Source organism: Lampris incognitus, chromosome 10, assembly GCF_029633865.1.
Source record: "Lampris incognitus isolate fLamInc1 chromosome 10, fLamInc1.hap2, whole genome shotgun sequence".
NCBI lineage: Eukaryota > Metazoa > Chordata > Actinopteri > Lampriformes > Lampridae > Lampris > Lampris incognitus.
Window position 1 is genome coordinate 17,275,191 of NC_079220.1, and position 105,343 is coordinate 17,380,533.

Sequence of the window (105,343 nt, forward strand, 5' to 3'; positions counted from 1 at the left end):
TTGTGCGCTTCAGCATCGCTCTGAGACGCTGGTCATGTTCCTCTTTAGTCTTGCCGAACACTAGTATGTCGTCCACTATGGCCATCACACCGTCCAATCCTTCATATGTTTCATCCACGCGTCTCTGGAACTCGTCTTGAGCGGACACGATTCCGAATGGCAGTCTGAGGAAACGATACCTGCCAAACACTGTGTTAAATGTCGTCAACATTGAGGATTCAGTGCTCAGTTTGATGGCCCAATAGCCTGACCGCGCGTCTAACACGCTAAAGTACTCAGCTCCAGCGAGCTTTGTGGTGGCGTCCTCCAGCGTGGGGAGGGGGTAGTGAGGTCGTTGTATCACTTTGTTAAGATCTCTGGGGTCTAAACACACTCTAAGTTTGCCTGTCTTTGGCTTCTCAACAATGACGAGTGCGTTCACCCATTCTGTGGGTTCTGTTACCTTACAGATTATGCCGCCTTTCTCCATGCTGTCAAACTCGTCCCTCAGTTTGCTACGTAGGGCGATGGGGATTCTGCGTGGCGGGCAGACGACCGGCGTTGCATCTGGTGTGACGCGGAAGGTGCACTCGCCTGGGAACTCTCCTATTCCCTGGAAAACATCTGCATACTCATCCATTATGCTCTGTGATGTGACATTGTTTTCCTCGCTCACAGCCATCACTATTTTTACCAAGTTTAGGTCACGGCATGTTTTCATTGCCATGACTGGTGGGGCGTTTGTGTCAATGACGTAAAAGTCCAGCATCATTGCATTGTCTCTGTACTTACATTTGAGTTTGCATGTGCCTTTCACGCTCAGCGCGCCTCCTCCATATTCAGTGAGTCTGTGTATTGCTGGTTTCAGTGTCACATTTTTGAACAGCGCCTGGAACATGTTGGTGGGAATAGTATTGGCCTGTGCCCCAGTGTCTAGTTTAAACTTGACCTTCTGTGGAGGTGTGCCAATTCCAACCTCTACGTAAGCCTGCTCGTTGCTTTTTCCGTTGTTCTCTAATGAGATGCAGTCTATGTACAGCTCTGTCTGTTCTCCCACAGCGGTGCTCTCCACTGTAATGTTGTCGAAGTACAGTTCTCCCTGCTCTCTGTCAGTGGTGTACTCTTCTGGGTTCTCTCCGACGGCATGTACTGTGCCGCGGTAGTACTTTGTCTGTCCCTGGGAGCTAGACTTGCATACTTTAGCAAAATGATTGAGCTTCTTGCATTTAATGCATTGTTTACCCTTAGCTGGGCAAGTGGCTTTAGCGCCGTGTAGCCCTCCACAATAGCTACACGCCCTGGCGGCGGTGCTAACGTTACCCTCCCTTTGTCTGAAGTTAGCGTTAGCTGCTTTGGGTGCGTTCGGTTTGTAAGTCTTTCTGCCTATTGCGTGCACCGTTTCATGTGTGCTGCCCTGGCCCATAAACTTTAGCTGTTGCTTGCTAGCTCGTGTGAGCGGGCTACATCTATGGCTTTTTCTAGCGTTAGCTCAGCTCCCTGGCTAAGTAGCTTTTCTCTCACTCTGGGTGAGTTGGTGGCAAACACGATGCGGTCCCTGACCATCTCGTCGGCATTTGGGTAGCCACAGTCTTTGACTAGGAGCTTTAGCTCAGTTACAAATTGTTCGAAGGATTCACTCTCTCCCTGCATCTTTTCATGAAATTTATATCTGGCATAAATCGGGTTTGCTTTGGGGGTGATGTACTCAGTGTACTTATCGTAGTACGTTTCTAGCTTCTTGGCCTGTTCTCCGCTGAGTGTCCAAGTGTTGTGCACATCGCGCCCTTTTCCCCCTATCCAGAGCAGGAGGTAGCTGCATTTCTCCTCTTCGTTCTTCCCGCGCAGGGGGCCCTTGAACATTAGCTCCGTTGTTTGTCGAAATCGTCTCCATGCTTCAGGTAAGTTCGCCGATTCCCAGTCCATCCGTGGAGCTGGAACGCCGTACGAATCTATATTGGGTATTTAAACTCCGCTACTCTGACACCATGTAATGATCTGTGCCCTCTGGCTATGTTAACTTATAACATTAATAAAGCAAGGACGACTTCTCTCGTGCTGGGTGTTTATTCACCGACCGGATTCCCTGACGTTGTTACGTACATCACGTGACTTTGTTGTGGCGCTACGGAAAGCCGTAAGGGACATTAGCAAATCAAATATTACTAGCAAATATTACAGACCCCATGGCGTATCTTTCCTGAATTGGATAGCTAACCCACATGGTTTGGATAGCTAACCCACATGGCTGAGGGAACATAGGTCTGACCCCATCTGTGGTCTGCAGCAGTTCTTATATTTTGAACAAACAGACAAGCGAACATTGGTGAACGCAATAAGATTTCTCTATTGCTTTGTATGCACACTTTGTCAGCAGATCTGTGTCTACATGAACAATGGACCATTCATTTAAAATCAAAGGTGCTGTTGTTTTTTGTTTTTCTTGCCCTTTTGTATCTAAGTCGGGAGAGTACTGCTGGCGTCGTGTGTGGCTGCCGCTTCTCCCTCTCGTAGCCCCCTTCCCATCCGCCCCTGTATGTTTGTGCTATGTTTATGTTGTCTTGTTTCACCCCGTTTATTGTAAAGCGACTTTGAGTGTTAGAAAAGCGCTATATAAAATTGATTTATTATTATTATTATTATTATTATTATAAATGGGACACAGTTGCCACACTCTCTCTTGAGCCAACGTAATGACAACAGTTTTGTATTTGTGAGTTTTGTTTTGTGTACCAATGGCTTTAAACGCTCTCCCAGTTCACATACGCACATAAATTCAAACTTCAATATTCTGCCTCTGCCATATTGACTTTAATCGCGTTTCTATTTTTGGCAAAAAGTGCCAACGACCGGAGATTGCGTATGGAGGGCGGAAGTTTACGTCACAGTGACGTATATGATTACCAGTGGGTGTGTGTTCCTCTTGATTCAGTGCGACGTCTCTTAGTAAAGTTGTAAGATGGCGACGGTGCATCTGAGAATCGGGGACCTGGTCTGGTGAGATAGCCATATTAATATTGTTTAATTGCGCAACATCCACTCAAGTGTTCTTGCACGCCGTGAGACAGGGACGTGCTAGTGTAGTAAGCCGTAATTGTCGCACTAGGCAGGCGATAACCAGCACGTATTTACAAATGTGTTGGTGGTTTAAACCCAAACAAATTACTCTCCAAGCTGAGTCAGCCGAGACTCGTTGTTAGCTGCTAGTTAGCGGGCAAGCTAGAGAAAACACAAGCCCCGGGTCAGAGTTTGCTATTTATGCACCTTTTTTGTACTCATAAATTAGTGTAATTTCGTCTAACTTGCTTTTGTGATATTCTTCGTAATCAGCACTAGTCTCTATTCTGTTTCTACCAGCCGATAGAATTTGAAAATAGCTTTTCGCGTTATCCTTTTTGCTTTTCGTCTTGGGCTTCCGTGTTCACACCATGTCCCATGTCGCATACAACCTACACGAGTTTTTCCTCTGCTATAATGTTATGATACAAGCAACTCAACTCTCGTTTCAGGGGAAAGCTTGGTCGTTACCCACCATGGCCTGGGAAGGTGAGGACCGCAGACTTTGATTCGGACAAATAATAACAGTCGGATTTGTGTGAAAATCGTTACAGATGTAAATTCAAACTATCGTTTTTTAAAAAATATTTTTAAGCAAAACATTTCTCCAAATTTCAGATAGTAAGCCCTCCCAAGGACCTGAAAAAGCCAAGAGGGAAAAAGTGCCATTTTGTGAAATTCTTTGGAACGGAGGACCAGTAAGTGCAGACAGTGGTGTAATCTCCACAACACTAAGCACGCTGCTCATGTTGTAAATGCCCTCACCACGCGTTTCCAACACTTGTATTTTTCTTGTGTTTCCAAGTGCCTGGATCAAAGTGGAGCAGCTGAAGCCTTACCACCCCCATAAAGAAGAGATGATCAAGATAAACAAAGGGAAGCGCTTCCAACAGGCAGTGGATGCAGTGGAGGATTTTCTGAAGAAGGCCAAAGGGAAAGAACAAGTGAGGGTTGTGTTTTAAAATGTTAATGTTTAATACCCCATTCAAGTCAACAAACGTCTTGAAATCCAGGTTTCATACCTCCAAGCAACCGACAATATGGTGGGTGTGTCATTAAAATTGATGCATCCAGTTTTAAAGAAATGTTTCCAGCTGTTTAGTTAACACACTGAACTGTTAATCCAAGGTCCATTTGCAGCCAAGACTAAACTGTGTTAACATTGGTGGCTGAAACTTGTCAGTGAAATTAAAGAATTTCCCTTCAACATTGTAATATGTGTCTCTAACAGAACTCTGATAGTAGAGGAGACTCAAAAGGAAAAAAGAATCCGAGCAAGCCCCTGAAAATTCTAGAAGAGGAGGATGAAGACTTCACCGTCCTCAAAGAGTCCCCTGACAAGGTCAGTCGGTCCCTGAAAAGGGAGGTCACAACAATGGGATTGTTGTGGGTAGCTCCCAAAATCATACAAGTTTTGATTAAAGATGACTGTCGAGTTTTTCAAATCAAATGATGTGCCAAACCATGTATTAATGGCTGTCATAGATGGAAATGTGGAGGTATGAAGCAACAGCTGCTTTTTATATGAATTCGTGCATAGAGATAAACCTCAGTTAAGCCTGTGGAAAACCTATTTTTTGAAATTGGCAAAAAGTAGGGCTGTATGATATCGGGGGGGGGGGGGGGTCTCACATGGTGATATTTGTTTTTCTGCAATATATATTGTGATATGAAAAAATACAAGAATTTTCACCAGATGAACTGAATAGCTCTATTTGGAACAAAATGATCATTCTAGAATGATTGGGTTGATTTTTATAGGGGAGTGCATCTGCACAGAAAGTGGGGAAAAACTGCTGAATTGTAGAGATTCTGGTTTTTGTTGGAGTATGTGGCCATCAAACTGAGAGAGCTGATAAATTCTGTGCGTGCACAGCAGACAGACACAACACACAGTGGCTCCACTGTGCTCTGAAACCCATTAATTAGCCGATGTTTTTTGTTGCGCCACTACAGCTTTTCGCTGTTGGGGAGCTCGGGCCTGCGCTGTGATGAATACCTGCGTTGCCAATAGAGACGAGGTAGCCAGCAAGGCACGGAAGGCAAAATGGAGATAAAGATAATATTGTATGTCTCAAAATTCCCTGAATTGTACAACACAAGTTTATGCTTAAATTGAGACAAAATGACGAGCTTGTCCTGCTAGAGGTCTTGAAAACTCCACCTATTTTGTTCTGTCATCCGTGACTTCTCCGAACACCTAGTCAAATCACAGAAAGTTGAATCAGTTCATCTGGACACAACGTTTATTGAGAGAAACGTTTCATCACTCATCTAAATGACCTCTTCAGTCTCAACTGACTGCAGGTATCCCCACCCTTATAAACAATACAGTGGCATAACAGCTGAAAATATCGATAGGTTTCATATGCAAATTGCCATAACTGGAGTTACAATGGCAGTGTGTACTGTTCACAGAGGATTGGGGAATAGTTGCAATCACCGCATTGTAAGATGGTGACAGATAGGGTGGCCACTGGCCTGTAGATGGATGTAGACTCTTGAGTTCTGGCCTGGTGAGGCAGTTCTTCTGAGTTGTGGCAATCCTCTGAATAGTATGCATGTTCATTGTAACTCTAGTTAATGGTCACGGCAATTTGCATCTGAAACCGATCGTTGGTTTCAGTCTTTATGCATCTGTGCTGTTTAAGGGTGGGGGATACCTGCAGTCAGTTGAGACGGACGATTTCACTTGGATGAGTGATGAAACGTTTCTCCTACTAAGCGTTTTGTCCAGATGAACAGATTCAACTTTCTGGGATATTTCATAATCATTCTCTACAATGTCAGTGAAACCTCCCCTGCTTTAGTTGACACATGGGTCTCCAAATTTGTCCCTGAGCAATACGATAAGTTTTCTTTCTCTCCCCCCTTAAAGGACATAATTGACTCAGACCCTGAGCCGTCCACTATTGAAAGGCTAGGGGCTGGACCTGCCCCAGGATTCAAATGGGAAAGCAGTGTAGGTGAATGCCCTTCCCACCAAGCCTGCTTTGCCTTTTTATTCTTCTACCTTTCTTGAATCTTAAAATTTATCCGTGCTTTGCCATCAGCAAACTGCAAGCGTTTTCTTTCTGGCTGATTCTTTTTTTTTTTTTTTTCATCCTTGACTGTAGCAAATATTGGTGAAGGGAATGGAGAGGTGGTCACCAACTCTATAGGCTGAGCCTCACGGGAGACCTCCCAAAGAGTGTGCTGTTGTTATGCAGGTTAGATATATAGGTTCTGGGTATGACAGAAATCAAACCCCAAGCAGAGGTCTGTACATCGAGCTTCCCAGGACAAGGGTTGATGACCACTCTGCATGAAATGCTTTGTTATTGACGACTAACTTATCAAAAAAGTGAAAAGCTGATTGAACTGCATCAATGAATGCTTTTCTTTCGAGCTCGTTGTTGCTACTGTTGTGTTTTGCTGTTGGGTTTATCCTTTGTCAAGGTCAACTGACTTTTGAACTGATTTTCAGATATATCTCACATTGCTCAACAAATTCTGACTTTGGGATACCCATCTAGGGTTGTAAGGAGCTGCATACTGTTTATATTCTCTCAGACCAAAAGATGTCCTTTGAGAATACTTGCCAACTGAACTCTTCTTCCCTTGCAGCCTGTAAAGGATGACCCACATTTCCACCACTTCCTACTCAGCCAGTCTGAAAAGGTATGGGGGAATACTTTACGCAATATTTGGCTGTTAGCTTTGACCTCTGCATCTTGTTCTCTTTAATTCCTTATTGAGGGAACATTATTTTGCAATTGTAGCTGAAATGTTGGGTTCAGCGAGCAAAAATTATATGTCACCACAGGGAACTTTTTTTATTATCCAAAATGTAATATGCATACAAGATGGACTCATGATGAACTCAGGTGAAAGCCATAGCCTGATTTCAACTTGTTTTTCCAGAATTTGTGTTTTATTCCTGGAAAAGTGCAAAACTACCCACATCCTAAATTGAGTTCCACCAATCCGAGATGTTGGTGTTACCATGGAGATTTAAACACTCTAATGTGCGCGACTGGAAACCAGAATGTAGTGAAGTAACATCATCTCTATTGATTAACAACCTGCTCCACATGATGTGCTTCTTTAGGAATGATGAAACAAATCACAAAAACACTACATTATATACAATATTCCTGGAAAAGTGCAAAACTACCCACATCCTAAATTGAGTTCCACCAATCCGAGATGTTGGTGTTACCATGGAGATTTACACACTCTGATGTGCGCGACTGGAAACCAGAATGTAGTGAAGTAACATCATCTCTACTGAGTAACAACCTGCTTCACATGATGTGCTTCTTTAGGAATGATGAAACAAATCACAAAAACACTACATTATATACAAAAAACATTAAGGAGAAAATGTTTACGATTGCAAATGTTGGCAGGTCGCAGGTCTTTATTGGATGAGTAGTTCATTCCCTCATAAAAGCCATTAAGTACACAGTCTTAACCTTTATGTCTTTTTTCAGATATTTTTTACACCGAATTGATTAAGGCCATCGTTCATCCAGAGCTGGTTGGATAGTTCAAGGCTTAAAAGTCTGTTTAGGGATTTTTCTGAAATACTACAGACAAAAGTGGACATTCACTTCCTGCAGCAGGGCTGTTGGAAAAATTGGGTGGTCACATTTTAGCTTTGAGGTCTTTTCACTTGATGACACAATGTTTTCTTTTGGCTTCCCCAACAAACTGTTGGTGGTCTGCAAAAACTAGGTTAGGTGCTGCCGGTTGTGACACTGTTGCAAAAACCTTTTCGTTTGCACAAGATTTAGATGGTTGCATTCAAAAATCTGTGCAGACGTGTAACATGTTTGCACATGTTGATGAACTACAATGTGCTGATGGGTCAAGCTGTCAGCCTTTTGTAACAACAAAAAGCTGAAATCCATTAAAAATGAGTGCATTTCAAACAATAAAACCATTTAGGATTTGACATAATGAAAACTTCAAAAATGCAAGGTGGCTTTTAGATTTAAGTTTCACTAATTAAAATTTTAGTCTTTTAACAATAGAAATAATTGCTTGATGTTCATATTGATTTATTGTCATAATTCTTGATCACACATTCATGTTTGACTCCTTAGTAGTCTATTCTGGATAATTGCCCACTGTATGTCCTCATTTCTTTGCTATGTGCATTGGTCACGCCTTGTCTGCATACTGCTGGCTGTTGACTCTTATTTTTGTCCACAGCCTGCCTCATCAATGGAACCAATCAGCAAGCGCCTGAAAATCATTGAAGAGGTAAAGTCATATTCGCTGAACAAATATTTTGATTTTTACTAATTTAGTTTTTCTTAAAACTACAGAAGATTGTCATTTTTGTTAAATAGTATCACTTATGATGATATTGTGACTGAATGGTATTTTATCGGTCTAAACCACGCAGATCTGCTGGAGTCACCAGTGCTGTTATGTCAGCGCTGTCCTCAGGAGAAAAAAATATGGATGTTTGAGTTTTCGCCATTTGTATTTTTTGTTTTTTTTTTGTAAAATCTTCTACACAGTTGGCTTCCCCTCTTTGCTTCTTTCTAAAGCTCCTACCTGTCTTATTCTTCCGAATGTAGCTACTCTGAAGATATAAGAGATATTTCTGATTGGAATATTTGTGGTTTAGCTATTTTCTTATACATGCCAGCGAGAGGAGATATCAATTAGGATATTTGTCGGCTTCACAAATCTTGAGGATTGTAGCTTGTTGAATCAGGTCATCTGGATACAAAGTTTATTGACAGATATGTTTCATCGCTCATCTAAGTGACCTTGTCAGTCTAAACTGACTGCAGATATATCCCCACCCTTATAAACAATACAGTTTGCATAACGACTGAAACCAACAACCAGTTTCATGTCTTGATGCATGCTCAATTATCCAGGTAAGAAAATCAAAGAAGGTTGAATCAGTTCATCTGACATCTTCAGTGAGACTGAAGATGTCCATCCAGATTAACTTTTGCAGATGTTCATCCAGATTAACTTTTGCAGATGTTCATCCAGATGATTTGATTCAATTTTCTTTGAACCAGTTTCATATGCAAATATGGGCATGACCATTAAGTACAGTTTCACGCCCATATTTGCATATCAAACTAGTTGTTGGTTTTGGTCGTTATGTAACTTCATTATTTATAAGAGGGGAGATACCTGCAGTCATTCAAGACTTGAGAGGTCACTGAAGAGGTCACTCATGTCATGTTGTATCCAGATGAACTGATTCAACCTTATCTGATTTTCTTACCTGGATTATTGAGCTGCATAAAGACTGCCTTATATTGCCAATGCTTTTTTTTTTTGGTTCAGGATACAGGTTCAACGTCTATTCAAGCAGCAGACAGCACAGCCATCAACGGCAATATCACACCTACAGATAAAAGGTATCACCCATGTTAATAAATGCATGGCTTTACTTTCTGAAGAGCCACAACAAACTTGCGTATTTTGTGTTGCGAGACTTCTTAAGGCCAAGATCTCATATTGTCACTTTGTTTTGTCATCAAAGAAGGTTGAATCAGTTCATCTGGATACGTTTATTGACCGATATGTTTCTAAGTGACATCTTCCGTCTAGACTGACTGCAGGTATCCCCACCCCTTATAAACAATACAGTTGCATAACGACTGAAACCAACGACCAGTTTCATATGCAATTATGGGTGTGACCATTAACTACAGTTTCAATGGCCATGTGTACTATTCACAGAGGATTTGGGAATGTTTGCAATCACAGGATTGTAAGATAATGCATTTATAGAACACAGTCAAAAAACAAGCAGCACTGTATCAGACAGCACAAAATCAAAACAAAGCAGGGTAGACAATAAAAAGTTAATATAGCCATAACCCTATGAAATCATCATTTGCATAAAACTCGATGAAGCATGTATTGAATATGCTGAATATGCCAGTTTGAAAAGGTACGTTTTGAGATGGGATTTGAAGGTTGAAAGATAGTCAGTGTTGCGAATTTCTTGTGGGAGAGATTTCCATAGGCGTGGAGCAGAATGACTGAAGGCGCTAGTCCCCATTGTAGTCAAGCGGGCCGATGGTGTAGTGAGTTGGAGAGCAGAAGAGCATCTGAGTGTGAGAGGACGTGTGGATATGAAGGAGATGGCGACAGATCCTCTGTGAATAGTACACATGACCACTGAAACTACTTAACGGTCATACCTATATTTACATATGAAACTAGTCGTTGGTTTTGGTCGTTATGCAACTATTGCTTATAAGGGTGGGGATACCTACAGTCAGGTATTCCCACCCTGAGTGATGAAACATACCTGTCAAACGATGTATCCAGATGAACTGACTCAACCCTCTTTGATTTTCTTACCTTGATAACTGAGCATGCGTCAAAAAATTTATTTAGTCGTCTTAGAGGCTTTTTTTGTGAATGTATTTTGCACTCTCAAAAAAAAGCCCACTTTTTAACCTGCTCTTGTATGGTTTATATATTATTACACTTCATTTATTCCCAATGAGTTGATTGAACCACACCAAAAAAGAGTTGTAATGTTTAATGTGACTATCATATTTGTATTTGTCTTTTTAATTATCCTCATTGACTGTTCTCTCCAGGATAGGCTTCCTGGGGCTGGGGCTGATGGGTAGTGGCATAGTTTCCAACCTATTAAAGATGGGACACATGGTCACAGTGTGGAACCGCACTGCAGAAAAGGTATTTGGCATTGACACAGCATATGAAGAAATGTGATGAAGTCAATTATCTGTGCTGTTCTAGCTGCATGTGGGACTAATGACTTCTAACCCTCTACTTTCCTTTTATCAGTTAGATAAGAGGTTGTCCGATGATGCAGCTTGAAATTTATCTATTACATATGTACGAATATCCTTGTAAGGATACCATGGTCCTTAAGAGTGCAATTGTCATTCAACTAGTCCAACATCCAAGATGGTAAAATTTAAAACCAATTATTTATATTATCAGTATTATGTTTCCCCTAACCATTTATCTTAAAGAGCTGCCCACTAATCCCCCAATTGGTGAAACGTGAAAATGAATGTCTTCATTTTCATTGTACCCTCAATGTTTGTGTACAAGTGTTTTACAAAGCTTGTGAATAATGTTATGTTTGCTGATGGTGAAATAATTACTTTTTTCAACTCTTGTTGGCATAGATCCTTTGCAAATATATCGTTTTTGCTCAGCAGCAACAATGATTACCACAGTGGAACTGACTATAGTGTGGTGTAATGGAAGGCTGCGTAAAATTTAACAGTAGCTTTATGACTACAAAACCAAATAAAGGAAGCCAGGTAGGCTAAAAAGGCCAAGCTTGAGGCCGAAAATGACACCCCCCACCCATTAATATGAAGATTTCTTGGGGAAACACGTCATTTACATGTACATATAGTGGGATGTAACAATCTGTTGTACTCGATGGAAAGCACTCGTGAAAGCATACAGCGGAAGCCCTGAGGTAACAAGCTAATGCAAAAACCCATATCCTGACTGTTCTTATCACAGAACCTTCTGTAAAATATTGTTTGCATGACCCCTCATGCATGTCTGCCTGGACACATTACGGCTTTTGAAATATTAAGGCAACTTTGGTTTGCTGAATTTGATAATGTTCTGATAAAATGTTGCCACACCAGTATTGTATGTATATTTTCTTGGATAAGTTTTCTGGAACGTTAAGGCTGTTTCCCTAAAACTTTCTTGCTTCCTTTTGCCAGTGTGACTTATTCATCCAAGAGGGTGCTAGGTTAGGGCGGACCCCAGCAGAGGTGGCTTCCATGTGCGACATAACTTTCTCGTGTGTCTCTGACCCAAAGGCTGCCAGGGATGTAAGTACAAATGTGTTTGTGTTCTGTTGTTCAACTCTTTAAGATAAATGACTATAAAATTAAAGTTTGAATGTTTCACTTTCTTTGCCCACCTAACCCGTGCTTTTCTTCATTGCTCTCTTGCTCTTCAGTTGGTTCTGGGCCCAAGTGGAGTTCTACAGGGGATCAGGCCAGGGAAATGCTATGTAGAGATGTCCACCATAGACCCAGAGACCATTACAGAACTTTCACAGGTACACATACACTGACTCAAACAGTCAAAACTTTATTTATGTTGTATTTATTTTGGCAGTCTGTAAAATTCAATTCCAAGCACAAAGTTCTGTAAAAGAAATTCCATTTAAAAATCAGTACATATGGGGTGCTGGTGAGCCGGAACGCGAGGAACATCTTTGGGCTCCTGATCAGGGCGAACTTGTCATTAATATTATAACTTTTTAGAGCAAATACAGATAAATTAGGTTTAACACACACGATACCGAACTGCCAGCACACCGGACTCACAACTCTACTGGTATATCGACCATTTAGAAGACGCAATGGGCAAAAACCAATTCTGCAGTGGCCAGGCTGCTAAAGCCTCGGGCTCTGTGAAGGCCCCGGACGAGCAGTCTGCGGATTTATCTGGGGTGATGGCTGCCATCGCAAGCAGTGAGAGCAAGATCTTAGCACAGATAGATTCATTCACACAGGATCCGAATGCAGAAATAGACTCTATAAAGGGCGACATGGTGAAACAAGACACCCGTCTGAAGGATGTGGAGGACGGCTTGAATACGTACTTGGACAAGATGACAAATATGTAGGAGAACGTTGGCCAGCTAAAATCTGAAGTCGCCATGCTATAACAGAAGGTAGACGACTTGGAGGGACGACAACGCTGGTGTAATGCACGCAGTCGGGTTAAAAGAGGGATTCGAGAACAGCGGAGGCCAGCAGCCTACTATTACTATCACTAAGCTACTGCAGGAGTTACTAAGCCTCAGCTTCACCCTGACCCTAGACTGGGCTCACCGCAGCCTGCAGCACTCACCCAACAAAGGAGAACCCCCCAGGATCATCGTGATGAAGTTTCACTATTTCTCAGGAGGAGAAGGTTTTCCACAAAATTGCCCATTCAGCTCTGTTGACCCTGCATGGGAAGAGAGCGAACATCTTCCTGGATTACACCGCAGCCATGGCGTAAAAGAGAGCGGCCTTCTCCGAAGCTAAGTGGCTCCCCCGGAGCTGTCAGCGCATCAAGTTTGGGATCCAGTTCCTGGCAGTGCTTCGTATCACTTCATCGTCCGGCCAAGAAAAGCGGTTCGAAGACCCACCTAAGGCGATGGATTATATCAGGAAAAATGTAAAGCCTCAGGACAATGTTCAGTAAGATGTTGACAAACTTGAATATATTTGCAGCTAACTGGTGTTGGCGGCTAATTGATACTAGCAGCTAAGTGCCAACAACTAGTGGAAGTAGCTACTAGCTAAGGCAATAAGACTACAGGGTAACATTACAGTTTAACTTTGTTAATTTACTCTAACTTCTATAATTTGAGACTCACAGGTAATGTTGCCTTTTTCATTTAATATGAATGTTTAATACCTCCTGCCCATTTACAAAGATATTTTTTCTGTTTTATTATTATCTTGTGTGTATATATATACAGCTGATGATTGCTTATGGCATGAAGTAGGCTTGTACTGTCTCATAAAGAATTTACTTGACTCACTTGATTTGATATGTATATTTTAGGGGTCGACCGATATGTTACACCCCCCACCCCAGGGCCGATATCGATTATCGGTACGTTATGATGGCCGATAACCGATATATAGGGCCAATATTCAGTTGCGGAAAATGTTAAAAAAAATTGTGCCAAAATTTATAGCAACACAAACCCCATCACAAGGCTGCCTTTAAATGAACATATGGTTGATACAAAATATTTGAAAAAGATAAAAATGTGAAGTGCATGATGTTCAAGGCACTATCTGACAACAATCTAACAAGCTAATGTAACAATTTGAGTGGAATTCTTTAGAACAAATTTAAAGAAATAATGAAATTACATACAACTAAATCGAAGACAAAACAAACAACTCTAAACTATTAGACTTCGCATTCACAAAAGATAACGATTAAACCAGCAGCACGCTGCCGCTCTATGCTACCCCACACTGCATCACACTGCATGGCAAGCACGAGCTCTCCAGTAGCTAGCATTAAAAACACATGGAATTTGGCTAACGATGCATGAGTTAAACGATGCAGTGAGACATGCTAAACAAAAACATGGAATTTGGCTAACGATTCATGTGTTAATGATGCAGTACTGCACGGTAATTTCTAAACTAGAAGACTTATATTTCATGCACATCACCGAACTTATAAAGTATAACCATTGCTTACTTGATACATTCACAAGAACGGTGGCATAGCTAGGATATTACCTTTATAAAGGGAAAATGAAGACAAAGAGTAGACGCGTTACTTTCTTTCGGTTCAATGTATTGAATGAGGAAAAGTAAGCGCATGCTGCCCTCTGTGGCAGTCCTAGGCATTACCAATCAAGCGATGAACCATTCACCCAAAACAAGTCGATCTCAAATTAAATCTAAACTACTGTCACATATGACATCAGAATATGTGGCACATGATACCACGTTTAATGACCCACCGCACCCAACCATGTTGTCTGGGATAACAACGTTGCATATGACAAGAAAATATGTTGTACATGATACCACATTTATTGACCGCTGCTCTTATAGCGCGTTCATGCACAACACTGACAATAACACTTTTTTTCTTTTAGCCTAGTTACATTTGAAGGTTAAGCACAGCAGTGGAACGTGTGTTCTCTGTTTGAATTGACAGCCTGTTGTCGAGTACATGTCGGACAGACGTTATGCTGTTTGGTGCGTGTGTGAGAGGGGGAGATAGATGGAGAAATTAATGTTACGGAGTGAGTTTTGTTACTAACGTTAGGATATGCTTTTCTTACCAACCCAGTGGGTATTATAGCATCGGGCATGCTCCTCTTGCCTTTAGAAAAGTGGTCTGACTCCTCGATGCTTCTCTTCTGTGTTTGTGTTGTTGGAGTGAGTGTCATGCTGTGCTTCAGGAGAGTGAAGGCTGTGTCGGAAGCGCGCATGTTACAGCAGCAGACTTTTTTTAATCGGCTGGCTGATAAAAATTTGCCGATAATGATAATATGAAAAATTACAAATATCTGAGCCGATAATCGGCCAGACCGATAATCGGTCGATCCCTAATATATAATATATATAAAGTTTATCTTTTGTATTCGGATATTAAGGATGCTAATTATTATGAGAGCTGTAACAGTACTTTGGTGACTTGCCAGAGACTGTTAGCGTGACACTCAGGTCAGTGTCACTTACCTACAAAGGAACTTGTGTTATAACTGCTGTTATATGGATATATATTTTTCCTCAATGTGGGTGTTGATATATATTTCTTAAGTATACAAATACGCTTAATTTTAGTTTAGCATAATCTTGATAAGACCACTGTTCGCCCTGGTTAGGGCTTGTTAGAGGGTTTTTATATGGTTATTTGATATGTTATACTAGAAATGGGGGGTGCGATCTCTAGGGAATTGGTAGATACGCCTGGGTTCTCAAGGCTCTGTTTTTGTTTTGTAGTTAGTAGTCAGGGACTTTTTTTTCTCTTTTAATTTTTAGAAAAAATGTCTGATGCTCAAAATACCAGGTTATCTTCGTTTTTTGAGTTGGAATATAAAGGGAATTCACAATCCAGTAAATCATAGTAGGGTTTTTGTACATTTAAAATCTTTGAGCGCCAATGTCATGTTCTTACAGGAAACTTACCTCCAGTCAAGTGAACACGCAAAACTAAAGAAATCTTGGATAGGACAAATTTTCTGTTCAAGGAATGAATAGAACGTGGGGCACGGCCATCTTGATCAGGAAGGGTATCCCATTCGTTCCACTGCTGACTATTTCTGACCCCAGGGGAAGGTATGTTATAGTGACGGGTAACCTGAATGCTACACGTGTGGCACTAGCTAATGTATATGGACCAAATTGGGGTGCCCACTTTTTTTCTCTAGTTTCATAGCAGCCCTCCCAGATCTAAATAATTACCAGTTGATATTGGGGGGAGATTTTAATTGTGTATTACACCCATATTTGGACAGTTCAAACCCAAGACCAAATAGTAAAATCTTGAAGGCAGGCGCTGTTATCCATTCATTCATGGAATCCCTACACTCTTTTCGATCCCTGGAGAAGAAACAACCCAACTACTAAACAATGCACCTTTTTTCCCCCCAGTGCATCATTCTTATTCTAGGATGTATTTTTTTCCCTCCTAGATAATAGGGTCCTTCCTATGGTTAGGGGGAACCAATATAATAGTATTATTATTTCTTATCATAGTCCTGTACAGCTAGATAGTTTCCTAGACTGCCCTAAACCCCAACGCACGGCTGGATTTTTTTTTCCCTCCTGGATAATAGGTTCCTTCCTATGGTTAGGGGGAATCAATATAATAGTATTATTATTTCTTATCATAGTCCTGTACAGCTAGATAATAGGTTTCCTAGACTGCCCTAAACCCCAACGCAGCTGGCGATTTGATTCTCTGTTACTGTTTAGGGTCTCCTTTAAAAAATGTCTCTCACCGCTCTGATGGCCGAGTGGAATAAACCGCCGTTCTTGCAATCCGCTCGTCATGTGGCTGGAAGGTTCGTATCCCAGACTCGCCGTAACCGGTCACGGCCAGAGCGTGCACGGGGTGAGGCATTCATTAGGCCACCCTTACACGAGGGATAGTGGGTGTAGATCGGTGTAGTGTTTGGGGACTCGTTGTTCTCCAGCGACCCCTCTGGCCCATCCGGGCGCCTGCAGCCAAGCAACTGAAAGCATTCTCCCTACGTCTCCTTCGCGGCCTGAAGGTAATGCAAATCCATGCGAGGCTTCAGCATGTAAAATAGCGAGAGCAGCTGACACGAGTTTGAAGGAAGCTGGTGTTACGACTATCTCCTTCCTGTGGATATGTGAGCCAGGGTAGTTATTCGACAAGAGTTCCAGCCATATGCCATTGGGTTAATCGGGTGGGATAAGGGGAAAAACTAGAAATTAAATTAAAAAAAATCCCCGAGCAGATGGATATCTTTATGGAACTCAACCGCACTCCAGGCATGCCACTAACCATTGTTTGGGAGGCTCTTAAAGTCTACCTTAGAGGCCAAATAATCTCATACACAGCACATGAGATAAAGAAACAAACAATGTCTGATAGAACTGTCCCATAATATAGTGGAAGTGGACCATTCATATGCTGATTCCTCAACATCTGAGCTTTATGAGGAAAAAAAATATCATTAAATACAGAATTCAACAATCTCGCCATTAAACAAGCAGAACAATTATTCTTTAAATCAAAACAGACATTTTATGAACGTGGAGTGAAAGCTGGAAAACTCTTAGCCCATCAGGTTAGACAGTCAGTCCACAGCCACTAACACTATGCCTGTAACTTGCACAGCAGCAGGGGTAATGACTACCAACCCTGACACCATCAATAACCATTTTAAACAATTTTATATTACCCTTTTTAGTTCAGAACTGCCCAGCGAGTCATCGAATAGTTTCACTTTTTTAGACGGTCTGACCATACCAAAATTTGCCCTTGAGGACCGAGCACAGATAGAAAGAGCGATATCAACTGAGGAAGTGATGCAAACAATTACATCCATGCAGAGCAAAAAGCACCGGGTCCGGATGGTCTGCAATTGAAATGTATAAAGAATTTGCTACCAAGCTGGCACTGATACTTAACTTGTTGTATCAGGAACTTTTAAAAAATTAAATTGCCCCAACTATGACGCAGGCAATCATATCAGTGTTGTTTAAAAAAGACAAAGATCCCCTACTGTGTGGCTCCTATTGCCCTGTAAGCTTATTGAATTGTGACTATGAAATCCTCACAAAAATCTTGGCCACCCATATTGAAACTGTAGTCCCAGTGGTTGTTGACCCTAATCAAACTGGTTTTATACCAGGCAGGCAGTCATTCTATAACATGTGCTGCCTATTTAATGTACTGTACGCACCACATTCCGCAGAACAGATAGAAGTAGTGATTTCTTTAGACGCTGAGAAGGCATTCGATAGCATTCAATGGCAGTATCTATTTGCTGTTCTAGAAAGGTTTGGCTTTGGTTCATCATTCCTAGCATGGGTTAAAAATATTATTTTGCTCACCGACAGCTGCATTGTGGACAAATAATATTATTTCTGATTATTTTTCTCTCCATAAGGGCTGCAGACAGGGCTGCAGCCTCTCTCCTTACCTGTTCAATTTGGCAATCGGGGCCACTCGCTATAGCTCTTACGGCAGAGGATGGCATTAAAGGTATCTCCCTAGGCAGTAAATCACATAAGGTATCGCTTTATGCAGATGACCTGTTGTTATATATATCCAATCCAATAGAGTCCATACCAGACTATTACTTAGCCTGGATAACTTTGGTCGCCTGTCAGGTTATAAGATAAATTATTCAAAGAGCTTGCTTTTTCCCGATTAACCACACTTACAGAGACTACTCTAGCTTTCCATTAAACTTAAACACAATGTATTTACATATTCAGGAATCAAAGTCACCCATACAAGGGGGGGGGGTTATATAACCATAACTTTAAAACGCTATTAGAATGAACAAAAAAAGATTTTAAAAAGTTGTCAACGCTACCAATTCATTAGCAAGCCACATTAATGTAGTCTTACCCAGATTTCTCTATCTTTTTCAAATGATTCCCATATTCATACCTAAGACAACTTTTCAACAACTAAATAGGTTTATTTCATCGTTCGTCTGGAACAATTCAAACCCCAGGATGAAGAAAATATACTTGGAGGTCCCTAAGGAGACAGGGGGATTAGGCTTGCCTAACATCATCTTTTACTACTGGGCTGCGAACATTGTAAAACCTTTACGTTGGGCATTCGCATATAAGAATAAACAGGGTACAGATTGGGCTCCTACGGAACTCTTATCCAATCCTTTACCGATATTCACCTCTCCACTACCACATAATTGTAACATACAAATAACAAACCCGGTGGTTAAAGCTTCACTTAGGATATGGCTACAGTTTAGGAGGCATTTTGGATTAAAGCATGTTAGTGGGCTTTTTCCAGTAGCAAATAATCAATTCTTCTCATCATCTAGTATGTTAGGTAACACATTTCAACATTGGCATAGAAATGGACTTGTGTTTTTCTGTGATCTATTTACAGACGAAACATTCACATCAATTGAAACACAACGACCATAACATACCCAGATCCTTTTTTTTTTCTTTTTTTTTTTTTGGGTACCTTCAAATCCGTATTTTTGCCAAGAAAGTGTTTCCCTCATTTCCTTATCTGCCACCCAGGAGCCAATTAGATGTTAGTCTGGAGCTACATCCCTTTGGGAAAAAAACGTGTCTTTATAATCTACACACTGATACAGGGATTGAAACAGATATCCTGAGACAAAACAAAAACTGCATTGGAGAGAGATTTGGGTGTAGAGCTTTCTGAAGAGGCATGGCGGGACAGCTTAACTCGTATACATACTTCCTCGTTGTGTATTCGACATGGTTTAATTCAATTTAAGGTGCTTTGTTGTTTTCACTACTCGAAGGACAAGCTTGCCAGAATCTTTCCCACCAGAGACCCTGGCTGTCTGAGGTGCAGCCATAGTCCAGCCTCGGCGGGACACATGTTCTGGGCATACCCCTCTCTCAACAGTTACTGGGGACATATATTTAATGTATTCTCGCACCATAACCCCTGATTTTCACACAGCCATCTTCGGCATATCACCCCCTAACTGTAAGGTCACAACTTTGCAGACAAATGCTCTACCATTTGCTTCATTGCTAGCTCGCAGACTTATTCTTTTTAACTGGAAGTCGAATAAAGCGCCATAATTTTTGCAGTGGTTAAGGGAGGTGCTGTCCTTTCTACATTTAGAAAACCTCCGATATAAAATAATGTAAAACCAGCAAAAACTTTGCTTTGACTTGGAGTCCTTTCATATACTTTATTGAAGGTTTTCCCTTCTATTGAATGTATGTTTTTACCTGGTTGTAGCTACAATATTTATACAGATATATGTATACACCGTTATATTGTCTTCAAAAATATAGTTATCATGTGGAATTGGAATTAGAAGTCCCTGCATAGTCCTTTTTTTCTTTTTCTTTTTTCCTTGAGTCTTGCGGGGAGAGGGGGTTTCTACGTCTTTTTTTTTGTTTTGTTCATGTATCTTGTACACCTGTTCCAAACATAAAACAAAAAACCGTGAAAATCAGAAAATAAACTTTAAAAAAAAAGTCAGCACATATAAAAAATCACTCAGAAACTGATGAGCCAAAACATTATGACCACTCACAGGCTAACCAAATAACGATCATCTCCAAACAAGGAACCATGTCAAGGTCTGCATAGATTAGATGGTAAACGAACAATCAGTTCTCATACTCAACGTGTTGGCTGCAGGAAAAATGGGCAGGAGTAAAGACCTGAGCGACTTTGACAAGGGCCAAATTGTTATGGTGAGACGACTGGGTCAGAGCACCTCTCAAACATCAAGGCTTGTGGGGTGCTCCCAGTCATTAGTGGTGATTACCTACCGACAGTGGTCCCAGTGGCAAACCACAAACCGTCAATAGGGTGTTAGGTGCCAGGGCTTATCGATGCGTGAGGCCAACGACTGCTATCCTGTCTGGTCTGAACCGACTGAAGGTCTACTGTGGCACCAGGAGGTCTACGGTGGCACAAGTCAAAGAACATTTTAGTGATAGTTACAGGAGGAATGTGTCACAAAACACAGTGCATTGCACCTTGCTGTGTATGGGGCTGCGTAGCCGCAGACCCATCAGAGTACCCATGATGTCCGCTGTCGAAAGCGCCTACAATGGGCACGTGAGCGTTGGAACTGGACCTTGGACCAGCGGAAGAAGGTCGCCTGATCCGATGAGTCCTGTTTTCTTTTAGATAGCCGTGTACGTGTGCGCTGTTTACCCAATGAAGCGATGGCACCAAGATGCACTGTGGGAAGACGACAAACCGGTGGAGGGAGTGTGATACTCAGGACAATGATGTGCTGGGAAATCCTGGGTCCCACCATTCATGCGGATATCAATTTGATACGTGCCACTTAAACATTGTTGCAGACCAGGTACACCCCTTCATGGCAGTTGCATTCCCTGATGGCAGTGGCCTCTTTCAGCAGGATAATGCACCCTGCCACACTGCACAAATTGTTCAGGAATTGTTTGAGGAACACGGTAAACATCGGATCACAAAGATCCACGTGTATCAATAGCTCTGACAATGACTCCTAGAGGATAAATTCTGAGTCTCATCACCAGTTAGTCAGATTAGCTTGGTCTAGTCAGAAAGGCACGAACTGAGGAAGCCTCTTGGATGAGAGGCGAAGCGTCTTCACGGATATATACGAAGTCCAGTTGCACTTGATTCAACTCCTTTGGATAACCATGACCTGGATGAATGAGAACATTCACAGACAACATGATGAAGTTTTCAAGGTGTTGCCCTTGCCTCCAAATTCTCCAGATCTCAATCCGACTGAACATCTGTGGGATATGCTGGACCAACAAGTCCGATCCATGGTGGCTCCACCTCGCAACTTACAGGAATTGAAGGATCTGCTGCTAATGTTTGGGTGCCAGATATCACAGGACACCTTCAGGGGTCTTGTAGAGTCCATGGATCGGCAGGTCAGCGCTGTTTTGGCGGCACATGGAGGACCAACAGCATATTAGGCAGGTGGTCATAATGTTTTGGTTCATCAGTGAATCATGGTTACTGTTTTGAAAAGTTTTGAAAATTCAGGGTGGCAGGTACCTTTTTTAATGTGTAGGAAGAACTACAATTACCTTGTTTGTACCTCTCCTCTAGATCTGTATAAGCCATGTCAAAGTATTGTTGATAGCATTTCTACCTGAGGCAAACAAAATGAATGGAAAAGATGAACTGGAACAAAACCTGCTTAATTGAGTGAGTTTGTTGTGGCACTTTTTGGTCATGTTCTTGTAGAGGTAAAGATTGATTGGAGGTAAAGGGTAAAATTTTAGTTGACGGTAAAGTGGAAAGTAGAAAATGTGTTTTGTTACCACCTCTATAAAGTACTGGAGAGATGAACAAACTGTGGCGCACAATGGTTCCCCTGGGTGTAACTTCCATGTTACCATAGAATCAGCATTTAAAATTACTAAAGCATCAAAAGTTAGGACAGAAGTGTTACCAATGCTTTGTTCATCCCCTTCCACAAATAATGATAAAGAAACCCACCACATTATATGGGCAATGGAAGTGTGCCTCATTAGATGCTCAGCTCAAACCTCTTATCTGAATCTGTGTTTTGTCCGGTTGAAGATGTATTAATCAGTGAAATCAAATGCTGTAGGGCTTTTGTAATGAAAGCCTGTATACTTTTGGCATTCCATGACACATGATTGAGTCATGCTGAGATAGGCTATGTCCTCTTAAGCTTGGCCTTTAGCAGCTGGCAACTACATGTGGTCTCAATGCAAGGATGTGACAGAACAGTGTTGCCACTCTAACAGCACTTCCCCAGCTGAGATATTGTTTGGACTAACTATTGAGGTGAACAATTAGAAAGATTAGCTAGATCACAGTTGCAAATTGTTTGCAGCCATATTATTTGATGTCCCTCTATCTCATTTAAAGCAGGCAGTATAAATATAATCTACAAGTACACTGTTACAAAGAAATTATCCATATTTGAACATAAGAGTTACTTTCAGGAAGTCTCCAAACCCCCCTGTCCCCTATACCACATTTGGTACAGCATCACTCTAGAAATGGGTTGGTCTTTGTAACTGGTTTGACTAATTCAGTTTTTAATTCATTCAAAATCCATACTATTGTGTGAATTAAATATATTTTGCTCTGTATTAATGCTTTTTAGTATAAATTCATCTACAAAAATGACCAAAATTGAAAAACTTTTCAGTACTATTGAACATTCACCATTCCAAAAGACCGCTAAAATCCTCCATATTTTCGAAGATTGCAGCCACCAATAAATCAGAATGTTGGGAGGGGAAGGTATGAAAGGATGTCTTGATACGCTGGTTGGGATGTCATGCTTTCAGGTAGTAAATAACATTTTTAGCTGGAAAGATTCAATGGTAATAGTTGCGGGTGGCAATCACCAGAGGCCCCGCAATACAATATTATCATGATACTTAAGTCACGATACAATAGCATTGCGATTTTATACATTTTGCAATATGCTGAGTATTGCGGTAGATACATTGCGATTTATGACCTTTTTTCAACTGCATATTATGTCCCCAAAGGAAAACTTTGTCAACATCTGTTTTATGACTTCACCAGAAGAAAACTCAGCACCACCATTCATTAATTCGTATTTGCAATTTATATAATAAAAGGACAATACTTGGCGTCCGTGTATGGATACAATATTGCCACGCAAAATATCGTGATACTATGCTGTATCGATTTCCCCCCCCCCCCCCCAATCCTAGTAATATACCCTCTCTCTCTACTGGGGGTGCGATGATATGAAAAGTTCATGTCAAGATTGTTCTGGCCAAAATAGTTGCGATTCACAGCGTTATCCCGATAATCATCAAAATATGCTTAAAACTCTTAAAATGGCACCAAAACATACTGGAATCACTTTACATTTTAAGAAACAAATATTTTTATTGCATCACAGATAGGACTTCTTTCTTTCTTTTCTTTTTTTTTAGGGAACATCCGTTTTTGTGAAAAACAAACGAGGACAGATTCAGGCCTTGACTACACATATTTTTATTTTTATAGACTATTTTATGTTTTCCCCCTCTGTTTTAAAAAAAATTTCTCCTTTTAGTGACTTATAACCCCATTTGCGTGTGGATGGGAGGTCAAAACAGGAACATTTTCGTTTTGCAAAATATCCATATCAGTGTGGACAAGGCATCAGACTCTCACCAATACCTAGCAGGTAATCACAATGACAACTTCCTCTCCTGTGGCCAACAAAACCTTTTCCACATCACACTGGGCTCTCGTGGGTAAGGATATTTTTGGGGGGAGGGGGGCGCAGGGTAGCGGGGGACTGAACTAATTGACGTACATTCATTCTCTACAGCTTTTCCCTAAACTTAACCACAACCAACTTACACCTAACCCTAATCATAACCCTAACTTCAACCTAACCTTAACCAATGAGCCAAAATTAATGTTTTTTTCCCCTGCCACCCTGCAAAAAAAATCCTCCAACGGGACCATCCAGGTCCCATGACAGGTAGACGGAGGTGGCGTCTCGGCAGACACCATTCCTCCACAAAACAGCCAGCAAAAAATGGCAGGACAGTCATCAATCAACCAACAAACAGAAGAAACACCTACCTGATCATGCAGAAAAGACAGATGGGAAGAAATCTCCAAAGCTAGAAACAAGAGTACTGTCCAACCTTACGTGCAGTAAAACACTTATGCTCGCGCAACTCAAATCTACCACTGAGATCGAGTAGTGACAACTCCCAGCATACACTGCAGAGAGAGCGTGAGCTAAACATCCTTTTCAAGTCACTTATGCGAGGTTATTGACAATTATCCCCATTTACGATTTCCCAATAATGGAATTTCAGCACGATCTTCTTTTCGTGTTTTTTGTGGCTAACCATGATAAAATCCTTTATCGTCCCATCAATACTCTACAATTGAGTGAAAATGGCTTTTAAAAACATGTGCTTTGTTGTTCTTATACGATTGCATGGAATGGCTCCATACTTGTGGAACTTTACATTTGTAAACGGAGAGACTCATGCTACAGCAAGTGATTTTTTTTTTAATAAATCCATTTCAGCTTATAGTGGGACATAACGCTTAAAGCATAACATGTAACTTGCATTGAGAAAATGTTGGCTCTTGCTGATATTTTGGTCTATTGCCATTGATTTCTCTTGGCTTCTTTGAATTTATACATTATCCTCTTTGTTGTGGGTTTGTTGATTTATTTATTTATTTGTTTGTTTGTTTATTCATTCATCTGTTCCCACCAGGTAATCACATCACGTGGCGGGCGCTTCCTGGAAGCTCCGGTGGCAGGCAGCCAGCAGCTGTCCAATGAGGGGATGCTGGTCATCCTGGCAGCCGGTGACCGCACAGTCTATGAAGACTGCAGCAGCTGCTTCCAGGCCATGGGCAAGACATCCTTTTTCCTGGGTAGGTTTCCAACTTTATTCTATCTGTTGTTAGTATAAAGGCTTGGTGTTCATCAACAGAGCTGTTAAAATGGCTGATACTTTATCATCTCATTATTTCGTAGCTAAAAATGTAAGTGATCCTTGAAAAATGTACTTTCTTCTGGGTAAATCCTGATCATGGTATTCCAGTGCTTTGGCAGCTGAAAGCACAGCCCCATGTTAATACTCATATAACAATAATTAAGATTGAGCCCAGTTCAATCTTAAAAAAAAAAAAAGTTCTTTGTTCCTCTCAAGTAATGTTGGTACCAAGTGTTTAAAGAAAGCAGAAAGTGTAGTAAAAATTCTCCTGTAAAACTGTCTATAATAAAAAGTTTCAACATTTTAGTCAGGGAAAATTTAAAGGTAATGGAAGATGACAAAACCAAAAAGTTGGATTTTTAATTCAAAATTGCATAATGCAAAAAATATTACTGGACATGCTTTTGGTCATCATCTATGGGGACCAAACCAAAAAGCCTTTGGTGGCCTTAGTATAACAGTTTTTGGTCTGTATGAAACTGTCAAATGTTACAATTTGTGCATATGTGTTTGTTTATTTTCAGGAAAGGCAGGGAACGCGGCACGAATGATGCTAATCCTTAACATGGTGCAGGGCAGTTTTATGGCATCCATTGCCGAAGGGCTGACTCTGGCCCAGGCAACAGGCCAATCACAGCAGACCTTTTTGGACATCCTCTGTCAGGGCCAAATGGCTAGTACTTTTGTGGACCAGAAATGTCAGAGTAAGTCATCACATAAAACACCTTAATTAGAAGCATGACATTTGTTTGTAGAGCCCTAAAAAGTGAGTCTCTGTAATTGGTTGGAGCACACATTTGATTTAAAACAAAATGCTCAAATATTAGCTGTAAGACAACTGCTCAGTTTCTTTAAATAAAAGGGAGTTCATAATCTGTTTATTACTTTGTGTCTCACTTCTGCAGATATCTTACAAGGCAACTTCAAGCCAGACTACTATTTGAAACATATTCAGAAGGACCTGAGATTAGCTATCTCCATGGGTGATTTAGCTAATCACCCAACCCCAATGGCTGCAGCTGCCAATGAGGTAAGCCTGTGTAGTGGCCATCCCAAAGTGATGCTGTCACTGTGATTTCATCCATTTAGTGCAGAAATACTTGAAAAATAAGGTCAAGCAGGAAATTTACTAACAGATTTTATGATTGCATTGTAATTTTTAACCCTTGATTGTATTATTTCTTTGTAGGTTTACAAGAGGGCTAAGGCACTTGACCAGTCAGACAATGACATGTCTGCAGTCTACAGAGCCTACATTCACTAGAGTAAGATGTGACCTATACTTTGGACCATGGTCTTTAACCCCCCCTTCTTCTTTTTTTTTTTACTTTTCCCCTGTTCCTCTAATGGTATATATTTTTAATTTTATTGTTAATTTTGCCTTGCGCCAGTTATGTTTCTTGCCCACAAGCATCGGGATGAAACCTGTTGTTAGAGGCAATTTTGAACATTGCACTGACTGTGTTGATGAAATTATGCTATAAGAATGCTCTATAAAAAGGGGGTACAGCCATGTAGATTGAAGTTGAGCAGTTGTCTGGTTTTTTCCATTTTATTTTATTTTCTAATTGTGAAATCATGAGCTGAGATTTTGAATGCAGGGCCACTGTAAACAGTATGATTTTCAAGCTGTGGCAGTTAACTCGAACAACTGTCAGTTTTTTGGGTCACAGATCACAGAGATAAATTGGGCTATTTCACACTCTGTACAAGATTTATTTTTAATGTCCATAATTTCATGAATGAAACACCAAGAACATGCCGCTGCATCGCCTTAATATAGTAACTCTTTGGAGTCTTTCAATAATAGATGTATTTATTTATTTTTCCCACTCTAGGTCTTGGTGCAGTTTTTCCCGTGTTCGAAATTCTTTTTTCATGTGCTGACAGGCTTCCTGAAACAGGTTAAGGGTAGAGCAACAGATATGTTGAGGCCTTAAAATGCAGAAATATTTAGCAATTCTTGAGCTATCCATGTATGAAAAACATTTAACATCTGGATGAATTCTTATTTTGCGTTTACTTTTGAAACTGGACTTAAATGTAAACTATTAAGAGGCAAAGTACAGATGCCATCTCTCAGTAGAGCAATAAATAATATTGTTAAAAAATAATTGAAGAGGAATGAAATTGAAGTAAAATATATTGTTAAATTTCTGTATTTTACAAGTTGGAGCAACAAAAAAAAAGATAATTGTTGAAATGCGTCCTTTTTACACAAGTTTCAAAACTTATTCAGATAACAAAAAGACATACATTTGAGATGCTCCATCTTGATGAATTTGAGTAACACTGCATTGATATCAAAGGAGGAAATAAATGTCATCAAAAGATTCCAAACTGTAGTTTCTGCCCTTGAATATATACATATAAATATATATGCATACACAAGTAAGTCAACTTGTATTCGTTTTCAATCAATTTGAATTATTTTGTTGGTGTTAAGAAGTCATCTCCCCACTTTTGAAAGTTTTTTCTTTTTGCCAAATTGATGTAGGTTTCTAGTTCAGGTTCAGGTTATTTTTACAAAGTATAGTGTAAAACATTTTTAGAAGACAGACTTGTAAATAGCATGTTTGATCGAGTGGGGTTTCTTTTATATATACATATAAAGGGGTAATATAAAAGAACTACTTGTTTTTGACTGTACAGAATAACTGTCTTAACATCATTACCTTCATACTGTAGCTAGATTGTTCAGTTAAAATTCAAATGGATTCGTAATTTGTGGTTATGTGGTTTATACTCCCACTGAAATGAAAATCCCATTTGAGGAATCCAATTTAAGGAAGGATGGTGACACTTGTTTTAGGGATATTTATGATTTTGTGTACATGTGGAAATATTAAGACTTACTGTGCTGTTTATTAAACCCTTTCCCGGTTAATGCAATGTATGGACGTTATTTTTTACCTGTATGTTTAATTACGTTCACATCTTTAATTTGGCAGACACTTTTATCCAAAGCAACTTAGAAGAGAGGCAGCAATTGGTAGCTGTGTGTTGACCTGCAAGGCACTGGATAATAGTATAATCTAAGAGTGCAGATCATGTCAAATACAATTACAGTGTGTGTGGGATAAGTAGATCACAGATAGTGACACAAATGATAGGGGAGTTATGATAAAACTCAGCTGGACAATGCCAAAGATCGGCATCAGTCGTGCTGAGGGGCATCTAGGGAATTAAGCTTAGCTTGGAAAAGGAAAAAGTTAAGTGAGCCTGCAGCCCTGATGGAAGACGGTTCATTCCACCATTTTGCACGCAGGTCAAAATGATTGTTCAAGTGTTCAGTCCTTGAGAATGGTTAAATGAACTGCATTTATTTAGTACTCTTCTAGTCTACGACCACTCAGTGCTTTACAATTTATGCCTCACATTCACCCATTTGACACACGGATGGCGGAGGCTGCCATGCAAGGCGCCAACCTGCACATCAGGAGCAGTTATGGGTTCAGTGTCCTGCTCAGGGACACTTCAACACGCTCTCTGGAGGAGCCGGGGATCGAACCAGCGACCTTCCAATTACTAGATGCCCTTGTAGATGTGTTATGAACTGAATTCATTCTTGTAAGGATTTCAGAATGTCGTGACCACATTTACTTGGCATACAATAATGGTTAGGTGGTAGTATTTGTTTGAGAATAGCTGTCACCTAACATGATGTGCGTGCTCCCAGCCATGGACCAACAAGGGTTGAGAGGAACCTCAATTACACTGGGCCAAAAACCTTTCTCTTTTTTTTTAACCTCAAGAATTATGACTGTAGGATATCACAAATGATTGTTGCAGGTAAAACGGTGAAAATCCTGGCAGTCAGAAAATGCTATCACAAACGACTGCATACAGGAGTATTATAACCAAAAAAAAAAAGTATATATGCGGGTTTTAATATGCCCAAGGATTTACAAATCTTCAGTTTACCCAGCGTTAGGCTTTTTTAATCAATGTAGCATGTTCAGGTTATATTCAATTTCAGCCTTACATGTAGTAAAAAATGTAGCTCTTTTGCTCATTTGTCATATTTCTCATGCAGAACACACAAGTGACTCTTCATCCACCACGAATGATATCATTTACCAATTATGAAAAGTAGTGCTCAAGATCCATCCACAGATTATGAACATAAACAGTTGGCAAGTTGACAAGGTTTCAATCTAATTTTACAAATGAACTTTCAGTATTACTTCCAGAAGTGTTTAAGACAAGTAATTGGCCTATATATTGTAATTTTCCATACTTATTTACCCGGTATGGTGCATTGCTAAATGTGAAATTGCATATCTTCATTACGTGGACTGGGTGATTAATTGCACAATTTTGTCACGTGTTAATTGCACAGTTCACGTTTACACAAACACGGCAGAAAAGCACGATTTCTTTCACAGAATAAGGTAAACAAACCCTCCTGTAACCTTGCGAGTCTGACCGGAGGTTGAATCTCGTCGTGTTATTCTCAGTCACGTGTCAACGAACATCGCCATGTTGGAGGACAGCCAGACCTTAAGCAACCGCTGTGTACGCTTGAGTTCTCATTGTCGATCTGTTTACAAGAACGAAATTTTATGCGAAAATCGGACAAACGTACGGAAGTAAAACATCGCTGCTGTGATCCACTCTTCGAAAAAGTTTTTACATTTTTACCAAGTTCTGGCCTAGCGGCGCAAAGGATCCCATTCGATTGGAGGATCTCCGGCTGTTGGGCCAAGCTCATGCAATTCCGCGATGGCTTCGATCAGGAATTATGTACAAGCTTTAGAAGGGAAAAACCAAGGATATGTATGGAAAAACTTGCACTTATCGATATGTTAACACATTTACAAACCAAATGCAGTTTATCTCCCTCTTGTACTAATTATATTCAAACCATGTAATTTTAAGATTTAGCTTATAACTGCTGATGACGATTGACACACAATTGAAATGTCTATTTTTAAAATGCTTTTGTTTCTTAAAAAGTATATTATAACGGTTGTATACAATGAATAATATGTCTGAAGGAACTACTGAGTCACACACATTTGTCAATGCACAAGAAACCAAGGCAATTTTATCCACTGTTGTCATACCAGCACTATCCTCACTACTGAGGTAGCCTGTTGGTAAAATTCCTTCTAAAATTGTAAATGTTCTCCGTACTGGGCCAATGACACCCTCCACATGGATGCTGACAGATGCCATTTTTCTTGTTGCCTCGATTTCTAAAGGACCGCGCTATTTTTTCCCTTTGTAAAAGCAGGTATCTTAACTTCTGCATTATACTGTTTCTTCATCTGTAAGATCTTCCCGACTTATCCTCGATATGCATTTTCTTCTTCTTCCCTCTGACAACCTTCCGAGTTTCTTCTCCTTGACGGCTGATTATCTCTGGGACGCTAAAGTAGGACTTGTTCCGCTCCCTGTCAGCTCGACTGGAACAACCCAAAACAGCGCAGAAATTAACCATTGTAAAATATGGAACCACAATAGCTGCTCTGTATGAATCAAACCTTGACACAAGTTCTGTCCACGCTGGCTGTTTAGAAAACGTCTGACATCGCGCACTGAGAGCAATAACACGCCAGCATCCTATGGATTGGAGCCGTTGTCCTGCAACATGGCGGATATGTTGCCGTCACGTGGTGTATGACGTAACATGAGACGAACCCATACGGGCAAGTGGGCGGGGCCGCGAATAATGACGGACGTGTGACTTGGGATAAGCCCACTGCCTGTAAAGCCTGCAGTCACATAAACAGCGACACAACACAAACCCAAAGACATTTTCATCTTTCTGCCAACGAAAATGCTCAACCCGCAGAGATCGCTGTCTGAACTCCCCAAGATGTCAGCCGCTAATCAAGTGGAAAGAGCCGTGTTGGTAAGATGTACAGTTGCATTTGGTTACTGGTATGTGTGCAAGGCATTTTTTGCTTTGCTAACTGTGCAGCCCACTCATACAAACGAATGGCCCTCAGTTTACCCCTGCGCTAAATCGAGGTGTTGGTTGCAAACCACGCTTCTGTGTTGCCGGCAGAAAGCAGAAAGGTGCAATCCTCCTGTCATGCAAACGCGTTTACCCACTGATTGACTGGGACAGTCAGTTGGCAATGCACTTAACGTGATGTGGACAGTAGGCCTGCATGCAAAGCATTGGTGTGATTTGGCTGCAAGAGACAATAAAGAACTTAAACACCGGGTGAGGCTGCGGCTAATTTGTACTGTGTGAATCACGAGTCAGCTAGAGACTTTGACTGTCGTAGATAACATGTAGTATATGCGCCCGTTCCTGTCCAAAAGGCCTAGAACGGGTCTGCAAGGCGTCTTTCTGTACTCACGCGGTGGAGACGAACAACAATGCCCACGCACTTTTTGCCAACCTCTCCATATGAGTGAACAAATCATCAACCCCTGCGAATATGAGTTAACATTTTCCATGTTGTAGGTGTTCAGTCGGCATACCTCTGAACAATGACCTTGGTTAAATGTAAAGGTTGGTGCACTTGGAAGCAGGAGTTTGTACAGTTAAAGTCACTGACCAGTGTGTCAATCATGTCCACATGTCTTTGATTAAAGACACTGACTTCCTGATCTTGAACTTACGTCGCTCTGGGTTCAGACTTAATTCTTTAAAATTACAATGAAATGTGCCTTAAAAGGACTGTAACAAACTGCCAGAGTAGAGCCAGAAGCTTGCTCTGAAAAAGTAGTGGCAGCAAGATTTGTCTCTCACATTCAGCAACAAATTATCTATAGTTACTGATATGTGTAAAATTATAGTTTGGGAAAAATGTACTTTCCCAGCCTAGAGATCTATGTTGTTATTGATAAATGCAAGTGGCAGTTGAATGAATGTGTCTCTTTGTTTTATGCAGGAGGAGGAGTTCAACTGGCTCCTTAAAGAAGAGGTACACGCTGTCCTTAAGCAGCTCCAGGACATCCTCAAGGCAAATGACATTCTTATATTCTTCAAGTATTTTTTTCTTCTATCTGAACCTGCCCTCCCCCCGAAAAGCAAACTGGGATCAGTAAAAAAAACTTGCAGACCATTTTAAGTGTGAGGTATGATGACGGCCTTAAGGTTTCTCTGTGAGGACTGCCCACCTGAATGTATCAGCAAGGCAAAGTGAAACCCAGTAGAAACAATTGTACATTTTGTCCAGGCAAAGTCAGCACTCGGGATAACGTTCAGGATGTCATGCAGTTGGAGGGGGCCGTCAGTATCTAAAGCAGGCGAAGCAGGGTCAGTGGATGAATTGGGAAAGTTTAGAGGAAAACATTTGTCTGGAAAGAACATGTTGAATTAGACAGGCCACATTCAAGGTGAGGGCCTGTTTTTCATATTGTGGGCCTGTTTTTCCTATTGTGGGCCTGTTTTTCCTATCATGAGCCTGTTTTTCCTATTGTGTATCATTCTTCAGAAAGGTACGTATGGCAATACAACCAAGGTCTAACTAGGTGTTTGGTAGCAGCAACTGAAAGTTGGTCAGAGGAGTTTTATCAGTTGGCTTTTGAGGAATCTGATAATGGCATAGTGGTTTGGTTTTATCTGGAAGGGAGAAAAGCTCAAGGGTAAGGGGTTTTTGAGCAAACACATTTTAGAACACCAGTTTATTGCGGTCAGCTGATGCAAAAAATAATCAGCACTAGTCTGAGGCCAAACGCACTGCTGCAGTCATCGTGGCGGCGTGTTGTGTGTTTTGTTGAGCTCGCCGTGTTGTTGCAGGATGCAGTAGATTAGGAATAAGAAAGGAAAACGAGCAGTTACTCAGGCTGAGCAATGTGGATGGAAAGCTGAAGTGTGCCTTGCGGAGTTTGGGTACCAGATGTGTTTAGTTCAACTGGCTCCATCATGCGTAAGAAAAGTGGGAATTCATAGCCGGAGCTTGTGCCGTTTGGTTAAGTCAAGTCAAGTTTATTTATATAGCACATTTAAAACAACCACAGTTGAACCAAAGTGCTGCACAAGCTTAAAATACAATATAAAATAAGTGACACATATGAATATAAAAATATATGTAAAGAAGACATAATAAAATAAAGAATATAAAATGTAAACAATAAAACATAAGGGTAAAAGTATATTTGCACAATAAAATCATGGTGTCAAGCTCAACTTGAATTGAATGCCAGCAAGAAGAAGTAGGTCTTAAACGGAGATTTAAAAGTCTCTAGGGTCTGAGCAGATCTTATGTGTACTGGTAAGTTGTTCCAGAGATCAGGGGCAGCCACTGCAAAGGCTCTGTCGCCCCTATTCTTAAGCCTGGATCTGGGAACATGTAAGAGCACCTGGTTTGTCAACCTGAGTGCTTTGACTGGTGTATGATGATGTATTAGCTCAGATAAATAAGATGGTGCCAGCCCATTTAAAGACTTAAAAACAAGTAATAAGATGGTGCCAGCCCATTTAAAGATTTTTTTTACCCCCTGGTTACTCTTTCTTGGGTTAAACACTGAGATTAGGGCTAATTTTGCATTTTAAAACCTAGTTTAAGAAAATTGGTTGATTAGCAACAGGTATGATCGTAGCCGTTATGTCAACTCAAAAACCATGGCTAGAATGATGGTCTCTTCTAAAAGTGCTGACTTTAATGGCCGTCATTTTTTCATGTTTCTGACAGGAGGCATCCAGACGCTTTTCAATGCCAATGCCAGGGCTGGAGAGCCAACTCAAACAGGAGAACTTCATCCTTGGCAGCTCAACGTAAGACCTGACTGTTGATGATGGCAAAGTTTGAGCTGTATCCAAAAAATATTTTTTGCTTCACTGTAGTTTGACTCTCTGTGGTTATTTGGTCAGCATGCTTTTCAGTTCCTGGAGCACTCATGGCTTCAGAATACACAGCAGAAGTTGTGTTTAGTGGTTTGATGGAGATCTGTCTAGTCTATAACTGTCGTCTCCCCATGTGGGAGTCACTTCCAGATTCTGTGAAAGTGAAATGAAGGGATCTGTTGAGACAGTTGGACATTTCCTTCTCTCTGAAGTCTTTCATGTAGAGCATCTGCCTTGATATATGTTCGCCTATCGTTTGCCATTTTCCACTTTGCCATTGTCTGGTATTGATGATGAATTTTTATTTTCCAGTATGGACCAAGTGAAAGGGGTGCTGACACTGCAGGGAGAGGCACTGACCCAAGCTGTGAGTGAGCAAGAGTAACCTCCACATTAGTCACATTAGCCTCCAACAGTGTTTAATTTGTAAAGCCTGGGGTCCCAGAACACCAGCTGGGGGATGATTCAGTAGGTTGACTGCAAACAGAGAATGTATCAGTGCAGTAAACATGTTAGACACCACAATGGTATGATATCATCATAAGGGCATATCTTTAACATTGAATCACTGTAATACAAAAGGCAGATTGAAACTGTATAACTTCTATTGCAAACCTATATTGTAGCCTGCACACATAATCAGGTCATTATAGCCACGCAACTCTCCTAACCGCCATAACCTTTTTTTTTTCTTTCTTTTTTTTTTTAAACAGGACATAAACCTGAAAGTTGCCAAAAGTAGCCAAGTGCTGCATTTTCAGTTCAGGGATGATAAGCAATGGAAACTGCAGCAGGTATGTGTATGTCAATGTGTAGGTGGTGAGTGTAATGCCACTACTAGTAACGCACCAACCAAACACTGGTCGGTGCATAAAACTTAGCTTTCTATGAAAAAAACATGCCGCTTTTTAATCCCAAATCCTACTTTACTCATCCATCTCACCTGAACAACCCTTTTTCTCCCCGTCTCCTCCTCGTGTCAGATTCAGGATGCCAGGAACCATGTCAACCAGGCCCTGCATCTGCTGAGCAGCCGGGATGAGAACTACCACTTTAAGACAGGGGCGGAGGTTAATAAGGTTTGTCTCTGGTGATGCTACAGAGCCCAGCTGACATGATCACAATCACACATAGAGCACCCGCTCTCTGTCTCCACAGAGTAATCGGCACAGTGCATGTCTATTAGCTGAAGTATGTAGTGTATTTCTTTGACGTGGATCTCAGTACATAATCATATTTACACAGTCAAAGAAGGTTGAATCAGTTCATCAGGATACATTTATTGACAGATACGTTTCATCACTCAACTAAGTGACATCTTCAGTCAACTGAAGTCCTCTTCAGTCAGACTTATCTGTCAATAAACGTTGTATCCAGATGAACTGATTGGAATAGGGGTTGGAATCTTTCAGAGTCTTACAATTCAATTCGATTTCGATTCAAAAACGATTTTCGATTCAAAACCGATTCTAGATTTGGTACATAGGGGTGCTAATTTCAGGATCTACTCCAGTCCGCTGTGCGCGAAGAAAGGCGGTGTGGCAAATTATGGCATGAAAGCAGACTAAATGGTGTATAAGATTATGTAGTTTTTATATTTGAAAAAGTTGTATCAATTGGTTGCAATAATGTGAACACACAAAGGCAAGCCTAACCTTTCTCAGTAAAAAAAGACAACAAAAAAAAAAACCGACGTGATGGTACGTCGTACTTTGGCTCAATTGTCTGGATCATAAATCTAAAGCTTTCATTGTCGACTACGCTGTAGGGTCGCAGGTCTTTTGAAATGAAACGGGCCCGTTTTTTGCCTGTTCAGAATTGACTGGGAGTTTAGTAAAGTGGTGCAGTGTGCGTTGGTTGTTTGTTAATGTTGCAGGATGTCGTTGTTTCACTTCTTTCAATTCTGGGTGATGGCGTGTGATGTGAAACCTAACATTAGTGGTGTTCCCGAAATACTTAACTTTCGTTTTGCAGATCTTGCGTATTGAATAAGTCACGTCAAGCTCCTTCTTCCCCGGGAGATTGTAAAATCCAAAATGCGCCCAAATGCTTGCCTTCAATGATGACGGGACTGGCTGAACTTGTTGCTGCTGCATTTTTAGAAAGGCTACCAAGAGCTAACATTGTTTTCCATCAGCCGGAACAGGTGTGCGGCAAGTCAGCATTGCAAGCAGTGAGGAGGCTATTTAAGACTGGGGGGGAAAAAATTTTTTAAATCGATTTTTGGAATTTGTGAATCTATTCAGAATTGTAGAAGATAAATATCGCGATTCTTACATAAATCGTTTTTTTTCCTCCCACCCCTAAATTCAACCTTCTTTGATTTTCTTACCTGGATTATTTAGTATGCATCAAGACATATTTACACAGCATCTTATGTCATGGTTTACTGCTAGTGATGCTCTATCCTGACAGATAACAAGTAGGGATGGATTATAATGGAGCAAGGTGGTGGCTAAGCTGAATGTTGGTGTTAATATTGTCACAGCTGATGGATGCGGTGATGCTCCAGCTGACTCGGGCCAGAAACCGCTTGACCACCCCGGCCACCATGACCCTGCCTGAGCTGGCCACCAGTGGCCTGATGGTGAGAGCTGGCATCTTTCTTTTAAACAACTGTCATGTTTCCATCCAGCTGTCGAATACGTTTCAAGTGAATAATTAAATATTGCAAAAATGTTACTTGAGGTGCATTTTCATTAGATGTGCTTGTGCGAATGAAAACTTGAATGCAGGCATGCATGTCATAGGTCATAGATCAACACTGTAACACCCCCCCCACCCGAAAGATGGATCAGTTAAAATTAAAATAACAAACATCTGATCATGTGATTGAATTTTATTTTTTTTAGTCAGCAAATGTGTATCCTTTGCAGTTCATCACATTTCTTTCTATTGAAATACAATAGAAAATTAGTTATTTTCTTCTTCTTCCATTTCTCCTTCATTCATTTCTTACCTCCTCTGGTGTCTAGAAATGTTGAGCTATACCCCAAAAAAACGTGCCCAACTTAAAAACCCCAGGTTAGGTTGCTTGCAGTTAAGGTGATATCTTGCTCCATTGCTCAGTGTCGACCCTTTTTTCCCCTCCCACTCCATTTTCTTCACTCTACTTGCCATTGACTTAACCTTGGACAAACTTGAACTAAACAAGTTGGAGTAACCCACCTTGCTGTTATGCTTCACATACCAGCCCAGAAGCATAGCTCTTACTTTCACCCCAATCACCCACTCTTATTGCTTCTTTTCACCCCCCCCCCATTTTCAGCCTAATTCACAGCCAGAAATCTTTCCAACATTTCTTATTTTAAGTCACTGAACATTTCCAAAGCCTCCCTCATGTACTAATTTAATGCTTCTCCTCCTCTCCTTTTGTATTGAAACGAATAGTGTTAAAGGTAAAAATTTGTATTTTTCAGGTTTCTGTGAAGGCCTTTTATAATAATCACCTTAGCAACACTTTCAGCTAGCCCACACATGGGGAACTGTGCTTTGTAGTTGTTTCTAGCTGCATTCTCACAAGACAAGATCAGAAGGTGAAGTGAATTATCTCCTTCCTTTTTTTATAACTACTTTTCAGTCACATTTCTAACTCATTTTTATTTGCCACCCTCTTTTTTTTTTTTACCTCGCTTTTCACCAGAAAATGTTCAGTCCTCCGATGCCTGGGGATGTAATGGTGAATTTCTACATCAACCTGAGCAAGTTGTGTCTGACGGTGTATCAGCTTCATGTGCTGCAGCCCAACACTACTAAGGTGAGGTCTTCTCAGCCCTACCCCCTCCCTCCACCAGGGGCGTGTTATTGATCCAGTACGTTAACGGTACACTTATCGGTTCTTTTTGTTTTTTGTTTTAAGAGAAAAAACAAAAAATTGGTGTGCTCCAATTATCGGGGCATCACACTGCTCAGCCTGTCTTCCAGGAGTATGATGGCCACCGAGGGCTCAGCAATCGCCTGATCTGAGAAAGCACGGCCCCGCAGCAGTGACTTAATATCCAGAAGAATGGCAGACCTAGAGAGAGAAGAGGAAAGAGGAATGCCTGTTTAATCTCAGTAGTCTTTTGAAGACTGCCGGTCGGTCAGTCGGCATCATCAGCTATGATGCTGTCTTGTTGAAGACTGTATCAAATATAAAATACATATCATCTTATTCCCAAACACGTTACAGTCAAACACGTTTTCGGTGGGTGTTGGACTCCGCCAAGGTTGTCCCTTGTCTCCGATTCTGTTTGTGATATTCATGGACAGGATCTCATGGCGCAGCCAAGGTGAGGAGTGTGCCTGTTTTGGGAACCTCAGAATTGTATCTCTGCTCTTTGCAGATGATGTGGTTTTGTTGGCTTCATCAGAATGCGACCTCCAGCATACACTGGGGCAGTTTGCAGCTGAGTGTAAAATGGCTGAAATGAGAGTCAGCACACCTCCAAGTCTGAGGCCATGGTTCTCTACTGGAAAATGGTGGATTGCTCCCTCCGGGTTGGGGATGAGTTGTTGCCTCAAGTGAAGGGGAAAGATGGAGCAGGAGATTGACAGGGGGATTGGTGTAGCATCAGCAGTAATGCGGACATTGTTATGGTGAAGAAGGAGGTAAGCTGGAAGACAAAACTCTCAATTTACCGGTCAATCTTTGTTCCAACCCTCATCTATGGTCATGAGCTTTTGGTAGTGACTGAAAGGGTGAGATTGCAGATACAAGCAGCTGAAATGAGTTTCCTTTGTAGGGTGTCTGGGCTCAGCCCTAAAGAGGGTGAGGAGCTCGGCCTTCTGGAGGGAGCTCGGAGTAGAGCCACTGCTCCTTTGGAGAGAATGTTTGTCAAGACAAGTCAGAAGGTTATCTGTATTTGTGGGGATTTCAATATAGATTTTGCGTCGAAAGAGCCAGTTGAGGTGGTTTGAGCATTTGATTAGGATGCCTCCTGGGTGCCTTCCTTTCGAGGTTGTACTGGGCATGTCCAACTGGGAGGAGAGCCCGGGGTAGACCCAGAACTTGCTGGAGGGACTACATGTCCAATCTGGCCTGGGAATGCCTTGGGATCCCCCAGGAGGAGCTGGAGGGCGTTGCTGGGGAGAGGGACGTCTGGAGTGCCCTACTTGGCTTGCTGCCACTGCGACCCGACCCTGGAGAAGGGGCTGAAGATGGAATGAGATGACAAAACAAATTAAGAAGAGATTAACATTGCTTTATTTTCTCATGTCTGGACAGAGCGATACTTTTAATCCTGTCTGTGCCCCTGACTGAGGCATGGCAAGACGAACTGGAGTTGGTCCCCAGGCGCTGCATGGTGGCTGCCCACTGCTCCTAGCTACACAGCTCGGCTAACTAGGCCGAGATACATCCAGAGAATTATTTGTATACCAAAGAATCATACTTTTGGGGTGTTTGTGTATATTACCAAATATTGACCATGGCACTTTTGGTCAGTTTTTTTTTTTTTTTTGAAATTCTGAATCTATGTCCCAGTTTGATGCTATTGACTTTGTCTTTCAGGTGCCGGGTGTAGTATTATAACCCATGTTCTTGGTTTTCTGTTTCATCCTGACAGAATTTCAAACCAGCTGGAAGCTCAGTGTTACACAACCCTGGGGCAATGTTGTAAGTTTTAATGTATTTGCTTTCATGCCATTTGGTCCTAAGGGAAGTTCTGTGTTGTAAAACCAGACCATCCTTTCATATCTTTCCCCTTGACCCAGCGCTCTTGCATAAAACCAAATCTGTTTTGTTGTCTCTCTTTGATAACGTGACACCAGATATCACAGTATTGTCATATAGACAAGATTAAGGCATTATCAATTTGGTCTCAAAACTGAATCAGGAGGGTCGCACAAAAAAAACCCTCTAGTTTCACATAACTTGCCATCTATGAAAAAGGAATACTTGGTTTGGCTCAACTTTTAATTCACTTCTTTTTTAAATTTCGCTCTCATTGGGCCTCATTTATCATTCGTTGTTACGTACAAATGTGTTCTTACACACCCGTGGGATATTTTAGCCCTGAGGTTTGTCTCAAGAGACCAGTGTAGAACCCTGAATTTAGACACCGATTGGCTAACACTGATGTCTTTGCAAGCCTAGGTGATTGTTCGTTGCAAGAGGTAGACAAATAGATGTTAGGGGGAAGGAATTATAAATAAGTCATGCTTTGTGTCCGCCTGCCAGACATTCTTGAGGGCTAAAAAAGTTCCATGGGTGTGTAGGAGCAAATTTGTAAGTATGAACGATGGATGAATGAGGCCCGTTGTCTTTTATTTCCCAGTGAGCTCAACAGCAACCGCTTCGAGGTGAGCCATGTACACAAGGTGGAGTGTGTGGTGCCCTGGCTCAACGACACGCTGGTCTTCTTCACCATCTCTCTGCAGCTCTGCCAGCAGCTCAAGGACAAAGTGGGTGTCTTCCAAGCCTAGCAGCCATAACCGCACACACACTGCTGTGTACGAAAGCTTCGGCACTACCGAACATGAAGCTGCATATTTTTCCCCAACACGACCTTTTAAACAACACCCTAAGCCCTCAAACCTGTCAGGACGTTGTGCTTACCCTCAACAGCTCTTCTACTGAGGCTTCAAAATAAAGACAATCCACTTCTATTGGGCAGGGAAAGGCTTTTAGATAATAGCTAAATAATTCAAACTTTTAATTTTCCCTGTCAAGGAACACTAAGATATGAACGTTTTAGAGCACGATGAATTTATAATGTCAAAGGAAATGGCTATAACTAAAACGATGACACCAAAGTGGTTATTTACTGTGGTTTTTACAGGTTTGCCCAACTTTGCAGTACAAGTGATTGAAGCCAAGTCCCAGGACTAATTCTATCAGTAGATAACTGACTTATCCGACTGATTCAATCAGTTGATGGTTTTGTTATTCAGTAATGAAACTAGTCCAACGTTGCTCCGTTTCCTTCCAGATATCTGCGTTCTCCAGTTTCTGGAACTACAGACCTTTCTAATCAACCTCCAGTCCAAACACACAGAAAGAGACGTCAGGAATATCTGAAAGGGTTTTTGTTTTTTTTTTTGCCATGTGGTTGTTCAACTGAAGTGTTGCATAACTTGCGTCAAAATTGAACCAGAACACAATGGATGTCAGTATTTATCATTTGTCCCAGATTTAATGGGGCCACTCATGTTAGCTTAACTGTCATTACTTAGCATGTTTTTTTTTTTACTTATTTTATACAGAAGCACTAATTCCTCGAAATAAAGCATGTTGTGCACATTTTTTTTTGTAAACACCATTTGTGTTATCTGGGGGGAAGGTATACAGCTAGGTTTCTGAGAAAGCTTTTTTTTCTTCACACCATACAATAACAGTAATGGGTTGCATTAATATAGCGCTTTATGTAGACACCCAAAGCGCGTCACATTGTACAGTCACCTTATTTTTCTTTTTAATTTCATTGATTTAAAAAGCACTGAAGAATGCATTGTGCTTTGGACAGTACTTGATTATGCCTGAATAAGCTAATAGATTACGTCTTTATTCATGTTTGTTTGTCGACAGTGTTTGTCAATGTGTTTGATTTAATGAACCTTTTTGCCACTCGTACCATCTTGTTCCCTGTGACTTATGGAGCAAAGTTTATTCCACTACGTGTTAAATTATTTTTGAGAAGCTATATATATATATATATCAAATGAAATTATTTATCTGTTGTATGCAGAATAAACTGTTGGAAACAAAGAGATGCATTTGCTTCTTTACCTTTTTTCCTAGCAGTGCTTACTCGTGTGGTTATTTGTACAAATGGCTCTTGCAGAATGTTCCTCTATGGGAGTCCTCAAGTCACCAGAAACAATTTACGAAGCGACTTGTGTAAAACCTACACATGGTTAGCTGTCTCCAGCCTCAATGTATGGCCAGCCTAATGGGAGTGAATGTGTGTACTAAAGAGTGATGACCTTTAACCTAACCACATCTGAAGAAACCTCTGAAACACTGAGATCTGTTGTCTGGTATGTCTGCGGCTCTCATCTGTCTCCCGACGCACATTCAGATCACATCTTCTTAATCAGTTGTGCTGTTGAGGGTCTGTCCTCTGGCTGGTGAGCAGGAATTGGGATCTCTTGAAGACGATCTGTTCTGTATCAAATCTAACTCCAAGGCTGTTCATAAGCCTTCCCCTGTAAAAGTAAATACCGCATGAGAGTCGGCCCTTTGATGCGAAAACCAACCCTGAAATCCAATTTCCCGAGCAGTAAACTTGTTTGTATGCACACCATGTGATGAAAGACCTCCACCCCAGACATGAGATCAGTAGCCCCCAACCACCATCATGCATTATTGGTCTTTAAAGTCTTGCTGTTGGATGGGAAACTCGGTGTTTGTTGCCAATTGTGAAGTCATCCTGTGTCTGTTTCCGTCAGAGCTTCAACCTGTTCCTTTCACCGGCAATATTTTTTAGTGTATGTTATTTCTGAGACTTCTCTCTACTCAACTGAATGATTTTTCTTTTTTTTTCTTTTTTTTTGTGATCAGTGTACCTTAGACTCAAAACTAGTTGGGTCTTTTCAACTCTTATCTGCTTCATGTTGCTGTAAAACTGTCAGACGTCCTTCAAGAGGGCATGGTTGCCTCCAGCATAATGACTCGAAGGTATTACTTCCTTTAGTAATGTGAACTTAAAAGATTTAATCATATAGTTTTCGGTCTGTTTGTCCACTTCCTAACTGGCTTCAGACCAGTTAAATTAGCACAATCTAGAAATCAATTGCAGCTCTGCATGTGAGACATCTCCTTCTCTTGGACTTCTGCTTTAAGAAAGTCCTCAGGTCACAGGAGAAGCATCGTCTAGTGTGCACATGGAAACCTGGGCCCATTTTTCGTTTTAATTTCCATTTAAAGCCTTCATTTATGAACTACTGAAGATTTCTTAACCAAACCTGTTTATTAAAGTGCTTCATGAATGATTTGACCACACGCATGGGTAAAAAAAAACTTGCTTGTCAAAATTTTAAAAATACAATTTAAGTAGAAACTTCAGTTTTCATGCTAAGAATATTTCAATAAGAAAATTAAAGTGTGATCTACATGAGAGAGAAAGTCAATTTTCGAGACATGTTCGTCATTCTAAAATACTAAGTGAACTCGCTTTTCAGTGTCAGGGATTGCAAGTTTTAGAGAAGATGAAGACTTCATGCAGCGCTACTGAGAGTTCAGCCAGCAGTATTCCAGCAACTCTATCCCATTTCACATCCCAAATATTCCCTGTTAGACAGCAAAAGTAGGTCAACACATTTTCGTATCTAAACTGCAGAGGACAATTTATAAAGACAACATAATATTTGATTTGGCACATAGAAAAAAGTACTGGAAAATGCCTCCAGCAGAAATCATCTGGTCCATACAAAAACATTTCTCAGCCATTTTGAGAGAGGAATCTGAATTTCCAGCAGTGAGATTTAAGGTTTTCATCCTTTGCCAGTGCGTCACGGTTCCAGAGCCATGTTATCTATTCCAACCTTGTGTCTTCTGGGCTGTTGGGAAAACAGAAAAGCGATATAAAATAATGTTTCACAACAACACCCTTGCCGCCAGGAGAAATTGTCATCATTAAATCTTGCGGAGTACACCGCTATAAATCATCTGTGGTCTTGAGTAGGGCCATGAGTCCTGAAACCATGATGAGTGGATTTGTTGGATTAGAGGTTTTGAAAAAGCAGATGAATAAAAACAAAACAAATTTTCTGTTCCTTGAAGCAAGTTTAAAACACATCCTTGGCTGTCACTGCAAAAACAGCTCCTTAAAGGTGCCATACACAAGATTGTGAACATTAATATAGCAGCAAACAACTAGTTGCTATGTAAAGAGATAGTGGAGTAATGGCGTCCTGAGCAGAGAATGAAGTCACAATCCCTCTGTGTGTGTGTTGGTCCGGTCCGGCTGCACATGCATGTTAGCACATCATGCGCGCATGTTAGTGCACGTGAGGTAGCTACCGTTAGCAGGCTAGCTAGCAAGCTACTGATTACTTCAGCAGATCGAAGAAATAGCTCCTTACCAAGTTGAATACATTACTAATGTTAACAAAATAACTCTACCATCTACTACTACTTTCGGCTGTTCCCATTAGGGGTCGCCACAGCGGATCTTCTGTTTCCATTTCTTCCTGTCCTCTGCATCTTCCTCTGTCTCACCAGCCACCTGCATGTCCTCTCTCACCACATCCATAAACCTCCTGTTTGGCCTTCCTCTTTTCCGCTTCCCTGGCAGCTCCATATTCAGCATCCTTCTCCCAATATACCGAGCACCTCTCCTCCACACATATCCAAGCCATCTCAATCTTGCCTCTCTTGCTTTGTCTCCAAACCATCCAACCTGAGCTGTCCCTCTAATATAATCATTTCTAATCCTGTCCTTCTTCATCACTCCCAATGAAAATCTTAGCATCTTCAACTCTGCCACCTCCAGCCCCGCCTCCTGTCTTTTCGTCAGTGCCACTGTCTCCAAACCTTCCCTTTAACTCTTCCTGGTACCCTTCTGTCACAAATCAATCCTGACACTCTTCTCCACCCACTCCACCCTGCCTGCGCTCTCTTCTTCACCTCTCTTCTGCACTCCCCATTACTTTGGACAGTTGACCCCAAGTATTTAAACTCATATGCCTTCGTCACCTCTACTCCTTGCATCCTCACCATTCCACTGTCCTCCCTCTCTTCACGCATAGGTATTCCGTCTAGCTCCTACTGACTTGCATTCCTCTTCTCTCCAGTGCATACCTCCACCTCTCCAGGCTCTCCTCAACCTGCACCCTACTCTCACTACAGATCACAATGTCATCTGTGAACATCACAGTCCATGGAGACTCCTGCCTGATCTTGTCCGTCAACCTGTCCATCACCATTGCAAACAAGAAAGGGCTCAGAGCCGATCCTTGATGTAATCCCACCTCCACCTTGAACCCATTTGTCATTCCCACCGCACACCTCACCACTGTCACACTTCCCTCATACATATCCTGCACCACTCCTACATATTTCTCTGCAACTCCTGACTTTCTCATACAATACCACACCTCCTCTCTTGGCACCCTGTCGTATGCTTTCTCTAAATCCACAAAGACACAATGTAGCTCCTCCTGGCCTTCTCTACCAACTGGCCTATCTCTACCATAAAAATCAATATTCTTATCAAACCAAAAAAAAAGAAAAGAAAAAAAGCCAAGAATGTGAAGGGAGGGGGAGGTTTGTTTTGGTTTGTCTGAAACACTGGTGCTGATTATTATTTAAAGCACTTTCAAACAAAATCTACAAAATCATATAGGTTAAACTGAAGGTAGCTAGATTAGGAAGCCATATTTTATGCTACACCATTCATGAGGATGTTTAGAGAGGAAAAGTCCACATTGGCTCACAGTGTCCTTTCGATTAATGAGCTGTTATAATTAGATGAATGTTAAGTAGAACACAACTTGAGAGATCGCAAAGATCGCTTCATCTGACATTTATTGGAACCATATATTACAAATACAACTGGTAAGAGCTACCTATAATAGAATATATTAACATACGACAAAAAAAAGGCATGATGGCAAAAACCACAAAAAATAAAACCCGGGTTGAACAAACAGAACTATCATTTAAGCGATTTATAAAGAATGGGGCCCCAGTTTCTATTTCATAGCAATACAAATCAATTCTGCAGTGATTACAACCTTCATGATATGAAAAGCTAGTGCAGAGATGTTTTGTATTATGTCTTGTATTCTGCATCTATATCTTTGTACCTTCTCTTCACAGCAGCAGCAGCAGCAACAGTGGATGAGGACCAAGCTGACCAGCAGAAGAACCATACCTTGATCCAAAAGCAAAATTTCAGAACACATAAATCAGGTTTTGAATAAACATGAGACTTTAAGTGAAAAGACCTGGGCTAATGCATACAAATGTATGGGATGGGCTCTTGTTCATATTCTTTGAATTGTGTAATAGACATCATGTGCATGTGTCACAGACATCAATACGTCAATACATTTGTGAGCCCCATGTCACATATCATCTTGACTTACCGATGAAGGTGAAGAAGACAGCACAAGAGGCAATGTCCCAGTCAGACTGAAAGAACTCCTTTGACTGAAACCGGGACACCAGATCATTGAGCTGCTCCTCAACTTCCTGTCCAAGGTTTCTTTGCTCCATCACTTTACCTATGAAACAACTACATATGAAAGAGAGTGGAAGTACTCATTAGAGGAAAAGTACAAATGCCCCCCCCCTTTCTCCCCAACTGTATTCGGCCAATTACCCCACTCTTCTGAGCTGTCCCGGTCACTGCCCCACTCCTTCTGCTGATCCGGGGAGGGCTGCAGACTACTACATGCTTCCTCCAATACATGTGGAGTCGCCAGCCGCTTCTTTTCACCTGACAGTGAGGAGTTTCACCAGGGGGTTGTAGCGTGTGGGAGGATCAGGCTTTCCCCCGTTTCCCCTCCCCCTGAACAGGCACCCCAACTGACCAGAGGAGACACTAGTGCAGCAACTAGGGTACATACCCACATCCGGCTTCCCACCGCAGACACGACCAATTGTGTCTGCAGGGACGCCCAACCAAGCCGGAGGTAACACAGGGATTCTAACTGGTGATCCCCGTGTTGGTAGGTAATGGAATAGACCGCCATGCTACCTGGATGCCCCATACAAATGTCCTTTTGACACAAAATACGTCAATTGATCAAGCTGTCCATGACAAAGAGTTCACCATCTGTTCCAGCTGTTCATTTGTAATACCTTTTAGCTGACAAACAGATAAAGGGGGAGCAACCAAACCTTTTTCCGTATTCAACACAATTTCAGCATCATCTCAATCATAGTACTGCATTAATACATCTTTCTTCAACATGGCAGCTACTAACAAGTGCAAACTCGACCATATTATACACACTGCCTCCAAAATTATTGGCCTTCTCACCCTGAAATACTCAGACCCCAACAGTAAAGCCATCATATGAACAGCACTCACTATGGCACACGAGCCTCCACCCATTCTTCACTTTACTACTATCCAGTTCCAAATACAGGTTGATAACCTGAAAAAAAAGCATGCTATGACAGAAGTTTTGGCCACTACTGCCATAGTGGCTTTAAATAATGTACCCTAGTGTTAGTCAGCGTCTATAAGTGTTTATGTACACTACCGTTCAAAAGTTTGGGATCACCCAAACAATTTTGTGTTTTCCATGAAAAGTCACACTTATTCACCACCATATGTTGTGAAATGAATAGAAAATAGAGTCAAGACATTGACAAGGTTAGAAATAATGATTTGTATTTGAAATAAGATTTTTTTTACATCAAACTTTGCTTTCGTCAAAGAATCCTCCATTTGCAGCAATTACAGCATTGCAGACCTTTGGCATTCTAGCTGTTAATTTGTTGAGGTAATCTGGAGAAATTGCACCCCACGCTTCCAGAAGCAGCTCCCACAAGTTGGATTGGTTGGATGGGCACTTCTTTGAGCAGATTGAGTTTCTGGAGCATCACATTTGTGGGGTCAATTAAACGCTCAAAATGGCCAGAAAAAGAGAACTTTCATCTGAAACTCGACAGTCTATTCTTGTTCTTAGAAATGAAGGCTATTCCATGCGAGAAATTGCTAAGAAATTGAAGATTTCCTACACCGGTGTGTACTACTCCCTTCAGAGGACAGCACAAACAGGCTCTAACCAGAGTAGAAAAAGAAGTGGGAGGCCGCGTTGCACAACTGAGCAAGAAGATAAGTACATTAGAGTCTCTAGTTTGAGAAACAGACGCCTCACAGGTCCCCAACTGGCATCTTCATTAAATAGTACCTGTTAGAGCCTGTTTGTGCTGTCCTCTGAAGGGAGTAGTACACACCGGTGTAGGAAATCTTCAATTTCTTAGCAATTTCTCGCATGGAATAGCCTTCATTTCTAAGAACAAGAATAGACTGTTGAGTTTCAGATGAAAGTTCTCTTTTTCTGGCCATTTTGAGCGTTTAATTGACCCCACAAATGTGATGCTCCAGAAACTCAATCTGCTCAAAGAAGTGCCCATCCAACCAATCCAACTTGTGGGAGCTGCTTCTGGAAGCGTGGGGTGCAATTTCTCCAGATTACCTCAACAAATTAACAGCTAGAATGCCAAAGGTCTGCAATGCTGTAATTGCTGCAAATGGAGGATTCTTTAACGAAAGCAAAGTTTAATGTAAAAAAAATCTTATTTCAAATAAAAATCATTATTTCTAACCTTGTCAATGTCTTGACTCTATTTTCTATTCATTTCACAACATATGGTGGTGAATAAGTGTGACTTTTCATGGAAAACACGAAATTGTTAGGGTGATCCCAAACTTTTGAACGGTAGTGTATATAGATGTCCCATTAATGGTATGTACACTTGTATGTGGTAGTAGGCTACCTGTGTAACCATAACCATTTGTAACTGTATGGAGCAACATGTGCGTGATATATATATATATATATATATATATATATATATATATATATATAATAGCGAATTCGGCCGGACCGTCACAGCCGGGAGGCGAACTCGGATTTCCCGCACCGCGGGCGACAACGTTAACCACTCGACTAAAAGATCCGACCCGTTAGCCAAAGGCTACCGAGCCTATTCATCCGTGATCGTTACATGTAGTGAATTCGGGGGGGGGGGGCAGCTTGGCCGGACCGTCACAGCCGGGACGCGAACTCGGATTTATATATGTAGCGAATTCAGGGGGGACAGTCCGGGACCCGTATCTCCCGCGGTCGGGATCGCTAAAGTGTCTACTTATCCATGCACGTCACACCACCCCCTTCCTCCGAGAAGGGCGTGACGGGGCGCCGCAAGCGACAACGTTAACCAGTCGACTAAAGGGTCCGACCCGTTAGCCCGTCTACTTATCCGTGCACGTAAGGTGAACCTGTATTCTGTTGTGATGAACTTCTATTTTGATGTAAAGGCTGTGTGTGCTAACAAATTTCCTCAAGTAGGACATTAAAAAATCTACACACACACACACACAAACACTATTGTAATTATGTACTGGCCTACTACCGTAGGCCTGCTACATAGGGGCAAGTCACTTTCAGCGTAAAGCTCGATAATCAACATCAGGATAAAAAAAAAAAAAGACAACGTGGCCACTGCAACCATGTCAAGTTTACAGATTCTCCTTTTAGTTTTCGACCACCTCCCGTAGGAACAGATCCATTCGAGGACCAAAATAAGAGACAAGGTGAACTTGTATTCTGTTGTGATGAACTTGTATTTTGAGTCACTGGCTGTGCTAACAAAATTCCTCAAGTAGGACATTAAAGAATCTATCTATCGATCATGCTTGGTTAGGGAATACTTCACATTTCGCAGTAGGCAATCGACAAATTGTAGGGGGGGGGGATCTCACTTTTCTATTCTAAAAAGAATAGGTCTAACACAATCAGCTGTTATGCTATTTCGACATTTTATCAACCTAATTCTGTTTAGCAGCAACTCAACTAAACCAGTCACGGCTTTGATATTTAGTTCATATTTACTTTTCTTTTTTTAATAAAATGTATTTCTCACAGCAGAGTACCAACCTGTAAACCGAACAGGGCTTCTTCCGTCTTCTCTCTGAGCTTAGTCACCTGGCACCTTGACGCACCTGCTCGTAGCGCTGATTTACATCAGACAGGTAGGCGGACCGAATTCTCCATGCTCCGTTTCTTACGAATCTAAAACCATCTTTGGTTTTGTTAAAAAGAGAAAACTGGGAATTTGTGGCTCAGTGTAGTTTTGGACTGTGTTACACTGGGTGGACTGTGTTTGTTTTTTTAACTTTCTTTTCTTTTTTGCATGTTTTTGGTGGCGTTGTTTTTGAATATGTGTTTTTGTCTTTTGTGCTGCACTGCTGTGGGCTGGGGAAACGGAATTGTTTTTGTGTACGTAGTACATAAGATGAAATGACATAGATTGTTCCTGATCCTGATCTTCCTTATTCCTGACCTCAAGCCAAAGTGTCAGAATTGATTTTCAACTTTTCTTCTCTTAATATGTTTGATATTGATGTCCTATGTATGAATACCAGATATGAAAATGATAATTTCTTAATTTGTTGAATTGGCAGAGGTATGTTCTGTATAACATATCGTAACACTTTACTTATGTTCAATTAAAAAAATGGATGCGGCCGCCACTTCCGCATTGGTACAAAACCCGGAAATGACGCTCTACCTGACGGACTCAATGAGAGCCAAGCGACCCGTGTTAACGTCACATTTTTGTTTACGTGGAAGTCGGATTTCCACCGGATTGTAGTTTGTTTTGTGTGCTTTGCTGTGAGCCCAGAAGAAGTTCCGGGGGAGCGATGGCGGTGGTTCAAGCGCAGTCTCTCCGGGTCTCGGAGATAAAGGACTCGGCGCTGCTCTTCGAGCGCTACAACACGGAGGAGATCCGGGGGCTGGAGCGGAGGGTCCGCGGTGAGATCGAGCAGAAGAAAGAGGAGCTCCGGCAGATGGTAGGGGAGCGCTACCGGGACCTGATCGACGCCGCGGATACCATCCAGGAGATGAGACAATGCTCGGAGACGGTCGTCCGGTCCATCCACGACATGAACCAGTACTGTCACAGGCTGAAACAAGCGAAGACCAATGCCCAGTCCACCGGCAAACAAGAGGTATACACCAGCATCGAGCTCACTGCTGCTGTCACCTTCATGTGTCACACTTACCACTGCGACAGTGTACTATTACTAGTAATAATAATAATAATAATAATTGTATTTATATAGCACTTTTCTAAAACAATGTTACAAAGTGCTTCACAAAAAAAGATAAAACCAGATAAGGCAAAATAAGAGTAAGATCAAATAAGAGTGTAAATAAAAACTACTATCACCACCACTGCTACTACCATTACTACTATGGCAGCCTTATATTGACTCTTTAATGTACTGAAGTTATGGCAAAGCAGTTGTGTATGTGCACGTTTGGTGCATTGCTGCATTGCGTGGTGTATCTTTTAATGTGTATCTGCAAAACACTAAGTACATGAAGTCTTATGTATATTTATTTCATTTATTTGATTTGGATTTGGTTAAACATTACAGTTGCTGCTGCACACAGAGTTTATAGCCACAGCTAATTTCCAACTTTCGTTCTCCAGGCTTTTAAAACACAGAAAGAATCATTGATATGGAAAATATTATTCATAAAAGGAAATACATTTGTTAAAAAATAAGGCCATGAACTTTAACGCATTCTTATTAGAAACACTTAAATCGGTTGTATTTTCCCAGTTGTGCATGTCTTGCAGTTATATGCTGCTTTTGTTGCTCTACCAGCATTCCTGTTTGCTGATCTCTCTCTTAAATTAACTTCAACCCCGTATTTTAAATCTCAGTTTAGACTACTAGGCATAAAGATGCAGTGTCTCACGGTGTCATAGGGTGATTGGCAGTGGCAGGGGAAGTTCTACACCATGGCATCGCAGATCAAACTTCTCCTGGAGATCCCTGAACGCATCTGGAGTGCCATGGAGGCATCTCAGTTCCTGCAGGCCACCCAGCTCTACCTGCTGTGTTGTCACCTCCACAGTCTGCTCCATCTGGACACTGCCAAAGGGCTGCACTACAGCTCTGTCCTGGCCCGTTTCCCCATCCTGATCCGTCAGGTGGCCACTGCTGAACACTTCAGGTATTATGGCTTCATTCGTTTTATTTGTGCCACTGTGGAACAACTAATCATCTAGCAAATGGGTACAATGACCTCTTTAAAGTCAGGCTGAAACTGAAACACTGATGTTTTCTTTCATCACTTATTACGCTCTACTGAAAAATATAAGTATAAAGGTTAGATTTACGTTTTTCTCTTTTTGAGAGTTTCCCTACTTCCGTTTCTCTTAGCCGATCATTTTTTTCTGATAGTCATGATATTGTCAGATACAAAATGCAAACAATACAGCCAATCAAGCCAAATCATCAACTTATGAAACACCACCCATCCTTACCACCAAGTCTTGTTTGTATATATCAAAAAGTCATTTCATGAATATTAACTAGAGAATATTAACTAGACTGTTCCCTCACAGGTCTTGAGACAATTGAGAACAGTTGCGGGTAAAAGTATAAAATCACAATATTAGTCATTTACAAATACAGAATTGTTGCTGATTGTGTTCCTGTACTGCCTACAATAAGTTAAATCTGATTACCTATATTAGTCCAACTTTAAGTCTTTTAGAAGGTAATATACAGAGGGAATAAGATGATATTTTATATTTGATACAGTCTTCAACAAGACAACATCATAGCTGATTATGCCGACTGACAGTCTTCAAAAGACTATACTGAGATTAAACAGGCATTCCTCTTTCCTCTTCTTTCTCTAGGTCTGCCATTCTTCTGGATAGTAAGTCACTGTTGCGGGGCCGTGCTTTCTCAGATCAGGCGATTGCTGAGGCCTTGGTGGCCATCATGCTCCTGGAAGACAGCTCCCCGCGACAGGTTCTGGCTGACTTCCTACTGGCCCGGAAGGCCTCCATCCATCAGCTGCTCAATCAGCCCCAGCACGGTACGCTGTAAACTACAACAATTTAGTAGTTGGCAGGTGGCCGCGCCCAACACAAACTTAGTTTCACAGTAAATGACGAAAAGATTTCTTATGAATTTTAATGTACCGTAAAGTAATAACCCACATCTAAAAGCAAACGAATTGAAAAGGGCACACCTCTCTGTACAATATGTATTTTCCTAGCAGATTGGGTACTTATATTTGCTGTATGGTCGGGATAGATTGTGTGGTTGGATCGTGGAACATAAAGCCGTATGCATCCCCCTCTTTTTATTCGATGCATTTTTATGTTTTTTTTTTTTTTGACGGGCGGCCCTTGTACAAAATAATCTACTACTACTACTACTTTCGGTTGTTCCCGTTAGGGGTTGCCACAGCGGATCATCCGTTTCCATCTCTTCCTGTCCTCTGCAACTTCCTCTGTCACACCAGCCACCCGCATGTCTTCCCTCACCACATCCATAAACCTCCTCTTTGGCCTTTCTCTTTTCCTCTTCCCTGGCAGCTCCATATTCAGCATCCTTCTCCCAATGCACCCAGCACCTCTCCTCCACACATGTCCAAACCATCTCAATCTTGCCTCTCTTGCTTTACCTCGTACAAATAATGATATGACATAAACTCTGACCTATAAAATTAAAGGACAGTAATGGGTTGTCTCACTTTGCCAAGTGTCAGTTTTACCATCTCACTTCCTACACATGGAATAATTCACTTGAAGCGTTTGCTTGTTCTTGTTCCAGGAGCTGGGATCAAGGCCCAGGTGTGCAGCCTTGTGGAGCTGCTGGTGACGACTCTGTTCCAAGTCAATGCTGTCTTCTACCTGCCCCCAGAGGGCAGCCCCAGGCCAGGCGAGGGCTCCGTGAGCTGTGGCTTGCTGTTCACCATCCTGGAGAATGTTACATCCAACACACCCGCAGGTGAATGGTTTATAAATGATGTGACCGAAGTCAGTGTTGCATTTTCTTTTTCCCATCACATCATTAAGCACATATCTGGCATTCCTGTTTAGAGCAGCTCATGATGAGTCAGTAGAAAAGTCAAAATATTTAAGCATTCAGCATTGGAGTGCAAATATAAAAGACTGTCATGTTAATGCCAGGAAAGGGAATAGGGAAAGGGGACTAAGGAGAGAGATCTAGTCATTAGTAAAGTAGAAAAGAGAAGATATCATTCAGTCAGGAGAAGGTAATGTATGGAACTTATTAAAAAAGTGTTTTTATGAACTAAGGCCAGACTATTGCTCTGATTGGAGTTGGAAATTAATATACCATTAAAGGGAAATTAACAGAGATGGGATGGAGAGATGACCAGGTTGGTGTAGGAGGTAGGAGAGCTGAGAAGCCAGTAGTGTCAGGAAGCAGACCATTCGTTTCTCTTGATGTGTGCAAGCTCACAGGTATATTAGTGTTGGAAAAATGCCTATTGCGTTTTAACAGTGTGTTGATAAGTGTACATGATACACTAATATCCCCGCTCCCCTCACATTAATGTCGCCCCAGGCAAAGGCAGGCGTGTGTTGCAGGAGGAGATGAGCACAGGGAGTTGGTTCAAATACCTGCCGTCCTCGATCTCTGAGTTTCAGCCGGCCCTTCGTACCCTAGCTCAGCCAATTCAGAAGGACCAGCTGAGGGACACGGTGCAGCAGTGGATCCAGACGTAAGCTCCTGCATTTCTCAAACAAGGGTTAAACACAGTTCAAGAAGAAAGCTCTGTGTGATTTAACCACACCTTCGCTTGATTTTAATTGGGTCCTCTTGTTAGGAGGAAAGGGGCTTTCTGGCCCTCCTTGCATACAAAGCTAGTAATTGTACATCTGGACGTCTAAACAATAATGATGCTAATTTTGTCAGCACCAGTTTGGAAGGTTTGATTATGTCCAAGAAATTAGATCATTGGCATATATATATATTGGGCAGCACGGTGGCCCAGTGGTTAGTGCTGTCGCCTCACAGCAAGAAGGTCTTGGGTTCGAACCCCGGGGTTGTCCAACCTTGGGGGTCACCCCAGGTCGTCCTCTGTGTGGAGTTTGCATGTTCTCCCTGTGTCTGCAGTGGGTTTTCTCCAGGTGCTCTGGTTTCCCCCACCATCAAAAGAAACATGCATGTTAGGGTTTATACTCCTGTCTGTGCTCCTGACCAAGGCAATGGGAAAAGAACCAGAGTTGGTCCCCAGGTGCTGCATGAAGGCAGCAGCCTACTGCTCCTAGCTACACAGATCACAGCTAGGATGGGTTAATTTGCAGTAACTGAATTTCCCCAAGGGGATTAATAATGGAAACTTAATAATAAATTAATATAATATCCTGATGGTTGCTCCATTTTAAAGGTTAGTGGTACATGGTATAAAATGTGTGGAGCACCACTGTTAAAATGTATGATATGGATGGACTTCAGGTGTTTGAACATTTAAAAAAAATACAAAATAAAGGTTATTTTGCTGAACTCCTCCTCAAAAGATTAGTGGATTCTTGTTTGAAAGTCTGGCGAGCACCTTGGTCAAGAGGTTGTCTAAACCATTAAATGCAGATGAATGATTATAAAAGTGCTCCCATAATCAACATAAACAATGCTGGTTCCCCTGTTGGGTAATTTTGACTGTTAAACTCCTCAGTTGGTGTGTTGCTCCCCTCACAATATGCCTTTAGCTCCTTAGTTTGAACTTGTTCAATGTCAAACATTTTTCCCTGGCTTGCATATTATTGTTTTTTTTCCGCCTAATGATTGGACATTTCTGTCCCTCAAAATTCACGTATTACAACACAGCACACATTTTATCAAACCGCATCTTTACCAAAACTTCACCCCCCCCCCCCCATCTGTTCTCAGCTGTAAAGAGGACATCTGTCAGGGTGTAAGCAGTTTGCTGGTGTATGTAAAGAGTCTGAAGGGCCTGGCGGCCATCAGAGATGCTGTTTGGGACCTCCTCTCTACTGAATCCATCAGTCAACACTGGAGCACTATCTGCCAGCGCCTGCTAGAGAGCCCACTTACCGTCTGGAAGGACTTCCTGCAAGAACTGTTCCTCCAGCGCTTGCAGGTTATCTATTACGATATCAAAAGTTCTCATTAAATAGAGGCATCCATCATAGTTCCAGGCTGTTATCTTGTGTGACTAGAAAATAACCAGAGGCTTAGATTTTACAGTAAATCTCAAACCTCACTATACACACTGATGGTACAAAACAGTGCAGACACCTTCCTGAATTTGCACCGAACCCCTTCAGGGTTTTTCCTGGCTCAGAATGGGTCTTTGGGGGGTGACTATGCACAACAGTAAACATGATCAGTCCGCGTCACAACTATTCGCAACAGTAAAGTCAGTGAGTCTGTGTTGCCTTATTTGACAGAAATCTGACCATTTGATAAACAAAAATGTCTATTATGCTTGAGTAAATGAAACTCCAATTAACAAACTGTTTAAAAAAATAATTTTATTACAACATTGTAAGGGGGAGAGGGGAGTGGGGTTGGGGGAGAGGGGTTGAGGGAGAGGAGTGGGCTTGAGGGGTTGAGGTTGAGGTGGGCAAAGATAATTCATAATGGGGAGTTGGGTTGGGGGAGAGGGGATTGGGGTTGTGGGGGTGAGGGGAGTGGGGTTGAGGGTGAGGGTGAGGGGAGTGGGGTTGAGGGAGAAGGGAGTGGGTTTGAGGGAGGGGAGTTGAGGGAGTGGGGAGTGGAGTTGAGGGAGAGGGTAGTGGAGTTGAGGGAGAGGGGAGGGGTTGAGGGAGTGGGGAGTAGGATTGAGGGAGAGGGGAGTGCGGTTGAGGGAGAGCGGAGTGGGGTTGAGGGAGTGGGGAGTAGAGTTGAGGGAGAGAGGAGTAGGGTTGAGGGAGAGGGGAGTTGGGTTGAGGGAGAGGGGAGTGGAGTTTGGGGGGGTTGAGGGAAGGCTGCCTTCAAACAAGCTCCGCGGTCTATGTGCCGGCTGCCTTCTTCAGCAAGCTTCGCTGTCACTGAGCTCACGCGCCGCCGTCACTCTGAGCTCGCTCTTCACAATCGCGGGAAATCTCCGACATGACGCAAAATAGACCCATAGATATGAAGCCAAAATGTTTAAGATACCGATAACCTGTCTATTAACTCGATTACTATTGGTCCCAACGACGGAAATTGCGAGAAAGAGGGGCTGAACTTGAAACGAACTATTAAACACTTTCGAAGAGGATTTGAATTGCTATTTTTACTCTCAATTCTTATCCTTTTGGCGCTGGTGATTTTCCTTTGGCGCTGGCTAAAACCTCTTTGGGGGGGCGCCAAAAATTCTTCTATGCAGGAAAAAACTTGCCCTTTCTCTTTTTACAACGGCTTCAGTTAGTTGAGGTATAGGTTCAACAAGTTCTTCAAGTGATCCCTAGCCCTTTAAACCTTGTTTTTGGCTGGAAGAAGTAGAGGCTTGTAAGGCTGCCAGCTACCATGACTCATTTGTATAAAGATGCAACAGACTGCACCTTCTTTTATCCTTCTGTCTTTTGGCGCTAGTTGTACTGTTCTGTCAGTTGACCAACTCCAGATTGACCTCTCTCTCAATTTCCTGACTGCTGGCCTGCTGTTGACAGAATGTACTTTGAGTTGCTGACCATTCCAGATACACACAGGTCACTCAGTGTTGCAGCTAACACACTCAACCCAGTGCACCAACCACCTTCTATCATTCCCTGTCTGAAGGCATTTAAGTCTTTTCTCTTAACCATTCCTCATCTCATACTTAATCATTGTTGTAGTTGTTTCAAGCCTTAGAAATCCCTCTTTAACCCGTCTCCTCCCCTATACTGTATTCGTACTCACTGAAGTGGATTTAACATAATGTTGGGCGATCTGGAAAATATTATTATGACAATGATAGGAAATTTTACACAATATTGACATCTGTCACAATATCTGCTTAAACATAGAGAAATACCATGTTTAAGGATCCAGTTGAGGTTAATTCCACTGAACTGTTTGACAATGTTAAGCATAAAATCAAACCAAAACTACTTTTCAGGGGCGTCCAGGTGGCATGGCGGTCTATTCCGTTGCCTAACAACACGGGCATTGCCAATTTGAATCCTGTGTTACCACTGGCTTGGTCAGGCGTCTCTCGAGACACAATTGGCCGTGTCTGCAGGTGGGGAGCCGGATGTGGGTATGTGTCCTGGTCGGTTGTGGTGCCTGTTCAGGGGGGAGGGGGAACTGGGGGGAATAGCGTGATCCTCCCACGCGTTACATCCCCCTGGTGAAACTCCTCACTGTCAGGTGAAAAGAAGCAGCTGGTGACTCCACATGTATCAGAGGAGACGTGGTAGTTTGCAGCCCTCCCCGGATTGGCAGAGGGGGTGGAGTAGCGACCAGGACGGCTCAGAAGAGTGGGGTAATGCTCAGGTACAATTGGGGAGAAAGGGGGGGGGGGGACTACTTTTCAGATAATACTTCCTCAAATATTTCAGGCCTCATTTTGTGAGAGATTTAGTCAGTAAATTCTCACGATCATTAACTTAGACGACAAAGTTGTCTATATGACGGTATTCAAATTTCATCCTGACACAATACCATTGAAAGACAATAAACAGTAATATTGAATTATTGCCCAGCCCTAATTTAACTGGAGAAATCAATTCAAGATCATGCCTTTTACGTCCTGGATTACCTGGTTTGTTTGTTTGTTTGTTTATTTATTTATTCATTTATTTATTTATTCCTCCCCTCTTCTCCCAAATTGTACTCTACCAATTACCCTACTCTTCACATCCAGCTTTCCACCCGCAGACACGGCCAATTGTGTCTGTAGAGACGCCCGACCACGCTGGAGGTAACACGGTGATTCGAACCGCCATCCCCCGTGTTGGTAGGCAACGGAATAGACCGCTACGCTATCCGGGTGCCGGTTTGTGGAAAAAGCAAGTGTACACTCAGAGTGTACCATGTTGTGTTGTACAGTTTTTTAGTATACAAGTATTTCTCCCTCTCGTTCCTTCAGGCCATCACCCAGGATGAAACGGAGGCCATCTCAGCCAGCTCCACAGAGCTGCTCACCTCCACCCTGAGGGACTTGGAGGGTCAGCCCGCCCAGCCTGCATCCTCTTCATCCGATGCCAGTCACGGCCCTGCGAATTGCCGCGGGGCCCAGTACGAGTCAGACGTGGCCTCCTTCCTGTGGTCGGAAGCCCCGGGTGACTTGCTGAGCGACACAGCCTGGGTGAGCGTAATCCAACGCGAGCAGCAGCAGGAGCGCAGTGGCCTGGCTATGAAGACCCAAGCCCTGACACCCTGCGTCCAGAGTTTCTGTTCCTCCATTGACACCAAGCTGAAGGCCAGGCTAGATGACCTGCAACACTACCTTCCTTGCCAGGACAGAGGTAGGGGCAGTTCAGGCCTGAGCTGTTCTCATCTGGTTAACATGTTGGCCGGATCATTTTCCAGTTAGACAGGAAAATATATGATAACCACTTATTTTGAAATGTGATATACACTGATGTCCCTTTGGCAATCACATATCATTAAAGCGTAACCATCCTTGGTTCTAATCTGACATGGCTGTTGGTGCATGTCATCCTGTCCTTTGTGTTTGTCTGTTAATTGCCCTACCTTGTTTTGGCAAACAACTGTCCGAAACGTAAAGAAATACTGCACACACCAATAAGTCCATTAAATACTGACAGTCCAATTTCTTCTTTTGAAACAAATGAGAGAACTTCTTTGTCAAACAACTGACTAGAAATATAATTTTTCTCTCTCTGTCTTTCTACTTGGGAGGTCCTGACCCCTCAAGTCTTCTCTCAAACTCAGGCCCTGTCTCGGGACCATCCACATCTGCATTTGAGCGTTTTATGGATGCCTCAGCTGTGGAGGAGACCTTACGGGAAGGCAGCCTGATGTGTGTGCGCCATATCCTGGCCTTCATCCGCCGGGAACTAGCCAATGGACCCCCTGACTCTGTCCAAAGCCCTGCCCGCCTGAACGCGGTTCTCTTCATGGCCAGGTTGTGCCAGTCTATGGGTGAGCTGTGTCCCAACCTGCGACAATGCATCCTGGGAAAACATAGCAGGGCGGAGGACGTGGCTAAGGGGACGCCCAGGCAGGGAAGGAAGCTGGGCAAGGCTCGGGCTGCTCTGGATGTTTCCCCTGCCCAGGCCAGGTGGGGGAGTCTGAAGGAGGAGCTGCTTGCCTGCAGTATGGAGGCCTACCGCATCTGGAGCACCACACTGTCCAAAGTCAGGGACCGTCATGTTTTGTTTTTAATTTATTTTTGGTTTTTTAGCTCATTTACTACATTTACTACATGTTGTCTTGAGTTTCCTTTATATGCATGTCAGAATGAGTATGAAATAGGATTCTGTTGACTGGTGATCTTTTTGGGTTGTGTTTTAAACAGGTTCTTGTGGAAAGGTTTGCTGCAGTGCTCCATGCTGAATCTGCGGGTGCTATACTAATAACAGCCACTAACTGGGAAGAGCTAGAGATCCAAGAAGAGGCTGAGTCAGGCAGCAGTGTCACATCTAAAATCAGACTTCCTGTCCAGGTCAGTGTGTTTATGTGTTGACACGAACCTCTACCGTAATGTCTTCAATCCTGGTGCATTTTGCATTTGAAATGGAGAGTTGGCACTCCCAGTCACTTGCAGTGTCTTATCTGTGGGCCTTTATGTCTTCTCCAGCCATGTTGGTTTGTCCAGTCACTGTTGTTCCAGCTGTGTCTGGAGGTGAACAGGGTTGGGGGCCACGCCCTGCCACAGCCCACCCTGCTGGAGCTACTCCATGCCATCCTAGACCAGGTGCTCCACTGCTACCAGACTCTTATGGAGCAGACCCAGGACAAGGTAACTGCTACACCACACACTTGCTGGTAGTCCATCGAGTCTGATGGTGACAGATGACATCCCTCCTCGATAATGGTGTGTTCTTTGATGACTGTAGAGTCCAATTCTTGGTCCACACATACACACACAGGGCAAGGCATAAGGAAAGAGCTTGAGGAGGAAAAAAAAATGTGTGTGTGTGTGTATATATATATATATTTAAATAAATAATTCAGTGATTCAAATAATTTTTTTATGAGACAGTACAAGTCTGTTTCATGTCATAAGTAAGCTGCTGTTGATTGCTTATGGCATGAAACAGGCTTGTACTGTCTCATAAAAAATTTACTTGACTCACTGGATTATTTTGCTCCTTATTTGTTGAGCACTTTTCCTATTGTTGAGTGTTTCTTTTAACAAAGATATATATATATCTGCTGGAGGAAGCAGAAAGGTTTGCTAAGACATGCTCCAAGAAAAAGCGAGGTCAGTGAATGAACTGGGAAAGTAAAACCGAATCCTAATCAGTTGGTAGGTAAGGACCTTGTATCTCTGTCAAGTACAATTTGGTACCATTCACATTTGAACCGATACCATTACCGGTACCCAACGGTACTTTTTTTCGGTACTGTGCTCTCTGTAATAACAAATATAATTTCAGTTTTAAATAAATATAAGTAAGCAAGCACAAAACCGTCCAGACCCACGATGCACCCACCAAGTGTGAAGTTGAGCTGGTGAATGGTTGTCGAGAAAATTGAAGGACAGACAGAGACTCCTTCCATTTTAGTTATTGCGAGGAATTTTGAAATGTATATAGTTAATATACCAAAGACTAACAAGCGCTCATTCAGTCCCTACTAAGAGTCCCTCTCAGGTCATCCATGAGTGAGTGACCAAGATTTGAGATGCATAGCCCAGGGCAGCAGTTGGCCAGCGCCGTGGGACAAATAAGTCAGCTTTGCATTTGCATCACAAATATTGCAGCAAACGTTGTCCGGGTCGAGTTTGGAAAAGTGGAAGCACACTTGCGACCATTTTCACCTCACCACTGCCCTGACTGTGTTGGACTTAGAACAAGCTGTAGGTTTAGGCAAGTCTCGCTTTCCCTCTTTCTCTCTAACGTATACTCTGTCACCCAGATGCGCACTTGCAACAAGCGGTAAACCAGGAAGGATTTTTCGAAAGGCTTATAAGGAATCTTATCAACATTTATTTTGATTCACAACACAACCTTCTCTCCACGTACTGAAATCTGGCAGCGATTGATCTAACATGACTAGGTACTCGGTAGTACTGATGTAATTCAGTCGATACCCTTAAAAGTATTGAGTTCGGTACCCAACTCTACCGTCAGGGTGTAAAAAGTCTTTCTTAAAAACAATACAGCAGATGAGATGATATATTAATGATCAACATGGGGAAATTGACTAAGTAGACAAAGTAATATTCCTAAGGGAGTATTTCAGGAATGTGCTTTAAGCAGGGGGCCTTGGAAAGCTAGAGTGCACACCACCCAAATCTCATGCCAGTAGGTTGTAGCAAAGTGTACTCTATAGTTGCGACATACCTGTTGTACGTACATGCTTGCCTCCAGTGTCCTGCTGTTGTTCCATTTATTAGGGGTCCAAGCAGCGAAGCTGGTGGAACCCTATTGTACTTGTTAGGATTATTATTATTTTTCTCTGCTAAAAGTGTGTGAGGCTCAGCAACCATAAGTCCTAGACCAACCAACTTTGGTACGTGGATTCCTATGGCCCCCCCCCCCCCCCCACTACTCAGGCACCACAAATCACCTATGTCAGCCAGATGGTGGCGCTATAACAAAGGGTCATGCGTAATTCCCACACCATAAGTCAGATCAACACAAAACTGCACAGACCTATTCATCTGAATGTGCTCTACAACTTTGTTATTGGGACCACATATGTCAGCCATATAGTTTCCTCGCCATTTTGACTTGTATTAGTTTGGGCGCGGTTTCTCAGCTAAAAGTGTCTGAGGCTCAGCAACCATAAGTCCTAGACCAACCAAATTTGGTAGGTGGATTCATACGGCCCTCCACTACTCTGGCACTACAAATCACCCATGTCAGCCAGATGGTGGCGCTATAACAAAGGGCCATGCTTAAAAGGCCATAACTCCCACAGCATAAGTCAGATAAACACAGAACTTAATCGACCCATGCATCTCAATGTGCTCAACAACTTTACTATTGGGACCATCTATGTCAGTCATATAGTTTGCCCGCTATTTTGACTTATTTGGTGTGGAAGCGCTGCAGCTCTACATACCACACGCCAGGACACCTGGGTTTAACGACATACTTTTTCTTTTTACGGCAGTCGGCTAGGACGCAAGAAATCAGACACCGTCTGGTCCAGTTTTGGAAACTCTGGCACATGTTTCTGAAGCAATGGAAGTGTTACGACATTTTAAAAAATTACGGTAATCGTCTAGGACACAGGCAACCCAAGTAATCCGACATTGTCATATCTAGTTATTATTATTATTAGGGGTCCAAGCAGCGAAGCTGCTGGAACCCTATTGTATTTGTTAGGATTATTATTATTTTTCTCCGCTAAAAGTGTGTGAGGCTCAGCAACCGTAAGTCCTAGACCAACCAACTTTTGTACGTGGATTCCTATGGCCCCCCACTACTCAGGCACCACAAATCACCTATGTCAGCCAGATGGTGGCGCTATAACAAAGGGTCATGCGTAAAAGGCTATAATTCCCACGCCATAAGTCGGATCAACACAAAACTGCACAGACCTATGCATCTGAATGTGCTCTACAACTTCGTTGTTGGGACCACATATGTCAGCCATATAGTTTGCCCGCCATTTTGACTTGTATTAGTTTGGGCGCGGTTTCTCAGCTAAAAGTGTCTGAGGCTCAGCAACCATAAGTCCTAGACCAACCAAATTTGGTAGGTGGATTCATACGGCCCCCCACTACTCTGGCACTACAAATCACCCATGCCAGCCAGATGGTGGCGCTATAACAAAGGGCCATGCTTAAAAGGCCATAACTCCCACAGCATAAGTCAGATCAACACAAAACTTAATCGACCCATGCATCTCAATGTACTCAACAACTTTACTATGGGGACCACCTATGTCAGTCATATAGTTTGCCCGCTATTTTGACTTATTTGGTGTGGAAGCGCTGCAGCTCTACATACCACACGCCAGGACACCTGGGTATAACGACATACTTTTTCTTTTTACGGCAGTCGGCTAGGATGCAAGAAATCAGACACCGTCTGGTCCAGTTTTGGAAACTCTGGCACATGTTTCTGAAGCAATGGAAGTGTTACGACATTTTAAAAAATTACGGTAATCGTCTAGGACACAGGCAACCCAAGTAATCCGACATTGTCATATCTAGTTGGAAACTCAGGTAGGCTACTATTTCTGAAGCAAGATTCTTCAATCTTTATTACATTACCAACAGCGGTTTAGTTTCGTGTTGAAACGGTAGTCTATTACAGGCTAGGTGTATAAAAGGCCCCTACGTATCATAGCGTTAATTATTTACGTTGGGTGAAGGTATATGATCATGAGGACAAAACCATTCAAATTGCTCCATAGGGGGCGCAACAGTGCCAATGCTTGGACCCCTCCCAACGCTGCTTGCGGCTTTAATTTCTTCTGTTTTTTTGTTGTTGTTTTTTTTACTGTGTGAGTGATGTCTGCAAGTGCAGCTGCTGTGTACTGGAGTCAAATTCCTCATGTGCATGCACACTTGGCCAATAAAGTTGATTCTGATTAAAGGTAGAATGAGTAGGATTTGTTGGGTGCAGTTTGTCAGCATAAGATAGATACTTTATTATTGCCACACAAAAACGTTGGTGGTAATTGTTTTGATACAGCGTGGTAGCTCATTTCCAGTGCAAAAAGAAAGAGAGGAAAAACAAGCAACACCATAAACCATTACAACAACACACACAAAAGGAAAGACATGAATGTGAGAATATGTACAGTGGATATGTATAATATGTGCATATCAGTTAGCCTAGCAGGCAGAGTACAGTGATTGATGTACCAGTGCAAACCAGTCCAGTCTGAGTTCAGGTCAGTAAATGGGATCTTGTTGCAAGGGGGGCTAACAAGGGATGTTAGGTGTTGTGACTGATGTAGGAAAGAAGCTGTTTTTGAATCGAGTGGTTTTGTTAATATGGACCTATAGCGCCTTCCAGAGGAGAGAAGCTGGAAGAGGTGGTGGGCTGGGTGGGCGCGGTCACTGGTTATTTTAACTGCCCAGTTGAAGTTGCGCTTTATATGCAGTGAGTTGACTGGGGGAAGGTCACAATCAGTTATATTGGAGGCTTTAGTAACAATCTGCTCCTCTTGGTGTGCCTGTCTGAGCTCCCATACCAGACAGTGGGAGATGATGCGAGGATGCTCCCTATGATGGCTTCATAGAAGTGGACCAACAGGTGTTTTTTGACGTGATACTTCTTCAGTTGCCTGAGGAAGTACAGTCTTTGCCGAGCCATTTCGATGATGTGGTTGGTGTTGATGTTCCATTTCAGAGTGTTACTGACGTTCAACGTTGGCCCCTCCCCCTGGCTCAACGTCACTTGTAGGACACGCTCCCTGACCGCAGTTGCCAGGACGCATCCCAGTGTACAGGCAAACTCTGCATCGCTCTTCATTCCCATCCTCTCCTTCAGTGGGCACCAGCGGGTGAAAGCCAACCCGAGATTCACTCTCGTTTTGGAACAAGCTTTGTCTGCTTGGCGTTTCGCCTCACTATATTTGCATCTTTTCGGCACCATGTCCATCACTGTCGTAGCTTCCTCTTGGATGCATGCTTATGATCTCGATGTGGCACCTGGTTGCTACGTATTTATAGAGTCCTGCTGCCCAAAGGTTAACATCCAAAAACGTCCCGTACACAGCAAAATACAAAAATACAGGCAGAGGACAGGGTCTGCAGATACAGATACCACCACACATGTCTAGTGGGTCATAAGTGATGATTGAGAGGGCTCATTTTTGTATGAGTCTATAAATTGATTTGTAGAAAAGTCCTACTCGTTCTACCTTTTAAGTAATACTAGCTATGATTTTTTTTGGGGGGGGGGGGTTTACAGAGCTAAGTTAAGGGTTTGTCTTCTATAATGGCATGAGTAAGCAATTGGAAGTGGATAGGGAAATAGCATTGAGACTGTGGCATAAAGTCACTAAAGTAAGGCTACTTGTGTTGCGTATTACAACTCATTTCCTGTTGTGTGCTGTGTCAAGCTGAAGTAGCCACCTGACATTATCTTTCTCCAAATTTAATGCGGTTACCAAGAACTGAAAGCAGACCAACTTGATTAGCCACCTAGTCATATTCGTAGTCAAAGTGCACCTTGTTAAAGTGTTGCATGTTAGGCATCTGGGTAGCATAGTGGTCCATTCCATTGCCTACCAACATGGGGATCGCCAGTTCGAATCCCCGTGTTACCTCCGGCTTAGTCAGGCGTCCCTACACATGCAATTGGCCGGGTCTGCGGGTGGGAAGCTGGATGTGGGTATGTGTCCTAGTCGCTGCACTAGCGCCTCCTGTGGTCAGTCAGGGCGCCTGTTCGGGGGGGGGGGGGGACTGGGGTGAATAGCGTGATCCTCCCATGCGCTACGTCTCCCTGGTGAGACTCCTCACTGTCAGGTGAAAAGAAGCGGGTGGTGACTCCTAACATATCGGAGGAGGCGTGGTAGTCTGCAGCCCTCCCCGGATCAGCCTAGGGAGTGGAGCAACGACCGGGACAGCTCAGAAGAGTGGGATAAGTGGCCAAGTACAATTAGGGAGAAAAGGGGGAGGGGGGGGATGCCAAGATGCCTTGTTTTAGTGGATTTTTAATCCTTGGTGTTTTTATCATTTTATTTCAAAATTGAGCCCTTAACTACCATTGTTGTCCACGTCTCAGTGCCGGAGAGCCCCGGCTGTGGTGCACACTTGCCACAGTTATTTAATAGCAACATTTGTTTGAAAGTGGTGCCATTGAAACAACTGTAATTTGAAGGTGTACCTTGGAGCCTTGCTCAAAGGGTTGTCATACACTTTGCAAAGTTTTCTTATCATTATCTGTGTTTTGCTATTCTTTTTCCCTCCAGGAGAGTGCTTTCCCTATGACCCAGAACAGGGCCTTGCAGATGTTGTTTGACCTGCGCTCTCTCAGCGCTACCCTGGGAACAAAGCCAGGAGAGGGCAAGAGCTCTGGATCTCCGCAAGACCCCGGGTAAACACCCCCTCCTCCCCATAGACTCAGTGAAAAGCAGACATAGAAAGATAGAACGTACAATGTCGTGGTTCACTCAAGGTATAAAAAAAGTGTTTTTAGAGTTGATGCAATGTAAAAATTTGATGAGTATGCAATGGAAATGACACATTTTTGCTGACAGCTTATCACTGAAAGTGATAGCCATAACTTATCTAGCTGATTACTCAAGGTGATTTCAGAGAAAAACGATGTGTGCGTACATGCTAGTGCATGTGCATACTAGCACATTTGCATATTTTGTCTAAACATCTAGTCTCTGGATTTAACAAGGAATCGATTTTTGCAATATTCAGTACGCACTCCTCTTTCTTTCTCGGTAGTGTTGTCTTTATAAAATATGTACAGTGTTTTATGTATTTTGTGTTAAAAGATTTTGTCTTAAAGGATCGGACAAGTGTCATCCTCTTTCAGCTTGCTTAGCAGAATTAGCCTTCATTGTCCACTACAACTTACATTAAATTAAGATATTGACACAAGATTTGATGATTTTCAGGGAAGCGGTACTGGAATTGCTTATTATATATATATATATATTATATATATAGGCACATTGACAATTAATGACAAACACATTTTTTATCATTTATAAATATATGGGTGGGTCCTTATAGCCATCACCTAAAAGGTGATGTTGATATATCCCAATCGTCAAGATTAGATTAACACCCCTGCAACCCCCCACATATACACAGATATACATCTGTATATGTGTATGTGTATACACATGGATTGCACTTAAGCCCTTCCCTTCCCTGACTTTAATCTTTACTTCTGAGTCATTAAATTCTTTAAATGCCTAACCTTTCTGTTACTCCAACATAAACCTAACCCAAATTTTAACTCATCCCAATATGTCCTTTTGCAGAGAAGTGCAGGCAAAATCAAAATGTCCTGACAGGGGGATTTCTCTCTCTCTCTCTCTCGCTCTGCCTCCTCTTTAAACAGATTGCAGCAAATCTACGATTGGTTGGAAAGCTACATCGATCCCTTTGACCTAGATGTGTTCATGATGCCCTTCAACTCGAATCTCAAACGCCTCTCACAGAGGACCTCGGTATGACAACACACCCTGGGCCATAAACGTACCCATGAGTTGTCTAGGAGAGCCTCTTGTCAAAACACAGCTTGTAATATTATGTGGTCATCATACAAATATATTTCCAGTTAAACTGAACATGCATGGTCAAGTTTACTTGTATAGCCCAAAGTAACAGTTGCTGTCCCAGAGGGCTTTCAGGTATTTCATGGTACCCAGACATGAGAGCAAACTGGCTACTATACTTTACTGTACTTGCGTCATAGTCTCGAAATCTTTTAGAATGGTTGTGGTATTGTAAAAGTGCTGTAACATTATCCTGACAAACTCATAATACATTTCAGGTTCTCCTGGGGCTGTTAACAGGGACAGAGAAGCAATTTGCTCCACGGAGCAGCTCTGTGAACTCCCAGGAGCCCTATAACATCCTGCCGCTCGCCAACAGCCAGATCAGGTGAGAGGGGAAGTGTAGCTCATAGTATTGAACAAGAAAAGGCCACGAAGGGTGTCCGGGTAGCATAGCGGTCTATTCCTTTGCCTATTAACATAGGGATCTTCGGTTCGAATCCCCGTGTTACCTCTGGCTTGGTCGGGTGTCTCGACAGACACAATTGTCCGTGTCTGTGGGAGGGAAGCCAGATGTGGGTATGTGTCCTGGACTCCTGGTCGCTGCACTAGCGCCTTCTCTGGTCGGTTGGGGCGCCTGTTCAGGGGGAGGGGGAACTGGGGAGAATAGCATGATCCTCCCACATGCTATGTCCCTCTGGTGAAACTCCTCACTGTCAGGTGAAAAGAAGCGGCTGGCGACTCCACATGTATGCGAGGAGGTATGTGGTAGTCTGCAGCCCTCCCCGGATTGGCAGAGGGGGTGGAGCAGTGACCGGGATGGCTCGGAAGAGTGGGGTAATTGGCCAGATACAACTGGGGAGAAAACGGGAGGGGGAAATCCCCCCCCCCTCCGAAAAAACCCTCTTCAAACTCTAAATCCGAGAGTTGATCCAGAATGGATTGATAATTTCCAGTATAGTCACAGCCTAAAACCTTCCCAATCCAGTAAAAACCATCCTGACCCAAATCCTGTCATTACCCGAAAACTGTCAAGAACCATAAAACCATCCTATGCACAATAAAGTTTCATTCACAAAACACAATTGGCAAAGGATCATGAACAGAATAAACTCGTACTTTCCCGTTGAAACCCACAGCCACAAACTTAAACCTGTAGAGACAAACTGTGTTGTGTGTCCATGAGTTTTGTTCCCATTTGCCTGCAGCCACACTAACATCAAGGCAAATGAGCACAAAGCATTGAAATGTGACGCACAACTGGCTTACTGGGCTGTCAGTTCTCTCTCTCTCTCTCTCGCTCTCTCTCTCTCTCTCTCTCTCTTTCTCATACAAAAAGAGTTGAGGGTTGCTCTCCCATTCTTTTCGGTATTTTTAAGTTCACTACCTCCTTCCACCTAGTGTCAAAACTTGTGTAATGTGAATTTTAGGTGCTTCATGGTATGCGTGTACTGTACATGGCCTGTCAAGGATGGCCTAGTCCCTCCCCCATTGTTTCTGTGATTGAATGCAACCAATGTCCATCAAGTATTTCTCAAGAACGTACAGTATCATAATTCCATTATCGGTTTTGTTAACTAATTTCAAAACCACCCACCAAATTATAGCAACTCGAGCCCACGTTTTATCCATCTGCCCAAGGCATTTTTTTTGGCATGCGAGGCTACACACGAAACAGTTCACCCCAACAACCTCACCCACTTTTAAGGAGAAATTAATTTAAGGAGAGAAAATCAGATATTGCTGTCATAAATCTCCGTATATTGAAATATGTATTTAATATATTTTCAAAATCTGTTTGCCTAGGAGTTGCAGTTATTTTCTTGTGCCAGGGATGACTGTGCCATACTCTTACGGTCTCTGGAAACTTGGCTCCCTCCAATTCTTTATTATGTAATTATTTCATCTGTTTTGTTAATGCTGGCTACGGTGTCGTAGGCCGTGGCGTAAAAGTATTAGTTGGCCGACAGGAACCGATCCCATGTGCCCTGCTGACAAGTAGGCAGTATAAGCCTCCAGAATCATCCATTTAAAAGTCATCGTTCTCTTCTCCAGGTTTGGGTTACTCCCTCTGAGCATGTCCAATCTACACAAGGCGAAGTCGGCCACCAGCAGTACTGGCCCGGCACGCCCGCTGGTGAGTGCCAGACAAGGGATTCAGTAACTGGAAGCCCTGTGCTGTGCTTAGTTACACACTATGTCACACCTTTTTCTTGGGTGTTAAAGTGTTGCTGTTTTGTATCGCCTACAAATATAAGTTCATTTCTGTTTAATTTGTGATATTTATTACAATCTGGGTAAACCTGTCTGTTACGCCCTCTGCCTTTTGCAGCGTTTTTGAGTGCAGAAGACCCAGGCAAGTTCATGAGTGGGGTTTTTTGTGTGCGGTGGGGGTGTGTGGGTGTGTGCAAATACCTAATAAGTGGATTTTCTTTTTGTAGTATTGTAAAGTAGATATGTGTCCAGGAGTTACTATTCGTGGACTTGCAGTGTGATTATGTCTGTACAAAAAAAAAAAAGTTTCTTCTACCAAATTTTGGTAGAAAGCAGAAATTGTCAAATTTAAAGAAACAAATGCTACAATTTCGTCCCTCCTTTTATCCCCCTCCTCCTCCCAGGCACATCCAGTATCAATGCCAGCCATGAACAACAGCTTGAGCCCTGGTAACCTGTTCAGACAGCTCGCCAGTCAAGAGGAAGAAACGGCTGCTCCCTCATTATTCAAGTTGAGCTGGTTATCTGGCATGGCCAAATAAGACCTTTTCACTGAGGGTTTGTCATTGGCATGTGAAGGACCTTTGTAAAAATTACTTATAAATTAAAATTTGAAATATTTCTGTGCTTTAGTACGGAAATACTGCCTTAATATTACATGTGTTTATCTGTACAGTATTGCATATTTTGTAAAATGGATTGAGTTGAACAACAGACAAAGCTGATAAAATTCTTGTCAACGGCTGTACTTGGTTTATCGATTCATCATTAAAGTGTTGTAATTAATGAATAATTAATCCGTTGAAATGTGTTCATATGCTGCTCACCCATTTTCAGTATGTCATTTAATGTGTTTTTTTCTTCTTCAAAGAACCTAAAAACGTTATACTACAAATACCCCAATACCAGCGGCACGGTGGTGCAGTGGTTAGCGTGGTCGCCTCACAGCAAAAAGGTACTGGATTTGAGCCCTGGGGTAGTCCGACCTTAGCAGCCATCCCGGGTTGTCCTCTATGTGGAGTTTGCATGTTCTCCCCATGTCTGCGTGGGTTTCCTCGGGGTGCTCCGGTTTCCTCCCACAGTCCAAAGATATGTAGGTCAGGTGAATTGGCCATACTAAATTGTCCCTAAGTGTGTGTGTGCGTGTGTGTGTGTGTGTGTGTGTGTGTGTGTGTGTGTGTGTGGGCCTGCTGCCCAATGACTGCCGGGATAGGCTCCAGCATCCCGTGACCCTGATTAGGATAAACGGCTTGGATAATGGATGGATACCCCAATACCACCTGTGCTACTCAACAATTGAGGTGAAGCTATTCATGGTTAAATTCCTTAAATTCCTTCGTAATATGGGTAGTATATAGAATGACACAAAACCAAAAAAATTGAATGATCAATTTCAGTTGATGCTGTGACAGCATCGACTGAAACTATGTTTGGAACCTGATAATGCAGCAACTTTTGTTAAAGTTGCATTGTATGTGCACCTTTTATAATTCTGGATATGTATATTTTGACTTTAACAAGTGTATCAAAGGGGCGGCATGGTGGCACAGTGGTAGCACGGTTGCCTCACAGCAAGAAGGTCCTGGTTTTGAACCCCGGGGTAGTCCAACTTTGAGGGTCGTCCTCTGTGTGGAGTTTGCATGTTCTCCCCATGTTTGCGTGGGTTTCTCCGGGTGCCCCGGTTTCCTCCCACAGTCCAAAGACATGTAGGTCAGGTGAATTGGCTGCACTAAATTGTCCCTTGGTGTGAATGTGTGTTGGCCCTGTTCGATGGCCTGGCGGCCTGGCCAGGGTGTCTCCCCACCTGCCGCCCAATGACTGCTGGGATAGGCTGCAGCATCCCTGCGACCCTGAGAGCAGGATAAGCGGTTAGGATATTGGATGGATGGAAGTGTATCAAAGGAGAGAAAAAGTCAGTTGTCTCAAGTTCTCGGTTTTTACCAGTCAGAAGTGTGTCACATGCTTAGCTGATCTTATCATGAGTTTCCATGCTTCATATTCTGAATGTGTCTCCTCTTCCTGTATACTTGTAGTACTGGTGAACCCAGTGAGGATTGAACCTTACCATGGATGAACTGGACTTCTGTTTAAATCCTCAAACTTAACTGCACAAGGAAATGCTTCACTATATCCTGGTATTAGAACACGTTAGCGGTGTTGGCGCCATCGTGTGCTGCATATTCACTTATGCGGGATCACTGCAACGTCTGTCTACTTACAAGCACACAGTAATCACTGGTAGATTAAATTATTTGTACAAATCTGGATGGGTAACTATAATTCCAAATGTTTCATACAGAAAAAAGTGCTCTTGGGTGTCCGGGTAGCGTTGCAGTCTATTCCGTTGCCTACCAACACGGGGATCCCGGTTCGATCCCCATGTTGCCTCCGGCTTGGTCGGGCGTCCCTACAGACACAATTGGCCGTGTCTGTGGGTGGGAAGCCGGGTGTGGGTATGTGTCCTAGTTGCCGCACTAGCGCCTCCTCTGGTCAGTCGGGGCGCCTGTTTGGGGGGAATAATGAGATCCTCCCATGCGCTACGTCCCCCTGGTGAAACTCCTCACTGTCAGGTGAAAAGAAGCGGCTGGCGACTCCACATGTATGGGAGGAGGCATGTGGTAGTCTGCGGCCCTACCCGGATCGGCAGAGGGGTTGGAGCAGTAATCGGGAAGGCTCGGAAGCATGGGATAATTGGCCGGATACAATTGGGGAGAAAAGGGGGGGGGTCCGAAAAAAGAAATAAGTACTCTTTATTGTCTTATAAGAATATGCACTAAAACATTTATTTTTATGTAACGATGGTTACAGCTTTTAAGCAATACTGCATAAGTGGGGGAAACATCTCCACACTGATATAAATACCATGTCTTTTGGACTGCTGTATGTGCAACCACAAATATACCAACACCCTTTTATTACATTGCCTTCCTCCAGACACAATAATAAAATGAGGTTTTTAACTATTTAACACAAGAGGATCTCTTAATGACTAATAGCTTCGGTGCTGCCATGGGTTCCACTGTGAGAGTTCTTATCAGTTCATGCTGAGTTCAGAACCAGCCTGTCTATCTCTGACATGTAAAACTAGACTGCTCCATCCCATCAGGACATTTCACCATCAGACGCCATGTTGTTAATGGTATGCTAATCTCTCCAAATTAATCGCTGTCTGCAAAGAAGGTGGATGTGAAATTGGCCTGCAGGTGTGTTTGTATTTTTCCTTATCATGTGCACATTTACAGTAACTCGTCTGACTTCTGACATTCTACGATGCTTCCGTCGAGCTGTCAAAACTGCATTTCTTACAGAGACCTCTGTTGTCGTCATTACGTTGGGGAGCAAACTGGAAAAACTCGGGTGGTGTGAATGTCTACTTCTTTCTGTCAATCTTGCTCATCATGGCCTTGATGTCCACTGGGGTGGCCGCGATGGCGGCCTTGGAGAGCTCCTCCTCCTCCTGCTGCCACAGGATGATAGGATGAATGCCTTGACTTCGGTTTCTGGCATTCTGCTCCAACTGGGCGTCACTGGGATGGAAAGAAGAAGATGACAGAGGAATCAAGATTAAAGCCTGTCTGTGAATGTTCTCATTCATCCAGGTCATAGTTATCCAAAGGAATTGGATCAAGTGCAACTGGACTTGGTTATATATCCGTGAAGACGTTTTGCCTCTTGGATGAGAAACGTCTTCACGGATATATAACCAAGTCCAATTGCACTTGATTCAATTCCTTTGGATAAGATTAAAGCCCTGATAGAACGAGGACTGTTTTGGTATAAGTACAGGATTCCCCCCCCCCTTTTCTCCCCAGTTGTATCCGGCCAATTACCCCGCTCTTCTGAGCCGTCCCGGTCGCTGCTCCACCCCCCCTGCTGATCCGGGGAGGGCTGCAGACTACCACATGCCTCCTCTGATACATGTGGAGTCGCCAGCCGCTTCTTTTCACTTGATAGTGAGTAGTGAGGAGTTTCCCCTGGGGGATATAGCGCGTGGGAGGCTCGCGCTATATCCCCCTCACCCCCAAACAGGCACCCCAACTGACCAGAGGAAGCGCAAGTGCAGCGACCAGGACACCTACCCACATCTGGCTTCCCACCCGCAGACACGGCCAATTGTGTCCGTAGGGACATCCGACTAAGCTGGAGGTAACACGGGGATTTGAACTGGCGATCCCCGTGTTGGTAGGCAACGGAATAGACCGCCACGCCACCCGGACGCCCATAGACACAACGTTTGATGTTTTTCTCTGGCTGTAGGGTAGCACAGTCATCGGCTGAAGAGTCAATCAACTGTGCTAGCTTTTGCATGTGGCGCCTCCTTCTCACGGTGCTCGAAACGTTTGGACATTTTGGGGTTATTTCAGCTTTTTTCACAGTGTGATTTCTCGTGGTTCACTACCACATCAGTTCAGTGGCTAACCTGAAGTTGTGAGGCTCAGGGTTCAGGGCTTTCTTCTGCATCTCCTTGTACACGGGAGACTTCAGGTAGCGAAAGAAAGTGTCCTGTAGCAAAAGAGAGACATCACAGATCAGTGGCCGTACAAAACAGAGATGATGTTGGAGCCATATTTATTATTGCATGATTGTTTTGATCAGTTGCCATTTGCTGCGTTATGAACACTGTAAGTAATGAAAACTGACCAAAACCTGAGTGGTTATTGAAATCAAACTAACGTTCAAATGAAGTGTGTAAGGTGTCAAAGTTGAGCACACTGGGCTTTATGCAGAAGCAATCACTATCAAATAAAGGCGGAAAATGCAACAGCAAAATCTAAAAAAAACAAAACAAAACAAAAATCCCTTTAATGCTCTCTTACATTTCTCTTCAATTTGTTTTTATAAGAACTGCATGTGAGAATTCAATGTCAGATTCATGAAACCCAAATTTGTTCTTAAACATAATGGAGTAATGATGGGTTACATTTATATAGTGCTTTTCTAGACACTCAAAGCGCTTCACATTGAAGGGAGGTAACTCCAACCACCACCAATGCGTAGCACCACCTGGGTGATGCACGGCAGCCATTTTGCGCCAGAATGCTCACCACACATCAGCTTGAGGTGGAGAGGGAGGATCACTGAGCCAGTTACATGGGGGGAAATTAGGTGGCCAGATGGAGAGAGCCAGGTTGGGAATTTGGCCAGGACACCAGGGAGCTCCCTACTCTTTGTGATAAGTGTCCCCCAGTGCAGTGACGGGGACACTGCACTGGGGCATTGGGATTTTTTGTTGTTTTATTCGGACCAGAGGGAAGACTGCCCCCAACACCACTCCCGGCAGCAACTCCGTTTTCCTGGGAGGTCTTCCATCCTTCCAGCCAAGCCCATACCTGGGAACATGTTGGTAGGGCTGCCGGCAACATGAACTCATTTAACTTGTTGAATACTGAACGCCCCCTTATTTGTGAATTGAATCAGTGAAACTTGAATAAGCAGGGTTTTATATGTTAATGGTAATAAAGTCCATTCCAGTTATGTGAGCATATGGCTTGAATTAACAAGAGTTATTTATTCAGAGTAAGGTCATTTTGTTTTTTATTCATTTTTGCCACCAATAGCATTTATAATACAATGTGATCCATCTATCTATCCATTATCCAAGCCACCCATCCCAATTGGGGTCGCAGGATGCTGGAGCCTATCCCAGCAGTCATTGGGTGACACATTCACACCTAGGGACAATTTAGTATGGCCGATTCACCTGACCTACATGTCTTTGGACTGTGGGAGGAGCAAACCCATGCAGACACGGAGAACATGCAAACTCCACACAGAGGACGACTTGGGATGACCCCTAAGGTTGGACAACCCTGGGGTTCAAACCCCGGACCTTTTTGCTGTGAGGCGATCGCGTTAACCACTGTGTCACCGTAACCCCCCCCCCCCCCATATCTCCATCCATCCATCCATTATCCAAACTGGTTATCCTGCTCAGGGTTGTCCCAGCATATATCGAGATAGATAGATAGATAGATAGATAGATCAGGCTGAGTTTATTTCAAAATGATGTATTTCCCTAAATAAGTTATATATGATCATCTACTGTTTATAGCCCTATTATAATCATATTCATTTAGGGCTTAATGTATTTTTTATGTTCCCCATTATCATAACTAGTCTCTTCATGAGTGAAAGTAATGATTTATGGACTTCTCCTACTTCCCAGGTCATGATCAACGGGATTGTTGTGTCAGTTTGTGTACAAAATTCTTAGTGACAAGTTTGATCTTACTGACAAATCCAAAATTAGAGGAAATTGGTGAATGCTGCAAGATTTCATTAATAGTGTGTACACACACCTTACAAACAAACCTATGTGTACCAATGGCTGTTGCATGAGGCCCGTTATGAGTGTGCTTGCTTGCAGCTAGACTGCTAATAACTTAGTCCAAGCTATGCATTTGAATTTACACACACCTTTTTCATGAGCAGGAAGACGTGTGTCTGCGCAGCATCAAGTACGTAGCGGTGGGGATGATCTAGGCCCTTCACTGTCAGACCCATGGTCCTGCCATCAATGTTGATCCAACGTGGGGCTCCTGGGGCAAGGAAGGTCCTGAGGACAGGTAAACACTTGAGAATCGATGCAACGCCCACGCCAACACTCCCAGCCATAGATAAACACGCTCTTTTTTCTCTGTTCAACATACTTGAAGATGGCTTCAGCTTTTGTTGACATGGCAGAAGCAGCGCCCCACTTCATCTCCTCCGCTGCCTCCCAGAAAGCCAAGTTCTCACCTGGCAAGCAGACACACACACACACACACACACACACACACACACACACACACACACACACACACACACACACACACACACACACACACACACACACAATTCAGCATTTTCAACAACAACTGGGTTCTCTCAATTCAAGGTCCAGCTTTTCTTGACGTGTTGGCTCACGCTACTGTGGGTCTGATGATTTGATTTTATATAGTTTATTTTTCCCCATGGGGAAATTATGCTCTGCATCTAACCCAGCCTAGCTGTGTAGCTAGGAGCAGTGGGCAACCGCCGTGTAGCGCCCGGGAACCAATTCCAGTTCTTCTTTCCATTGCCTCGGTCAGGGGCACAAGCAGGAGTTATTAACCCTAACATGCATGTTTCTTTTTGATGGTGGGGGAAACCGGAGCACCCGGAGAAAACCCACCACAGACACAGGGCGAACATGCAAACTTCACACAGAGGACGACCAGGGATGACCCCAGAGATTACAACACCCCGGGGTTCAAACCTAGGACCTTCTTGCTGTGAGGCAACAGCGCTAACCACTGGGCCACCATGCTGCCCAAGGTTGACTTGTATGGTGAGAACTGTTTTTCAGCCCTACGGAGTATTTCAGCTTATCTATTCTGATGAGCCTCTCTAAACTGTACTTGGCTTCAGGGTGGATGTTTGAACCCCACTTCTTTAGACACCATCTTATCCATGGCAAAGCCCCCTTTAGGACTGCTGTAAACCAGGACTTATCATTGTTGTATTTAACCCAGGACCTTGTAGGAATGCAGCTCCCCTCACAAAAACTGGTGTAATGCAAGAAGGCAAGAAAATTCCCTTAAATTTCTCTTAAAATTCCTTTAAATTGTTTCCTTCGAAAATTGCATATTGGAGAATTCAGCGTTCTCCATTCACAGATCTATGTGAATGGAGAACATTGGGTTGTTGCATGAGGCCCAATAATGTCATCTCGATAAAGCCTTGAACACAAACCATACAGACACACACACACACACACTCCCACAATCTTAACCCAATACACCAAATATAAACATGCAAAATCAAACTCTAAAGCTGACATCTGTGATTTACCGCTGAATTCCTTTTTGAGGAAAACCTTGAAGTCATCTCGTCCACCCAAATCACTCAGAAGCTCGAAGAAGCTGAAGGACCAGCGCTCCACGCGCATCTTAGTAGGTGTTTCCACTCTGCAGAGAGAAAGAGAGAGGGAGAGAGAGAGAGGGAGATGGGCTGCAATATCTTCATAATCACAGGTCAGCGAACACTGTAAAGGCACCATGCTTCCCTTGTTTTTTGTTTTTTTTTCCATTTGGATTTTTCCCCATTTCTCTCCCCAGTTGTACATGGCCAATATACCCCACTTCTCTGAGCTGTCCCAGTCGCTGTTCCACCCCCTCTGCTGATCCGGGGGGCTGGGGGCCTGCAGACTGCCACATGCCTCCTCCGATACATGTGGAGTCACCAGCCGCTTCTTTTCACCTGACAGTGAGGAGTTTCACCAGGGGGACGTAGCGCGTGGGAAGATCACGCTATTCCCCCCAGTTCCCCCTCCCTCTGAACAGGTGCCCCGACTGACCAGAGGAGGCGCTAGTGCAGCGACCAGGACACATACCCACATCCGGCTTCCTACCCGCATACACGGCCAACTGTGTCTGTAGAACGCCTGACCAGGCCAGAGGTAACACGGGGATTCAAACCAACGATCCCTGTGTTGGTAGGCAACAGAACAGACCGCTACGCCACCCGGATGCCTATGCTTCCCTTGTTCAAGTCAAAACGCCTCATCATGGACCCAGCTGGTCTGCAGAACACGAGGGATGGACCTGGGAGGGTCCTTAACATGGAAGCAGTGTGAAGGTTGGACACGGCAGGCCTCACCTCCTCATGTTGAGTGTCCAGTAGGTGTCATTGTCTGTTTGCCAGGGGTTGCTGGGTAGACAGGGTGCCAGGAAGGGGTCGTGGTTCTTGCAAGTTGTCATGTATTTAACCATCCTGCGGGGATAGAAAAGGGACAAAGGCAAGGTAAGAGCAGTGAAGCATCGAAGTTTCCAAACTATAATAAGACCGGAAAACTTAAATAACCGAGTAAACCGTCTCTCGGCTTGACTGAAGCAATAGGAGTTGGACCGTGCCATTCAACTTGGTTAGCAAACGGGGGGAAACCCTCTGGTGTAATAGATAGATCCTCTGTTCTGGGGTCTTATTTGTAAAAAACCTAAAACGGGCCTAAAAAGTGGTGCATGTCATCGTGTGTTTGCGCGTATGAAATATTCAGATGTAACCCACTTTTCGCTAGGGGTGGCTGTGACTTCGGTTTGATTTGAGTTTCAGTTGATGGAACAGTTAAAAAAATATATTTTGAGGAATAAATCATGTCCCACATCTCAACCACCTTGTTGTGGTAAAATAGGTCACAGTCCCGCTGCCCATTTGCTCTATCGGGCATGATCAGAAAAGTAAAAGTTGAAAATATTTAAAACCAGTTTCTCAAACAGGCTCCGACACACTTGAGACAACAACAACAAATCCAGTCGTCATATCTACCATGTTATTTTCATTAGTAAGAAATCTAATCAAAGTAATCAATAATTGATCCTATGTTCACTGCTCTGAACAGAAAAAAAAGAATATATGTACATCTTCAGTTATGTTATACAGTTATACAGAGTACATATACACTGCTCAAAAAAATAAAGGGAACACATAAGCAATGCAATGTAGCTCCAAGTCAATCACACTTTTGAGATATCAACCTGTCCAGTTAGGAAGCAACACTGATTTGTGAATCAATTTCACCTGTTGGTAAATTGTCTAATTTCCACCTGGTGGAAATTAGACAATTTGCAAGACAACCCCTATAAAAGGAGTGGATTTGCAGGTGGTGGCCATGGACCATTTGCCTGTCCTCATCTTTTCTGGCCGATCTTTGGTTAGTTTTTCATTTTGCTAGTGCCCTCACCACTAGAGGTGGCATGAGGCGGTATCTGCAACCTACAGAAGTTGCTCAGGTAGTGCAGCTCATCCAGGATGGCACATCAATGCGTGCTGTGGCAAGAAGATTTGATGTGTCTCCCAGCACAGTGTCCAGAGCATGGAGGAGGTACCAGGAGACAGGCCAGTACACCAGGAGACGTGGAGGGGGCCGCAGGAGGACAACAACCCCGCAGCAGGACCGCTATCTGGTCCTTTGTGCAAGGAGGAACAGGAGGAGTACTGCCGGAGCCCTACAAAACGACCTTCAACAGGCCACTAATGTGCAGGTTTCTGCTCAAACAGTGAGAAACAGAATGCATGAGGATGGTATGAGGGCCCGACGTCCACAATTGGGGCCTGTGTTCACAGCCCAACACCGTGCAGCCCGATTGACCTTTGTCAGAGAACATCTTGGTTGGCAGATTCGCCATTGGCGCCCTGTGCTCTTCACAGATGAGAGCAGGTTCACACTGAACACATGTGACAGACGTGAGAGAGTCTGGAGACGCTGTGGAGAACGTTCTGCTGCCACCAACATCCTCCAGCATGACCGGTTTGGCGGTGGGTCAGTGATGGTCTGGGGAGGCATATCCTTGGAGGGCCACAGAGACCTCTACGTGCTAGCCAGAGGTACCATGACTGCCATTAGGTACCGGGATGAGATCCTCAGACCCATTGTCAGACCATATGCTGGTGCAGTGGGCCCTGGGTTCCTGCTCATGCATGACAATGCTCGTCCTCATGTGGCCAGAGTGTGTCAGCAGTTCCTGTATGTCGAGGGCATTGATGCTATGGACTGGCCTGCATGTTCCCCAGACCTGAATCCAATCGAGCACCTCTGGGACATCATGTCTCGTACCATCCGCCAACACGATGTCGCACCACAGACTGTCCAGGAGTTGACCGATGCCCTGATCCAGGTCTGGGAGGAGATCCCTCAGGAGACCATCCGTCGTCTCATCAGGAGCATGCCCAGACGTTGTAGGGAGTGCATACAGGCACGTGGAGGCCACACACACTACTGAGCCTCATTTTGAATTTCCACAGAAGTTGGATCAGCCTATGTTCTCATTTTCCACTTTGATTTTGAGTATGATTCTGAATCCAGACCTTAATGGGCTAATGATTTTGATTTCCATTGACCATTCTTAGGTTATTTTGCTCTAAACACATTCCTCTGTCTAATAAATAAAGATTTTCAGCTGAAATATTTCATTCATCGAGGTCTATATTGTGTTTTTAGGTGTTCCCTTTATTTTTTTGAGCAGTGTATTTGCTGCCAAAACTTTTTTTAATTTTATTTATTTCCCCCTTTTTCTCCCCAATTGTTTCCGGCCAATTACCCCACTCTTCCGAGCTGTCCCGGTCGCTGCTCCACCCCCTCTGCTGATCCTGGGAGGGCTGCAGACTACCACATGCCTCCTCCGATACGTTAGGAGTCGCCACCCCGCTTTTTTTCACCTGACAGTGAGGAGTTTCACCAGAGGGACATAGCGCATGGGAGGATCAGGCTATCCCCCCCCCAGAACGGGCACCCCGACCGACCAGAGGAGGCGCTAGTGCAGCAACCAGGACACATACCTACATCCGGCTTCCCACCCACAGACACGGCCAATGTGTATCTGTAGGGACGCTCGACCAAGCCGGAGGTAATATGGGGATTTGAACCAGCGATCCCCGTGTAGGTAGGCAACGGAATAGACCGCCACACTACCCGGACACCCTGCCGCCAGTATAATTTTCCGGTGTCTCCAAACCAGACATAATGTCATACGTATCAGGGCTGCAGAATGACTAAACCCGAGTCTGAACATCTGTTAGGCTGCAAAGGGACTTACGCTCCAAGAGACACACTGGACTTGACCTTTGACCTCATGATGGCCTGCTGGTAAAAGATGTTCTACAAGGGAAATGGTGGGACAGTATTGTCAATATCAATATCCTAAACACAAAAATCCAATCTTGTCAAACGCATATAGTTTTTATTCCTCGTGTTTCTTTGCCGTGTGGTGTCAGTAACCATGTATGCAGGCTAGCAGACGACTGACCGGTGGTTACGCTTACCATCCGTCTGTGCTGGTCAAAGGTGATTTTCTGAGCGGGGAGGGAAAAAAAACGATTTGTCATGACAATCGGCAACAGGGTACTCGCGTCAGTCGGTGACGCACATCTGTCACAGAGTAGGGTTCAACAAACACCACTGCACAGAGCCACACAAACCTACGGCGGGAAGAGGACCTCAAACGCTATCGCTAGGCAACAAGAGGTAAACTGGACGGGATGAACAGAGAATCAGGTTACACAGGAACGCTTGTGTGTGTGTGTGTGTGTGTGTGTGTGTGTGTGTGTGTGTGTGTGTGTGAACTCCAACCTAAGTGACAATAATGTCCATGCAGCCTATGTAATAAACTGCCTTTCACAAAGCAACTGGCTTGCAGGTTGACTTGACCTCTACAGTCATGTTGTGTGTGTGTTTTGTCTGTCTGCGTGCATGCATGTGTGCTTATATGTGCAGGATTTACACCCTCGTCTTCATCAATGCAGGGAAAGACTGAGATGGAAAATCTGTACAGAAGAAAAAGAAGACAGAAAAGGGGGGGGAAGGTGAATGAAACAGATCCATTTGCAAAATCCCTTGACATTTTCTACTTGAGTTTATTTTCTTTATTCAAAATGTGGCGTTGCCCTGGGTGTATGACTGGATTTATGACAGACAGCCCTGCAGGCTTCACAGCGACTCCATCCATTTGAAATGGGACATATCCAGGTCACGGCTGAACCCATTTAGGTCAAATACATCCCCAACTAGTCATCTCAATATCCATCCACCAAGGTTGCATCACAGACCAACAACTGACTCACACAGCCAAGTTGTTTGGAATGTGTTCACCGATAGCACTCGAATACTAACGACTAACACATTTTATACTATGAGTCCAGAAAATGTGATGACAACCAGTGATGTGCTACTATTAGCTACACGTGTTCAAGAGTCGATAAGGGAGGTGGAAATGACCTGTCAGACAGCAGCTCTGATATGACATATGTTCAGCTGACAAACGGATTACTGCAACGATAGCACAAAGCGATTACACTTTATTTTAGGGGGTCGGAAATTACCTAGTAATTTCTTAGTAATAAGGTGATAATTATCACGTGATTTCTTAGAAATAAGGTATAAATTACCTTGTAATTTGGGTTAGGGTTAGGGTTAGCTGTAAAATTACCTGTAAAAACTACCACCTTATTACTAGGAAATTACTAGGTAATTTCAGACCCTCTAAAATAAAGTGTTACCGACAACGTATATATTTCATGATTTGATGATTTGCGCTGCGTGTCAACTTTTTTCTTTTCTTGTCTTTTTTTCTTTCTTTTTTTGTTTGTTTAGCTCCTCCCCCTCCCCCTTTTTCTTCACAATTGTATCCGGCTAATTACGCCACTCTTCCGAGCCGTCCCGGTGGCTGCTCCACCTCCTCTGCTGATCCGGGGAGGGCTGCAGACTACCACATGTCTCCTCCGATACATGCGGAGTCGCCATCTGCTGCTTTTCACCTGACAGGGAGGAGTTTCGCCAGGGGGACGTAGCACATGGGAGACAATCACGCTATTCCCCCGTTCCCCCTCCCCCTTGAACAGGCGCCCCGACCAACCAGAGGAGGCGCTAGTGCAGCAACCAGGACACATACCCACATCCGGCTTCCCACCCACAGACACGGCCAATTGTGTCTGTAGGGACGCCCGACCAAGCCGGAGGTAACACGGGGATCGAGCCGGCGATCCCCGTGTTGGTAGGCAACGGGATAGACCGCCACGCTACCCGGACACTACGCTGCGTGTCAACTTGATGTTCCTAACCTGGGTAATAGTTACCGATGTTACTGGTGTTGCAGCAGGAAGTGCACGACGTGCATGTGACGCTCATGAATGAACACGTGCTTGTGAATATAAATGAGTCAGCTCTTCTCACTGCCTCCCATATTTGTAAGTGAATAATAACAACGATGATTCATAACATTTGATTTGATGACACTGAAACTAAACTATTAGAAAACTGTGGCGTGGACGTGACGCAAATGAGAGGGGGAGGAGGAGCTAGAGATGATGATGAGGAGGAGGATGGTGACAGGATGAGAAAGCACAAAGCAGAGCAGAGCAGAGCGCTTTAGTCTATAAGTGGACGTGTCCAAGCTGTGTTAGACCAGCAGCAGCAGTCTCCGTGTTAAGCTCCAGTAAGCCTCTTAACACAAACCTGACCTTTACCTCTCACAGCCTGGGGTGTGTGTGTGTGTGTGTGTGTGTGTGTGTGTGTGTGTGTGTGTGTGTGTGTGTGTGTGTGTGTGTGTGTGTGTGTGTGTGTATACTGTGCTCACCTGTTACCTCCTCTACATTCGGGTCAATAAGGCGATCCGGACCATAATCCAAAGCAGTGTGCGTCCGACGCTGAACACACACCAAAACACAACGTGTGTTAGATAAACGCACCACAGCTCCCTGTCATGTTTATCACTTCTATTTGTCTAAGTGGTGATGAAACGTCCTGCTGGGTGGATGCAGGGGGCTGCTTTGCTGTTCCCTACAATGTGCAGGGCTTTAGTGAACACACACCGTGGCATGTTTAATAGTTGGGACATGATACTTTGTGTGTCATTTATCTCACTTGCACACATACATACTGAAGTCTTGTGCGCACTTATACTGGCTTAAACACACGCGCGCGCGCACACATACACACACACACACATTCTCTCTCTCACAGACATGCACACATACACACATATTCACTCTTTCTCACACACACAAACATACACATGCACGCACACGCACACACACACACTCTCTCTCTCTCTCTCTCTCTCTCTCTCTCTCTCTCTCTCTCTCTCTCTCTCTCTCTCTCTCTCTCACACACACAAACATTCTCTCTCTGTCTCTCTCTCTCTCACACACACACACACACACATATCCACCGGTGGTCTGTTCACTATCCAGAAAGCCCTCTCCTGACAGTCAAACACCACACGGTCCGGCTTCTTTCTCTCCTTCCCTGCCCTGATACACAAAAACCAAGACACACCAACATACAGACAAATATACAGACACGGACGCAGACACACACAGGCAGGCAGACAGACAGAGGAAACAAGAGGGAGACAGATTTAAACATCACCCCGATATGGCCAAACTGCTGGGGTGTTTGCCCCGGCTTTCAAAACACCATCAGTTCAAATGTGTGGTTCCAAAGGCGTGAAAATCCAAATAACTTCAAGGATAATACAAGTGAAACATAAAACCAGATTTATATATATATATATACAGTGGGGAAAATAATTATTTGACCCCTTGCTGATTTTGTAGGTTTGCCAACTTACAAAGAATGCAACAGTCTATAATTTTAATCATATGTACATTTTAACAGTGAGTTCGGAATCCCAAAGAAAATTCCAGAAAATCACATCATATGAATTTATAAAAATTAATAACCACCTGATTTAGAAAAATAAGTATTTGATCCCCTACCAAACAGCAAGTATTCTGGCTCCCACAAACCAGTTAGTTTTTCTTTAAGATGCACCCCCATTCCCAACTAATTACCCACATAAAATACCGCTGCATCACCTCGTTACCTGTATAAAAGATACCTGTCCACACCCAATCAATCAGATTTCAACATCTCCACCATGGGCAAGACCAAAGAGCTGTCTAAGGACACCAGGGACAAGATTGTAGACCTGCACAAGGCTGGGATGGGCTACAAGAGAATTGGAAAGCATCTTCGAGAGAAAGTAACAACTGTCGGTGCAGTTATCAGGAAATGGAAGGAACACCACACCACCGCCAACCTTCCTCGGTCTGGGGCTCCACGCAAGATCTCGCCTCGTGGGGTGTCCCTGATCATGCGAACGGTGAGGAATCATCCCAGAACCACAAGGGGGGAACTGGTTAATGACCTGAAGGCAGCTGGGACCACAATTACAAAGCAAACGGTTAGTAACACACTACGCCGTCATGGATTAAAATCCTCTAGTGCACGCAAGGTCCCACTGCTCAAGAAGGCACATGTACAGGCCCATTTGAAGTTCACCAATGAACACCTGGTCGACTCAGAAGAGGCCTGGAAGAAGGTGATGTGGTCGGATGAGACCAAAATAGAAGTTTTCGGGCTCAACTCAACTCGCCGTGTTTGGAGGGTGAAGAACACAGAGTACAACCCAAAGAACACCATCCCCACCGTCAAGCATGGGGGTGGCAACATCATGCTTTGGGGTGCTTTTCAGCCAAGGGGACAGGACAACTCCATCGCATTGAGGGGAGGATGGACGGGGCCATGTACCGTGGAATTCTGGACCAACACCTCCTTCCCTCAGTGAGAGCGCTGAAGATGGGTCGTGGATGGGTGTTCCAACATGACAATGACCCAAAGCACACCGCCAAAGCAACCAAAGAGTGGCTGAAGAAGAAGCACATCAAGCTTTTGGAATGGCCTAGCCAGTCTCCAGACCTGAATCCAATCGAAAATCTTTGGAGGGAGCTTAAAATTCGGGTTGCCAGGCAACAGCCTCGAAACCTGAACGATTTCGAGGCTGTCTGCAGGGAGGAGTGGGCCAACATCCCTGCCGAAATGTGCACAAACCTTGTCAGAAACTATAAAAACCGTCTGACATCTGTGCTGGCCAATAATGGCTTTTCTACTAAATATTAACATAATGTTTGTCCAGGGGTTCAAATATTTATTTTGGACCAAAAATATGCAAATAAATTCATAAAATTCCTACAACGTCTTATTCCATGTTTTTGGGTCATATTCTGTCTCTCACTGTTAAAATGAACCTACGCTTAAAATTATAGACTGTTGCACTCTTTGTAAGTGGGCAAACTTACAAAATCAGCACGGGGTCAAATAATTATTTTCCCCTATATATATATATATATATATATATATATATATATATATATATGTGTGTGTGTGTGTGTGTGTATATATATATATATATATATATATATATATATATATATATATATATATATATATATGATGCTGTCCAATGAAACACCTACCTGTACTGTTCAGTAGCCTGCATCACTATAAAGTCCCACTTGTGGTTGAGCCACTCGTGGAGGTGGTTGTAGTGAACCTGGTAGTTAAATGGGACAACAGAGTCTTTATTATGTATCCTCAAGAGAGCAGCACAGGTCTGATGGCACGCATCTAAGACAGATGTATGCTTCTGACATGGCTCACATGTTCATGTGTCAGCTATCGCGGTCGCTAATTTTCTTTTTCCTCCTTTTCCTCCCCAATTGTACTTAGCCAATTACCCCACACTTCCGAGCCCTCCCGGCCGCTGCTCCACCCCCTCTGCCGATCCGGGGAGGGCTGCAGACTACCACGTCTCCTCCGATACACGTGGAGTCCGCAGCGCTGCATGAGGAGTTTCACCAGGGGACGTAGCGCATGGGAGGATCGCGCTTTCCCCCCAGCCCCCCCGAGCAAGCGCCTCAACCGAACAGAGGAGGCGCTAGTGCAGCGACCAGGACACATACCCACATCCGGCTTCCCACCCGCAGACACGACCAACTGTGTCTGTAGGGACACCTGACCAAGCTGGAGGCAACATGGGGATTCGAGCCAGCGATCCCCGTATTGGTAGGCAACGCATTCCGTATCAACGCTTCGCTACCCGGACACCCCAGTCTCCATATTTACTTACAACTCTCAGGTGGAAATCAGATACAGCAAATACCAAATGGGATAAAGGAATGTGAAAAACAAAACACTGCCCTCTATTTCACCCTTAAGTGATCTACTTATATTTGACTTTCACGCCTCCGATTTATCACGGCCATGTGCAGCAATTAACAATAATGCATTTGTGAAGCATTTTGATACTGTCCTGCATTTTTGACACTGTCCTGCATTTAAAGAGCCACGGGGTCTATCTACCGGTGTAGGAAGAAGGCGGTGCGAATTCTCGTTTGCGGCGGCCTCACCCAGTACTGTCCATGCAGTATCTTTGTCCACTTCAGCGTCTAAGTTTTGTCTTCGTTTGATGGCTGGGAGAGCTGGTGCTGAATCGGCTGGGAGAGCTTGGTCTGCTGTGTCCTGTGGGCCCAAGAACCACGGCCCTGCCCAGAGCTGCATCCAAGGAGGTAACACCGAGGGCAGTCTGACAGGACACGGAAGCAGGGCAGGCTAAGCTAACTGCTAGCCCATGCAGACCGGCAGTTCTGATAACGCTGAGGGTGGTCTGGCAGTGGCCTCACCTGGCGTGGATTGTGGTGTTTTTGGTGTCGTCGTGTGGAGTGCGGGGAGGTGTGTCGGGGGTGTCTGGCTGGGAGAGCTGGCGTTGGATTGGTTGGGGGAGCCTGCTCTGCTGTGTCTGGTGGGCCCAGGGACCACGGCCCTGCCTGGAGCTGTGCCCAAGGAGGAAACACTGAGGGCGGTCTGACAGGACGCGGAAGCAGGGCAGGCTAAGCTAACTGCTAGCCTATGCAGACCGGCAGTTCTAACAGTCATCCTGGCTGGTGTTCATTCCCTTTGACAGTGATTTTTTATTTATTTATTTATTTAGTTTGGATATATGTGTTAGTTTGGATATAATGTGTGTGCTTGTAGTTTTTGGATGTGTTTTTGTCTTTGTGTTGCACTGCTGTGGGCTGGGGGAAACGATATTTCATTTCATGACAAATAATGTGTTCCTGATTCCTGATCATTTCCAATTAAAGCTGACATGTTTCTGACATGTTAACAGAGCGCCTGTCACTGAGCGACTAACCCAGTTCCTGTATGCAGCAGTGTTGCAGGCTTCATACAGCAATACAGACTTTACATTGGTTAAATGAGCACGAGTCACACCGTGAACGGCAACCGCCATCCTACATTGACCGAAAACTTTCAAAAATACCACCACTTGTGAGCTGCTCTGATACGATACTGTTGGGAAAGTGTTAGATATGCCGTGGGGTTAATCGATAAGGCATCTCAAAAAGCTCTTCCTGTATTGAAACAGTCAGACACGTCCATCCATCGGCAGTCACTCGGGGTCAAGTATGACCGTCCTCCTTCTGGGTCCCTCTGGGTCCTCAGGATGGGTTTAGAGGCCGATCCTGGAGCCACATAATGGGAGGACGCCTGTGAGTGACAGCTTTTTACGTGGAGGCTGATGCCCCTGCAGCCACCACATGGTCCTTGGCAGGGGGTGGCCAGAGTCCAATGGCATGGAGAACCAAAATGATTGGGGACCAACCTCTGTTGCAGCCTTCATCCGCCTTCACTGCCGTTGTGACCTAGAGACATCTTCCACCAGTTCTGCTGTTGAGGTCTTTGTTGGATCACACTTTGTCTGGAATGTCCCCCTTGACCTATCTTCCTTGGGTGACCCTACCAGCAGCCAAGCTCCAGACGGCATAGCTCTTGGGATCATTAGTACACACAAGCTTCTCCACCACAGCATGGTGGTGATCCAGGAGAAGAGTCAGACATGTACCCTGTTGGCGGAAGGGGGTTTACAAAAGGGAGAGCTTGAGGGCCCACTGACCCAATACCCACTTAAAGGTTTTGGATAAGCGTTACTTACAAGAAGAAGATGAAGACACTTTATTTGTCATTGTACATACATACAATGAATGTCTTCTGCATTTAACCCATCCTATTGTATAGGAGCAGTGGGCAACTGCAGCACCCGGGGACCAACTCCAGTTCTTCTTTCCATTGCATTGCTCAGGGGCACAGGCAGGAGTATTAACCCTAATATGCATGTCTTTTTGATGGTGGAAGGAAACCGGAGCACCTGGAGGAAATCCACTCAGACATGGGAGAACATGCAAACTCCACACAGAAAGGTCCTGGGATGGCCTGGGGTTCAAACCCAGGACCTTCTTGCTGTGAGGCAAACAGTGCTAACCACTGAGCCACTGTGAATTTTGAAAATTACGATAAGTATAAAAATTATTTTGTAAAAAAAAAAAGTCTAACTAGTAATATTTAAGTAAACTAATAGTAATTTTTGAAAGTGTGTTAGTTTTTAGTGTATGAAAAATATGAACATCATTTGTTTCTGAACAGGACTGATTTACAGTAGAAGCATGGGCGTCAGTGGGGTCAGACTTCTTGACTGCTACCAGGTAAAAACCTAAAGAGACCTTTACACTGTAATAACGTAATGATTCATGATTAGCAGTAACAATAGTAACTACACTACAGCCATTAAGTATTGATTTTTTTCTGATAACTTACATACATTTGTGCTGTGAAATCAGTTGTACACACACATACACGCACCTGTTCATATGGCTCCAGCATACCCTTCTTGCGGATGTTTCTCTTTGCCAGGTAAATGGCTATGGTCAATGGAAAAGAAAATGATAAGAGGTCATTTATAAAAAAATGTAATTAATAATTCAAATTCAAACAAGAGTACTTTTTTAAAAAATCCGTCTGTCAATAAACATTTGATTCAAACCAATGAAATCTGCATTTGTGCTTTGCCAGTTGCATTTGTCGTAACCACAGCTGTAATATTCGCTGGTATAACAAACAAACCGAGACACAAATCAAAAACTTGGACCGGCTGATACATCATGCTTCTAACTGCTTACTATATTGATATTCAATATCAAAATAACATCCCTGGCTCAATTCAAGGAACATTGTTTTCTATTCTATCCAGCTATGCAATCTTTTGTTTTCCAACATAACGATGTTGTGCCAATTTGAAAATGACAATGAGTCCCATATCTCCGGTTAGTTAAACAAAATGAAGCTCTGCTACACACACACACACACACACACACACACACACACACACACACACACACACACACACACACACACACACACACACACACACACACACAAACAGTGAACACTGACATTACACTCACCATAGTCGGTGTCGTCTGCAACCCATCTCTGTGTAGGCCAGAAGTAAGGGGTCTGCAGAGCAAACAGAGTATCATCCACATCGTAACCAAGGGAAACCAATAGTTCAATACCCGATATAGTGCTTTAATTCCTCTACCATGTATATTTCGACTATGCAGCGTCACGGCCTTTGGATCATTGTGATGACTGCTGGTTGTCATTCAAGTTCATGCCAAATTTCATTTTGTCCGTCAGTAACGCTGGGTTGTGTTTTTTTCGTTTTCGTTTTTGTTTTTATTGTTTTTTACCACAAGGATCGTGGCACAAGGGACAGACTTCAAACACACAGAGTACAACGGACACTTAAAGCCACAATCTGATGGTGGTCAACTTTGCCGCCACATCTGGTGGTACTCGTGACTGCATTCGTGTTTGTTGAACTACAAACTGCCTAGCAGGGTTTCTAATACTCTATCTACGCTAAACACGCTTTCAAAAGCACTTCCTTATGTTGGCCGTGGTGGCCATTTTAGGTCACAACGTTTTTGATATGTTAAGGGTAAGATATTGAAACGGGGTGCTCTGTTAAATCCATCTGCAACATATGTTTAAATGGTCATCCATGCAGTTTTATATGTAAATATGTGTGCGATAGATATCGTTTTATGTTTTAGGTTGTTATTTTGTGAAAATGGTTTTGTTTTATGACGATTGATGCCCATGTGGCTGGTGAACTACTGAGAGCTAACCCGTAGATGCTAGCTAGGCTGCTCGGGAGCTAACCCGTAAATGCTAGCTATATAGCCGCTCGTTCTGTGTGGCACCAGACTTACTGTTAATTTAAAAATAAGTCTGAAATTAGTGTCAACGTGTTTGATATGTTAAAGGTGACGAAAGACAGCCAAGAGAAAATAAATTCTACACTGCTCGGACCAAAGAACGCCGACTTCTGTCCGTTTTCACCTGCCTCCAACCACACCAATCAAATAACACAGAGGGAGCCAGGGAGGAGGCAAAAATACAGGGCTAGGGAGCCGGCCTGCAGAACCAAGGGCTACATACACACACACACACACACACACACACACACATATATATTTTTTTTGTCGACACACTATATTTATACGTGCTAACGCAACAAAAACTGACGTACGTCCCAAAACACTAGCGTAGAGGATTTTATGGATGATGATACAGAAGCTTGCGTGCAGCAATGCATTCTGGTACATGTGGGCAGTTTTGAGGACTCTGAGCAGGACAACACCGATTTCTCTGTCAATATAGTAGCTACACTGAAGATTTTATTGCTTTCCATCAAGGCATTGCTGATCAGTACTGATTGCACATACGTAAAACCATCCCTTTAAATACGCCAGATTGCTATCAGCACTGAGCAGGAGACAGGAAGAGAGAATGGGGTTTGACCTGGAAGCGGTAGAGGCTGGAGTCATTGAGCATCACGAGCGTCTTGTGGTTCTGCAGCGGGTAGATGTAGCCGTAGGCCACCAACATGGTGCCGAAGGCTTGAGCCTCTTGTGAAGCAAAGAAAAGGTGAACAAGACGGTAACCATCAAGCTGTGAGCATCATATTTGCGCTGTGTTAACAGTCTCCTTACTGCAAAGCTTCAAACGGAATCCACTCACCTTCTTGTGTGACCTTCATCTTGTTGACAATCCAAGCAATCACATCGTTACCTGCATGGGAACAAGAGAAAAATTGACACAGGGGTAAAACTGCATGTATTGCAAACACGCAGTAATTGCTTAGCCTCTACTGGGTAAGGATAAAGGTGATGGAGAATGTATTTCTACCAACAGCAGCATGTTAAATTGATTCAAATATTTATTTTTTTGCCACTTTTTTTCAAAGTGAGTCAATATTATTACATCACACCACAAGCTAATTACAGTGGCAATGTAGGGACCAAACAGTGCTAATGTAGACTACTAATAACACACGTTAGTCCCTAGTTGACGGGTCTGACCCTTTAGCCGAGCGGTTAGTGATGTCGTCTTGTGGTGCAGTACACTCAGTATCGAATCCCGCACCGGGGAAGAAAATAACCGGTTACACTGGTGGCAGCGGTGGGATCCGGAAGTGTGCAGATCCTTAGAAGTCTCTTCGGAGCGCGGGAATAACAAAGCGCGAGGGCGCGCTTCCGGGGAGGGTGACGACTGTAAACTGCTAATAAGACACGTTAGCCCCCAGCTAACGGGTCCGACCCTTTAGCCGAGCGGCGCGGGATTCGATACGGGGTGTACTGCACCACAAGGCGACATCACTAACCGCTCGGCTAAAGGGTCAGACCCGTCAGCTAGGGACTAACGTGTCTTATTAGTAGTTTACACTAATATTACTAAATGTTATAGGTACTCCAATTAATAGAATGATCGATTTGACAAGGGAATAATCCATTATGTTTACTACTGTGGTGACCCACATCTATATATCGAGAGACATTCACCTAGGAGGACGGTGTACCTTGAAGGGAAGAGGCGAGGGGTCAGATAATGCACTTCCGCTTCCGGTTCACAGTCAGTTCAGTGTCGTTGTCGAACGTATGACATGCAAAGTTAGAGCTAGTAAACTACCTCGACTATGTCTACTCTCACGTCTCCTGTCTCGTTGTTTTCTAACTCCACATTGGTGACCCCGACGTGATCGAACTACTAATACGAGTATGTCTGACAACGACGACGCCGGTGCTAACAACATGGCTATTGCTAACGCTAGCATTTACACCGCTACTGTGAAGCTACCCGACTTTTGGCAGCATAATCCACGGCCGTGGTTTCAACATGTGGAAGCCCAGTTCCAGCTGAGAGGGATAACGCAGGATGCAACGCAGTACTTCCACGTAGTGGCGGCGTTAGACGCATCGACAACGGCGCGAGCAATGACACTGTTGGAAGCTCCGCCAGCTGCTGGCAAGTACGATGCTATAAAGACATTCCTCCTGAAACTATTTGAACTGTCGGAGCTGGAGAAGGCAGACCGTTTACTGTCCCCGAGTGGCCTCGGCGACGGCAAACCGTCTGAGTTAATGGAAAAAATGCTGTCTGTGCTGGGATCGGCTGATCCGGCCTTTCTTTTCACACACATTTTTCTGAGGCAGCTCCCCGCACCTGTACGCACAGCACTGGCCAGTTCTCCTCTCGCCGCCTCCAAGGACTACCGTTCTCTGGCTGCTGAAGCCAGTTTGTGCATGCCCTGCTACCCCACCAGACCACCCCACCACCACCTGTGTACGACTATATGGACACCGCGGCTGCGGTGACAGCCCGCCGCCAACCTGACGACGGGCTCTGTTATTACCATGCCAGGTTTGGGGCAAAAGCAAAACGGTGTCGCAAACCCTGCAGTTACAGGGTTCAGGGAAACGCCAAGGCCGGCGCTCGTTAACAGCTATGGGCGCCGGCCGTGACTGCAAGCTGTTGTTCATCAGAGACTCCTTGTCGGGCCGACGGCTGCTGGTTGACTCTGGCGCTCAACGCAGCACACTACCAGCACAAGCTGTGGACACGATGACCGACAGTCACGGCCCCCAGATGGACGCCGCCAACGGCACGTCCATTCGGACGTACGGTATCAGACATGTGGACGTGTGTTTTGGCGGCCGACGTTTCGGCTGGTACTTTGTGATGGCTGCTGTATCCACCCCGCTCCTAGGTGCGGATTTCCTCTGTGCTTTCAACCTGCTGGTGGATGTTAAAAACTGTCGCGTGATTGATGCCGTCTCTTTTGCGTCATACCCCTGCACGCTTGGGGGCGCTGGAGCGCTGTGCCTCGCTAACACTCTCCACCGGGGATCCATACCAACGCCTGCTCGCAAATTTCCCCGAGCTCACCACACCCACCTTCTCCTCGGCGGTGGCCAAGCACGGCGTGGAACATCATATCACCACAGTGGGCCCCCCAGTTTACGCCCGGGCCCGACGCCTCGACTCGGCCAAGTTTGCAATAGCCAGGGAGGAGTTTTCGACTATGGAGCGCCTCGGCATTGTCCGCCGTTCTGACAGCCCGTGGGCTTCCCCTCTTCACATGGTTACTAAGGCCGACGGGGGTTGGCGCCCGTGCGGGGACTACCGTCGCCTAAACAATGCCACGACCCCCGACCGATACCCCATACCGCACATACAAGATTTCTCTACCCACCTGGCGGGCGCTGCCATCTATTCCAAAATCGACTTAGTGCGGGGGTATCACCAAGTGCCGGTCCACCCACTGGATGTCCCAAAAACGGCTGTCATCACACCCTTTGGGCTCTTTGAGTTTTTACGTATGCCTTTCGGCCTTAAAGGGGCGGCGCAGACGTTTCAGCGCCTTATGGATTCTGTGCTCCGCGACATGCCATTTTTGTTTGTGTACTTAGACGACATCCTCGTGGCCAGCGCATCGGCGGAGGAACACATGACGCACCTCACACAGCTGTTCGACAGGCTCAGCGAACACGGCCTCATCATCAACCCAGCTAAGTGTCAGTTCGGGGAGTCGTCCATCACCTTCCTCGGGCACCACATCACTCCACAGGGGGCCGTTCCCCTCCCTGCCAGGGTTGAGGCTGTCACCATGTTCCCCCGCCCCCGCACTGTACAGTCGCTGCAGGAATTCCTGGGCATGGTGAACTTTTATAACCGTTTCCTGCCCCGTGCCGCCCACATCATGCGTCCCCTGTATGAGGCCCTGCGGGGTAAGAAGTCTAAGGACGAGCTGGACTGGTCTTCGGGGATGGACGAGGCTTTTGTGGCCGCCAAGACCGTGCTGGCCAACGCTGCGCTGCTAGCTCACCCGTCGCCTGCCGCCCCCATAGCCCTTACAACGGATGCCTCCGATTACGCCGTGGGGGCCGTGTGTGAGCAGTGGGTGGAGGGGGGCTGGCAGCCGTTGGCGTTCTTCAGTAAACAACTCCGTGAGAGCGAGCGCAAATACAGCCCCTTTGATAGGGAACTACTGGGTCTCTTCCTCGCAACCAGACACTTTAGGTTCCTATTGGAGGGCCGACAGTTCACCGCTTTCGTGGACCACAAACCGCTGACGTTCTGTATGGCCAAAACCTCAGAACCGTGGTCTGGGCGTCAGCAGCGCCATCTCGCGGCGGTTTCCGAATTTACCACGGACATACAACACGTGTCGGGCAAGGATAACTTCGTCGCCGACTGCCTTTCACGGGCAGTTAACGCCGTTCACTTGGGACTCGACTACGCCGCTATGGCAGCGGACCAAGCCAAGGACGCGACCGTTCAAGACTACCGGTCGACCCCTATGGCGCTACGGCTGGAGGAAGTGACGTTCGACGCGGCCAACACCACCCTCCTCTGTGACATCTCCACCGGTCAACCGCGCCCCCTGGTGCCTACTTCCTGGCGGCGCCGAGTTTTCGACACCGTCCACGGCCTTTCCCACCCGGGAGTGAAGGCCTCGACCAAGCTGGTGAGCGTCAAGTTCGTTTGGCCTGGGCTCCGTAAGGATGTTAGAGCCTGGGCCGGCTCGTGTGTGGCGTGCCAACGCGCCAAGGTGCACCGCCATACCAAGGCCCCTTTGGCGCCGTTTGTGGTTCCAGAGAGGCGGTTTGACCACGTCAATGTTGACCTGGTGGGTCCCCTGCCCCCCTCCCGTGGTTATACGTTCCTCCTCACTATTGTGGACAGGGCCACCAGGTGGCCAGAGGCTATTCCCTTGTCCTCCACGACGGCAGCAGAGGTAGCGCGGGCGTTCATCGGCTGCTGGGTGGCCCGTTTCGGCACGCCTGGTGACATCACGAGCGACCGGGGCTCCCAGTTTACCTCGGAGCTCTGGACGGCGGTCGCTGAGCACCTGGGGATGAAGATCCACCCCACTACGGCGTACAACCCGCAGAGCAACGGACTTTGTGAGCGGTTCCATTGGGACATGAAAGCCGCTCTGCGGGCAAGCCTCACTGGCTGCGACTGGATGGACCGGCTCCCGTGGGTCATGCTCGGCCTGCGTTCGGCCCCGAAGGAAGACCTCCAGACCTCCTCCGCTGAGCTGGTGTATGGCCAGCCCCTGCGGGTTCCGGGGGAGTTTCTTCCGGATGCTACGGCTCCCTGGTCGGCCGCCTCTCACCTCAGTGCGTCCCGGAGCGCTGCCGGTGCCTTCGCTCCCGTTCCAATGTCTCAACACTGCCTCCCCCGGTCCTACGTCCCCAAGGATCTGCCATCGGCGAGGTACGTCTTCATTAGGCACGACAGCCATCGGTCCCCGCTGCAGCCCCCATACGACGGGCCCTTCCGCGTCCTGGAGGCGGGGGATAAGAACTTTGTGGTGGACATGGGGGGCAGGCCGGAGCGGGTCGCTATAGACCGTCTCAAGCCCGCTCACTTGGATATTGGGGAACCAATGCAATTGGCCCTACCCCCGCGGCGGGGGCACCCTCCTAGGTCGGCCCCGGCACCTGCCTCTGTTCCTGCTTCGGCCCCGCCTATGGCCCGGGTTTCGGCCCCATCTGTTTCCCCTCCTGTGAAGCGCAGCCGTTATGGCCGCAGGGTCCGCCCTCCGACTCGTCTCCTGTTTTCCCCGTGACTTTGCACTATGTCATTGACTGTTCTGTTGTAGAGTCTATTTTTATGTTCATGACTTGCACTTTTGCTGTTTTGCATTGTTTTGTGTAGGTGAATTCTGGGGGGGCCTGTGTGGTGACCCACATCTATATATCGAGAGACATTCACCTAAGAGGACGGTGTACCTTTAAGGGAAGAGGCGAGGGGTCAGATAATGCACTTCCGCTTCCGGTTCACAGTCAGTTCAGTGTCGTTGTCGAACGTATGACATGCAAAGTTGGAGCTAGTAAACTACCTCGACTACGTCTACTCTCACGTCTCCTGTCTCGTTGTTTTCTAACTCCACACTACCAAACTTCACGTGGTTATGAAATAAGGGTAGAGACGGAAACATTAGATTACAAAAAAAAACAACCCCAAACCAAAACTACAGTTGATGTATCAGTAGACTGAGGCCATTCCCTTACCGTTTACTCAGCATCATGAGTTATTTACGATAGATAATTCGGCACATCTAAAATGGGAGGGGCTTATCCGACAGCACCTCCCAGCTGTCGTATGGTGGTGTTTGGTTGCAGCGGCTTCTCGCATCTTTCTCCCGCCGGCTTTAGGTCAGATTAGGGAACCTCTTTGGCTCCAGAAGCATTACTATCATCTCATCCAATTGTGGACCGCCATATATAGCGTGTGTTAGCAGCTTACATATCCAGGGCAGCCTGTCAGTGTGTTTACACACGTACACACAGCTCCGCTTTGACATCCAGCTAGTGTCTTCCCCTGTCAGCTCATTTCAGCTATGATAGTTGATCAAACAAGATGCACTTTTATATTCCAACCATTTTAAGCATGTTTCTGAATAGTGGCAAACTCTCCAAAACTGTGTGTGTGTGTGTGTGTGTGTGTGTGTGTGTGTGTGTGTGTGAGAGAGAGAGAGAAGGGCTGTCTCACCAGCAATGACATGGGGTATAGTGGTGACATTAAGTTTCTGCTCGGAGCCCTTTATCCCAGCCTTCGGGTCCTGCATCTCCACCACAGTGGTCTCCAACTGCAGGAGAGGAGGGGGGGGCGCATTTGATTATTAAGGACAACTGGATACTGTAACCGTAATCACACATGATACACCCAGCACACAGTCGCAACCAGGGTAAAACGCTGATGGATTTCAGATGTGCTGTTGAGTTTGTCTACACTGCCAGTAACACGTGCAAGTCATCATCCGCTGAACTGTCCATTATAAGGATCCCTTTGGCTGATGGAATGATGAAAAGCGGCACGGGAATGTTGAAGACTGCAGTCTTTATCCTTTTTAAAGTCACACAAAAGATACAACACAAATGAAAACTAGTACGAATGACCTGAACACCTTCAAACACAAAGGGACCCGAATATGATGGAAGTGCTTATGGCATATTCTGAACTGAACGTTCAGTTTGAAGTGTAACTGGCACACTAAGAGGAGAGATCTGGTTAAAATGGACAGACCACGCTGGCAACCCTGTCTCAGGTGGACCCACCCAAGTTTCCCATCTCACAAGGCAATATTACTTTAAGGGGAAACATAAAGCAGTACCATTGCTGGAAAACACTCATGTTCATGGACTAATTAACATTAAAATGTCCATAAACACCAATGTATGTCCACAAATGACATTCCTCACGTGAACTTTGTGCAATAAGGAGAAATTTGACAATGGGAATGTCTGAGTGGGAAGTGGACAGTTTCATATTGGACACTCAAATATGACATTTATGTTGTCACTACTGTTTAAAAGCAATGTGAGTTGTTAGTTTTGTTCAGCTGATGGAGTAAGGGCCAAAACCCCAGTGTTGTTTTTTTTTTACTTCACATAAAGAAAAACTGCAGTCAATCACCCACTTCCATGACATTTCTCTACTCTATGAAATTCATTCACTTGGGCTTATTTCTAAACTCTGAATATATTTTACTGATATATCATCGGTATGATATAGGCCTACTTGTACCAGTTGAACTACATCACATTGACAGTATTTGAATAGCTGTGAGCCTCAGCAGGGGAAGTAATACCACTTACCTTTTTCAGACAATGCATACGGGACCGGTGATGCTGTCCCCGTTGGGGACGTGCCATCCTTATTGTCATATTTGTGGTCAAATGTAAATAAACACAAGTCAAAAAAAGGAAAATCGTACAACAATCCAAAGTTTTCCTTGCAAGTAGTATCAAGAAATCCACCAGGCGCAGTGGGATCGGCTCAAACACACTCCTCCAATCTCGTTATTGCAAAAAGGAGATTGAGGACGGATTACGAGTTGAGTCTCAGCGCCGCTCATCTGGTTAAGTGTCCAAACGGTGTCGAGTCCTGTAGTGGTGAACTGTTCGATTCTTTTGTGGTGAACTGTTCGATCCTTCTTTTGGGGTGAACTGTTTGATTCTTTTTTGTCGTGAACTGTTCTAATTATTTTTAGTGGTGAACTGTTCGATTCTTTTTTGTGGTGAACTGTTCTAATTATTTTTAGTGGTGAACTGTTCGATTCTTTTTTGGGGTGTTCGATTCTTTTTTGTAGCGAACTGTTCGATTCTTTATTGTGGTGAACTGTTCTAATTATTTTTAGTGGTGAACTGTTCGATTCTTTTTTGTGGTGACTCAATAAATCATTTTTTTTTTCTTACACTGACGATTTCATGCACGACACTCGACAAACTTGTTTGATTTCGTCCACGAAATGGAGAATCAACACCTGATTTTGGGTCTTATCGATTTTTAATTTTGTGGAAGAAACTGAAAGTGCCATTTTAATTCCATGGACTAAGGAGAGTTGGGGCAACATTTGAATGAAATTAAGTTTATAGGAAGATCTGTTCACTTTTATTTCAATGTAATCTACCATGTTATTCACTATTTGGGCATATTACGTCAAAAATATATCATAATATCACTTCTGGGTCAAAATTTCAGTTTCCAAGCCAAATGCCTTGTCCTGGCAATTGTTTAATTCCACTCTGACATTAAATGAGGAGCGAGACAAAAATCTCTTACAGTATTGTCACACGATTTTAATATATGTTCAATGAACAGACGCACTCAAGCCCAGATGCTTGAATGTGCCCCAATCAATACAGTACAGTCTCTCTTATAGGGCAGTCGTCTGTTCTTCCCCTCCTTATCTCATGTCTTCTAGCTCTCGTCCCATCAAGGCCATTTCTCCAATTAGTGTGTACAGACTTGCTACACTCAGTGAGTCTCCCATACATTCCTCTGCTATCAACCAACAGTTGAAAGGCTTTTGTGCACCTGGAGAAGACACCTTAAGACCACCTTTGTTCTGTTACACATGGACTTTAAGCATCTAAGCAATGTAAAATAAAGTTAAACATGGTATAGGTCATGGTGAAAGATTAAAAGGAAGCAAACATAAAATATGAATTGCCCTCACATTGCCTATTGCCTATACCATCCATCCATCCATTAACCAAACCGCTTGTCCTGCTCTCAGGGTCACGGGAATGCTAGAGCCTATCCCAGCAGTCATTTGGCAGCAGGCGGGGAAACACCCTGGACAGGCCACCAGGCCATCACAGGGCCGAGAGAGAGAGAGAGAGAGAGAGAGAGAGAGAGAGAGAGAGAGAGAGAGAGAGAGAGAGAGAGAGAGAGAGAGAGAGAGAGAGAGAGAGAGAGAGAGAGAGAGAGAGAGAGAGAGAGAGAGAGAGACAGACAGACAGACAGACAGACAGACAGACAGACAGACAGACAGACAGACAGACAGACAGACAGACAGACACACACACACACACGCACCTAGGGACAATTTAGTATGGCCGACATGTCTGGACTGTGGGAGGAAACTGGAGCATCTGGGGGAAACCCACGCAGACACTGGGAGAACATGCAAACTCCACACAGGACGACCCTATGCCTATACTATGTTTGCCCCTGTGTATCTGTGGCTCTATTTATTCGTTAACACAAAAACTTAGATCTCTGCACCCACCGTAATTAATGTCCAAAAACATTGCAAATAACTAAACCTTATCGCTTTCTCATGTCTGACACTTTTGGTGGACATTACAACCGCAAGCCAGGCCTTCTATTATGTCACCTGTCCTATGACCTGACTGTTAAGATAGCATCAGCAGTTTTTTTTTGTACGTTAGACTGCAGGTTGGACAGGGGGGATTATTGAGGGTGGCTTTGGCCACCCTCACCCTCAAGACCCCCGCTGTATGCAACAAAAAGTATTGTAAAATACAGTGCATCCGGAAAGTATTCACACCTTTTCACTTTCCACACATTTTGTTATGTTACAGCCTTATTCCAAAATGGATTAAAGTCCTTTTTTTCTCATCAATCTACATACAATACCCCATAATGACAAAGCCAAAAAGCTTTTGTAGAAATTTTTGCAAATTTATTAAAAATAAAAAACGGAAATATTGCATGTACATAAGTATTCACAGTTCACACCCTTTACTCGGTACTTGGTTGAGGCACCCTTGGCAACGATTACAGCCTCAAGTCTTCTTGGGTATGAAGCTACAAGCTTGGCACACCTATATTTGGGGTATTTCTCCCATTCTTCTCTGCAGATCCTCTCGAGCTCTGTAAGGTTAGATGGGGAGCGTCGCTGCACAGCTATTTTCAGGTCTTTCCAGAGATATTCAATGGGGTTCAAGTCTGGGCTCTGGCTGGGCCACTCAAGGACATTCACAGACTTGTGCCGAAGCCACTCCTTCGTTGTCTTGGCTGTGTGCTTAGGGTCGTTGTCGTGTTGAAAGGTAAACCTTTGCCCCAGTCTGAGGTCTTGAGCACTCTAGAGCAGGTTTTGATCAAAGATCTCTCTGTACTTTGCTCCATTCATCTGTCCCTCGATTCTGACTAGTCTCCCAGTTCCTGCCGCTGAAAAACATCCCCACAACAAGATGCTGCCACCACCATGCTTCACTGTAGGGATGGTATTAGCAAGGTGATGAGAGGTGCCTGGTTTCCTCCAGACGTGGCCTTTGGCATTCAGGCCAAAGAGTTCAATCTTGGTTTCATCACACCAGAGAATCTTGTTTCTCATGGTCTGAGAGTCCTTTAGGTGTTTTCTGGCAAACTCCAAGCGGGCTGTCATGTGCCTTTTACTGAGCAGAGGCTTCCGTCTGGCCACTCTACCATAAAGGCCTGATTGGTGGAGTGCTGCAGAGATGGTTGTCCTTCTGGAAGGTTCTCCCATCTCCACAGAGGAATGCTGGAGCTCTGTCAGAGTGACCATCGAGTCCTTGGTCACCTCCTTGACCAAGGCCCTTCTCCCCCGATTGCTCAGTTTGGCTGGGCGGCCAGCTCTAGGAAGAGTCCTGATGGATCCAAACTTCTTCCATTTACGAATGATGGAGACCACTGTGCTCTTCGGGACCTTCAAAGCTGTAGGAATTTTTTTGTACCCTTCCCCAGATCTGTGCCTCGATACAATCCTGTCTCGGAGGTCCACAGACAATTCCTTTGACTTCATGGTTTGGTTTCTGCTCTGACATGCACTGTCAACAGTGGGACCTTATATAGACAGGTGTGTGAATACTTTCCAGATGCATTGTACTGTCTAAAATAATGCTGATAAAATGTCCTTTGCTGCCTCTGGCCAGCTGCTGCCCCAGGTGACTGTCTATTTTGCCTAAGCCTCTGACTGCCACTTTTGAAGCTATTGAATTAAAAGAAATGTGTAATCCAGGACATGTTTCTACAGTGTGTCATGCTGGGGGCAGAAATGAGGACCCAAATGCACAACTCACACAGTAGCCACAGACTGGGCTAGAGCAGGATTTATTACCCTTCTGAGACTCGAGCCTTTGTTTGGTATGCATTATTAATTTCCCCAAACTGAATGGGGCGCAGGCGAGCAAAATGTCAATCCGAATTTGGGAACAGGCGAGCCCCGATGACCCAGATCACACAACCATGACACATGTTTTGAATAATGCCGTGATGTGAATGTGGAAGGAGAGGTCATGGATCAAAGGTGATCCCAAGACTGTTAACAGTCCTCTGAAACGAACACCTGAAAGATGTTTTTTTTTAAATGTATTTTGAGACACTTTATTGAGATGAGTAAAAAGTATATAATGTTGGAGCGAATTCGGGTGGTGCTACTGAGTCTACTTATCCGTGCACGCTACACTACCCCCCCTCCTTCGGGAAGCGCGTCCCCGCGCTTCAGCATATTACCTCTCTATGCCCTCACGCCTCTGGGTGCACGCGCTTCCGATGGCCTCACGGTCTCACCATCCCACTACTGACACCAATGTAGCGAATTTGGGGGGCAGTCCGGGAACCGCTGCAGTCAGGACGCGAACCCGGATCTCCTGCACCACGGGCGACTACGTTAACCAGTCGACTAAAGGGTCGAGGCCAAGGGCTACCGAGTCTATTTATCCGTGCACGTTGCAATATATAAATGAGTATAAAGATGAGTTCCTTGCAACTTAAATATGTTAATTACAATTTCATTCCAGTCTGTTGGGCAAACAAAAGCTCTTTGTCATTCATATTTCAAATTTACAAACTAGAGCTAGGTGTATTTTGCTAAATTGGATCATGAAAATTTGTAATACAAGGGTGTTTATACATAAAAGTGGATTCTGGTATTTTAAAAGTGGTGGGAAATGTATATGTAAGAAAACAGTGAACCAGGAGCCTCTCTTCCTTGAAGATGTTGTTGATGTCACGTTACAATATATTAACAAAATTATCTTTCCATCACCCGACCTTACTGCGTTACTTCATGTTGTTAATAATGACCTAAACTCAAAAGGCAGCTCAGTTTTCATTGAAAATCAGAAGAAATCTGAAGTAGCGTACAGTCATGGTCGAAAATTGAGCTTTTGCGTTTAAACTAAGTTTGGATGAGTAAATCTTTTTTTTTTTTGAACAGAAGGAGAGGGAGAGGGGATTAAAATCACCAGGAAGGCACTATTTACTTTCTTAAGTGACACAAGGTTGATGGGTAGAATTTAATAGGGTAAAATGACGTGTACAGTAGATATACAGTATCCGTTCACGTCTTGTACAGTAGATGGCGGTATGCACCTTAAAGTTGTTTGTGATCCGCCAGTAAACAGAGAGAGAAGAAGAAGATTTTTTTTCTTTTTTTGTGCACCTAATCTGTTGCAAGGTGCGAGGTATGTCTACTGGTGACTGTGATGAAATGTCTTGTAACTGTGCTGCAAACCAATTTCACCACGAGGACAAATAAAGTATCTATCTATCTAAAGATGACTTTTTTCTTTCTTTGGGATTTTCTTTCCTCCATTTATTCACTAGTTGTCTTTGCATGTCTTGTTCCTGCTCAAGCAACCGATGCTTACTTATCTGGTAATTGCAAGATGCATGCTACTTAAGCACTCTTGACTTTTTCTGCGAGTTTTGTATGTTTAGCAAAGACATGTCGTGTGAAAACTGCAGCTTTATTTTGTGTGGCTGATTTTTATTTTTTCAGCAGCAGAGCATGCAGGGGTGGGCAATCTTATCCAGAAAGAGCCAGTGTGGGTGAAGGTTTTTGTTCCAACTAAACAACCGACCGACACCTGTATCTCCCAATCAAGTTCCTCGGATAAGATTGCCCACCCCTGGATAGAGCATGTGTCTTACATAGTCAACCGTCTTTGGCCTTCAAAATTACTAACAGACCTTGAATGACCGATCAGTGTGGTTAAATATGTATGAACTGTGTGCTGTGTGTGCTCCTGAAGTCCAAACCGAGATAGACATTCAAAATCATACATTATTTCCAGATAGATAAGTAGTTAGATCCTGTCTGGGTGGAAGAAAGAGGCACAGTAGTCAATTTCGGGCAATTCTTTTGACCATCATGGCACATGGTTGTACGAAATCCCTGGAGGTGATTCCTCATCAGACATCCATTTGACAGATTAGTGCCAGGTTTCAGATCCAAATGGAGTAGGGTCAAATTGAAATAATTTGTCTGGGAGATTTTTGGATGACAGACTCTCCTAAATGCTCTTCAGGACATTAAACCAGCTGAGTTGGAGGCCATCTTGCTTTAGCAGAACCAGTTTACACCAAAAGCTGGACCAGGTCTTTACCATTCTTTAGCTGTGAGTGGAGCTTCAATCTGCCAACCACTAATTTAAGTTTTTGAATGGTTTTGATGCTTTCTTGCAGGGGTCCTGAAATAACTATTCTGCTTGAATTGATTTGTCTAAGCAGGTTGCATAATTCAATAATATAGTACACATTCTTGGTAATCTCTCATTACCTTTGTCTAATATCATTAGTCTCAATGGGACATATTGAATGTCAGCAGGTTGATCCAGTTTGACATTTCAAGTAATAGAGAAATATCAAGTGTGAGCATGGTATTTTTCCACCAACTGCATGCATGATGGGTTTCTTGGGGTAAGGTGCAAGACAAGAGCAGTGGAATGAGAAGAGGGAATTCCATGAGTGTGTGGCACAGGGAAGAAGTCATTGTGTTAGT

The 105,343-nt window shown here is 43.9% G+C and overlaps 5 protein-coding genes across 12 annotated transcripts; 3 read left to right on the plus strand and 2 right to left on the minus strand.

Moving 5' to 3' along the window:
* Positions 1–2,874: 2,874 nt before the first annotated feature.
* glyr1 (glyoxylate reductase 1 homolog (Arabidopsis)) lies at positions 2,875–28,048 on the plus strand. 3 transcript variants are annotated; one of them, XM_056287298.1, is made up of 17 exons: positions 2,875–2,973; positions 3,486–3,522; positions 3,652–3,731; positions 3,839–3,977; positions 4,265–4,375; positions 5,912–5,995; positions 6,640–6,693; positions 8,233–8,283; positions 9,340–9,413; positions 10,614–10,713; positions 11,736–11,846; positions 11,978–12,079; positions 24,942–25,104; positions 25,691–25,870; positions 26,072–26,196; positions 26,356–26,431; positions 27,005–28,048. In XM_056287298.1, exons 1-16 carry the CDS (start codon positions 2,936–2,938, stop codon positions 26,428–26,430), a joined length of 1,524 nt encoding a protein of 507 aa, XP_056143273.1. In that variant the 5' UTR covers positions 2,875–2,935; the 3' UTR covers position 26,431; positions 27,005–28,048. The 3 variants fall into 3 exon arrangements, with proteins under 3 accessions (XP_056143273.1, XP_056143272.1, XP_056143274.1); XM_056287297.1 differs by having other exon boundaries at positions 26,356–28,048; XM_056287299.1 differs by lacking the exon at positions 5,912–5,995 and having other exon boundaries at positions 26,356–28,048.
* Positions 28,049–30,903: 2,855 nt separating this feature from the next.
* rogdi (rogdi atypical leucine zipper) lies at positions 30,904–41,596 on the plus strand. The gene is made up of 11 exons (XM_056288304.1): positions 30,904–31,026; positions 32,021–32,092; positions 33,767–33,849; positions 34,231–34,285; positions 34,632–34,712; positions 34,902–34,997; positions 36,407–36,505; positions 37,562–37,675; positions 39,465–39,514; positions 40,176–40,302; positions 40,830–41,596. Exons 1-11 carry the CDS (start codon positions 30,952–30,954, stop codon positions 40,869–40,871), a joined length of 894 nt encoding a protein of 297 aa, XP_056144279.1. The 5' UTR covers positions 30,904–30,951; the 3' UTR covers positions 40,872–41,596.
* A 1,176-nt stretch (positions 41,597–42,772) lies between these two features.
* smim22 (small integral membrane protein 22) lies at positions 42,773–49,559 on the minus strand. The gene is made up of 4 exons (XM_056287649.1): positions 49,462–49,559; positions 45,931–46,079; positions 45,649–45,716; positions 42,773–43,398 (listed from the first exon to the last, which is right to left on the minus strand). The coding sequence occupies exons 2-4, from the start codon at positions 46,058–46,060 to the stop codon at positions 43,351–43,353; spliced, it is 246 nt and encodes an 81-aa protein (XP_056143624.1). The 5' UTR covers positions 46,061–46,079; positions 49,462–49,559; the 3' UTR covers positions 42,773–43,350.
* Positions 48,555–70,587, plus strand: cog1 (component of oligomeric golgi complex 1). Of its 6 annotated transcripts, none has more exons than XM_056287644.1 (17): positions 48,555–48,797; positions 49,453–49,556; positions 50,210–50,537; positions 51,308–51,555; positions 52,250–52,431; positions 53,175–53,351; positions 53,934–54,090; positions 55,260–55,470; positions 58,387–58,765; positions 59,163–59,620; positions 59,782–59,928; positions 60,064–60,225; positions 66,312–66,436; positions 67,424–67,532; positions 67,859–67,968; positions 69,636–69,717; positions 70,199–70,587. In XM_056287644.1, exons 3-17 carry the CDS (start codon positions 50,229–50,231, stop codon positions 70,334–70,336), a joined length of 2,994 nt encoding a protein of 997 aa, XP_056143619.1. In that variant the 5' UTR covers positions 48,555–48,797; positions 49,453–49,556; positions 50,210–50,228; the 3' UTR covers positions 70,337–70,587. The 6 variants fall into 6 exon arrangements, with proteins under 6 accessions (XP_056143619.1, XP_056143621.1, XP_056143617.1 ...); XM_056287646.1 differs by having other exon boundaries at positions 48,555–48,792; positions 49,450–49,556; positions 50,180–50,537; XM_056287642.1 differs by having other exon boundaries at positions 48,555–48,792; positions 49,450–49,556.
* Positions 70,588–73,164: 2,577 nt separating this feature from the next.
* Positions 73,165–99,011, minus strand: rgs9a (regulator of G protein signaling 9a). Its single transcript, XM_056287648.1, has 17 exons — positions 98,943–99,011; positions 97,837–97,933; positions 92,014–92,064; positions 91,795–91,901; positions 90,390–90,441; positions 89,788–89,846; positions 86,565–86,641; positions 84,476–84,557; positions 83,889–83,951; positions 81,573–81,602; positions 81,347–81,408; positions 78,414–78,527; positions 77,607–77,722; positions 76,445–76,532; positions 76,212–76,350; positions 74,215–74,297; positions 73,165–73,321 (listed from the first exon to the last, which is right to left on the minus strand). Exons 1-17 carry the CDS (start codon positions 99,009–99,011, stop codon positions 73,165–73,167), a joined length of 1,446 nt encoding a protein of 481 aa, XP_056143623.1.
* Positions 99,012–105,343: the final 6,332 nt, after the last annotated feature.

Coding starts and splice junctions, on each gene's coding strand:
- rogdi (XM_056288304.1), top strand. CDS start 30,952: ATGCTCAACCCGCAGAGATCGCTGTCTGAACTCCCCAAGATGTCAGCC. Junction 32,093..33,766: donor AGCTCCAGGACATCCTCAAG/GCAAATGACATT, acceptor TGTTTCTGACAG/GAGGCATCCAGACGCTTTTC. Junction 36,506..37,561: donor TGGCCACCAGTGGCCTGATG/GTGAGAGCTGGC, acceptor GCTTTTCACCAG/AAAATGTTCAGTCCTCCGAT.
- cog1 (XM_056287644.1), top strand. CDS start 50,229: ATGGCGGTGGTTCAAGCGCAGTCTCTCCGGGTCTCGGAGATAAAGGAC. Junction 59,929..60,063: donor AAATCAGACTTCCTGTCCAG/GTCAGTGTGTTT, acceptor TGTCTTCTCCAG/CCATGTTGGTTTGTCCAGTC. Junction 67,533..67,858: donor GCCTCTCACAGAGGACCTCG/GTATGACAACAC, acceptor AATACATTTCAG/GTTCTCCTGGGGCTGTTAAC.
- smim22 (XM_056287649.1), bottom strand. CDS start 46,060: ATGGAGCAAAGAAACCTTGGACAGGAAGTTGAGGAGCAGCTCAATGAT. Junction 45,717..45,930: donor TGTCTTCTTCACCTTCATCG/GTAAGTCAAGAT, acceptor TTTTGGATCAAG/GTATGGTTCTTCTGCTGGTC. Junction 43,399..45,648: donor GCTGCTGCTGTGAAGAGAAG/GTACAAAGATAT, acceptor TTTTCCCAACAG/CCCAGAAGACACAAGGTTGG.
- rgs9a (XM_056287648.1), bottom strand. CDS start 99,011: ATGACAATAAGGATGGCACGTCCCCAACGGGGACAGCATCACCGGTCC. Junction 92,065..97,836: donor TATACCCCATGTCATTGCTG/GTGAGACAGCCC, acceptor GTTCCCATGCAG/GTAACGATGTGATTGCTTGG. Junction 89,847..90,389: donor TGCAGACGACACCGACTATG/GTGAGTGTAATG, acceptor CATTGACCATAG/CCATTTACCTGGCAAAGAGA.
- glyr1 (XM_056287297.1), top strand. CDS start 2,936: ATGGCGACGGTGCATCTGAGAATCGGGGACCTGGTCTG. Junction 12,080..24,941: donor CCATTACAGAACTTTCACAG/GTACACATACAC, acceptor TGTTCCCACCAG/GTAATCACATCACGTGGCGG. Junction 26,197..26,355: donor TGGCTGCAGCTGCCAATGAG/GTAAGCCTGTGT, acceptor ATTTCTTTGTAG/GTTTACAAGAGGGCTAAGGC.